This window comes from Pteropus medius, unplaced genomic scaffold (assembly GCF_902729225.1).
Source record: "Pteropus medius unplaced genomic scaffold, Ma_sr-lr_union100, whole genome shotgun sequence".
NCBI classification, from domain to species: Eukaryota; Metazoa; Chordata; class Mammalia; order Chiroptera; family Pteropodidae; genus Pteropus; species Pteropus medius.
Genome location: NW_024340849.1, coordinates 10,070,085 through 10,194,226, shown reverse-complemented (window position 1 = coordinate 10,194,226; position 124,142 = coordinate 10,070,085). Strand labels below are relative to the sequence as shown.

General features: G+C 43.1%; 1 protein-coding gene across 10 annotated transcripts; it reads right to left on the bottom strand.

Moving 5' to 3' along the window:
• Positions 1–10,192: 10,192 nt before the first annotated feature.
• On the bottom strand, positions 10,193–80,483 carry RNF152 (ring finger protein 152). Of its 10 annotated transcripts, none has more exons than XM_039840271.1 (4): positions 80,286–80,483; positions 79,037–79,160; positions 53,661–53,857; positions 10,193–18,281 (listed from the first exon to the last, which is right to left on the bottom strand). In XM_039840271.1, the coding sequence occupies exon 4, from the start codon at positions 18,151–18,153 to the stop codon at positions 17,542–17,544; it is 612 nt and encodes a 203-aa protein (XP_039696205.1). In that variant the 5' UTR covers positions 18,154–18,281; positions 53,661–53,857; positions 79,037–79,160; positions 80,286–80,483; the 3' UTR covers positions 10,193–17,541. The 10 variants fall into 10 exon arrangements, 5 of the variants coding, with proteins under 5 accessions (XP_039696205.1, XP_039696189.1, XP_039696197.1 ...); XR_005648073.1 differs by lacking the exons at positions 10,193–18,281; positions 53,661–53,857 and adding exons at positions 76,203–77,496; positions 78,174–78,535; XR_005648076.1 differs by lacking the exons at positions 10,193–18,281; positions 53,661–53,857 and adding exons at positions 76,203–77,496; positions 78,505–78,535.
• Positions 80,484–124,142: the final 43,659 nt, after the last annotated feature.

The following is a 124,142-nucleotide window of genomic DNA, read 5'->3' as shown; positions in this document are numbered from 1 at the left end:
CAACAGTGGTGTAGACACAGTAAGTGCACGAGGAAAGCTGCCGAGGGTGGGGGTCGGGAGACCAGGGAAGGTGCTGTCGAGGAGTTGAGATAAAGGAGAGGTGAGACTTACGTCCGAGATGGGAACACGCACGGCCGTGAGGGCCATGCAGAGAACGCGAGTGAGCGAGGCTTGCACGGGACGGAAATTCACGTGCATGTGCCCAGCGTAATGGGCAGCCACCTCCCATCTGCGACACAGGAGCGGGGGACCTGTGTTACTGGACTTCCTAATTTTCAAGAAAAGTTACAACTCCAGATATCCGTAAGAAAGAGCTGGATGTTCTAATATGGTCGAGTAAGATAAACAGTGTTTCAGGTCGAATAAATCCATTTCTGGCTGAATTGGACTGACACTTGGCAGCTTGGGGAAAGTTCTTTTTTTGCCTCGCACGAGAGCTTTTGCATTTCTAAGGACTCTAGTTTCACTATACGCAGAATATATTTACCCTGGCTACGTGGATACTAGATACAGTGCATTTACTTTGCATAAGTCCTTCATTCGGAAGAGGAAATTTAAGATATCCCTCCTCCTGCACATAATTTTGCTCCATCAGCGGTAATTGTCCTGAGCTGCTGCCATGCTGGCGAGAGCTGCGGAAGAGGGGTTGGCTGTGATCAATTAAACTCTGTTTGCTGAGAGCAAATGGCAGAGCCCTCAATCACACTTCACGCCTCTTCGGCAGCCTCAGGAGGAAGCTGTTGTCTGGATTATAAAACTGCTATAGCATTGCTCCCCATTTACTTTTGAGTGGTAAAAAATACATAAATATTTACCATTTTAACCACTGTACGGCACTAAGTACGTTCACAGTGTCGTGCGACCGTCACCACTCTCCATTTCCAAACCTTTTTCATCATCCCAAACAGAAACCAGGTACCATTACACGATAACTCCCATTCCTCCCTCTCCCTCGTCCCTGGCAATCTCTAGTCTACCTCCTGTCTCTATGAATTTGCCTGTTCTAGTTACCACGTACAATTGGCATCATCCAATATTTGGCTTTTTGTGTCTGGCCTAGGTCACTAATCATTGCTTTCAAGATCCATCTATGTTATAGAGAATACATATTTTTAAGCTTTTTGAAACATTTTCACGAGCTTTGTTATCTCACTTCGTCCCCAGAGTAACTATGTGAGGTAGTAAGTTCTATCATCCCCATTTTACAGATGACGAAACTGAGGTTCAGAGAGGTGAACTCACTTCCCCAAGGTTACACAGATAACAAGCTGCAAAGCGTCTTGAGTTGGACCCAGCTCTTCTTATTCTGGTCCAGGTGTACCCTCCACCCCTATCTCATGACATCATAGCTCAAAGCAATTTCCATATTTAGGCACCCCCCAGAACATGAAATCTGCTTAGCAACAGTCTATGAGTCATGAAAACTTTCAAAGAAAGCCACAACGTTTACCAGAGTGTAGAATTCTCAGAGACATGGATCTAGACACGAATGGCCCAGGAAATGGGAAGGAATGCAGGGCTCTTTCCGGTTTGTTTTCTAGATAAGCAGTGAATCCACTTATCCATCCATCCACGCACATAGCTCCGGCAGAGTTAATAACGAGGACTTATGGGGTGCCTGGCGGAGTAGCTTCGCCTCCTTCCTGCTGCCAGGGTGAAATCTGTAAAACCTCTTTGTTAGGTGGAAAGGCGAATCGGCATGAGGATCTGTGTAGATTACTGAGGGAAATAACCAAAAGGCATTTGGTGACCCATTTAGGCTTAATTGCTTTTAGGTTCCTCTGCCATCTGTGGGAGCCCGAAGGTGAGCTTTGTTCTGCTCATTCATACACACTGATGTTGTCTGCTGTCTCCATTCGCCTGTGTCCCAAACACAAGGCCCTTCAAAAACGCAAAGTCACATCTTCTACCTCTTGCTCAGTTGTCATTTATTGGTGGCTCCCAGACCTACAAAACTTTCCATACTCCCTTCAGAGTTAAATCTGGCCGATGCGGCCGCTGTATCTATGTGACTGGGTGTGCGTTTTATTGCTGTGCAAGGGGCTAGTCCTGCTGTGATAATAGTGTCCACTTAGAGGGCACTGTGGGCTGAGAGCCCCACTCAAAGCCACCTTGTTTTGATGCTGCTTTTCTAAAATCAGCCGTTTATCCCATCGAACTTTGTGAAAATGACAAATGGCCTCCTGGTGCCACCCCCACCATTACCTGGTGTGGGGACAGACTTAAAGAAGGTTATGTTGGCAATCTGGTTCCTAAACCCCCATGGGAGAGGCTGCCAAAACCTCGAGCTTAGACCCAAGTGAGAGAGTCAACTGAATCAGCAGGAAAAGACTGGCCGGACGAAAAGTAGAGTAGAACTGGAAAGCAACTCAGAAATCACCAAGAGTGATTTTCAAGTTTATTTCTTCCAGTAGAATTCCTTTCACTAGACAAAATACATGCTGACCAGTTGACTTGGCCATTCTTCACCTAGCTCCTAGGGGCTCCCAGGAGACAGTCTTTGAAAATCTCTCCTGCAGGTCAACTTCTCATTTTTTTCCAATAAGAAAATAGAGGTCTAGGAAAAGCTATCTGTTTGGGAAAATTAAGTTATACACTTACCTCAAAAAAAGAAAAGAAAAAAGCGAAAGAAAAGAAAAGAAAAAAAAAAACATGGAGGTCTGGAGAAGCAAAGTGACCTACTCAAAGGCCGACAGCAAATAACAGGGACAGTGTGGTGTCCTAACAGGTCTCCTCAGCTGAGGTGAGTCATAAAAGGGGGACCAAGGATGGCATTCTGATTCCTCTCTGTTCATCGCAATGTTAGTGCTTTTCTCAGGAGTAGGAGGGGACCTTCGGAAGATCGTCAGTTTTGGTACCTCTCAGGTTTGTTCCTTCCTGACCTTCTGTTAGTGGGGATTAGTACCTTTTATTTCTTTTCTTTTCTCCTTGAATACAGGTCAAAACTACTAGGGACTTTTCAAAGATGCACAGAATCATCTGCCCCAGAGGCTTCTCCTTTGTGAATCATAAAATAAATAGACCTCCAGAGAACAGGGCCCCGCCTTTGCCAGAGCCCACCTCTCACCTCTGGGTGGCCCCCTGCCTTGCATGGGGCTCCTCTCTGCTCTGCCCTGGCCCTTCTTGTGTATGTCAAATAAAAAGGCAAGCGGTATGAATCTAAAATGTCAGGATTCAAGAAAACTGTAATACCAACCTGCTTAACCAAGCATTTCTGGAAGGGAAGAGCCCCTTTGATGAATGTTTTTAGACTGTTTGCTCACTGTCCATCTATCATAGGCCCTTGTTTGCCAGTCCCTAGCAGATCATTTATATGTGCCCAGAATCCCAGGGTAATGGGCATGCTCTAAAAATAAATGGAACAAACAAATTAGTGCTTGAGCTTCTCAAATAAATCCAGTTGAATTAGATACCTAAAGTCAGTCAGTCTTGAAGAGCAGTGGAGACTGTAATGAAATCAGAAACTGGCTTTTTTTTTTTTTTCACAAAAAGTGAAAAGAGGGAAGAAGCCTCATTTAAAACGCATGAAAAAAATTCAAGAAATAAAGGGAGTCATATTTGCAGTCATTGTTATTTTTGAGATATTGTCTCCCAACTGCCTCTTTCGACAGCTTCAATTCACCTTATATTTCTAGAACCCTCCATTGACTTTAAATTCAGGTCATTTCAAAAGTGGAATCAGTGACAGTTTCTTGACAATTAATGTATATGGCCAAAGAGAAGGTAAGGTTGTTTCACCTCAAACAATTATCTTTCAAAAAGGAGGAAGTAGCCCAAATTTTCACATCCTTGTTATCTTTCCTCATATGAGATTCTTATACTTGGTTCTACTTGGGTTAGACACATGAGCTAGAAACACACACACACACACACACACACACACACGTATACACTTAGGCATCCTTGGTTGAGACCCCACAATGTACTGGGCACTGTTCTAAGTCCTTTATTTGCATTAACAGCTTTAATCCTCACAACCACCCTACAGATCATGCACTATTATTATCATCCCATTGTAAATCAGGAAACTGCTAATTTCAGATTCTTATAGAGGTCACCTTAGAAAAGTGGTTTTTTAAGAGGCAAAGAGCACAGTCGCCTAAGATTTAAAATGTATTATGCATTTAAGGTAAATTGCATTTAAAGCAGACATTGGACATCTACCCCTAAAAAAGTTTATATTTCAAGTTAGCCTAAATCACATTTTCCTTTTTCAGATCTTTTAACTGGGAAGATGAACTATGACCTTGTAATGTGGATGATTTTCTTCCTGGGCAAATGCAGTATTTACTGAGCACCTACTATGTGTGGAAGATTGCTTTGGAAGCTGTTCGGGAAACTGATGACGTGTACCTGGATCTTCGCCTTCAATCCAGTCACGGTCAAGAATAGCACTCACAGTCACACACACGCATATGTTTACTCATGCACACACTCACACTTATTCTCCCTTCCTCCGCTCAGAGCTGAGACTGGGGTGAGGTGAGTGGGGCCTCCCAGATGCCTCATTTGCCTCGCCCTCCTCCAGGCCCCATCCTCTCCCTCCTAAACACACACTATATGCCACAATTAAATATAACAAAATATTCAAATGAAGGGACTGTGGGGAATGCACGACATCCATAGGTGGTCAAAGGGAGAGGCCGATGTAGACCTGACATCAGTGAATTCTGATTAACAAGCAAAGTTGCCAAGCCAGTGAGCCTTGAGCATGAACATTTTGAGGAAGAGGAAATGACTTTATCTCAGGAAGACAGATGAACAGGAACAGCTCATTAAAATGGGTTTGATGGGCAGGAAGGAGAAAGCAAACTTCCCCACAGCAATAGCAAAAATCTAAGGGCAGAAAGTGATGAGATGTGCACAGAAGAGAACCCCAACCACCCAGGTTTTCCAAAACTGTCAGTACCTCCGAAGCCTGATGCTACTGAGTTAACCCTGAAGATAAGATGACTCACACACTCATTCATTCAGCAAATCTTGGCGGAGTGTCAATCACGCCACTGGATGCTAGGGGATGCAGTGGTGAGCACAAAGCATAGATAGGTCTCGGTCTCAAAGGGACAGGTCCCAGGCAGGATCAACAGGGTCTCCTCTGTCAGTGGTCCCTAGTTCAACTCTCTTGTAGGAAATGTTTCTCCATTTAACCCCACATTCACTAATTGTTTCTCTTCAAAATTTACATATTCAGCCTATCTATTTTTTTAAAAGCAAAACCCCTTTTGCCAGAATATATAAACCGAAACCATTCTGATATTAATACGGTCTGTATAAAAATAAAAACCACACCAAATATCTTTCTCGAGAAAGATGAGGAGAGCGGGGCTGAAAGTTCAGGAGGTGCAAACATTTTCCTTTGGAATGAATGAATGTTGCCCATTTGATGGTTTGAGGATGGGGCAGATTAGCATGGGATAAAAGTGGGACCATTTCTTGGTTGCCCAATATAAAGCTAGAAAGGAGATGTGATTCATCTTAAGTAGGAAGGCCAGGGGACTAGGTTACTTAACTGTGCAGTGGGGACCATGTGATAGAAATTTATGAACGCTCGAAGAGTCTTTATATTGCCTATATATTGAGTATATTTGAAAGTAAATATTACAACTATTGATTTTGTTCCACGAAATTTATATTTCTATTAAAGCGATGTTCTATAAAATGGAAAAATAATTTATTTTTAATTCATGTGTTTTGCATATGTTCGTAAATTCCTTTGCCTAGTCCACTAGCAGTGGTTTTCAAAGTACTGCCCAGAGGGCCAACTGGTCTTCCTACTGGATTGCCCCTACCAGTCCCAAAACTTTTTCTTTAATGCCTGAATGAGATTAACCCATTAGTAGCTACCTACATATGTTTTTTTTTGCTAAATTTGGTGTTTTTAGTACACCTGAAACTTACTGGATTTCATTGACAAATGTCACCATAATAAAAATAAAAATAAAAATAAATAATAAATTTGGTATTTTTAAACTAAAATTAATGCTTTTTAGAGTTTAGAGAGTTTAGGCATGGCTCCAATTCAGTATTTTACTAATTCAGTATTTTACTAACATTGTAAGACTTCTACTGCACATGTGCAAATATGCAAATAGTTGAACGTCTACAAGTTGGGGGAAGGATACAGATTCACCCTCAGTACTGCCTTGAATGATCATGTTTTTTAACTGCACTCTTCTTGCTTCTTAATAGCAAATTATTGTTAGCTTTGTTGATCATCATCAATTTAGTTTGTTGTGGGTTGTTTTTAACCCATTAGTATGTACTAATGAATATTTATGAATTTTTAGGCTATAATTTTCCCAAACTACTCTGGTATGTATGCACTGTGCCCAAGTATGAATCATCTACACCCTTATTACTAAAGCAGATGTTACATATATCCCACCATAATTTCCTAATGTGAGAATATTTCCCTAGTAATGTGTGCAGTACATGGAATTTAGCACGAAAATCACTTAAATCTACTACCAAGGTAAATCTAACACAAATATTGTTACATTTGCATAACATTTTAAAATAAAAAAGCAAACATATGAGCTAATGATTTAATCTAATTACATAAATAATAAGCACTTTATGAATTTGTTTTTTGCTAAATTTTATCTGGGGTAAATTAAAATTGTGAATTATTACTCAAGATCAATATTCCCTAAACTGTGTTCTATCAAATGTTAATACATGTTCTGCACATAATGAATTCTTTGCTCAGATAAGTTGAGAGAGAGAAAGTGATATGTAATATGTTCCCCTTTTAGAGATTTTCAAGGCTCTTTAGCATACTGTGGTAGTTACTTTTATGTGTCAGCTGGGATAGGTCACAATACCCAGATATTTGGTCAAACACTAGTCTGGATGTTGCTATGAAAGTATTAAATAGATGAGATTAATATTCAAATTGGTAGACTCTGAGTAAACTAGTTTGTTCTCCATAAGGTGGGTGGGCCCATTCAATCAGTCGAAGATCTTAAGAGAAGACTGAGCTCCCCCGAGGAGGAGGAGTTCTGCCAGCAGACCACCTGTAGACTTGACTGCGACAGCAGCTCTTCTTAGTGTCTGCAGCCTGCTGCCCTACTCGGAAGATTTTGAACTTGCCAGCCTCTACAATTATGTGAGCCAATTTCTGAAAATCAATCTCTCTGTAGATGATGACAGACAGATGATAGATAGGTACATGATAGATAGATAGATAGATAGGTAGATAGATAGATAGATAGATAGATAGATAGATAGATAGATAGATGATAATAGACAGATGATAGATGATAGATAATAAAGAGATAATAGATGATAGATAGATGATACATATATACATACTTAGACGGATATAGATATGTATATATACCATATATGATATATGTATAGATGATAGAAATGTATAGATATATGTATGTGTATACATACAATCTAGGTACTTAGACCTTATGTATACATTGATCTTATATACATATATGTACATACGTGGGGGAAAGCATAGACACACACACACATCCTATTGGTTCTATTTCTCTAGAGAACTCACACATGTTAAAGCTCTGAAAAGTTCTACGATTTAGAACACTACCTGTTTAACCAAGTATTTTTCCAGTTTAACCACAATACATTTTTTTTTCATATAACCCCTGCTAATATCTCAAAATATAGCTCAGGAAATGCTTTTCTCAAGACTTTACCTTTAGAGGCTGATCTGTAGCCTATGTCTGCAATACCAGCCTCTAGGTCCATTTGATTCAGAAACCAAGAGCACAATAAGTATCGGGACAAAGGACTCCATATGTCCTTTCCTCTGCACATGACGCAGGCAAAGGAAAATAACCACGCGTTATGCAAGCACAATGAGCTGAAACGTCCATTGTGGAGCTGGTCTCACACATAGTGATGTCTGATGAAAATATGTTCCGGCAGAATAGACCCCACACTGTGCCTTTGTGAAATGCTCCTTTGTGGATATTCTTGGGGACCGAACATTTATACTGAAATACCATCCATTGCAGTGTAACACGACACAAGTCAATGCACAAATGGCAGGGAGCCTAACAAGAAAAGCCGACTCTGTTTCCTAAAAGGCCTCGTGCCTCCTTTGTCTATTACTGTTCCTTCTTGAATGTGTTTATACAAATGGTCCTCACTGGCCCCAATTTATCCTTCAGATCTTACCCTAGAAGTTGCTTTCTCCAGAAAGCCTTTTCTGACTTCCTCCCAACCCTGAACCCACTAGGTCAGCTGGCCCTCTTCTCTTAAATGCGTTTAAACAGCATGTACCTCTCTCTTCATTGGACATAAACATGGTTTATTTATTAATGCCTGTCTCCCCCACAAGACTGTGAGGCCCCTGAGAACAGGGGACATTTCTATCTTATTTTTCTCAGCATCCCAAATGCTTGGCATCTGTGGGACCTGAGTGAAGGAGTGAGTGAAGGGGAACTCCTTCTAATTGTCCTCATGTTTCTATGTGAATAAATGATCCTTTCTTTGTTGCAAGATCCCAGTACTTTTCCCTACTCTGATCTCTCGCTAAATATCTTCACTCTTTCAACCTTAAAACATATCTGTACCAAGAGTCCATGACATGTTCATCTGTATACATACACACACACATATATTCACCCAGTCTTGCAAATAATAGACAGTCATTTATCAAGCCCAATAGTGTGGAGATAGGGAAGGCAAGGAGCAGTAAGTATGTGGAATGAGAGAGACTGATTCCAGTTACAACTGCATCATTTTTGGGGTCAAGTAAAATGGTGCAAAAGTTTTCAAACCTATAAAAAGAAAGGCAGAGGCTCAGTCTAATTCTAGGACCAGTTCCTTTCCCCCCAGCCCTAGTGCTATTTCGTGTACACCAAATATGGGTTAATCTTCCATGAACTGTCACTGGAAACAAAGGCATTAAGACGAATAATGCATTGGCAGATAGGCTTCATTTCGGGAAATTTGGCTGAGTGTTTGGAGGGGATTGTGTAAGGAATGAAGGTGAAGGTGACACGCAGTCAACACCAGGCCTGGCTCCGTCTACTTCTGGCACACGCTTCACAACTACCCTCTGGACTTTCAGCTACTCACACTCAGTTCTCTTTAGAGGGGCCAGAATGGCAAAGATCTTAGAGCTGACATGGGCTCACTCTCTCCTTCAGGCCCCATCCCCAGAGGCAGAAAACCTGTGCCATCTAAATGGAGTGTTATCTGAAGAAGTTGCCAAAGTAGGTTACTCCAGACAAGACACACATGGAGGGATCTCCCATGATCCCCTCTCCTTCACCCTGGCCCCCACTAAGTCTATACAGAAGTCCCCTCCAACCCAGTCCTGGCATAGAAGAGCTAAGACCTGGAGAATCAAAGGCATCTCTATCTGGTAGAAAAACTCAAGCATAAACAAACAGCTCTCTAATGATAAGAGAATCCCCGCAATCATCTCCCCACCCCCAAACCTCCACCACCCTACTTGAAACCAGGGAAATTCACACAGGAATTTCTAAACTATGCTAAATAAGTTTTCATTTTCAAAAATCTGGACTCCTTATTATGAAGCTTGCTTTTTGGTACAAGAAATGGGTATTGAATATCGTAAGCTCTCACTTCTGAAACCATGGGATTTTTTAATTTCCCAGAGAGAGCCAGAGCGTGCTTATACTGGCATCCATGCACATTAGGTGATTAACCTCTTAATTAGGATCAGGCCACCTGCTAAACTGAATTGAAATTCCTTGACGTGATCCATAGTTATTGAAAGACAGGATTTTTTTTTTTTTTTATCAAAAAAGGCGCTCCAAAAAGGCCCTCTGTCCCATTGATGAAAACATATACCGAAGGATACCTTTCCATACTCAGAGCCAAGGCAGGTCACACCGCCTCTCAAGAAACGTAAATGTTCTCCTACACTCAGTATGAGATGGTCCACCTGGGGTCTGCCATACATGGTGTCATTTCTAAACAATGGCGGATAAAGGTAGGGCCACCAGAAGCTACAAAAACCCAAGTTGCAAAAACGTGCTTGGGCTTACTCATTACAAATGAGTTTTTCATCTTCTCAGAGGAGCCACTTGAAGGTCACCTCCACTTAAAATCCTTGGCTCAGGAGCTCCTTATTGCTTTATTGCCCTAGTCTATTAAAATTCTAAAGTAGCTGGTGATGAAAATCCCAGGCAATTTTTTTATCTCCTTGGTGTGAGGGGAAAAGGAAACCAACACATGAGTCTATTTGAAATAGTTTTATGAATTTTAATCATAGCAAATGTGTTTTAACAGTAGTCATAAAATCAACATTACCACATATACAAAGGACAAGACATCAGTTTGGCATACAAAAATACCATGTATTAAAATTGGGTTCATTGGAAAAACTCAGGACCTGCTATGACACCATCTACAACAGAGAGAGCAAGCAAGAATGCTTTTAAGACATTCAGATTTATAAACAGCAGCTTGATATCCCCCTTATGAAGTTAATATTTGGCAACATTTGGACAACATTTTCTACATAGCCCAGCAGCTCACTTATCTGTAGGCCGATTTGGCCTTTTAAAAGAAAAGCTCCTAAAATAAATAATCCACATAATTATAAATGAAACATGTCAAGGACTTGAGTTAACAGCCTCTGAGCAGCATTAATCTAGCCATTTGACTGGAGTATTAGTTATCAAAAGGGCCAGGGAACCCACCAATGGAGCCATAAGAATGGCAGGAACCCTGTGTAGCAGCTGCATGGCTTATGTTGGGAGTTTGTAACCACCCCAAGCTGAAACCAGCATCCCCACCTGCAACTGTCAAGTGAGGCAAACAGGAACAAGTGGTGGGAGAAAAAAATGTAATAAATGACAACAACCAAGATAGAAACCAAAATATTCTTGAACAAGTCTCTCCAATAGTATGAACCTGACTGAAGTCGAGATACATCCACAGCACAGGCATGCATCCACGGTTCAGAGGGCATCGTTACTTTGTAATGACTCAGCAACCAACTCTAGGGCAGGCTCTGAAATTGCCTAGTGTGCTGACAACCCAGAGCAGCCTCATGGGACCACCTCATCTGCTGAGCACATTCCCTATATGTCAACTTAAATATCTTGAATTAAACTTGGTAGGCCACACTGGAATGACAAATTGTGCTTTGGTCAAGTTATTCCCAGTTGCCCTCTGTTTCTTCCTTCATTTGGTTTCTGCCATGACCGACCTCCAGCTTCTATATAACTGGTTTTGGAGCTATAGTCCCATTCCGGATTCCTTTCCCTTTTATGCAAGCGTTTTCTCACTCACCGGGAGGACCCGCCCACCTGTTGCTACAGACCAACACAGGATCCACTTAATAACTGGGTTCTCCCTCGGCCAGGAAAACTGGAGCAGGGATTTTCCGAAGCACAATATAAGATACCAGCTACTCCACCCTCCCACTATTCGAATACAGATGACATAGATGTCAACTAGTTCGCCGTTAAGGGTCATTTCCTCATCTATTTCTTTCCTCTGACAGCTCAAGCTCCTTCACCACCATCATATCCAACCTTCTACTTCTAGATTCTCAAAAAGCAAATGGCAAATTAAAAACTGAGCTTACCTTTGGAAAACTCTTGTTAAACTAGCCCAATAACTCACAACCCAGGGAGGCCACAGAAGACCTTCACATGGGCTACTAGCCCTATGCCCTGCAGTGATGAATTCAGAGCAGTGTTCTAGGAACAGCTAGAAGAGAACATTCCCAGAAAAACAGACTTCAAGAGACTCCCCGTTCAGTACAATGCCACAAATAAGACTGATTGTCCCTAAAAAGATAATAATATGAACAGTATCAAAAACTTTAGACTAGAATAATAAAGTCTAGCTTAACGAGATGAGTGTTTTCAAGCACCACGACATCATAAGTGAGATATACACAGTGGGAGACCCCAGGCAGTGAATCCTGAAAAAAATAATAATTATTATTATTATTGGCCTGACTGGGCAGGGAAACTTGTGCAGAAAAATCAGAGCCATATAGTAAGAGTTCAGGAATAACAGTGTGATGACTTAAGCAGAGCCAAATAATAGCTATTTCGAAGACAGAAAGTAAATGTCCCACACCTGCTTACGTCCTTCAATCATCAATGGCTTTCCAATAAAATGGATATAGAACCCACCTTTTCGTGTGTTTGAAAAGTCTCAAAAGTTTAGTTACACAGAAATTCCCAAAGGTGGTTGACTTGACATAATGTATGTAGCCTACAGAATTTAAGATATTAACATCTAAATTCAACATTATATAACCCGCGTATTGGAAAACATGTCTAACAAGATTTTTACTTGATTTTTAACTCCTATTACTGCTAAACTGTGTACATATGTATATGTATAGACATAGATATATATCTACATATAGTGAATTGTGTCAGAAAAATCAATGGCTTGAATTTTCATTTATTTTTAAGAAGTGTTTCATGTTTAACAAAATTCATCACCAACTAATCATCATCACCTTTGAAAAAGAGACTACTGTTTTGAAAACGGTTACTGGATTATGATGACTATCTCATTTTACTTTAGAGTTTGTTTTGGTAAAGATTATTCTGTGAGTGATAGTTTACCGAGAATGATGGAAATGGTAAGGAACAGCTTCGTTCTTCTAGGTCAAGGATGACAAATAAACTGACTAATGACATGTCTTGTGGAAAATAAAATGCTGACTAGTTAGCAGCATCATTTTGCTCAGAGAAGATAGAAATTCAAACCTTTTTGTATATCACTCCTCTCATACCAATACCTTTTGGACTTCTAACTACCTCTTAAGTCTAAAGAAAAACTACCATTTCAGCAAAAAAAAAAAAAGATTTTTAATAATTTTTAAAGACAAGCTAAAAAGAATAGCCAATGGCCATCCATGAGCTCTAAGGGGAAAAAAAAATCAACTCTATTCTGCTAAATTGAAGCAAATGCATTTGGCATATGTTATATTTAGTAACAATGAAAAGCGGACTAACCAACCATACATACAGTGTGGGTTTTCAAATAAAGCCATGGGAACTATTTAAATGAATATCTAGACTGGAATAAATACTATATTATCAGGAAGAGTCTGAACTTTCTATGAATATATCAAAACTGAATTTTCTGCTTCCCTTTACTCACTTAAAAAGCAATTTTAGTAACTTTAATAACCCTCAAGTCTTTAAGTTCCACGAGCAATGTTTTTTAATTTTGGGAAAAAAAAAAAAGGTGCCTTTGTGCCAGGCTGTAAATCTTCAATTCTTTCTGTGATAATGAAAATGAAAAAAAAACAAAAAAACAAACAAGACTAAAACTATGTCAAATCTCACTCTAAAAATAGTACCTATGTTTTAGTCCAGCAAATGAAAAATGATACCCATATGCACATACCAAATACAATGACAAGCTGGCAGACTTCAAGGGCAAACAAAAACTCTCTATGAACAGTGCAAAACAAGCTTGCTCTTATACTTCACACCTTACTAATGCAGCAATGAAGTCTGGGTGAGATGTTGGATGTGAAGAGGGATTTCATTAGGCTTTTTTTTTTTTTTTCTGTAACATTTACTTTTTGGCCACAAGACCCTAAACACATTTTCACAGTACAAGTCATGCATAGCTTGCAAGTCAAACGTTTTACAGCTACTGTCTAACTACTATTTTTGGATAACAGATTCACATGCAGCTAATGATCCCAGAAAAGGGGCTTCACAAAGCACTCTTTAAGCTTTGCTGATCATCCCTTGATCCAAAGCATCTAAGTAATAACTCCAAAGGGCAATCAATGACTTTTTGCTGTCATACTTGAGATCATATACTTTTTAAGCCCAGAAATTTTTTTTTTTTAGCCAACTGCATGTTACTAAGCCACAAACTGTCTTCTTAGCCTTACTGTTACTCCAAACACTTAGAAGCTATCTCCCATTGCACAACCATCCACAACTGTGCTAATTTTAAATAACTTAAAACTAAATAATAAAATACAAAATCCAGTTCCCCAGTCGAACTAACCCAGCACTTCAGTTGCCCCACAGCCAGTGTGGCTAGTGGCTACTGTATTGGACCACACAGGTTATAGAACATTCCCATCATCACAGAAAGTTCTACAAGATCCCAAGGGCAGCACCAGGACATGGTGTACCCTTCAAGGGACCCGCTCTTCAGTCATGCACAAGATTAACCTTAAATTATATTCTTATAAGAAAATACCTTATAGCTTTCTGATCATAAAATATGACTAGAACTGAGAACAGATATGCCTTTTCATCACAACTTATGCCCCGAGTCATTATACAAAAATTTTCCAAAAACAATGCTTTTTGACAGCATACTTGGCTCTATTTAACATATTAAGCATTCTCTTGCTTAGGTCAAGATCATTAATAAAGATGAAAATTCATGCTTCTTATAGTTTACTATTTACACAACACTCATTGTCCTTTACATACGGGGAGGAGCAGGGAAACCAATGGTTTGCAATTTTAAAAAAATCAAATCACATGGTTTTCTTTAAAAGTCTGTACTCATCCTTAAATCAACCCTCCTTTCATTTCCCAGAGAGGTAGATGCTAACTAAAGTGAATATGTAAATCTACTAAACTAAAAAACAACAACTTGAAAGCAAGAGTTGAGTTAGTAAAGGACATTCATCCACCCTGAAAAAGGTCATCCACAGCCCGACAAAGATGTCAACAGGCCTAGGAAAGGGCGAGAAGAAACTGCAGTGCAAAATTCTTGTCTCCCTTTTGCTGCAGAATCACAAGCTGCCCTGCACCTCTGTGGGCCTCAGCAGACTCACCTACAACGGAAGCCATCAGAAGTTGCTTTCAGTGGTAACTTTCTGTGCTTTCGGTTATGGAGGTTTTTTTTTTCCTTTTTCATTGATGTGCAACTGTGAATTCTGGCCGATTGTGTCACTGGACTTTTGTCACATGGGGTAGATGAGTTATTAGTGTCATTGGCTAATGCCAGAAGAGGCCAGAGCAATGGGATACCAAATATTATCATATCATTAAGTCTATAAAAAGTCTATCAGGCAGGCTGGAGACACACATCACACACACACACACACACACACACACACACACACACACACGAATGCATACCTTAACAGGTGCATAAGGAACTGCAGGCAGAATTCATTTAAACAGTGTTTCTCATGTCAGTAAAACTCACACACAATTCTGATTTTGGTTGTTATTGTTACCTTACATCGTAAAGTCAAGACTATCACAGAGCTGATTAATTCTGCACTGCTTAATTGCAGCTCTAGCATGGGATTATGTTAAGTAAAAGTTACATAGACATTTTAACTCAATGGTTTTGCACAAAAAAAACCGAGCGCTGTGTTGTCACACACATTAGTGTCTGTATATAACCTACTTAACACACAGAATCCTATCAGATACTATACTACACAGCCAGTCATTTCATACTGTACATAAACATATGTAGATATCATTTACAAAATTAATTTAAACATGGCCTGGCTTAAAATTGCAAGGGCAAAGTCCATTTGAAATGTTGTCTTCTTAATGCAACATTTCTGTGGGTTGTTTTTTTGTTTTTTTGTTTTTTCCCCAAGAGAAATAGAAATTAGGTCAAACATGCATTACAGGGGCCTGGTTGAGTTTGAGAAATCGACACTAAACCAACAGTATATTACGTTACGTAATAGAGGATAGCATTCAACTAATATGATACCTAAATTATTAATACCAAATAAATCCTAGATTTGTTGTATAATGCCCAATAGCTTACACAATAAAATGGCATTTTAACCTAATTTCTAGTCTGAGCTTTCAAATACATTTCCTAAAGGTCTTACGAAAAATTTGAAAGATTTGAAAAACCCGAGTTTGTATTTTTACACTGAATCCTCACAGCAATGAACAGTGTTAACTTTGGATTCTAGTTATTATACTGTCATTTTATCTCACATGATTTCCATCACTTTAATGTGCATATTTTTACTGCTTGAAGGTAATAGTTAGTGTATAAGCAAATTAAATTGTCTTCATCTTACACGTTGATTTCTAGCCTTGCTTTTCGGAACCAGTCACTGCTTGTCTTTCTCTCCTCTACTTTCATAGATTGAATGGAACACAAATAGACATATTTATGAGTGAAGTCCTTGTCACATACCACTTGCTTCATGAATTCCCTAAGAGAAGCTGGAAAGAACTATAAAGCTCGCAGCTTCTTCTGAATGCACACACATCCAGGCATAGGAATTTACCATTTAATACTAGTAGATCTTTCTTCATGAGCATCTAGAGATAATTACACATTTAAGAACATTTGAGAATTTAGGATCAACTGGTCCACTTCAATCAGGAATGTGAGTCATTGGTTTACCTTGCCACTTTTCTCAATAAAAACATATTTCAAAATACAAGAGATATTCTCACTTATACAACAAGAAGAAACTAGATTTCTGAATGGTTTAACTCTCATGGAACAATATCTTTCAAAAAAATAATCATGGACTAATTATTAAAATGCCAGTCCGGGTTTGTCATCAGTTACCAACACTCATGGCTATTACAATACCCCAAACTAGGAGAAAAGACAGAATCTGTTATGCTCCATTTGTGCCTCACAGAACACAGGACTTGAATACACAGAAGAGGAGCAGGTGTTGGAAGTGATGAGTACGTGACATCTCACTCAGTGGGTCCTGGTGCTCAGGGATGGCCACCGTTTCAGACCCCGGACTCATCCATGTCCACAAAGTCCTACCATCAAGAGTCTTCTGAAAAGATTCAAAACCTGAGGTAAATCAAATCACACACACACGCACACACACACGAATACATAATATTTACATTTAAAATTCTTATTTTGTGAGATGGCTTGAGAAAAATTGGCATATAGTTTTCCTGTGGGATTAGGCATTTCTCATTATTACTCAGTTTATTGCTCCCCCGTTGGGCTTTCAATTTCATAAACACGTATAGAGCTCTAATCACAAAGGAAGAAAAATGAAGGTACATGACAAAACACAACACATTGGAAACGTTCGAATATTTTCTTTAAAACGACTGTCCACTTGACTTATTTTAATTTGGGTGCCATTCAAAAAGTATAAAAAGCCTTAGCAACTAAACGAAGACTGGGTTTCATTTTTAAAAGGGAAAGAAACCAGCACTGCACGTTGTCGCTGAATTTTTACGTGGATTCTCAGGTTTAATTCTACTTGTATACACAGCATCTTTGTTTTAATCTACCACATTTAGAGAAGATCATATTGTATGCACTGGCACAGTTTAACGTCTAAGTAGAATGTGTCTATCTTGTAACATGATTTTGAGAAATCATAAATTACAGTCCATTTAGCAAATGACTATGAGGATGCATGCAATCGTCTTCGAAGCTGCCGCCGTCAATACTCAGAGCAAGCTGCCTGGTATCTTGTTGAGACCTCGCATTCTGCCCTTCATGTTTGTCTTGGGTTAATTAAGGGGCAGCCCAGAGGCCAGCGCTCGGCACCAAATGATCAGCGTGGCCCCCATCTCCTCACCTCGATCCCATCACCAGCACCTGCTCAACCCCTGGTTGGCACCCACAAGAGACTCCCCGCCGCCGACTTCAGCCACAGGATATCACAGTGAAGCGCTTAGAAATGCAAGACATGTTGTGGAGCACGATGCCGAGAAGGAAGACCAGGACGCAGGCCACCAAGATCACAGTGCACACCCCGGACCAGGTGGAGCTTTTCACCACGCCCCGCCTGTCTTGCTCCTCCTCCACCGCCTCCTGGGGAGCCCCGCCTTGCAGAGGCTGCTGCTCAGCAGGGATGGTCACCACGGTGACAGACTTCTGCTGGCTCCCGGGCAGAAAGCGGCAGCCCATGTCTCCTGGCAGCAGTGCTCGCTCCTTGGAGATGGGCAGCGGCAGCATGTAGCACCCATTGCTGGGAAGTTTGATGAAGACCGGGGTGTGCTCGGAGGCGTGCGGGATGGCAATGACGGCAAGGACCTCAGGGTCGTCAGGGAGCTGTGACACGGAGAAGCCGGGGGGCAGCTTGGTGATGCCCCGGCACCAAGGGCACCTCACGTCCTTCTGGCTTGTCCTCATCTGCTGAAGGCACACTGAGCAGCAGGTGTGTTTGCAGTCTAGCAACTTGGGCCTTCGCCGGGGGCTGTAATAATTGAAGCAGATCTGACATTCCATCAAAGAATCTTGGGAAAGCGTCTCCATCCTGGACTGGGAGCAGGAAAGTCAAGGCCAAAGGGAAGAAGCTTGTTCTCAGAGTCCACCACTCCAGCACCTTCGTTGAGTCGTGCGGGGTGCTCACAAGCATCTAGCGTATTCAGGTGTGTTCATTTCTGAAGGAGATACAAAATGCACACAAAGTTAATTGTTTCAAACAAGCTGAGATGTCAGCATATCTGATGGATTTATGCCACTATTCAAAAGTATTGACACTGGGTCAAACGCATAAAAATTCCCCACTTGTGAGACTGTAGGATTCCTGTAATGTCCAATGGCAGGTGAATGACTTGTCTCAGACAGCCTGTCACAGCAAACAATTTGCTCATTTTTAAAGAAATGAACACCTCTGTTGGGGTACACAAGGCCCCCATATTTCATAACGGGGAAGTCTGTTGTTTCTGTTTCATGCATTTCAGTGGACCTGGCTTATTCTTCTAAATATACCGGAGAGATTCTCTTGCTTCCAATAAGTTTGTAGCATTTTCTAAAAGTAAATTTCTTTCCTTTGATCTTCTGACCTTCTTTTCCTGACTCTACTTATCCTCCTGTAAGTACTCATGGCCAGGTATAGGTAACTTTATGATCTAGGTACTTCAGGTAACTAGTTGACTCATTTTACGCGGGTTAGGGCTGTTCCTCCCTCAGAGGTCATTAGAATGATGCCGCCAAAGATGCACATGCAGCCATCTGTTATCTTTCCCACCAAATCATTTGACCCAAGGGCATCCTTGCAATTGAAATTTAAAAGAGACAGAAACAAAAACAAAACAACAACAACAATAGCAAAACCACCAGCAGCAATGCACCTTCAGGCAGTCGGGTCACAAGGGCATACAGGAAAATAAATATTTTTCAGGCGGTTCTTTCAATTTCATTACTATTTAGGCTTGCACCAAGTAACACGGCAAGCAAAGACTATCAATTAACTGACCTTAATCAAGTAGTATACAGTGAAAGGTGGTCGGAGAATACTGGCAGGCAGCCCTCACCATAAAGAAAAACAAAGGAATAGTGTCAGCCTCCTCGGATCGACAGGAGGCGGAGTAACTTAGTTCAACTTAACTGGGGTTTCAGGAACCCCCTAGTGCTCCAGGGGTGTTTCAATAAAGGCTGCCCAACTGTGTTTCCTATTGAAAGCATCCACATTATGTGTTTCTGGATGGAGCCCTGATGATTCTGCAGAGAACTATCCAACCTCTACTGTAGAAATAATTGCCAGTCCTAGAAGCCCACCTATACCCAGAGGCAGGAGATAATAGCGTAGAAAACCTCCTCCACATTTTTCTTAAAAAGTAAACCTTCTTTTTCTAACTTCCTTTGTAAAATCAAGAATGCACCCCCTCCCCAATGATACACGATTTGTTAAAGTTAAAACTAAGAAGGTAGAAAAAATTTAAAGTAAAAAAAAAAATCATTGATAAAAATTAACCGTGACAATCAAAAGAGCAACATATTTTTAAAATATTTTAGCCATACTTAAGAGCCCCTAAACAAACTGAAAGTAAAATATAGTATTATATCATTCAGAAAGCGTGTATCATAGCCAACTATTTGTCTATTAATTCAAGAACTGTCTATTGAATAACCATTTGCTAAGAGTAGATCTTAAATGTTCTCACACATACACACACACACACACAAGATAAATATGAGGTGACAGATGTGTTAATTAGCAAGATGGGGAGTATCATCTCGCAAGGTATATATATTTATCAAACCACCACAGTGTACACTTCCAATATCTCACAGTTTTATTTGTCAATTATACCTTAATAAAGCTGAAAAAATGAAAATAAAAAATATCTATCGAGTATCTATCATGCACAAAGCTAGCTCCTATAGGACAGAAATATGAATCAGACCCAAATTCTACTCAAGCAATTTAAAGTTAGGTGAGAATGAATAAATATATTGTCTCTTCCGTTCATTTATTCATTCAGATTCTCATTGAATATCTACCATGTGTCATGGTATTTCTTTTTGTCTCTTGTAAACTAAGAACTTGTCACCACCCATGAGAAACTCTCAGGCTGGAAGGACTTAGTTATAATAAAAATACAAAGTGATACCCTGCCCTACAGGAGGAATGTGTGGAGGAATCAGAGACGGCTCAGTGACAAATCAGGATTATGGGGAGGATTCAGACATGTGAAATCAGAGGACAGGTTATTTTCAGGTCAGAAATCAGCATGAGCAATTACAGAATTATTTCTCTATTCCAGCTGTGACACTGCTGAGAGGATTTTTTTGTAATGTGAGAGGAACCTAGAGATGTCATCTCTAAGAGTTTTATAGTTTTAGCTCTTACATGTAGGTTTTTGATACAGATGCTTTCTAAAGAAACAAAGTTCTCACAGGACCTGCAAGCACCCTCCCACAGGCCCAGCCAAGGGAAAGCAGGTCCTACAGCGAGGGGGAGGAATGAGCCTAGCCAGACACGGGCCCTGGGCCGGAGACCACAGACCGTGGACAGCCTCGCGTGCCAGGCCAGGGATGTGGGACGTTCTACCGGGCCATGGGAAAACACCAGAAAGGTTAAGAGCATGAGAGTGATTCACCAGAAAGCTTAAGAGGAATGTGAGAGCGATTCATCAGGCAGTAATATTCAGGATAGATTCAAAAGGTCCCCTGGGACGCTATTATAATATTAGACAAGAGTGATGAGTAGCTGAACTAAATAGTAGCAATCAGCACGAAGGGACGCAGACTGCGGAGAAGTCTTACGCAAGTCGAGGGCTCTGGCCGTGCGCCACGTGACGCTGGGAGCGGGAAGAAGTCTTGGGAGGGCGGTGCTATCCTTAAGACAGACAGGGATCGCCAAGAGAAAGGCAACGAGTTCTATTCTGGCCATGTTCCATTTGAGGTGCTCGAAGGTATAAGAAATCTGTTATTCAGGAAGATGTCAAAGAGCCAAAAAGAAGCTGAAGACGTGGGGTTGTTATCGCAGGGAAAAGTCTGCACGAGGCGGCACCCACAGAGAAGGGACGTCAGCCCGAGGCAGGCAGAGCGGAGCAGAGGGACCTTAGGGGGCGTTTACGTTCCGGCCCAGGCGAAAGGAGGCGCGGGCAGCTTAGAAATGGGAACGTGTATGGGAAATGGTGAATGTGGAAGGGAAGAGAAATCTCAGGGTGTTAGCGACGAGGGTTCAATTCTTCCAATTTTATACCCAAGGTACTGAATTTATTTTTTCTTAAGAAAGAAAGAAAACACGGGGTTTGCTGGTGAATACTGGCAAATTCTCTCATCGATCCCTACTTTTTAAGCCCATTGACAGAGGTCAGGCCATGATAGCACAGACCACAGGGAGATGGGTGTGTTTCTAGGCAGGAAGGATTGATCACTTGGAGCTATGGTGGCAGAAATGACAAGGCTGGGGAGATGTGCCCACGATAAGCAGAGGTTCCTGCAGTTTTATGAATTTAGAGAGAGCGTTCCTTACGAATGCCACCCACAGGACAAACACCTCCAACACAAATGGAGCTGGGAACAAAAAATATTTCATTACGCCAATGTATCTCTTAACTTTCCTTCTTTCCATACTATTTACCTTCCTGCCTTAGGAAAAAAAATGTGGAAAGGAGCTTCACAGAATAGGAAGAATAGAGGTTTTGGCCCCAAAGAATCTTAAAGTGAATCGTTGCTCTGGCGCTGACTGCCAGCTGGGGCACTGGAGCAAGTCGGTCGGCTGCCTGGAGGCCGCATCCTCGCTTGGCCAAAGCTGCTCTCCTTTTCAATTTAATGATGCAGTCGTGTCTGAAGGTCAAGTGAGTTCAAGTTCACATACTGCCTGGTAGTGAAGGACGCGGTGCCAGTTCTCTCCCTCCTAACTCTCCCTACAATGCCATGTGTGATCTGCCCCCGGATCAGGCACTTCCCAGCTCTCAAAGAACTGCCATTTCGAACAGCTTGAAAAGAATGCAAGTGTTCTCCTTGGCCCTCCCCCAAGACCTGCCACACTGTCATTTTTCAACAAAACCAACATGCAATTTTATTCATGAGTTTATGTTCCAAGGAATACTCAGTTAATTGCTGTCGAGCTTCCTTAAAATTAGACTACTCAATTTCCAACTCCATCCAAGTAGGCTCTAGCCTTACGACGCAGGCTGAACACAAAAAGCAGAATGATGCAACAGTTCCTATTTTCCGTGCTCAGACACTCAGGCCCCTTTGACAGAAGCTTCTCTGATTTATACACCGATTTGCTCTTCATTAAGCCAGCCTGGATTGCATTTCAGTTTACTTTCTGGAGCATAACTAGTAATGATGATGATTAGTTAGGTAAAGAGGAGAAAATTTATGAGGCTATGGACCAAAGCTAATGAGGGATCATTCTTTCTCCCTTTCATCATACACTCAAGATGTGAGTCAGCTACAGAAGCGGATGGAAACACGGCTGACATTTGCTAGAAAAGAAAGTCACCGTTCCTGGTCGGAGGCGCAAGCACACACACTGGTGATGGCTTCAGAAAACATGGCAAGATGCGATGTTCAAATAAAATGCTCATTAAATTTCAAAGGAAAGAGTGCCTTGCTGGAATGCATAAGAACGAGCATACACTAAAATACACTGGAACAATTTTTAAATGTCACTACGATTTTGAAAGAATCTAAAGTAAAAATCAAAGAGAAAGACAGACCACAAAAAGGAATAGTGGTGGCTAAGGGAGGGCATTCCTATAAGTATGGCTTATAGGATAGAATTTATATGCTCAAACACTCCTTCATAAAGTGGTACTTATTTTCACATATAGTATCAATTGTATGATATGCGCAGATAAAAGGCCTTGAATAATCACTGATCCTGGTACTAATGCATGACTTGGTTTTAAAATACTCTAAAAAATAGATTGAGATTTATGTATATGGAAGAGATAGGATTTGGGGAAAAATCTGTGAAAAGCCAAAGGAGTATGTGTCTTGCTGCTGCTGTTTGGGGGGCAGTAGATATCTGGTACTTTATAACACTGATATATTTTCATAAAATTTCTTCTTTTTAAAAGTATATAATTTTCAGCATCTTTATAAAAGATGTGAGTGTGATAAAGTACTCTCATGACTTCAGTGGGTGGTAAAAATTGCACAGGTCTCCAACACTGAATTTTTATAATCCCAGTTGCTTTTAGAAAAACAACAACAACAACAATGAAATAAATAATCCAAAGAGTTTTATTTTTAAACTCTTTCACTCCTATACTCTTAAGACCCTTCATACATCCTGATTTAGATTTGTGACAGTAGCATTAACTATGGAGTCTGTTGCAAGAACTGATATTGATTACATCTGGCTGACCCCGAATTATTCCATTTGATGGTCTACATGAGGACCTTAAATTCAATGGCCGTGCTGAGAAAAATCTCAAAGTCAGAGGTTAAATTAGCCACTGTCCTGATTTTCTTATTGTGTTGAAATAGCCGGTCTTTCTGAAACAAGACACTTAATTCTTTGAGAAGATGTAAATATTTGAAATGGGATTAAACAAAATAATTACAATTCCATTTAATTTGGTATTTCTACTGGCAACACCACTTCTATTGGATCTTAGCAAACACTTCAATTAGTGGCAAGAATAGGAATGGTCTGGTGGTGACAGATGTCACCAACTTTTGGTCCTCTGGTATAGCAGAAAGCAAGTCTTTCAGGACACAATTGCCTAATACATGTAGAGTCCAATTGGTGTAACCACTGTCTTTGTTTTAATGGAGAAGGCAGTGGATTCCAGGACACTGATAATCTCATAAGAGAATTCCATTGGCCCAACCTCTAATATTTGCACTGTTTCTTCCTATAAGCATCTTGATTTGCTGCATTTAGCGATGCAAAGAATCTGGAAAGTGAAAACTGTCCCTTGAAAGTCTTAGATGACCAAAGGGGTGGGCAGGGGATGGTGACAGTGCTGGAGGCAGACTGGCCCTGGTAACTAAGGCAAGCAGGGCGGGACAGAGAGATCAATGGTTAAATGGGCAGAGGGCAGCACATCGGCCAGAATGCCAAAGTCAGTCCCTGCCAGCACTGCCCACTGGGACAACCACGGGCCCGATGGACCTGAGCACAGCGTAGGTGCCGTCCCTGTCTGCACACGCCAATGCTCTTGCTGCAAAAAGCACAACGAAGCAGCTGAACCTGAACCATGGTCTCCAGAGCACCTCATTTACACAAGAACATTTCACTTGAGTTGAGTTAGGGAAAAAGATAAATGAATTTGACCCACTCCCCAGTATAGTGATGCATATTTAAAATCACAGTATATTGGAATCAGGACACTTTAAAGAATTAAAGCCGAATTTCAGTATTGCCATGAGTGATGATAACGACTGGTTTTTGTTGGTTTGTTTGCTTTAATATCTATCAGCTGCTATTAGGGGTCAGGAGGCAAGGTTTTTAGCTCTAATTCTACCCTTAAGCAAACGGGTTAAGGGTTACTTTAAGCAAATCACCTCTCCATGAACCGCAGTGTCCTCACCTGCAAGGACACTGGACTAAATGATCGCCCAGTGATACCTTCTGGTAAAAATAATTCTGTGACCTAAGTAATTGCTAAACACACTCCTGGGTTTCTGACAGCAAGACAGAGCTGTCAGGCTCTTTGTTCTATGCTTGTTATACCTGACATTTTAAAAATATTATCTATTAATGATCTCATAAGAATGCACATTTACATGAGATAGTGGGGATCTAAATAAATGGGAGGCAATTTACACTAGAAGCTTCTTCCTTATGCCTTTGGTTTGGTTTAATGAGTCTAACTAGAGCTAACAACATACCAGAAACTGCCACCACTTTGTAGTAACAATCAAAAGAATAACTATTTTACGTCCAGTCAATAACCCTCTCAGATCAAGTAAGCTATCCCTGTTACCTGGACTTGCTACAGGGTGACGGTGGTCCCAACTTGTCTTTGAAAAGAAGCCTGCGTGGCTGTCCGGCTCGTATGGAGGCCAAGGTTAATGCTGGCCGTAATCAGACACACTGCTTCACCCTCCTTTGCTCTGATCACCCTTGACGGTGAAGAAAACTTGTGGACAGTCACAAAAGAGAAGAGATAATACAAAAGACCATCAGGAAATCCCCAGGCTCCCTGGAGAGAAAGATATCATGAGACAGACAGGAAGAGCAAAGGGAAAATGATCAATGACCCCAACACCCAGAATTCTGAGTAGAGACGAAGGACCTGACACGCCACGTAAGTAAAGCCAAAGAAATGGGAAACAAACATAAATCCTAAGTCTTCCCAATGGTTGGACATCTATGAAGGAAAACTATGTAGTGGGAGGAAAACATGGACTGGGACTCCACCGTGTGCTGAGCATTGGGCAAGGCACTGGGGACACCAAGGCAAACAAGTCTCCGACCTCGAGGAGCCTGGGTGTGCAACTCGAAGGAAGACCCGTGTACAGAGAACCACTGGAAAAGGAGGAAGGCGGGGCCGAGCACCGAGAGTAGACTCTTCCAGTGATGATGTATCTTCAATTGACTATGCACAGGACTGAGAACCACTGAGCAAAGAACTATCATTGCTTGTTAGCGCTGGAAAGGGCACTGGAGCCCGAAGAGCCCACAGGCTGGTCCGCTGTTCTTCCCACTCCAGAGACACTGGAGAGCAACAAAAGTCAGAGGAAAAGACACCAAAATTTATTTTATTTTTTTTGATTAAGCATCACATCTGACCCAAGTGGACACCATCCCAGGCAGCAAGGTGGGCTCTAAACCTCAAGAGACACAGAAGGTTAGAGTGGTATCTCAAGGTGGCCTAAAGATGACAGAGATGCATATAAGTCACTGTTGTGGGAAGGGTCTGGGGGCCCGCAGTTGTGCATTAAGGCCTGAGACTGTGACCCTCCCGGTGGGCAAGTTCCCTGGGCAGCAGTGGCCTCTCTCTGCTGTGGCCCGCATTGCCCCGTCCTTCACGTGCAGGGCACACGGGTCTCTGAAGGCCCCAAACAAACCTCGGATGTGAACATGTGCATTTTCGTAACGTGGACCACGCATGTGCAGTCCCCACTCCTATTTTTTTCCCCAATCTCGAATTCCAGCACAAACAGAAACATTAAGGCGATTCGTTTCTAAATGTTTTCCCGTTATATTTAGTCGACACCAGGGACCCACAGCCTCTTCTGTAAAGAGGCAGGTAATAAGTATTTTAGGCTTTTAGGCTTTGCGGGTCACACAGGCTCTTTCACGAATACTCAATTCTGCCGTCAAAATGTGAAAACAGTCATAGACAATAGACACTATTTTCAGGATCGCCTAGGCGAGGGTATGTTCCAATAAACTGCATTTACAAAAACAGGCCGCAGCCAGATTTGGCCAATAGGCCATCATTTGCTGACCTAAGATCTATATCATTTCTCATCAGCCCTGCTCTTAATCCCCTAAATTCAAATATTACTCTGGAGACACCTATCCTCAAATTAGCATACTACTCTAACATTCGTTATCTCCCCTGAGTTTCCTGTCAGGCGACAGAATACAAACTATTTTCATGGTTGTTTGGGGGAGAGAATGAGGGAACACCAGCTTCACAGACGCGACGTCTTTGCAAATGACTGTAGTCAGACAACTAGAGGAAAGACAGTTGAGCAAAGAACGCCAACAATGACAACCATGTGCCTGTCCCACCAACGACAAGTATTAAGACCATTAGTGAGAACATACAGATAGAGGTCCGAACTTTCTTCAGACTTAGAAATATGGATCCATTACTTCAAATGACTCCAGAATTCACTGTGACAGCTCCAGATTAAAGGCAACCCTTCATTCGATGAAACCGCACAGACATGGTGATCACGCATGCAGTTCCTGTGTCCATTTGTGTAGTTACAGCAAGCCACAAAGCAGCTGAAGAAATTCACATCTGGCCAGATCTCAGCTCTACACAGCAGCACCTTCCAGTGGCTCACTTTTACCCAGAAGGAACATTGGGTAAATTCCCCTTACAGATGGGGCATTCCTTCAGAGTGTTTCAGAATATGTACTTTTTTTTCCTTAAGATTTCTTAAAATTACCTGGAGAACATTCTATATTAAACACTTGCGAAGGATGGTACGTCAAAAACCTGGTGGGTTATACAGATATTTCTTTAAATACATTCATTCAAAAGCCATTCATAAGATCATTCTCTTTGAGTGGAGTGCTCCCCGCACCTCCCCTCAATACCCATGATTCCCTGCAGTTTAGCCTCAGACTGAAGTCGAAAAGATGTCCTAAAGGCATCAGTACTAAAATTAAGCGCCACTGGGAGTCAGCTGTCAGTCTGCTCATTACTTCCGCTTTCTCTTCCTTCCAGCTGCAGTAACTCAATGAGGGTTGATTTTCCATTTAGGCAAGGTAAGTAGAAAGAACAAAAGCACGAACCTCCCAACTCGATGTTGAACAGCGGTGCAACCAAATGCCACCTGTCATCAATCCGTCTTTCCTAGTCAAATAGTAATTTCCAAAGACTTCTCTTCTTGCTTTCTTCTATTTAAGTCAACTTTGAGATAAAATTTATCAACAACAAAAAGCACATTTTAAATGTGCAGTTCAACAAGTTTTGACAAAGGTATACAGCTGTGTAACCACCACACCAATCGAGCTATTCTCATCACCCAAAACGTCCCTTTGTGCCTTGTCCATCTATCCTTCCCACCCCCACCCCTGTCCCCTCTGGCAGCCACTATTCTGCTTTCCATCTTTGAATTTGTTTGTGTAAAGCCCTATCTATGGGTTTGGGTTTAGGGGAACATGGCAATATTCTGAGTGTACTGTCAGATGACCTAGGACCGTGTTTTTTTAAAAAAGATATTCATTCAATTTCACCTTCACAGTTCCCAGAGAAAATGCTAGGGTAACAAATACTACCACGAACGCATTGATTCAAATACACACTGAGTATGAGGCACTATTCTAGGTTTGGGGGAATCTAAACAGAAAAGATGGGGCCCTCCCCTCCAAAGACAGCCATGTTAACAACCAAAGCACAGTATGTAATCTGGACTTAAGGTGGGGCTCAGGTAAGAAATAGAAGTAAGAGCACCTGTGTCTGTCTGGAGACACCAGGAAAGACTTTTCAGGAAAAGGCAGCATTTTAATTTCAAGGATGAGGATGCAGAATATGCAAAGGCACAGAGGCCTGGAGGAGGCGAAACAAGTGTAGTTAGGAGCAGGGACCAGAGCTGTGGCCTCCAGCAAGTGACTCAAATAGCTCTGTGACAGGGGACGGTAACAGCACCTCCCTCACAGGTTACTCAGAGTCAAATGCGTTAATACCTCTAAAGCACTTGGAACACTACCTGGCACCCAGTTGTCTCTTCTTGGCACAATCTGCCGTGACAGAGAGGAGAAGGCCAGTCTGCCACGCCGGGCGGTGGAGTTGGAGCAGGACTAACTAATGGAGCCGTGAAGCACAGCCCTCCCTCCACGCGCCCAACCCAGTGGGGGAACAGGTGGAGAAGCATGTGGAGGTTACAACATAGCCGGGCTACACTGTTCTGAAGCGAGACAGGAGGAAACAGCGGGGCCCACTTCCTCCTCCTCCACATTCTGGTCCTGATGAAGAAAGCAGGTGTTCCTCAGGCTGGGAAAGGCCACGTCACTAGGAGGCAGCAGGGGCGGAGAGCAAAATCTGGCTCCCAAGGAGGGTGAATAGGCCTGGGAGTGAGGAGCAGGGTGATGGGGAGGAGGGGAGATGGGGCGAGAACACAAGCCAAAGCAGGGCCCTTCCCCCTCCTTCCAATTCTCAGCCAGGGGTACTGAGCAAGGCCGAGAGAGTCCCCCAGGAGAGTGGGAGCAGCCATTCTTACCTCGTGGGAAGAGGTGGGAAACCAGGGGCTGGAAGAGCAGCCCCTGCCTCTTCCTATTAAGCACAGTTTAGACTTTATCCTGTAAGCAGTAGGGGCCTGTCAATCATAACTACATTATCATTATTTTTTGCCATTTTAACCTTCTGAAAGGGTACAATTCAGTGGCATTAAGTGCATTTATAATGTAACTGTTGCCACTATTTCCAGAACTTTTGCATCATCCCAAACAGAAACCCTATACCGGTTAAACAGTAACGCCCAGCTTTCCTCCTCCCCCAGCCCCGGGTAACCTCCCTTCTGCTTTTCCGTCGCTCTGAATTTGCCTATTCTAAGTACCTCATGTAAGTGGAATCATATAATACTTGTCCTTTTGTGTCTGGCCCATTTCACTAAGCATGTTTTCAAAGTTCATCCATATTGAACCATGTAACACAATTTCACCCCCTTTTTATACCTAAGTAATATTCCATCGTGCATATTTTTTTTTTTTAAGTTCAGGCAGCAGAGCGAAGAATCAATTGGCAGAGTTTCCGCTGAAAGGGAGAGACGGGCAAGGCTGGAATGGAGGCGGTGGGGAGAGCAATGGAGGACTGAGGGGAAGGTCCCAGGTTCCCGGTTCAGGAAACTGGATGAAGGCAGCATTTTTAAGACGTGCTGCTCTGAGGAAATGTAGCAAGGGGTCTGAAGGTTATGGAGATGAAACACTCTGAATCTTGAAATTTTCTATCTACTGAAGTCTTGATTTCTATGTCACATGTAGATAAATATTGGGAAACTAGCTTTACCACATACTTTTTATTAATAGGAAGTTACATTTCATCAATCAATTATGGGACAATAAAAAAACAGGTATTTTCATTCATAAGCCTTCTAGTAAACAATGGGAGGGGAAGAGACTGAAACACAAATGTTTAACTTTATAGAGATTAAACCTTAAGTGTTCAAATTCTTCTCATCTCTCAAAAGCTACTGTACAATACTTGTAAGAGATTCTGTAGTACCATGCTAGAGCTGTTTATGAGGTCATCACACAGTCAAATAATGACTGTCAAGGCCCACAGCCATTTCTTGCCTTGTAAATTTCTTTCTCTCTCAATACTGGGCTGTGATTATAGAATCAATGTAGAGAAATGCTGGATTCGCCATCTCCCCCTTTGTCACTTATTCAGTTTGAGCTCCCTCATCTTTAAACGGACGCATCTTTACAGAGCAATTAAGTTCGCTGACCATGGTAGGTGGTTCATAATGGGCACTCATTTACTCAATAACACCCAGATAAAAGTGTGTGCCTGCCACTCACGCTCTTATTATCATGATAATAAGAATATTCAGCTTTCTAAGGAGCCCAAAACTGAAAGGTGAGGTTATGGATTATCCAAATTTTTATATCCAAGACTATGCACAATAATTAAGCTTCAAGAGGAAAAAATTAAGCAATTTAGGACACAATGCTCGCCCCCTACTCCAGGAGATTTCCCTTGAAGCAAGAACACTGTAAAACCACAATTTTTATGCCAGGTAGAAAGCAATGATTCATTTTATTAAAGAACTTTACACGTAAATGACTTCTATAAAATAAATTTTCTTGTTAAATGTTAAAACTTAAAGGTCTCATCATCAAATAAAAAGCAATTTATTTCCAAAACACTTTATTAAATTATATAACCTTTTTAGAATATAAATACATATTCTAAATATAGTAGTGTGGGGGATATATGTGTCATAATCTGTAAGTATATTTTTATATATCAGCAACATAAAATCCAATTCTTTTTTTTTTTATAGAAACTGCAAGACAGACAATTCCTAATTCTTAAACTGGTTTTGTTACAAAGTTATTTCAATTATTCTTCATAACATCAACTATATTCAATTTTAGGGGAAGTAAAATACTTAAGTCATATTTTTAAACAATTTAGAGTCACCTAAATATCAGAATTAATCAGTAATGGTCAACGCTTAATAGTAATTTCTACCAATGTAAAAGGTTGTTGTTGTTATCATTATTATTATTATTATGATTGGTTGGGGTAAAGTCATTCTAAAGCATTTTGGATTTGAACAAGAAGAAAAGTCTGTATTGTTATTTATAATATATGGATATTTAGTTTTTGTGTTAAGTACACATGTATATACATACTACTTAACTAAAATAAAACTACTTAAAACATTAAAATATCTATCTTTATAGTATCGAATGTTTATTTCTCCTAAACTAGTAGTTTTACTTAAAGAAAGTAATTGATATTTTATTTGGTAAAAACTGGTATCCTAATTCAGTAAGGCAAAAGTATCCCCAAATAGCCATATACCTATTACCCCCTATTAAAGTAAGCCTGTTTAACCTGCCGATAACTTGAGCTTCAGCTTTCATTTCACTTGCTAAAAAATCCTCAATAACTTACCTTTCTTTGAATAGTCACAAAATGTGTCTAAAAACACGAATATTTTCTAAATTACCCAAATTCTACCTTTCAATGAAAAACAGTCTGATTTAACAAGCATGCATTTTGTTAAGTAGAAAATAAATTAAAACAGAGCCTTTCAAGCCAGCTGATAAAACTAATAGGATTTTAGAAACCACCCCAACATTAAGCCCACCTGTACAAGGTCCTGCCCGATATGAAGAATGTGTTTTCAACCACCAAATAGAAATTTACAAGCTGCCACTGCTGAGCTTTTGTCAGTGTATTTTCATTTTGTGAGTCTCAAAAATAACACAGTAAATCCATGCAAATCTGCTTAATTCAAATTTTTATCAAAGCAGAAGAAATGGTGAAGTATATCCCAAGTCACTATGTCGATGAAGCGACAGCAGTGAGCTTCTAGCCATTCCTGACTCTGTTTCTACTAAAATCCACAGACATTTACTGCCAGAGAAAATAGCTGTCTCCTTGCCTTATGCGTATTCTAGCACTTTTCATAGAGACATAGCAATAATAGGAGTAGAACAACAAATACAGATTTAAATAGAAATAGATTTCTCACAAAGCATTAACTGATGTAGGTCACAGGAATCAGATGTAATTGGTTTATTGAGACAGCAGTCTATTTCAGAAAATAATTCTCTAATGCTCTCGGTTATTGAGTAACTTAAAACAAGGTCAAATTTAACCTACTTTTGAGAGAAGAGGTCGCAAAGCCTCAAAGAAATTCAAATCGAAGGTGATTCCCAGTGCCCCTCTGCTACAGCTGCAGACTCAGTTCCAGTTTCCATCAGGAACCCCCGTCCTTCAAAGGATCGCTTAATCGCTGCAACTCCTAATGGAACGTCAGTGAGACCACAGAACCACAGACTCTCGCACAAACACGATTTCCTGAGGAAGTGATTCTAGCGCTAACATCACTGAACAAAGGGCTGTCTGTTATCTGGTCTGTTTGTTTTTCCTTTAGCTAAAGGGAAACACTCCTAACAGGGCTTTAAGGGCCAAAGGGACTGTGCATTTTTAAAATGCCATCTATCCCTGAAACTGGATTATAATAAGCAGATAAAGAGAAAGAAACAGTGTGACAACAATTTGAAGGGATTTTTATTTCTGTCCACCAATCTAGAATGAGGCAATACATCACCCAGATGACCCTTCTCAGTTATGGCCCCTTTCATAATCAGATTGCCATTTGCATTAAAAAAAAATTCAGTTCCATCTATAAGATAAAAGATGAAATACACTGAGAACACCAACTCCTTCTATTTTGAGTGTGGCTAGCAAAACGCCACTGCAAAACCACTCTATTCTACAAATCAGCAAGTCATCATTCATGCAATCACCCATCCAGTGATTTACTGAGCACCTACTGTGCAGGCACTGGAACAAATAACGTGGCCTTTGGTTACTTGTCCAATCTTTTTTGTCATGCCCTGGCTTGAGTCTCACGCCCAGCCACGCTGAGCCATTTCAACGTCTCTAAAAGCAACACAACGTGCCTCTCTTGCTTCAAAGTCTTTGCACACAAATCTTTCTCTTACCTTGGAAAGCTATCGTTCCCTTTTTGGGCCTGGAAAAATTCAGCCCAAATGTCCATCACCAATTCCAAGAAGTCTTCCCTTAGGGCCCTAGCTGGGTGAGACCACACTACCACACTCTCCGAGGACCCCTTCCTGTAACAATCACATTCTGCTCACCTGTGACTCCCTCATTGGAAAGTGAGTTCTTAAGGGCAGGAGCCTACACACTCACCCTGTGTTTGGCCAACTGAGGGGTTCAGTGGACTCCTGTTGACCCGCAACTCCCCAACTAGAACGAAGACCCTCAGGACAGCAGCTGATCGGCTTGCATTCTTTTCTCAATACCTAGGCAATGACTGGCATTCAGTAAGTGCTCAATATATGCTCACGAAATGATTGCAAATGAGTTGCTATCAGGCCATTTTTGAAAAATTAAGGGCATATGGTCACCAGTATTTGTAGACAATGCAGAAATCAGGAGTGTAGGGTTCATGCATTAACAGCATGCTTTTATTTACCTCCTCCTGGAAGCTGGTTAAGTTTGTTAAAGGACAGAGTTACCGTGTAGCTGACTAAACATAGGTGTCTTCTACTAGTATTACTATGTCTAAAAAACAATTTGAATCCATGCCTTATAATGTCCTCTGAAGACTAAACAGATCAGTGTCTAGGGGTGAAGACCCAATGTCCATATCTGCAAAAAGCTGCCTGGCCAGTTGTGATGTCAATTGAGGGCTGAGAGCCACTGATAATCCCTTACTCTAACTAAAAGGATTCTAACAATCTACTCCCAAACAGGCACTCTCAAATATTGCTCTTGTGGGAACAAAATGGTAAGAGGGAAAGGTGCCATTATCTAACAAAGCTATAGATGACTTTGCCCGTTGACCCAGCAATTCTACTTCTAAGTATTCATACTGGAAATATACCTCCACACATACAAAATAACATATTCACGAGATAATTCATTTACCCGTTATTTGCAATAACGATTAGGCTGGAGGTGGGGGAAAAAATCCCATTCACAGAAACTAATCGATGTCTATCCACATGGAGCAGTTAGACTGTGGTGGCACAGACGAATGAGGATGTCCATGAACTGCTTGGGAATGACGGCCAAGTTATATTGTCAAGTGGGGAGGGGGAGCAAGGTGAAAGAAAGAAGGGGAGTAAGAGAACATATTTAATTATTTTCACAACAATAAATAGAGGACAAACCAACTGATGTAAATGGTCACCGATAAGGGAGTGGTTGGGGACAGTGACGAAGGGCCTCTCTCGGGACACCTTTCATACATCTGTGGCTTTTGAGTCATGAGAACAATTTATGTATTCAAAAATAAAAAAAGTAACTAAACCAAAAAGGATGAGCAAAATCAAACCCTCAAATCAAATATAAACAGAAACAAATGAACTGAACTCAAGTTGACTACATAACGACATTCACTTAACTTTTGAATATAAGCACTCTGCCTACCCTTAACGGGATGCATTCTTCAACAGTGATAATAACAAAAACTTCTAAGCAATCTGGAACTTAATTGGTTTGTGGCTGGTATGAATGCTAGTGTAGTAGTAATTCTGAAACTATTTTGTATATACGATATGCTAAAACAAACAATTCCATTGAGAAAACAAGATTTGCTTGTCGTGGAGAAGAAAAATAAAAATACCGGAATGAGGGAAAGTGAGGGGGAACTCAGTGTGCTGAATTTAAGGTGGAACCATGACAATGCGATCATGATTTACAGACAGATGATTCTAAGCTTTGCCCACTGAAAAAGCCTCGAGACAGTGACATTCCAGCAACGAGTATATTTAGTTCCCAGCTCTTGGTTTCTAAGACCATTTCTCAGAAAAGAACCTGAAATCCTTCAGAAATGGCTGATTCCAGGTCCAGGGCAGGGAAAACACAAAGTGGGTCTGAATCATTCGATAACGCCGTCAAGTAGGAAAGATGGGGACACGTAAGATGGCCTTAGGCATCAGCTCGAAGGTACTTGAACTGCGCTGATCAAATGTGGCAACATTCGAACGTACAAAAAAACGATGGTGCTGTGTGGACTGAATGTGGTGTCCTCCCCCCAATTCATATGTTGAGCCCTAACACCCAATATGACGGTACTTGCAGGTGGGGCCTTTGGGAGGTGCTTAGGTTTAGATGAGCTCATGATCATGGAACCCTCACAATGGGATCAGTCCCTTAAAATAAAAGAAAGAGACCAAAGCCCCCTCTCTCTCTGTGCCATGGTAAGACACAGCAAGAAGGCAACCACCTACGAGCCAGGAAACGGATATTCACCAAGAATCTGCCCACATCTTGACCTTGGACTTCCCCGCCTCCAGAACCTTGAGAAATAAATGTCTGGTGTTTAAGCCACCTAGTCTGTGATATTTTGTTATAGCATCCTGAACTAAGACAGAAGTAATGTCTTATAAGATATTTAATTAAAAAAAAAAAATTCTGTGACTCCATAGTGATAATGAAAGGGAGGGGAAAAAAAAAACACAGAAAAAGTAGGGGAAAGAAAGAAATGAGGGGAGGATTTTTCTTTTATAATTGACAAATGTTAGCTTATTATGAAAAACAACTGATTAAATTTTCAAAACCACCGTTTTTCCATCACCAATGTAGTGACTATAACTTGGGCAAAGATCATCAAGAGATGCTTATAGCATTGGGTAAAAGGCTGTTAAAAGACAGTTTATTTACCTTGAAGCATCGACTCACAGATTGCTTATCAAATGGTAAAGGGAAAAGACATCTTTACAGTGGGGAGATCCGGCAGATAGCACCTTAACCAAAAAGCAAATTTAGCGCCACCCAACAAATGGAACAGACTGACGTCATGAGGGGATGCGCACGCCAACACCTAGGCGGTACCATGCCAAAATGTTCACCTTGAATCCAGTTATGAAGGAATGAGACATGCAGGGGTGGAATGGGCCAAGGTCAGAGAAAGGAACACGAAAAGCAAGGAGACTGTTCTAGATTATAAAAACTGAGGAGACGCTTATAACCATGACGGGATCCAGAATGGGGGGTGGGGTGGGGAAGCTCTACCGTGATAAGAGATTTTAGAATATGGACCGTATATTAGATGATACTGAATTAATGGTGAATTTCTTGAGTGTCATAATGATGTTGTGGCTTTGAAGGAGAATGTCCTTGTTCTCAGGAGACTCATGCTGGAAATATTCTGGGATGAAGTGTCATGATGCCTGCAAATGGGGCGAAATGTTAAAATTCATCTCCGTTCCACCTGTTAACTTATTCCTTCTATTTCTAAGATCGTAGGCGAGAGAAAGTCTCAACACAACTAAAGCAAGCCTCTCACACTTACAGAGAAGCTGCGAATCGCCTTGTCAAAACTTCTGTGGGGCTCTACAAAAACAGAGCTTTCTGACTGTTATGGGCTGAATTGCGTCTCCCCAAAATTCATATGTTGAAGTCCTACCCCCTAGCACCTTAAAATGTGACTGTATTTGGAGATAGGGCCCTTAACAAAGTGATGAAGCAAAAATGAGGTCATTTTAGCTTGTGGAGTGGGGCAAGTCCAACATGACTGCGTCCTTCTAAGGGGAAATTTGGACACAGACACGTACAGCAGGAAGATCATGTGACGAGAGAGAAAAGACAGCTCTCTGTAAGCCAAGGAGGGAGGTGTCAGAAGAAACCAACCCTGCTGACACCCTGATCTCAAACTTCCAGCCTCCAGAACTGTGAGAGAATACATTTCTGCTGTTTATGTCACCCAGTCTGCGCCAATTTGTCATGGAAGCCTGAGCAACCTAATAACTGACTTTGCGCTTTTCTTGATTAATTTTCTATTTTGCCAGGGAAAATGTCGAGCACAGTTCCTGGCTCATGGAGCCCAAATACAGTCATTCTTCCAGACTTCATGGGGTGGCACACCAGGCCCTTCAATCGGGCCCCCCTTAATTACATGGGCCCCACGGCCCACCCCCACGCCTCCTCTCGGCCCCAGGACACCCTCCAACTCCAGCTCCTTGCGGCTGCGCCTTTCTTTGAAGAAACTCACCCACCATCCATCCACCCTGACTTGAAGGCTTCCCTCCCCAACCTTACAAAGCTGGAGCCTCCCCTCCCTGCAATTCCTCAGCCCTTATGAAACCACTCCCCGTGCTGTGTTATTACTACTTGTGCACTCACGGTTCTCTCCCCAGACTTCGGTCTTTCTAGAACGGGAAATAGATGTTCTTTATCTTTGAAAAGCACAGCATTTAAACACATGCTAGGCATTTGTCTCTTCAGTGAATTCGATGAATATGAAACAATCCTCTATACTCGATTTCAGACTCTTCTTCTGGTTTTTCCCTACTTTGGCACGACCAAGGGACCAGAACGGGAATTGCAAAACAGACTCTAAAGATCAGCCCTGTAACCGAAGGCAGAGGAGCAGCATCTCATCCTTGTAGATCAGCTTGTTCTTTGAGCCAGCAAGACTTTCTAATGAATCTCAGTGAACCAAGATTAAATGAAATGGACCTCAGTGTGAGCTTGAACCAGACTCTCTTTCTAGACTAAACTGTTGTAATCCTTCTGAAGCTCCTGGCAAACTCCCCGCAATACCAACTTGGACCCAAAGCATCTATAGCCACCGAGCATCCCTAGACAGCACTGCCATTCACAGCTAGGAAGAGATGGAGGCGGCGCCATGGACCAGCAAAGCACTGGGGGGCCCAGCTAAGGACGGCACACAGATTGATGCGTGTACGTCTGCTGTTCAAACCCCACTCGAGGCCCCTGCTCTCACCTCCACATCCAGATGTACTGAAGTCATAACCCAGCCTTTCTCACGACTCGACTCCTTGCCTCCCATTCACCTCCTCCTGGACAACCTTCGTCTTTTTGTAGGTTGCTGCTCCTTTATCCTAAAGTGATACTTTTTATCTGTTCCTTGGTCCTTCCTGTCCCTGCTGGAATCTGCTTCTCTGCTAAAGACAACATAGGCTGCCAATTCGCTCTTAACCTGCCTCACCCACCTGCAATCCAAGCTGAACTTGGCCATTATCGACCGCAACCTCAGTAAACAAAAGAATTACCACAGGACCCCATCTTGTTGCAAAAAACTAATTCCTTCTCCCCTCCTGCAAATACTTGAGGTCCTGTTACTCCCGTATGCCGTTAAGTATCTCCTACAAGGTAAGTACAGGACCGCTCAAATCAGGAAATTAACACTGAGACCCCTACAGTTCAGATTTCACCAAATGTCCTGATTACTCAAAGGGATAGAATCCATGGTCACATGTCGCATTTACTCGTCATATTTCTCTATCCTTCTTCAGCCTGAAACAGTGCTTGACTGTTATAATGTTGACAGTTTTGAAGCTTACTGGAAGTTGTTCTGTAGAATGTCCCTCATTTGGGTTTGTCTGATGTTTTCTCATGAATAGATTCAGGTTATACATCATCATCATTATTATTATTATTATTATTATTATTATTATTATTATTATTATTTTATTTGGTGGGAAGAGGGTAGACATTGCAGAAGTGATGCTGTAATTTTCTCATTCCATCCTAGCAGGTGGTTGTGTTATATTAACTTGCTCACTTTGTCCCTGAGTTTCTCCAATATAAAGATACTCTTTAATTCCACCCTCGTCTTTTATAGTTAACAAGGATTTTGTGGAGAGATACTCGAAGGCTATGTAAACATCTGATTTATTATCACACTATCTGGCCCACTAATTTTCGCACGCTTTAAAATTTCTTGCCTGAATTAATTATAACATGCTGTTTGCCAAATGATGATTTTTAATTCTACCCTTTCTTCTACATTTATTAGTTGACATTCTATAGAAGGTGGACTACCCTCTTTTCTTTATTTATTTTATTCATATTAGTACGGATTCACTGATTTTATATTATTCAATGAGTTATATTATCCATGACTACTATATTTACTTGATGCTGAAAATGCCCCACCTTTGGCTGTTGGGAGCTCCTTCAAGCTGGCCCGTGTCCTTTTGACACGTGCCCATCATTCTTTCAGCACTTCCTCTGCGGCAAAAACAAACAAACAAAAAAACAAACAAAACACGCAACGTTTTAGGCTCATGTTATATTTACCATGCCCCAGGCCTGGAATTGGTTATTTCTCCACGGAGTTCATTCCTTTTAGTGCAGAATGGCATTCAGAAGCAGAGATCTGGGTAATAGGTGTGCTCGTGACCATCGGGTATCACTGCTCTCTGGCCCTGTCCGAGGACACGGCTAGGAAATATACGTAACCCCCGAGCTCCACCGGAAATATGCGAAGTCTTGCTCCCCTGAAGCAGAGAAGCCTCAACAGCAGTAAAGTCTCCTCGGATCCTGCAACCTGGACTGGTATGTCTTTTCTTCATAATCCACAACCTCAAGGAGCCGTGCCCTCCAAGCGGAGGTCCTGTCCAGCCCCTCCCAGCTCCTCCCCATCTTCCAAAGCCCCACGCTCTGACGCGGGGGCTCCTAGTTCCATCCGATGTGTCATTCTCGGTCACGTCTCTTGCCATACTGTTCTGTGTGTTTGCTTCTAAACTTCTTGGCTTCATAAGTGGACTTTCAAAGCCCCTGGGTCCTCGGCAGCCCGAGAGCCAGTCCTGCCCTGCATATAACTCCCTACTCACAGCCCCACCACGAGCTCCCAGAATCCAGGGCTGACCCCTCCCCGCTTCTTGAAAAACAGCACCAAAACACATTCACATTCTTAATAGTGCAGTCCACCTTACTCTGCATTAATTTCTAAGGGGTCAGAAAGTTTAAGGTGGTGCAGCAAAGTGATATGTACCTTTTTAGGTTGGTGTGGGTGATTTCTGGTCCCCAGGTCAGTGCTTCTCAGCAAGTTCTGCTTTTTCTGAGCTTCTTTTCCTCCTCTACCTCTGACACCACAGTGTTCTAAAGGCACCATTGAATTCTTCCCTTGACTGATCTGCTCAGGGTCCAACCCCAGAGGCAGGTGTGCATCTAGGTAACCTAGAGGTAACATATAAATCTTCTAGTTCCTACTACCTACCGTAGGAGCCTGCTATGGGGTGAGGAAGTCCCACAGTGTACATGAAACAGCCTTTCGTGGGAAAGGTGATCGGAAGTTAGCCTCAGACCATTTTAGATTCCGTCTTATGCTTTTTAGAAATTCCTGCAGGGTTCCATACATGATGGATGTTTAATAACGCTGTCAGGCTAATGAGCAGTGATTTCTAGTGGGTACCCATAAAAAGTCATTACAAAGTCCTATAATTCTGGACCTCAGAGCTTTCATTTTTCCAAGGTGGGAGAGGCACATAACAAACATCTTCAGAACCACAATGTGATATGACACTAGCTATTATGGCTCAAGAAACCAATATCCATGTAATGGTCCCTTGTACATTAATAATAGTTACAAAATGGCATATCCCATAGTTGTGCTGTGCTACAAATCTTATATCCTTTATTTAAGAATAAATAAATAAACGAGTTCAAGCTGGATCTGACATATTTTGGTGTAGCGAGATATTTGTAACCATCCCTTTTCCAGTCTAATGATTCGAAACTTTTGGTAGTTCCAAACCATTCTGAGAAGTAATAGGGTACACACCCCTCTATCTCTGAAAGGGTGGACATACAGAAAAATACACATTTGCACACAAACAGAATTGTGCCTATAACTACCCTAGGCTGCTGCTTCTCAAACTTTAATGTGCCAATGCGTCACCAATGCTGCTCTGAGTGGCAAAGTTCTAGGACAGAGGTCAGCACACTTTTTCTCTACAGGGACAGATGGTAAATATTTTAGGCTTTGTGAGCCATACAGTATCTGTTACAATTACTCAACTCTGCCATTGTATCAGAAAGCACCCATGTACAATATACAAATGAATGGAGCATGCCCATGTTCCAATAAAACTTTATTTACAAAAACAAAAGGCAGGCTGGATTGGGCCCGAGGACTGTACTAGCCAGCATTACTTTGAAGCCTGCACAAGGAATCTAACAGCAAATCACAAAACTAAACTCAGTTCTGAACTTTTTTTTTTAAGGGTTCACATTTATTTTTACCACAAGTTTCTCATATTCACTTTGTTATGTACTTAACCAGAAATTCCCATTACTACATTTTTTCCTACTGAACAATTTGTTATGAACAAGCCATTGTTCCATTTTCCAGCCGACACAATGAGGGTCAGAATAATTCCACATTTCCTGAAAGATCTTTTGTGGCTGAGTTTTCTAGCCCACAGCACGGCGCTATTAATTGACAGCTGACCAGATGCCAGCCATAAAAGCGGAACAACATTCTCTGGTGTTCCAAGCAGCCCATTTCTCTCCTGGAGGCCGCCGTCATTCCTTTAACAAGCCTGGCAGCTGTCAGACTCAGGCCAACAGTCACAAGGCCTATGTTTCCCTGGAGACTTGTTTTCTCAAAACTGAAGACCTGCACCAGGCTCTTCTCTGGCCTGTCCCCTTCCTTTGTGGCAAGAGGTCACGCGCCTGACTAAGGAGCACCTTCTCGGGTGAGCCTTGTGGAGTCGCTCGCCTGACTGGCTCCCTTCTACCGCAATCATCTGACTGCACGGAACAGAAGTGGTTTACATGGGTTTCCTCCCAAGGGTCTTGCATTTTAAAGTCAGATCTGGCCAGGTGCCCGCTGACCTGCGCTATGGGAAGGAGTTTAGAACAGCCCATGAGGTCCCAGGGGCACCTCGACGACTGTTTCAAGTGATTGAGGAAACTATTTTCTTTTCAACTCATGCACATCCTAACCAAAAAGCCAGCTCCAGCTAGAAACGACCTAGGTCGATGGTGTGTTTCTAGCCACTTTCAATGGTTTCTCAAGTCAAGCCTCATCAGATTAGATAGATATTAACTTTCTGTAGGATTGTCAGCTATTGTTTGAAACTCTAGAGTAAGTATCCAGGCGCCTAGCAAGCACAAGCATAAAACGTTACAAAGCACAAATGATGCTTATCATTTTGTATGAAAGCCAAAGTCAAATTCATGAGCAAAGTCCTTTTATAAAATCTTATACAACTAATCTGAAAAGACTTGTGGGTAATAGGACATAGGAAATCATAAAAACAATAAATACCTGACTGCTGTCCTTCATCATGGCAAAGAAGATTTGTCACTCAATTTGGTTGTGGTTGTTTATGTGGGAGAAACATATTTGTCACTCAATTTGTTGTGGTTGTTTATGTGGGAGAAACATATTCGGAACTGTAGGATATTCACAGCAGCATTTTTTTTTTTATCTAGAAGATAAGCTTCTAAATCACCAGTACACATAGTCCAACAAATTATTCATTCATGTCATCTACGTAATAACTTTGGAGGCGAGAATAAAAGTATAACGTGGGTCTGTGGGTCGCATGTGCTTGAAACCTGTATCTCCAATGAGGGCAATAAGATGCAATGAAACTTGATTTCTCAAGGAGCTGTGCAAATGGCATCTTCCCTGAGTTTATAAAGACTTGATGACCTTTAGATACTCACAATGGCCTTGCCAAAAGGCATTTATTCACCTGCTCACCCTACTGATGAACAATGCATGTAAGGCAAGTAACAAAGAACCTGTTTCATTTATTTTATTCCCTCTGTTCCTCCCAGGGGCCATACGTGGATACGAAGGCAGAACAATGTTGGTGACACTGTAGGGTTTTTATACTCGTAGGGAGGCTGAGTGAAGATCACTTTCTTATTCACTTGTAGAGGTGACAGTTAGGGCTGTGCCGTGTAAGCAGGGAAATGTTAGGGACCTCAGATAAAACCTGGTCACACAATGAAGTCGCTCTGGGTGCCAGACGTCTGGCCAGGCCCACACGCCAGCTCACGCCAGCTGGGCACTCACTGCATGCCATTCAGACTGCCACTCAAGCCAAGTGGGCCGCCTGGGAACTTCTGTGCTAGAAAGCATCAATGTTCCATCAATTTAGGTGCTGAAGTCTGAAGTTTATAGTCAAAAAGGTTTCTTCTCTTATGAAAGGTTTTGAGAAGTTTGAAGGTTTCTATCGTCCCATCTTAAGTGGGTAGATCCATTCATTCTTTAAGACATGGCCCAGTTTATGCAACTACCCTTGAATGCACTCACACTTCCCACTCTTCGAGAAGCTGGCTTCCCGTAGTGCAGGCCGCCCAGCTGACAGTCCTCTCAGTTAAAAACATCCTCCCAGGAATCACTTGCATTTGGTGAACCTGACCGAAAACTGTCTCAAAAATTTAGCCAATGCACAGCACACCTTATAATTCTCAGTCCAACTATGTTCGCTCTTGTTCTTGGCTTTTTCCTAACCTTAAAAAGAAAAATCCCCAAAAATAATCCCCGAGAGTGGCCCTGGTATCATGAAATGAAAAGTCAAAGGTACGTCAGTCACTCAGCACCAAAGAGTGGACCACTTCTATCGGCCTCGGCCCACCTCTCTTCACCTCCATCCACTGCACCTGTGCAATCTCAGCTACTCCAAGTTCAGGCCGAGCTCAGACCCTCATGCTGTTCCTGCTGCCAAGAGCCTTCTGCCCTACCTCCTAAGCTGACAATTCTTTGGCTTGGAGGTTGAGGTGAGGTTCATGTGGTCCCAGACAGACCGACACACGCTCACGGAGCACCTGCTCCTCCCTTATTCTCACGCTCTTTTCCCATGTGATTCCTTATTTAATGTTGGCTAGAATGGAAGCCCCCAGAGGACTCGCTGCCACCTACCAACACGGCACACAGCAGGTGTGCCCCAGACCTTCCAGTACATTCGCAGAAACATTTATGAAAGAAGCTTCAAGCAGAGAAAAATATCGGCATGGCTGCCCTCTCCTCCAACAGTAAGAAAGCCAGACAAAGCAATGCACCGACACCTAGAAGCATTAAACTGCCTGAAAAAGAGAACTTTGCTTGAGCACAGGTGAGGCCCTGGACCTTGGAGATTCACTAATCCGTACTGGAATCTCAACGCACGTTACTAATTAGCTATGTGGCCTCTTGCAAGTCAATTTAGCCTCACCGAGATTCAGTATCCTCATCTGCTAAGCAAGAACAGTCACACCTATTTCAAAATAGTCTTAAGGATAAAATGGGTAACTAGGAAGGCATCTAGCCCAGCAGCCAGCAAATAGCTGCTCAATAAACACCAATGTTTTTTCTCCCCATATTTATAATCTAACTTCACTTTGGGAGCAACTGTGGCATTACCAACAAGAAAACAGAACGTTCAGAAAAAAAAAAAGTGGAGAGAAAAGCACAAAAAAGAGGTACCAGAATAACATTTAAAATCAAAAATCTATCTAAAAGGGCAGCAAAGCTTTAACACACAAGCAAATCAGGGCTTTGTTAATGTGCTATTTCCATTCGCACAAGGTCTGCTTTTGTGGCTGACTTGAAACCCTCATTGCATAATGACATAACATGAAGCTCTGCTCTAAAAAAGGTTTGGTGTAGTTCTCGTTAGAGCTGGTAAAACAGTGCCAAAAGTCTCTTGGCTCAGAATAAATTCCCACAAGTGTCCTTGAATCTGTTAACTATATGAAGATGGTTTTGCATCAATGGAAAATACAGGCATTGCATATTCTGCCTTGAGAATTACTCTCAAAATCACTACAGCCATGGTGTAAACATTTCTTTTTCTTAAAACACATCTCGGAGAAAGCGAGCCACCAAGAATGATAACACGTGAAACTTAAAACTATCATTCAAACACTGACAAAAGTCACACATTTGACATCACCACTGGGGTTTCTCATCAAAGTTAATATGTCCAGAATGAAATTCTTAGTCTTCCTCCAACCCACCCCAAAGCCTGCTCTTCCCACAATCCTCCCTTCTCAGTTGCCAGCAACTTCCAACAGCTCAGGCAAAACCCTCAGCATCATCCATGCTTCCTCTCTCCAATACACCTCATCGTCCACCTTTCCCATCAGCTTCACCTTTTAAAAAAATATCTGGAATCCGACCACTTTTCTGAGCTCCACGGCCCCCATCCTGGTCCAGTATTAGCAAAATCTTACTCCGGCTCCAAGTCCCCCCACCCTCGGTCGCCCTACAGTCCGCTCTCAGTACTGCATCCAGAGCGATGGTGTGACAACAAAAGTCAGAGCTAGCTATCACTTCCTCAAAACCACAGTAACGACTCATTTCTCAAGAAGTAAAACAAAAGTTCTCACAATGGCCCATGTGGCTCTGCACCCACCGGCGCCACTGCACCCCGGGGTCCCCTCTCCTAGCTCCCTCCGCTCCAGGCCCACCCTTCCGTCTCTGCTTCCAATCTCCTCTCTCAGATATGAAAGTGTCTTTCCTCGTCACCTCTTACAAGTCTATGCTCAAACACCGGCTCTAAAGAGCTCGCCCCTGACTGCCTTTCTACGAACCCAACACCCGCCCGCAATCCCGCTCCTGTTTCTTTGGTTATTTTTCTCCAGACAGTCGTATTCAAACACCTTAGGTAAGTTATCTATTTTATTTTGCTTGACGTCACCGCCTAAGTTTCCAGAACACCAGCTCCATGTGTCCTATTTGGTGCTGCATCCCCAGCATCTAGAACCACGTCTGGTATGTAGTAGACACTCGACTGAAACACCACCTCTGGGCTTCTGTCCCATCAGCCCACTGACGTCCTACGCGGTGGCAGGAAGAACAGGCTCTTACCGACATATGCCCCCACCCCAGCCCACCACACTGGGTCACGTTTTCTAGGTTTCCCAATGTTTTTGCAACAGATAGTGCTTTTCTCTGACCATTAATAATTACAGCATGTGTGAACAATTCCACATCCTAAAAGAGAAGTTTATACGTCAGATAGAGTCAAGAAAAAAATAATACCACTTCTCTACCATCACCTTCCCCCAAATAAAACTAGAAGTCAATGACAGAATTGCAACAATACCCATAAGCTTAGCATTTTGATACACCGGGACTCAGGCTGTGCATGGCTTAAACTGGACACGTCTACATTTTCCTAAGGAGAATTTGAAGAGAGGCTAAGGGAGGGGCTGGATGCACACCTGTGCAGGGTTGAGGGTCTTGTCAAGGCCCCCAGGGATTAGCGGCAGTAGAAGACCCCTACCAACTCCAGGGCTGAAGGGCCGGAGTAAGGACCTGTCACCAGAATCGGGAAAAGCTCATAGCCATGGGATGCAGAAGGGGGCCTGCCCAGCAGGAGCTGACAGAGAGGAAGAGAAATGGGGCTCAGGCAAAGAGGGAGCGGGGAGGGGAGGAGGGCTCTGACCTGTCCTCTCTTGTCCTTCCACCTCCTGCCAGTGGCCAAACCAAGCCTGAGGTCAGAGGGCAAGGGAGCCAGGGTGATGCAGCCCAAAAATATCTGGGAATACAGAATGATCTGGAGGGCTGAGTGGAGAACGCCCAGCACACCTGTTAGCCGGTGGGGATCCCGGGTTCTTGATCAGTGCAGGAAAGAGCTTAGATAGAGGCCATGAACTTTTTTAACTTCCTTTCTTAACAGTGCTATCTGTTGACCCGCTAGGATTTAGAAACCAAGTCTTTGTCAAGAAGTCCTTGAAGGGGAGAGGGGATGGTTAACAGCTCAGAACCTAAGTACTAGCTCCTTGTCCAAAGTGAATGGCCTCCCAACACACAAAAACTAAGACACAATTGCTGTGCGGTATGGCCAAAGAGTTTCCTTTTTAGAAAATCTGTTTCTGCTAACCTGAAGTTGACTCTGAGTAACTTCCCTAAACCCATGATGACAGTTTTGAGAACACTGCTCTCTTAAATTATTAAAAACGCATAGCAAGTGACCAACCACTGTGCAATTTATAGCAAATATCTACAAAGCCTTAGGTACCATTAGCATCCACCCCACCACCAGCCACATGTAGGAAGTATTCATTGCCGAGGTGGGGTAACCTGCCCAGAGTGACCAGTGCCCTCATGCCAAAGCCTGTGAAGTTTTCTAAAATATGAAAAAAGAAGTTGTAGAATTTAATCCAAATTCTAGTTCCAGATTACCCAAAACGAAATGGATCTCTCCCTCATCAATGCATTTAAATTGAAGTAGATTGTGCAGTTGTGTATAGACTGAGTCTCTGTTGAGTGAGTTTAAGGAGCCGCTAGCTTCTGGATTAAGTTCCACTGATGATTTACTTTGTGACGTGAGGCAGTTCCCAATTTCTCAGCAGCTCAGTGTCCCTCTCTCTAAGATAAATACTCAACCAAACCCGGCAGGGACTTACTGGGGCAAATTAGCTAATAGGCTTTTCCTGCCTTGTTTAGGGGCTCCTCTCTACTGACCTAAGTGTGGATTTCGACCAAGGCGGTGATACAGCAGTGTGGAAAGCACACCTGAGTCTGCCCCACATGTGATCAAGTGGTAGACCTTTCCCTGATGAGCCTTTTGAACGTGGACGATTTATCCAACCTCGTTGTGCCTCAATGCCCTTCATCTGGAAAACACAAAAACTAAGAAAGCATGGCCTCATACGGTTGCTGGGTGATGCACGAGAATATGTGTGCAAGGCCCTCAGGACACTGTCTGGTTCAGAATAACCACTGGAAGGCAGAATGCAATCATCGTCATCATTATAATCTTCGTTATCATTTTTCAAATGTGGATCGAAATGGAATTGGTAAAAGCGTAAAAGTTCTTCGAGCATTCTCTAGAATTATTCCGTGTCCTTAAAATAATTCTCTTTTTTAGTCTTGAAAAGTAGAGTTGAAAATAACACAAATGGCTATTATGGTCGCCACTGAACTTGATTAATAGCTGTAATCACCAGAAAAACCCAAGTTACTGAAAAGCAGGGCCGAACTACATAGACTTGATTAGAACACAAGAAATTCACACCAAGGGAAATCTTGGGAAAAGAGCATTTCATTTTAGACCATTTTCTAGGAAAAAAATATAAGTTCACGAACGCAAAGAAAAACCTGTCTATGAATGGTACCCAAAAAGTAGGTTAAAAAATAAACAATTTCATGAACCATCAAATACCCAAAGTACCTCTTTGAGCTCAGGGATCTAGTAAAAAAGCTTCCTGAAGCTGCTACCCCACACTCACAGCATCGAGGAAACGGCCACACCCTTCCATGTGAGGTCTCCAGATTCTCTGACACCTCCGTGTGGGACATGCATTCCCCACCCCCTACACAGCTGGCACAGCGCCAGGCCTGTGGAACTCCGCTGTCATCCTGTTCACTTTGATAGACGATTGATTGTCTGGCCAATCAGATCGGAGAACCAGGTCCACTCTCCAGGAGACTGTCTGAGGCACCAGCAACGTGCCAACAACATTCCTCTGCCTGGTCCCTACGACCGTCTACTGATATCCACAATTATAGAAACATCTCCTCATCTTACTCTCGTTGGTGCAAATAAACCGTTTAAGGTGTTACATTTCTGATCTATCAGAAACAAGATAGGCTTTTCTCCACCCAATCCCTCCCCATCACTACTCTGTATCCATATTTTAAATCAAGCTTTTACACCATTAAAGTTCTTGACAAGAGTGTCTACTTTGCATAAAAATTATATCCATAATGTAGTTCCTATGAGTAGTAGGTATCCAGTAAATATTTATTAAAGGGGGAGAAGGAGAAAAGGAAGAGAAGAGGATAAAACACTTATCCAGGCTCCTGCACTGCCCAGGGTCAAGGGTTAGGAGGCAGGAGAGCAGAGCTATGGTGACGCACCCCGGGCTGGTGCCTTAGCTCACCCTTACAACAGCCCTATGAGAAGGTATCTTATTCACCCATTTTACAGATGCGAAACCCGAGGTACAGGCAGGTGAAACAGCTTCCTGAGTGTCCCCCAGACAGTGAGTTTCAGAACCAAGATATAAACTAAGACAGTATAACCCAGAGCTACACTCAAACACTGCCCTGCTGTCTGGACAGCCAAATTCGTCCAGGGCCCTCTTAAGAAAGCCAAGCATTAATGTTTCCATTAATAGATGAGAAAATTAAACCCAGCTGGTTACATGACCCGTAAGAAATCACACGCCATCTACAGCCAGTGTCTCTACTTGGTCACTAAGGACCCACCTGTTCTTATACATAATTACAATAAGCTAATGCTACAGGCTTTCTCTCATCTTTCTAACTTCAACCCAGAATTCCCAACGAAAACACAATAGCCACATCTGCATAGCCCTTTGTGATTTATAGACACAATTCTATCTATCATACCCTCCCTGTGACACGTATAAGGCAGATAACGTCACCTGCCATCAAAGGCCGGGGCGCTCCTAGTGACAGGCGGCCCGGAGAGGCCCTCCGCGGCACATCGCAGCTCAGAGCACCCGGGAACACAAGGAGTCGGCACTGGCGCTTTTCAAAGACCACAGCTCCTTCCGGCGACAGTGGTTCCAAAGAAAGAAATCTCAAAATGATTATTTTCTCCTCCAGACTGGAGACATAAGGACCTACGACATATGTAAAAACAATATTTATTAATTCCGCAGGGGCACAACCATTTGAAGAGAAAGGCTCCGTGTTTCCCATTTCTCCCTGTCACGAGTACTTTTAAAAACCTTTGGGCAATACGAGGAGAAAAGTGTTTGCTTACTGAAATTGTGTTTGCCACCAGGGCACGCCAATCTGTTTGCTGAACACGTCAGGGATGTTGGCTAATACTTTTGTATTTCTTGCCAGAAACACACCATAGCTCACAAACTGATATGGTAATCCCGTTGAAAGATACGACACAGAGTCCTTAGCAGAGCCATTTCCCTTTAAAATTCCGAAGAACACCTCGATCAGCAGACTTCATAGAGAATGGACCTAAAAATCTTACTCATCAGACACAAGACACTGCAATCACCTGGAGAGCTTTTAAAAATACCAATGTTCAGGTTCCACCTGCAGAGATTCCGATATAATGGTCCTGGGGTGTGGCCTGAACATTGGATGTTTAAAAGCTCTCCTGGTGACTCTGGTGAGCATCCAAGGTTGAGACCACAGGTACAGAAGTAAGGTACACACCTGCCTGCTTGCCTAAAAAGTTACTCACAGACACCAATGATGATGAGCAATTTCCCAATTAAAGATCATTTGATGACATGGGTTTAAATTTTCAGACAGACTGTTCGCTGCATAATTGAAAAGTCCTGATTATCATTCCCCTGGTCTTAGCATATCTTGACCACCTTAACCTGGAAATGCAGATAAATACACGAGTTCATTTTAAAAGTACTAACATCTATGCAGTACTTTGAGATTTAGAAATATATAAATACGAAGTCACATTTAACCATTACAAGAACTATGAGATAAGTAAGGGTATTCATTTGTTATCGTTGCTGTAACAAATTATTATAAGTTCAGTGGCTTAAAACAACATGAATTTATTCTTATTGTTCTAGAGGCTAGATGTTCGAATTAGTCCACTTGGGCTAAAGTCAAGGCATGGGCACAGCTGGTTCCTTCGGAAGGCTGAGGGGAGAATCCGTTTCCTTGCCTTTTTCAGCTTCTAGAAGCCGCCTTCATCCCTTGACTCACGGCCCCTTCCTCATACTCCTCTGCTGCCTCTCCCTTATAGGGAAGGACCCTTGTGATTACATCGGACCCATCCAGATACTCCAGGATCATCTTTCCATTTCCAGATCCTTAATCACCTCTGCAAAGTTCCTTCTGCCATGTCAGGTAACATCGTCAGGTTCCAAGGCCTGGGACAAGGACATCTTTGGGGCCATTATTCAGCCTACCACGGAGTAAGCAAACATCCCCACCAACCATTATACCCACTGCCCTGCACACCATCCTCATTATTCAATGGAAACTGAGGCTCAGGGCTGCACGACCTGACCAGGTCCCACGTCTCCAGCAGGGCTGAATCTAAACCTAATCCTATAACTCCCAGCCCCACTTTCTTTCTGGCACTCCTGTCGCCTCCCCGCGATGAGGTGATGTTTGCAATATTCTTTTCTTTTCCAAGCTTTCGCCATACTCAACGAGAAATGTTTTCACTTTGCCCACACATTACCTCTGTTCGTCAACCAACACACGCCAAGTGGCAACCTCCAGTGCCACGTACCGCCACTGGTTAACCTGTCTCAAACCAGACCCCCTCCCCACGGTCCAGAAGAACCGGCAAGCCCCCTGAGGCGGTAATTCATCAGACAGACTTCGATGCCACAGCTATCGGAGAGACGACTCACGCAAGAAAGTACGTGGGGGTGGGAAAAAGCAAGCCCTCAGTTATGACAGCAAAGCCATCTGAACTTGCTAAGGCACACATATGCACCGTAACCGTCTCCAGGAAAACCTGTAATAGGTGGTGTCCACATCCTCCATGTTCGAAACAACCTACTCAGGAGTACATGGGAAATTGTCCTCTCGGTCATTTTCCATAGTTCTTTTCTCTCTTCCTCTCAATGGACGGAAGTCAAGAGGGCTGAGGGCTGGTAATCAGAGTCTCGGTGATCTTCTGGAATGTGGCATATCCTGGCTGGGGTAATCGGGAAGCAGGGGGTGAAGGCCTTCTACATGAAGGGTATTCTAATCTGACGGTCACACTGTCACTGCTGCCTTGGAGTTTCAAACTCCTCTGCTCTCACTAGCATAGCTCGTCAGGGAGAGAAGAGCCTGGCGAATCGCTGAATCACAGCCACTTTAACAGCAAGAGAAAATAAACAAGCCCGGCGACTCTCGCCGCCAAGCTTAGACCTTGCCTGAGTCTGTGTTCAGTCTGCCGTGAAAAGGAAGAGAAAATCAATGGCTCATCAGAATGCAACTGGTGTGATCCCAGCAACTCATCGCTCCGTCCACAAGACAATAAAATCACCGCAAACTGGGCTCTTAAAGGTCATGCGGAAGAATTCGGACAACCAGAATACACTATACTGTAAATAAGCTAATGTGGCGGGGAGGAGCGACCATACTGGAACAGACTGTGGGGCCTGTGCCCATGCCAAATCCATGCTCTGAAGCTATAATCTTATGAAATGATAACCAATATTTGGAATGATTCTAAGGGGCGGCGAGATTCTGTGACATCGAAAAGTCAGTTTTGGTCACTAATTCCGAAAAGCAAACCAATGCATTCGGTAACGCTTTTCAACAAGGGTAACAACATAAGGAAATTCTGGTTTACCAGGAGTCAACCATAAACATGTAATAAAAACAGGATGTTCTAGTCTGTGTGATTCATTATTTTGGTAATACCACAACCTCAAAAATAGCCTGGCTAAACTAAACACCTGCGAAGTACTCCTTACTCCATATTTAAATATGGACAGTTGATATTTCCCTGCATCCAGGTCGTAGAAGAGCCCCAAGTTCCCGTCCCGGCTCTGCCTTAACTCACGGCAAAACCTGGACCAGTCTCTCAACTCCTTTGGATCTCAGCTCTCATGAATAAAGTGGGAGGGCTGGACAAGATGATCTCCAAGACCTCCTCCCCTTCTGACTCTAGAAGCTTCCAGAAGGTCCATTAACAAAATTTATTGGCTGACTTCAACCTGAAAATAGATTCGAACTGAGTTGGTGAGTCAAGTGAAGACAATGCAGCTGACGTTCGAGATTCTCCAACAACTAAAAGCTGGAGAACACACATAAGGTGGAGAATGGTGCGGTGATATATACAACGGGTATATCTCCTGGGAAAGCCACAGAGCTTGGGGTTCCCAAGAGTTTGTTTCGCAGACCCCCGAGGACACTTATAGTTATCTGAAGGAGGGTCTTGCACCTTCATGTTGCCTTCAGCACTCAGAGCTCCCCAGGTACAGGCACAGAAGGGATGGGAGGGATGGGGGTCATCCTTGGGGTGCGGATTCCCTATGAAGCATCATCGCTGGGGCCCTCTGGCCACCGAGGGTTCATCACAGCATTCAAGGTCACTGTGATCCAGGGACAGCTGTTCGCTGGAGCTGGAAACTGACTATCTGAAGGGGTGTGCTACTAGGGGTGGAGGAGTAGGTTGATATTGCCGCCTTTGTCCTCCTGGGGGGTCCGCAGAATTAGCCACAGAAGAAGAAAAGTAGGTTCACAGAGCTGTTGAACTCACTCCCTCGGGATTCAGATCCCCAAACGGCTAGTTCTGTGAAACAAATGTGCTGGCTTAAGTGGGACCCCAGAAAAAAAGTGACAGGAAAATTGAGGACTCGCTATAAAACTCATCTCCAAAAAGCCATAATTATCACAATAGTGTCACCTAAGCATTATTTACAAACATCCTTCTGCATAATTCCTCTTCAAATGGCCCTCATCTAGACTATAGTGCTATTACTCAGGATAACTTTTTAAAACGAGTAATAAAACAAGGAAAAACCAGCATTTTCCAATCAAAACTCTGAGGCGAATATAAATAGATGCAGGGGAACAGGGATAAAAGAGAATCTGACTTTTTACCTTTGTGCCGATAATTCCTATGTATCAGTCGTATAATATATCAGTTTTCAAACACTATTTTGTATATTATTCACTGCATAACTCCCAACACTAAAAGAGGAAGAAAGTGTAGAAATTTTTCTATTTCGCAGACGAGAAACTTGAAACTTTCAAGAAAACTTGAGACTTTAAGGAAATTAAATAAGTCATCCAACGTCCAGTCACAACGACAACAAAAAAAACACAGATCACCCAATTCCTATTGCAATGCCTGAAACACCGTGTCCACGTAGTTTTATTTTCATGGTGAAGTTCAAAGAATTTGCATGTCAAAAGCTGTGATATATTTTGGCTGGGCCTTGCTTCTGAATGCATAGGGCCTCAGAAGACTCTGGTTGGAATCCTGGCAAAATTAAGCAAATTTTTAACAGCCACATAAACGGAGTTTTCTCTACGAGCAGAGACAGGCAAGACAACACTCCCCCTCAGTCGGTTATCGGGACTGCAGTTCCTCTCCTCACGGTTCCTGTGTTCCCATGAGCACGGCTCATGGTTCACGGCCATGTTCTCATCATACGGGGGCACGAAAGGAGCCGAGAATCCCACACTCCACTTCCACGTCTTCCAGGCCCTGGCCAGCGATCAAAACTATGCCTGCGCCTTTGCTCATTCCGTTTTTGGGCGGTACCATATCACCAAACATGGGTCAGCCTCAGCCCTGTGAATCGATAGTCATTTAAAGTAAATTTATTGTGGACGTGTATCAACTTCTACGTTCGATAGTATTTTCCGAAATAAAGCATTTGCCCTGTGATTATAAATAATCAGATAAGTAAAACAGCAGCAGCAGCAGCAAAAATAACTCCAGTCTGTGCCGAGGTGGTGGATATGAGCTCAGCTTTATTTTGGGATCTTCTCTGTCACGAAATCTATTGAAATTAATAAAGCAGGGCTAAGACCCTATAACAAGGCTGGGCAGGACGACTGCCCTGTCTCAGGCATTGGGTGTCCCACCTGGAGATCTACCCCAGCCCTGACTTCTCCCAACTGCAATCCCTTTCCCCACCCCCAGGTTCTGGGACCAGCCCGAATCTTAATGGGGACATCCAGGTAGCTTTGGAGCAACTCTCTGGGACCCCCGCCCAAGTCCCCTTGACTGCCAGCGCTGCTGTGACTTCCTGCCCAGGGCTCCTCTACCTTCATGTGAGTCCTTTCTGGGTTTCTTAGCCCTCCAGGTCTGAAGCTCACTGGACTCCTGGCTGCCCCTCCCACCTCCAAGCCACCTGGACCTGCCAACCCTACAACCCGGCACCCTGAACCAGGAGCCTGCCCCTGCAATATTGCCGCCTCTGGAAAAAGTCACCAGCTCTATCTCCTTCAACATCCTATTGCAATTCGTCACTCCGAGGGGACACGGGAGGTCCCCAGCCCTCCTGCATTTCCTCCACTTAATCTGAAGGTGGACCACGGCACGCCTTCCGGGCCCAGCCAGGCCCTGAGAACAAGACTGGCACCCCTCAACCGGCCCTCTGCATTTCAGATCTAGTTCTTCCTGAAATACTTCGGTCCAAGCCACTGTCAGCTTTTACTATTTATTCGTGAAGAGAGCCAGTGAGGGGCTCTCCTCATCCTCACCCCCGTTTACTTGAGATCCACCAGCAGCTCGCATACAGCAACCTATTAATTGCCTTGCAGACATCATGATACATCACGTTTCACTTTTTTCACACAGAGATGAGAAACTTGGGATCCTTTTTAATAAGAAGTGTGCTTAAGTTTAGTGGGCAAGACAAGGGCAAAACCAAGGCGAAGCTCAAGGTCTCCTGGCTTCCTTCTTACTACATGGACGCTGTTTGGGGAAAGTCCGTGTTTCTTACGGACGGGGTGATGTCAAGTACTGAGTGCAGGAGGGCAAAGGAGGAGCTTCTAACCCACGCGGGCGGATCGGATGCCCCGTGGCCATGACCCCGTATTACGGACCATTGGAGCCGAGTGCTGGGCCCCGCAGTCACCGTCACCTGCAGGCACCACTCAGGAGCCGGCGCGTACTCACGCCACCTCGCAGGGTGGGACATATGTGTTTGCTCAAATTCCCACCTCAGTACTTCTGATAAAACCTATTGTTTCCAATATAACTGGAAGGACTTTTGTTCCTCCCGGTGGTCCCATCGAAGCTTCTCGGTGCCAGGCTCAGCTGACTTCAGCGAAAGTGGCGGCAGACCATCAGAGAGCTGTTCTGGGGCTGATTCAAACTCTGAGTTGCTTCCTAAGGGTACACGATACTCTCACAGACCATGTTCCCAGGGGCTCACGACACAGCCATCAGAGGCATAAGGTCACAGCGACCAGCTCTGGGAGGAGCCAGGATGGCATATGCTGCCCTCCGAAAATGCGCTTGAAGCTGCAATAGGACTGAATATCAAACCCCCTATGTGTGTGGGGGGCCGGGGGAGTGAGGGTGATAGGTTGAATGGTGTCACCCAAAAAGGTATGTGTTGAGGTATGTTCTGAGGTGTATCCCCAGTATCTCAGAATACTGCCTCGTGGGAAGCAGAGTTGTCGCATGTTTAGTGAAGATGAGGTCATACTGGATTAATCCGACACGACTTGTGTCCTTAGGAAGAAGAGAAGTGACAAGTGAGGAGAGAAGGCCATGTGATGACAGGCAGAGATCAGAGCGATGCATCTACAAGCCTCTGGAACTGTGAGAGGGTACATTTCCGTTGCCATAAGCCACCCAGTTTGTGGTACTTTGTCAGAGCAGCCCTAGGAAATTAACACAAGGGAAAAACGAACAGCTGAGGAATCATAAAAAACCTCTCGATTTAGAAGCAGCACTGAACAGGAGAGAGAAAATGCCTGTCTATGCCAAGGGGCCCGTTTCATAGCCTGGCCGCCTGCCTGGCTGGCCCGGAGGCAGAAAGACCAGCCCTGAGTCCCTCAGAGGGAGCGTCCTTCCACTAAGAAGCCAGACTACCTAAGTCAGGGCCTACGCTGGAGAAGAAATGGGGATGGGTAGGAACTAAAGGTGCTTTTTCTCCCTGTTCACACACAGTCCTTCACCCCACCCCCACCCCCCCGACCCTCACAGTTCTCTGCCTCACACGCCAGAAAGCGATTAGGGGTTTTCATACCTATGACCACCCTTCATCTTCGTTACCATGTACAGAGCAGGGAAGGAGGGCGGGCGCCGTCATTCCCACTCTACACGTGAGGAAACTGAGGCACAGACCAGATCAGGGGCTGCCCACAGATGAGATGACCATCCTGAAAAGAACTTCTGTTGACAAAGTAAAAGGCTTTCAAAAAAACGTGCAGGTGGGGGGGGAAGGGGGTAGGCGTAAAAAACAGCCCTAAATCTTGTTTTGTTTTGTTTTTTAAAAGATGAATTAAACGAAAGTTCCAAAGGAAATCAAATTTGTTGGCCTTGAAAAGTAGCCCCTTTCCCTTTTCCAGCCGTTGGGATGACACTGCTATAGACACAAACTGCCAATTCTCTGACCGGCTTTCCACATTGAAGGGTCTTCAAGGAAAAGAATTGAACACGTTTTCCAGGCTTGACAGGTAAGATCTCTGGCCTTGGCATTCTATCACGCTCAGTGCTTCTGAATCGTCGCATACTCCTGTGTAACCACCAGGCCCTTCCACACTCTCGTCACCCCCCAAAAGGCACACCTTCCTGAAGCTGGAATTCAGAGCGTTTGTTTGAGAGGCTGGAGCACCCAGACTTATGTCCGACAACCTCTGATGGCTGAAGGAGCCCTTTCCACAGCAACATCCAGTAAGGGGAACGAAGACAGGGCCAGAGTGGGTGGCAGGTGCCCCAGGAAAGGATAAGCTTGAAAGGCTTAAACTGAAAAGCACTGACGATAAGATACGTGGGTGGAGCGCTCTCTCTAATCAGCTGCCTTTTCCGTATATTTTAATCTTTCTTCTCTGGGAAACGCCCCATCACTGGTCACCAAGAAAACTCGACTTCATTTTTCACACTCCCAAACTTGCAGCCAAGATGTTGGCACATACACCCCCCGCCCCAATACCCACCACTAGCGACTCTGGGAAATGACATCCAGGAATGGCATTTCACATTTTGCCAGCTTGAAAATATTAAACACCACTGAAAAAATTTAAGGTTTCTTTTTCAGATTTAAATGTCTACTTACTTCAAAATGAATTAATAGTTCTCTGGGTTTCATAATGTTTAATTCATTAATGATAACTGCAGCTCAAAAATTTGAAAGGAAATTGCTTCCAGGATAAAATTAAATGTGAAACTCTAAGTAGTGATTCATGGCTGTTCCTATCTAAATTACTAATCCATGTGACAAACCTGGTTGGCCGCACAAAAAAGCAATACTATCTCCTCCCATTGCCTTTTTAAACGTTGCTGAATTGTTTTGCAAACTGACTAAACCCAAGTCCTAGATAATCCCCTGCTAGCAGCCTCCATTCCGTGGTGGAATTTAGTACTTAGAATCTTTCTCACCTCAAAAAGGTTCATAATGAACTAATACTTTTGTGCCTCAGAAAAGAGTTTTCTCAACATTAGAGTTTAGACATATAGTCGAATCGATTTCCCAGGAAACTCATTTTAAATTGAACGCAAATGTCCCTGCAGTATCTGTCCCCACGTCCCCAAAGAAACCGCATAAAATTCTATATATATGGCCATTTTCTTTTAGTTTACAAGGAAGACTAGCCGGCTGAGGTTCAATGTCGTATCTCCCTTTTAGAACAAGTGGGCCCTAGAGTGACCACATTGTCCAAAAGACAAGATAATATAATGCTTCTGAAGCTTCACCATGCTCTGGTGATTCTGCCTCATAAAATTTCTCTTAGGTCTATTGCTACAAGCACCATAGGCTAATGAAGAAGCCGGCAGGGACAGTCCTGACCACGTACCCCCTACCTCCAAAGCTCAGAGGACCACGTCCCACAGGGCACACCTCACTGGCAACTGCAACTTTGCAAACCAGGTCCCTTGTCTCCAGCCTCTCCCTCACTCCCACCATCCTGTGAACTGCCCCTAAATGGCAAGTCAGATCCCAGCCAGCCCTCAGGGGTGCTGCGCTATGCCGGGGCTTTCCACGTGGTGACTCCTTTATCCTTGGGACCACTTAGGGAAAGCATCCCTATTGCCCTCATATTGCAGATCAAGCGATGGCAGCAAAGACGTTTAAAACACAGTTACGGAGTAACTGGCAGAGCCAGGATTCTTACCCACCCTTTCTGCCCGGTTTCCCACGCCTCAACCATCTGATGATGCCACACTACAGCTTCAGACATCCTACTCGCTCCTCATCACCAACAGAGTAGGGTCCACAGGCCCACCAGGGTCTACTGGTCCTTGCCCATGACCTGCCCGTGCTCCCACAGCTTAGCAGGGCCGTGGTGAGATAGTCTATATAACCTTTGGAACTAATGACTGCTCTGGCAAATCAGCGGGAACACTTCAAAAAGCAAGAAAGAAAATAAATAACAGACTGAGGGGCTTGTCCCAAAGTTGGGTCCTTTAGGAGTGAGAGATGAGGAGATGGAAAGAATTTATGGGCACTTTTTAAAAGCTCTGCCTGTTGGAGAATTTTTCTCCCACCAAGCATTCAAATGTCACAAACCACAGGAGCGGGAGAGCACCTAGATATCTTCTCATTAGCTAATGGGTTTATGAAGCGAGGCTGCTAGGATTTAAAACTGGCGAGAGATAACTCTCAGAGTAGGAACTTTAGAGTGACCCGTGCATTATAAAAAATGACGATCTGAATGCACAAGTCAGACTGGTTTTCACCGGTGTTTCCTGGCCGCAGGATGGGGAGCAAAGAGATATTTGAGAGAAGTTTTTCTTTTTTTTTAATTTTAAGGAAAGCTGTACTCACTCCCTGTAGCTTTTCTGTCGACCCTCCCACAGGTGACCGATGCAAAACAGGCCGGACTCCCCACGGCCCGCGCCTCACCGTCCAGGCATCCACTCCTGACCGTGAACTCAGCATCAAATAAATCCTGAAACCAACGGCAATGCGGCACGGAAAGCAGAGATAACAACTCTAACTCATGGTGATCATCTAAAATGTAGAATAATGTTCCTAAATCCCGTAAATAAAACGGTTACAAATGTCCAGGGCACGCACATTATGAGGAAACTTGCAGTACTGTAAAATTACACAAAATGCACCAGAAAATACAACTCCACTGTTATGTAAATTTAACCTTAAACGAATAGGCTATAGCTAAATCAAACACTCTATTAAATCACTTTTGCTCACCTTCTTAGCACTTAATAAGTGTGGTTGGATGCCCAAGAGCCTTTTTCACAAAACCTCCCGAGGAGAGTCTCTAAGGAGAGGGGCTGGCTCTCCTAACTCTCCCCGATCCCTTTCCTTGTAGCCAGGCTCAGAATGAGCTGCTGACTACAGAGGCTGGCCTGCAAGTGTCGAACGTAGCTGTGTTACGTTCAAGGTGTTTCTCCCAGAGAAAAACGTTTAAAAAATATTTTCCAACATTTCTTTTTCCCTCCCAGTTTATTCAATGGCTCAAGAGCAGCCACACCTGCTTAGTGTCAGCTCAGAGACCCTAGGACAGAGGGAATCCAGCCAGCAACCCTTAGCTGACCCTGCAGGGGACTCGCTGCACTGGGCATCCAGAAAGGCCACTTCAGGTCACAAGGAGCGGGACAGGCTTTAGAAGCAACTTCGAAGTTGTTCACTAAATGAAGGAGAAGCATAGATCGGTATGTTGCCTTATAGTTATGTGAGGGGAAAACGCAGAGCAGAAAAGTGTGTAGAAGAGTCAGGGGCAGGCATTACCAAGGCGCCTTTGTGAAAAGGTCAACGACACAGGATTCTTCACATGTCCCTTAAAATCGGATCGATAAACAATCGCCTCTACTGGAGACTCTAAGGCTCCCCACTCTGATGATTAAATAGAAGAACTAAAAAGTATTCATCATTTGTAAGAGCACAGGTCTTTCATAAGCATTTGAGGTTCTTCGAAAAGATTTTTAGAACATTCTAACGTCTTACAGGTAATCCTGTTTGTTTTATGAATATCCTGAGTTCTCCATTTCTTCGTAAGGAGGACTAGGTAAAGTAATCAATCCCTCGTTTCAGTTACCACAGAATTCTAATCAGTGAAATCCATAGAAATGGGAAATCTCTATCCTCAAATTTCAACTGACTATATAAGCAACAGTGATAGAAAGACAAAAAATGAGAAAGTTTATATAAGTTGATACACATTGGTCAGGAAACTAGGACAGCAGTAGCAGTGTAATTAGGATTCACTATAAGCATCTGTATTTTCTGACGTAGACTTAAATGTTGAGCTTGCTCACTCTGAATTCGATCCAGGACGGAAAAGCCACGCACGTCTACTGACTCAGGTTAAGCATCACCATGTTACCTTGTCAAATCGTATCCTTCCATTTCTCCCAAACCTCACCCTCTCTTGAAAAAGAATTTGAAAATATGGAAATATTATTTTGCCAGACCCACATTTAACATTAATACCCTGTTGTCAAGATTACAAAGGGCCTGGAGTGAGTGGGGGTGTGGAAAGCACACAGGAAGCCTTTGCTGGTCAAATTTCATTTCAGGCACGACGTGGCCTGTGCACTCCAAACAGGCTCTACTGAACAGCGTGTCTGAGGATGGAATTTGTTCTTGCAAATACACACGAGCATGGGATTTAAAAAAACCGTCATGTCGTACTTTTCATCTCCTTGTCTCCCAAACAGTTTTTTGGTGCTCAGTGCTCTGGTCTGCTCTGGTTTCCTTCTACCCAAGGAAGAAAGGGTGGAGGCCACGCCTCCCTTTCCGGTTCCCATCAGCCGTCCCTCGCCCCTTGGTCCGTCCACAGCTGGCTTGCTCCCCTTGAAAAAAGACTTCAAAATCCCTGGCAACTCCACTGCTCCAAGGTCCAGTGCGGTGTTTGCGTCTTGACTCTGAACCCTGCTCCCTTTAGGTTTTGCTTCAGGACATCGCTGTTCTCTCTCTCCCGTTTTTAAAGGATGCAGAAAGAAGAATTCTTTTAAGATTAACCAAGAAAGAAAAAGGATCAAAGTCCTATTTTCCTACCAGGGTGTTTGTAGACCTCACTTCTTTGGATCTAAGGAAAAGAAAAGTGAAGCCAAGGTAAAAGCCGCTTCGTCCCAGGTAAATGGTCCAGTTTACACCAAGCGCCCACCGCCTTCCTGCGTCCGTGCCTCCTGCCCGTTTTTGAGACCCATCCCAGGGTCTCAGCAGAGCGCAGAGAATGTTACAACCTGTGCTCTCTGTTTTCACACTCCCTCCATTAGATCCTCACCCTAACACGCACCTGCTCCCCAGAGGGGATGGTCGATGCGGGAATCAAATGATTAGCCCTACGGATGTGCATGTGCTGCCCTTCACAAGGGCACTCACATTGCCGCAGAGAACCGATGGACATAACACCCGGCAGGAAAAGAGAAAGGAAGTAATTCATGCGGCACTGTCTATACCAGCTTCAGACCTCAGACACGTCATCTAATTTCTCTGGGCCGGCCTCCGGTTCCCACCTCAGATTATTGTTCTGAGAATTAAGGGAGCTAACAAATACATAGTGCTGAAAACAGCACCTGGCACCTTGCAAGGGCTCCACGCACCACGGTTATCATTATTGTCCTTCGCCGTGACCTCCTGAGATAGGTACGGCCAGTTTCATCTTAAATGAGGCCGTTTCGCTCAGGAGTGATTTGCTCAGGATCCCAATGCTGAGAAATAAGTAGCAGAGTAGGGACACAGCGCTCGGTCTACCAAGTGACCACAATTCTGCTGTTTTCACCACACCACAAGGAATGAATCTCTAATGGCAAAACGATGGACACCGCAGGCCCGCGGGGTGAGATCACATCGCAGGGGTGGCGTAGCATGCTGGTGGCATACCGCCAGAAGGAAGGGCTGGGGTGGGCACACAGCGAATCCTGGAGCATGAGCAGGTTCCAAAGAATGCGTGTTCTATCCACCTCTGACTGCAGAGATCTTGGAATATTAATTCACCTCACTTAGTCTCAGTTTTCCTAACTGTAAAATGGACCCGTTTACTCAGGACATGGTAAGCCCCTAACACCTAGAATACTCATGGCAAAGCTAAAACCTCTTCCGAGGGAGACTCCAGAAAGGTGGCAGACCTGACGACGTCACGTTACTTCCAACATTAAACATGGAGACTTTGGAAAGCATGCTAGAGATTAGCGAATGTTTATTTTTTTAAATTTATTACCAGAGCCAAAAATATTGCTAATGATCTTGTCTGGTTAAAAAACTCTGAATTCACTCTGGGCAGTGTAATTTTTAATCTCCAAAATATTCCTGAAAACTCACCCGTTTCTATTATGTATTACAACTCCATAATTGAACCTCTTTCCTTTTTGGCTTGTCCTACATTTGAAAAGCATTCGCTATTCTACCAAAGCTGACTTCCCTCAAAATAACCTCATTAGTCTATACTCGCACAATTATGGCATGGATATAATCACTACCATCAAGATTTCAGCAGCTATTTGTTGCACTATAATTTCCAGAAGAATTTCTGGTGTGGAAACAACATAGCCACAATAAAATAATTAATTACAACTCTGTTATGACTAGAGCACAGTGACTAAAATTAAAACTAACATTTTTAGTATTTCATTTTTAATATCATGTTCATCTCTGTAGCCAGAAATTAATTACTACAAAGACATTTATTGTTAGTATATTTTGTTTCTGAAAAGAGCTTCTTTTTTTTTTTTTTTTTTTTTGGTACTTTCAATAACTACTTCCAAAAAGTTTGAAAGCCCACCGCACTGTAATGGACTGACATACCAACACTACTATCCATCAGATTAGGGGTACCCATCCTGGTTTTGCCATTTGGCAGCATAACCCTGAGCGAGCTCTTAAACTTCTCTGTGCCTCAGTTTGGTCATCCAACAAATTGGGGATAAAAACAGAATTTAGTCCTAAATTATTCTGAGAATTAAATTGGGTAACTTATGTAGAGCTTCGCAAAATGCTTTGGATTTAGTTATTGCCAAGTACGCAATGGCAATTATCTCTTTATCTTATAAACTCAATTTGAAGATATTCAATATTTAAAATTGTACAATCTCATATTTAAAAACGGGTCGGTCTTATATCTTAGAGTAGCTCCCATCACCATTTGCTTCTTTTCCTGCCACCGTACTAAAGTGTGATTATTCAAAAGCCAGTTATGAACATCCATCTACCTAACACATCCTCTGAAAGAATAAGAGTTCTTTCGCCATTACCCAAAGAAAGTGGACTTGTTCTCTGAGAAAACGGAACAGGCCAAGGCGTAGGACAGCGGACGCTAACTAATCGGTACCAATTACTAGAGGTTTTTTGAGCCTGACGAAACTGAGATTGTATTAGTAAACAAATCTCGTGAAAGGAAAATGAAAGCCACTGTACTCCCAAAGTAGTCTCCTGATCTATCTCAATAAGCCTAGTTTCATCCTGTTTATTCACAACCGTTCCCCACACCAAGTGAATTTCGTCTGATTAATTTCAGAAATATAAAACCCAGTTTTAGGCTTCTACCACTGTTTTACCCATTTGACCTCTGCACGTAATTTGGTTCCTGAAAACCCACCCCCAACATCTTACATGAAACCAAAGGCAAAACCCAATTTGCTCCAAGACGATCTCGTCACTGCCAGTCTCACTGAGCATTAACTGCCCGAAGAAAAATAATTGAGACAGTCAATATGTCTTCTAAATAGAAGACAAATATAAACTAAGCCAATGGGGATAACTGACATATTATACTTCTGATTGCAAGTACAAGGCTCCACTACCAAGATGCTGTGCCCCCAAAGAGAGGAGAAAACTCCCGGATGGTAGTCCTTAACTGCTGAGCAGCACGAAGATACCATAACTGGACTTGCATGGGGGCTATAAAAAAAAAAGCATAAGATCACTGCCATCTTTAAGGAGATTAAAAACTAGTTAGTCAGCAGATAACAGTTCATGACAACGTTTACCGTAAAAAAAAAATAAATAAATAAATGAATAGGATGATTCAGTAAATGTAAATAGATAAATAAATAAGCGGGACAAACAAACAAAATAAATAAATAAATAAGTGGGGGACCTGGGATTCAAAAGACACATCAGGCGGGCATAGGCCTCAGAACCCACATCTATCGCGGGTCAACAGCTGGCCGTCCCGGGATGCGAGATCTGCGAGATGCAGGATGCAGCAAAGGTCACCTTCAGCTGCATCATCCAGGATTCAGAGATGGGATTTAAGTAGAGGATTAAAGGAAGAGTTAGGGTTTGACTAGAAGGACGGAGGAAGAACGCGAACGCAGGCATCCCAGAGGCGGTGGCAGGGGCGGGCAGGCCGGTCCCCAGCATGGCTAGGGGCCGATGAGTTAGCGGCCAGCTCAGGTGAGCAGAGGGCCTTCCGACCGGACTCCCGGAATTCCAGGCAGGGTCCCATACTGAACATTCCTCATGCGTGGTCTGCAAAACATTGTAAATATTTTAAATCTAGGAGAAATCATAACCAGTTTGGGGATAATAAATGTAATTAAGCTACGCCATAACATGAAGTCACATATCACTGTTAGTTCTCCATACATGCAGGTGTCCTCTGCTCCAGAAAACAGACTTTTTTTCTCTGTTGCTCCCACCCTTTCGGCCCATGTCCTTTCACGGCCCGCTGTCTAGCGGCACTCAATCCCACGTGGCGACATGGGTCCACCTCGGACTCACAATGACTAATCTGGATGTCGATTACTCTCGAAGGCACAACTCCGACTTCTCTACTAAATGTCATCTCCAAAGCGAACTCTTGATTTCTCCCAAATCCGGTCTTCCTATGCAATTTTATACTTGTCACACCATTATTAACCCAGTACCTCAGACTTGAAAATCCACTTAACTCACCTCTCATGCAATCAGTCTCCAAAATGCTACTAATTTTGTCTCTGAAATGTTTCGCACACGCATGCCTCCCTTCCATTCCTGTTGCCCTGCCCTGGGGCTCAGGTCTTCGCTCTGTCTTCTCTGGACCTCAACTGATCTCCCCACCTTTGTCTTTTCCTGCTCCAATCCGCATCAAGGGCTGTCGGATTAAGCTTCTGAAAGCACAGCTTCATACCCATATCCTTCCCGACCCCCAAACCATCAACGGCTTCCTGCCAAAAAAATCCCAATGTCTCCATTCCCGACAACCTTTCTAATCTTTTCCCTACTAGTCTGGCTCACAGCTCCATGCCCCAGTCAGAGAGCATTATTGGCTGTCGTGAAGACAGCTGCTGCAGCGGGAATGCCACTCTACCTGCTCACCTGTCCAGGTTACTGCCTACCCTTCAAGGGCACCGTCAAACCCTCTTCTTCTGTGAAGCCATCCCCAAACCTCTCGCAAGAAGTAATCTTTCCCTCTCTGCACTCATCCAATACCACCTGGCACTCGGGTTCCTTGTGTACGTGTGTCCCGATTCCTACAGACGTAGCCTCCTAAAGGATTGTCTCTGTATGAAAATAATCAAACCAGCATTCTAAGTTAGTACTTTCTCACTAAGAAGGACTATGCCAGGAGTTATGAAAGGTACAAGAGCTAAATTGGGAAATTATGTTCAACCCACATAAAAAAAAAAAAAAGCAAAAATCTCAGCTCTTTTCAATCATTACATACAGGTGTTAGCTGAAGTCATGAAAATACAGGACATCTCAGAGAAACCGAGTCTCCGTAACAGAATGAAAAATCTGAGGTAGCACACCACAGCGGTGTATAGCATAAACTATGGAGCTAATCAGAGCTGGGTTCTAATCCCAGCTCTGACATATACTCACTCTGTGACATTGGTCAAGTCAGTTAGCCTCTCTGTGCTTAAATTTACTGTAAATAAATTTAAATAGAGATATTAATAATATCTTCCCCATAAGACTATGAGAATTATGTTTATGCTGGTTGCAAAACTCTTAGAGCCTAGAACGTAATTAGTGCCCACGTGCAAGTCTCATCATCATTGTGGAAATATCTTATATGAGGAAAGAAAACACAAGGATCAGAGATTTGGTCACTAAGATACCAAGCAGGATTTTTACTAGAAAGAGAGCCTTTCCCACTTTAAAAGCGTCAAGCTGGATTTGCTCTATTTCTGACAGGGATCCTTTGACTGACTGACAGGTGGGGTCAAGTTCACCAGGGCTAGATCTGTGTACAATGGGTCGAGCGCCATGCAAATGGAGCAGGCTCCAAGACCACCTAATCAAACACAACGCTTTCAGCCCTTGAAGGGCTCGCTCACAAATAGCCATTGTTTCCCACAAACAACCCCGCTGCTGGCATCCAGACGGGAGCCAAATGAAGCCGATCGACGTTACACGTTTTTGTCAGTGGCTCTGCATAGATGCACCACAAATACAATTAATTGCTGCAAAAGAATTCTTGAACTATGTACTGAATTTAGTTTGATGAGCAAGGTTTTGAGTTCAGCTTTTTAAAGGACACTAATCCACAGCACTTGGCTGCACTAAGCATATATGAGTCCATTTCAAAGCCCATCACATCAGACAGTGATTTACTTATTAACGGTGTGGGGAACAGCTGTGCCTGTAGGGTATCAACATCTGTCATTTTCCCTTAAAACTGTTAGATCGCATTAAACAGAAATTGCCACAAATATCTCAACTTGAACTTGTATTGCAGACATATTCATACACAGTATGATTATGTCCAAGGTTAGAATCTGTTTTCACTCACTACTTGGAATACTAACATGGCTGCTCCAGTAATGTCTCTTCATTCCAAGTGTGAGTGAAGGTTAGGCAAGGTAGCCAAAACAAACACCCCAAAATCTCATTGGCCTAACAAAATAATGGCTTAATCTCTTCTTCACACTGCATTCTGGTACAGCGTGGTAAGGGAGGCTCTGTTCCACAGAGTCATTCAGGACCCAGGCTCCTTCCATCTTGTTGCTCCCTCTTACCCTAGGCCTTCAGTTTTCCACTGCTCCCCTGCAGCTGGCCAACAGATCAGAAAGAGAAAGAATGTGGAAATGGCACCCCACTCTTAACTGCCTCTCATATCCACACACACCCCATGGGTGCAAACCAGTCCCATGGTCCCGCCTCAACGCAGAAAGCAATCTAGTACAACTGGGGGTGATTCCTGAGTCCTAGGGCAATGTCTGAAAACATTTCAATTGTCACAACTGGGCTGCTGGCATCTGGTAGGTAGAGGTCAGGGATGCTACTAAACATTCCACCATGCACAGGACAGTCTCCCACAACAAAAAAATTATCCGGCCCCAAATGTCAGTGATGCTGAGATTTAGGTAAGCACCTAGCCCAACATGTCAACGCTCAGGTCTACAACCATTATCCACTAACATACACTCTAATTAATCCCAAAAGCCACAATAACGATGGTTGTTTCATTCATTTGCTTCGTTCCTTCATTCATTCATCTAAACTCCTAAATAAGACAAGGTCCCAACAGTCAAAGAATTCACATTGGGGCAGGGGAGCAACCATAAATAGAATGAGCATACATAGGGGTAAGTGGGAATAAAAAGAACAAATGGAAGAAAAATTAGTTCTGCCTGATAGATTTGATGCAGGATCCATAAGGCAGGAGGAATGCGAAGGAAGTCTTGAAGGAAGCATTTAGTACTTACAGTTTGCGATCTAGATGCTATGGAGGGTGTTTATTTGGGGGAGGAGCAGGGATGGAGAAAAGGTGTTGCAGGAAAAGGGAACTTTATGAACAAAGGAAAGGAAATATGAACGGATATAATTTATTCTACTTTCTAGTATGGAGAAAAACTAGGGGAGGAGGGTTGTAAAAATGCATTTTTATTCAAACATATTTTTAGTGGTGTATTCATGAAAGTCTTAAGCTCCCAGCATCTGACTGAATCCCTCACACAGAGACATACACTGGCTTTCCGTCAAGAGGCTCTTCAAGAAATATTTCACACCCCAGACTTCACAGAAACGTGGTAGCATAGGACGAAGCCCAAGGAATAGCAGGAAATCTAATTGCAAAACTCAGTCACTAACTCTTTCAAATAACGCTGCCTCAAAGTCAACATCAAATCGATTCAGGCAGGTGATTGACCAAAATCATTTATCTTTGTTCCCAAAATCAGGACTGTGTAGAAGTCTGATCTCTTCTTAAATTATGTTACACTGAATCTGTTTTGTTTTGCTTTAAAGAGTTTTCACCTCTTCTGATTCTTAATTCCAATTGTGAATGTGGCTCGCAGGCTGTGGTTAAGAGTCCAGACAGCCAGGGTCTGACATATCCCAGCTCTGGCATAAACTCACCACGTGACCTTGGACAGGTCACCTAACTCTCCAGGCTCAATTGCCTCCCAGATAACAGGCTTAAAGTGCCAGTGCTTTAACTGCCTCTGAAGTATATGATAGACACTGCTATCTTGAGCTGGAGTTAGCTCCCACACACCTCAAAACTGTCATGAATTGTGGACTCTAACACAGTTTGGGAAAGAAAATATCTGATAAACTTCCATGTCATCTTGTAGGACATTATTAAGTACAATTTCAATTAGCTTTGGGCAAAATATTTTTAATGACGGAGCCAACATCACCATGTAAAACAGTGGTTGTTCTTCATTTTGAAGCTAAAATTGAACTTTAAAAACACCAAATTCCTACCCAATAATTTACCCCCATTATTCTCTTTCCTCGCTCTTCCTCCTTCAAACTGTTGCTCTCTATTACTTTTCTTATTTTAACTGTGATCAGCTTTGGGAAAACAAAATGTATTTAGCTGTTAAGTATTATAGATTATATCGAACACCACCAGTCACCTAGCACTAAACAGCCTCATAAAAGGAAGAAATTTGTTTCTTTACAAGTCAGAATCTCGAAGGAGAAGTTAAGATGAGGGAAGCAGACTCCAGAAGCCAGGGGAGAGTCAGTGAGTTCAGAAGCACTTCCTCCGACGGCGGGCAAGAATTCCAGAGCACAGGCAATCCAGTCATCTATTTCTAGGGCTTTTGTCTGAGTGAAACCTCATTCCCCTTTACTAAAAAGTGGCAAAGGGTGCTGCCCTTTGCGATGAGTCAAAGGTAAGGAATAAAATGAAGCTGAGCCAACTAGAGGAACTAGGCCAAATCGTGTTTAAACTTCGAAAGTGATTATCACTTCAAAAGTGATTATGACGGCCCTAATTGACAAGGAATTCTAAATTGTCAGGACAGTAACCTCTCTCTCAACTTGCATTGCAGACCGGTCTTGACCCCAGGAGAAAGTTATTCTAAGGAGCACGTTAAAGAGAGGGTTTGCATCTCTGTGGACGGGTTCCCCAAATAAGGTGACATAAGTCTGGGGTAAAATCTGACATGTTCTTTTTAACTTCTTAGTGAAGATTATTTTTGTAGTAAATCAACAAATTTCTTGTGGGGAAGTATGCCTGTCAAGGAAATGCAATTCTGAAATACTTTATTTATTATTTTGTCATAAACCCAAGGTATGTGAACGATTAATTTTCGATAGACCTGACTCCAGTGTTGGGAAAAAATAAGTAAACTACTGAGTCTGCAAAGAACTAGCAACCCTTTGAACTAATATTTAGCGTTTTGTGTACAGAAATAAAGGTAATTTACTAAATGAATTTTGTTTGTTTAGAGTCTCCTTCCATAAACAAGCTATTTACCTTTTTCTTAGATGAAGTAATAGACCGTGAAGAAATTTGGCTTATCAAGAACATACACGAATCTATCTCAGCATCCATACCGATTACAGAGAACTCTGAAAGGGTGACGTAGATGTCTCGCAATTACCTTCGGGCACCCTCTGCGTGGGATCTACAGAACCGGCCACCAGCAAAGCTAATTACCGTTTCTGGCAAGGTCTCGCCTGCACCAGCCTAACCTTCCAGGATAAACAGTCACGCCTCCACAGACACAAAACACAAAGACTAGAAAAATTGGCGGCTGAGGGCCTTATCAGTTTCCACTGTGGGGAGGAGCAAACTTTCCTCTCCCCTCCAGGTCAAACAATCAAATGGACATGAGGCAGATTAGCAAGAGAAGATAACCAAGTGTAATGAATACATATGTATGGGAACCACCCCCACACCTGAGAGTCAGAGACCCCCATATGCACGAGAGGTTCGGAGACAGGAAGGGGGACCTGGTCAATGAGATGTCCTGAGCTGGGTCTGAGGTCAAGGGCCTTGGGGGCTTCAAAGGGTCACTGCAGGATGATGAGAAGAGCAGCTTACAGATAGGTCAAAAGAAGTCACCTCTGATAATCTCCTATGGGTAAGGCCCCTAATTTAAATTCTTCTAGGTAGTTAAAGGGAGGGGCAGAAATTTCTCGAGCCTGAAACTAAAATTGCCCTTAGCTCAAAACCATCTGCATACCACAGAGGCACATCTTTAGGGTGACTGGCCCTGAACCCCCATACCATCATCAATCCCATGAGTTAGAGATTCAGAGAGAACGGATACCAGCAAATTGGAGCCAGGGCTTCAGATGTCTCCACTCAGTAGTACACAACCGGGCCTGGTTCCCTTCCCGACCCCAGTGAGCCAGTGAGGCACTAACAGACTCATTAGGAACCCCTCCCTATCTCTGGGAGGAAAGCACTGGGCACTGCATGCATGAGCACCCCCATCGCAGTCTGGGCTATGTTCTTGTTTACAACATGGGCACCGCCCAGGAGCACCCCTGCTGCAGAAAGATAAGGCAACTCCTCTGCTGGCATTGTGTGGTTCCACCAGGAAGGAGAAACAGTCAAAAAGAGCATACTCATACCTAAGTACCCTCCAGACACCACTGCAACAAGGAAGCCAGAGCAGGTCGAGGTTCATGCATTTGCAAATAAGCTATCCAAGGGCCCAGACTGAAATCCTCCGACGGTCAGCAACCCAGCCTGAACTGGAAGCCAGCTCTCCAAGTTACTTCTGAAGAATAAATTGGGTCCGCCATTCCTGCAACGAGTATTTATTGAGTCCCTGCTCAGTACCAAGCCCTGTGTGACAATCCAACCAGGCACAGCAAATACCACTGTTTACATGGAATTTTTTTAAGTTCTCATTCACTTTACACTTTAAGTGTATAGTCTCGTTTTCTTGCCTTTATGAAAGAGCTCTCTTCTTTAAAATAACAATAATAATCCCATTCCAAAAAGCAGATTCATAAATAGAGGGGCTGACACAGCCACACTGCCGCCTCCTGTCTTATCGTGCCCCATTCTCTCCTGCCTCTTCTCTTAGGGGGGCTGTATGTCTAACCATGTAAAATGTCCACGAAGCCTGTCTCAGGACTCTAAACAATCACAGAACAAGGACAGAACTCCTGTTGGGTGGCGACCACTTGTTCTGGTTCCCCTGGGATTGTTTTGGTTCAAAACAGAAAAGTCCCTCGACCCAGGTATCCTCTTAGTCCTGGACAAACTGAGTCAGTGGGTCACCCTACCCCCAAGAAACCAGACCCTAGGAAGGTGAGGTCCATTACAGGAGGTCCTTAGCTTGCCAGGGAGAAGTGACACCACAGGAGAAAAAGGCTGATGTCTTTTAAGACAGACCCAGATGGGCTGGGGCTGTTTCAGAATCCCCCAGCTTTCTCAGATTCCCCCAGAGAGGGCCCAGCATCTTAAACTCTGGGTCATTTAAGCGAAGCTTTACAAAGACTCTCCAATGGCAAGATTCTAATGACAATGACACACAAAAGAAATCCTCTCACATAAATGCCAAAGGCTGTAGCTATTTGGAAGTGGTTCTCTCCATGTCTAGTCGAAGAGCTTCAGTTTAGACCATGATTATTCATCCTGAGATTTCAAGAATCCAACACAATGACTGGTGGGTGACAGACGCTGAATAAAATGGAAGTTAATCATAGCTGCCATTTATATAGCGCTTATAATGTATAAGGCAACACTTTACATAAACGATCTCACTTATTCTCATAATAATTCAATAAGGTCCCCCATTGTCCAGATGAAGAAACCAAGGCTCAGTCAGACCTTATTTCCTCAAGGTCATTAATGACGGAGCTCACGTTTGAACCCAAACCTATGCAGTTTCAAAATCTTTTTAACCACTCAACTGAATTAAGATCAAGCAAGATGGGCATATATGGTAAGGGATCAAAAATTGAGAGAAAAAAGAATCAGATACATATCTTTTTATTTTCTTCCCTTTTAGCTTTGCCATTGCCTAAAAAGAAAATTATAAGTTCAGGCATGGATTTTAGTTAGAATTGTGCAGAATAATGCCTGGCAAACAGTAGGCACTTAACATTTGAATAAATTTAATAAACGCAATTGTATACCTAATACAGGGCTAAGTCATCATTGTTCAGTGTTCCAAGTGCTATTTTACCCATCGCCACAGGTGAATAGATGGATTCCTACCTTAGATTTCTGAAGTGTTAGTGTGAAGGAACAGAAATGGACAGGTACTTACCCCAGTTACAATGGCTCTCTACCTGCACGGTTGAATAAGCTGTGACTCAAAATGATAGTAATACTACGTTTCAGGCAACAAAGGGGCACATTCTCTAAACAAAGTACAGAGATCAGTCCATGTGCTCTCCAATCACTTTTAATTTCATATTAACCTGCAAGGAAGCAATTTGCAAACCTACCCCAGAGCAATAGAACTGCAGAAGAATATCACACTAAATACTTTATTTTAGAGACATTTATCTCAGCTCCATTCACTATTCGTCAAGCTGAGCCCATCATTTCAGTGCTAATGTATTCCTGGCCATTTTCTCCAAGCAGCTGAACACATTTCCTCTTTCATAATAACACTATCCATAATGATCGAGCATTCCGAGTGTCGAAGAAGAGTTTCTGTCATGTGGATGAGTATTCCGAAAATCAAAAGAGGCGAGGTAAACCAGATGTCTCTCACAAAGGCGCTTTATGAACACAAGTTGACTTAGAAAGGAAATGTGGTAGCCAGTTGTGGGCAATTGTCACCTTGTCCCCCACTTGTGTCAAACCCAAACAGCACAATCTGCTCCTTGAGGTTGTGGGGTGGCCTGGTGGGGTGTAAAGTTCTAATGCTGCTTGCTGTATATCACCAAAAAGAGGGGTTTTGTTTTGTTTTGTTGTTGTTGTTTTGGAAGAAGCACGCAAATTGAAGTTGAAAAACAGACCATCAACAACAAATCATTTTGTTAGAATGATGAACCAGCCTCCCAAAAGCTGGTTCGCAGGCGGCAGACTAGCAACCTTAATTTGATTCAATTCTTAATCATTATTAATGCAAGTAGGCGAGGCTCTTAACTTCCTTTAAATCTACAAACCAAAAGCATCTATAATTCCTTTATCACAGTCAGTCAAAATCATTTCGGTGTTGTCAATGATTTTCTACCGAGCCCTGACTTTGTACAAATGTGGAGGGAGCACAACATTGGGTTAAACCTCATCCAGTCTTTATCTTTAAAGAACTTACAAGGGACCTGCCATCCCGCTTATCCCCTTGGAGGGGACTGCACCTCTCATTGGGATTCTTGTGATATGTGGCTCGATGACAAAAGATGTCCCGTTTAGCTCGAGCGGGTTTCTGTTCTTTGCAATTAAACAGAAAGAAAAAAGACATGTCGATCTTAAGTGATCATACAAGACAATCCATGATAAGTGCCCTTTGTCGTGTGCATGAAATGAAAGATGGAGGCAATACCGCCGAAGAACTCTTGGAGGAGTGACGGACTGCAGAGGACTGAAGCGATGGAGTTAAATGTTTTAGAAGAGTTAAGAGCTGAGTCCATCTTTAAAGATGGGCTTTAGGGAGAGGCCATGGACTATTCCGAAATTAAGAAAAAGGCTATGCAAAGCATTTTTGAGGAACAGTGGACGTTTTAAAGTCAGGCAGAGCAAAAGTCAAGGTTGGAAAGGAAGTCTAGGGTCAAGCTGAGGAAAATTTTAAAGACTAAACAATATGAACTTCATCCCCTACCCAATATCCCTCCCCCAAAAAACAGGAGCTACTGAAGGTTATTAAGCAAGGGAACAAACAATTAGAACAGCCTACTGTCTTAAAGGTAAGAGTATTTTGTAATATGGATTGGGGGTGGGAAAGCCAAGTGAAGGTAACCACCCTAACAGCCTAAAGGAAAATAAGGCTCTGGGCTAGGATGTGGCAGTGGGGACAGAAATTAAGAGAAATATGGGAACTAAGGAGGGCCAGTTAATCTGTTAATAAACAGAATACCGATATTGATAATAATGCTCCTTATTTCCACAGTACCTGTTAAAGCTTCTACCAAAACCTCATCAATTCTTATAGCACTGCAGTGAGGAGTGCATCAGGTGTGATTATCTGGATTTATAAATGGGAACTAAGCCAGAAAAATTGCATTCCCTTGGTACAATAAAAGAGAAGAATCTAGGGAAAACAGAAGCACAGAATACAGCATCTGCAGATTCCACTTCCTGGGGACTTGGCCTCAACCAGTGGCACATCTGCATTTCATCCCTATATGCATGAAGGTCTGATACCCCAGGAAGCCCACGTGATGTTAGAATAAGTATTATCATGCAGGATGTTTGCATTGAGTTTAATCTCTGCAGGGATTAACAGATCAAGTAACAAATAAGGCGTCTTTTCCTACTCAACCTCTCCACTCCCAGCAGAGCACAAGCAGCCTCCACTAAGGGACAAAGAATGTACTCTGGCTTCGGCAGCTAGACCAGGAAATCACCCAGCCTCAAGAACCACTCAAAGGAAATGCAAGTCACATATACACAATTTGAGACATTCCTCTTTAAATCTTACGACAGTAAGTCAACTAGAAGTAGAAAATCCTTCAACATAAAAATGAGTACTTATTTTATCCAAGTGGTGATTTCCATCATTGAGGCAGACTCCCGGAACGCCCGGTGCAGCTCATGCAAAGCCGCGAAGGAGCAGGAAAAGCGACGCCGCCCCCTCCTTCCGGCTTCCACGTCGCTGCCACGCTGGTGCCGGGGACCACATTCCCCGCACAAGGGTTGCCCGCCTAGCCGGACGGCTTCATTATGAAATCAAAGTGGTGGGGAATCAGAGGCCAAACGGGATCTAGAAATGTATTTTGGAGCTTCCCAAATGTGTTTCAAAACTAGTCCCCGAGGACTTCATTCCCCCTCTCGGTCTGCGCCCTGCTCCCGGCCCAGCCCGGGCACCCTGGCCTGGTTCTTGGAGGTCAGCGACGGGTTCTCTCTGATTCTCGTTGCCGGTATCTTGGCTGCTCATCTCTCACTTTAGAAGCTTTTTGAGTGTGATATTTTGTCCCTCGATGGAAGCTGGACCAGAGGGAGGCCTCTGCATTCTTGGGTCAACACCCATGTCCTCTAGCCACTGTGACTCAGGGGCTAACCGTCAGTTGACCATGTCACCTGTCTATGGAAAGCTGTCTTTATAAAGATGATTTTAACAAAGTGATGACTGAGCCAGAGCAATACTACTTTGTTAAATTCCATGCTTTTGCGAAAAGTACTCATCAAATCCTAAAAATTCTGACCTATGCATGCATCTATCACAACATGAGCAAAGATGTGAGTGACCAGCACTTCCCATAGCAAAATCTCTGCATGAGCCACCAACTGCTTAATCCACAGCCCTTTGCAATGCCTAGTTCACAGCACCCAGCTATTTTTAGGGAGAGTGTGGCAAGGAAGGCTTGAAATCGTACCCTCATGGTTACCATGGTTGCTAATGTGAGTACGCATGCCCCAGAACTCTCCGGGTAGTCTATTAGTCCTGTGACCAGAAAAGGCTTCTCATCCAAATTGCTCTTTCTAAAAACGTCAAAGAAAGAAGAAGGTAACGCGAAGCTACCCTACACGTACTCCCTGCCTTTGCGAGATCCTATCTGTTGCCTCGCAGTCTTTGCTGGGCAGAGGCCACCCCCTGGGTGAGGCTGGGCCCCCCTGCCACTCTTTTTCTACCCTGGGCTGTTCCAAACAAACTCAGGAAGTCTTAAACAAGAGGCAAATGGTGAGAAAGAGAAAGTCTGTAAGTAACACCTCTCTATTACATAATACTAAGCATGAACCTCCTAAAACCAGCCTTGGGAATATCTCCTGGCCTAGCACTTCAGAATAAACGACTACTCGAGACAGGCAAAAAGAGAGAAAATTATCATTCTTTTTTATTTGATGACTAGTATACAATCATATTAGTAAATATAATACCAACATATGAGTAAGGAACAGGTTGGGGTGGGGCCAGATTCTGTAAGATAGTTACCATTCATTCAGTCAGTCAATACTGCTATAATACCCCATTATCCTATGAAGCACTGAGCTAGGCCGGAAGAGGAACACACCTTATAACCTCGTCTAAGCCACATCACTTGTGGAAGTCATCGGTGCTGCTTACCTGTACCCAGTTCCCCCTTTTCAGTATAAGAAATGTTGACTTGTAGCTAAATGGGGTCACAGGACTAGTTCTGGCCAAAGCCATGTCAGTCACTTCTGGGTTAGATCACGTCATTACTAGAGCAAGGCCCTCTAGTTTCCCTTCCAGTGCTTCACTGATGTTGCAAGCACACTGAAGATCACAGCTCCATCAATTAGGGTCCTTGAGGGACTACGAAGAGCAGTGGCTGAATACAGTTTCTTTCTTTCCCGTGCTGTGCCTGACACACAGCACGGGAAAGAAAGAAACTGTATTCAGCCACTGAGATTCAGAGGCTGTTACTGCAGAATAACCTAACCTATCTTGCTGATACATCACTGTTTAAAAAAAAAGAACGCACAGAGTCCTCCCACCCCACATCTGTTTTCTAAATCAGGCCATAGAGAAAAGCAGAATTTGTTTCAAAATTCAAGTGTGACAGGGACTAAACAGTACTTTGAAAGGTCGAGGGTGCCAACATGATAGACAGGTTCAAACAACTCTGAGGGAGTAAGGGATGAAAACAGAATGACCTTTCGATAATGGTGAAATCTAACCATTTATGTGGAATTCAGCTGAAGAATTTAAAGACTATGAAGAAAAGGTCACCTTCTAACAACAGGTCCAGTCATTTACAAAGTAGTGAGCTCCCCAGTGAACGAGGCATTCAAGGAAAGGCTGAATGATCACATGCTTCCTCCTCAGCAGTCCAATATCATACTCTTTGTTACTCTCTCCCTCCCTAGCTTCCACTGAGCTTAATTAGAATCAGGCCATCATTTCTCCATCACCCTGTAAGCTCCCTGAAGGTGGTTCATTTTTGTGTCTCCACACCCCTCACTCCTTGGCCCTGATAACAAAGCCCAGTATGTGTCAGGTGCACGATAAACATCTGCTGAATGAATTAAATGAATGTTGTAAAAGGAGCACCAGAGGCAAAGGTTGTTCTAATAACCTCTAGGGCTCCCCCAACCTAAAGCGAAATGCACTACTGCAGACATCTGGGGGTGGGGAACTTCCACCTAAAAAAAAAAAAAAAAAAAATTGAACATCAATACGACATTTGATTATGATGTATTGTTGTACACAGTTTAAAGCCACAGTGAAACCTAACACTGCACCATGGCCATCTCTGTTCCTGGACGTGCATTTACATGTGCAGGCAGCTGTTTTCTTTCCCATGTGGAATTCTGTGTGTGAGGTATTTATTTTTTCTATTAAAAAAAAAAATACACCACACCCTTTGTTTCTCTTGCATTATTATACTCCTTATTAGTCCATCACGTGGTTTTTCTTCTCATAGGAACACAGCACACACCCTGCATTATTGCTGACAGAAAAATTACTTGTCAAAATACCTCGATCCTAACACCATTACAAATCTGATCTTTCCAAAGCCTTGGCCTTTGTTTCAGCCCCGACTAGATAATTCACCTACTTCTAGTGATTTCCACATGCTTTGAGCAGAAGGATAAATGCCGGTGTCACGTATGTTTTTTAAAGTCACCTTTCAACACAAAACTACCTTAGAGGTGAATGACAAATCTTTCAAGTTTTCTAATTTTATTTTTTAAGGAATTGAAGGGGGAAAATGAAGAGAGAATCTGCCACAGATACCGAGCTGCTGCCGCCAGTGCTGCAGTGTAAGAGAGAGCATAGCCTTTGGTCCTCAGCAGTCCCTCCTTCCTACAAGACAAACCTTGAGTCCATTTCCAGAACCATTCTTATCCTCTGCTACTTGTGTAGGACGCCAGGACTCTGCCCTCTAGGAGACAACGCCAATGCCAAGGTGTCCTAACACGTCTGAAGGTTACGTTTTCATTGAGCTCTATCAAGATAACCCCAGATCTGGTTAGGCTGACATCAAAACAGAACTATCCTTGGAAAGGAAAGAACAAGCCAGAGTTTTTGGAAACGAACCAACAACCTAAAGATAAAATGCAGACTGAGAGCCTAATGGGTCACAGCTATATAAATGGAAACTTAACTAAAGCTGTCTTCTATGTTCCTTCCACCTCCCAGTAACTTACAGCCGGCTTGTTCTTCTTGATATTGCAAATGCTGTTACAAAGAAGGGATGGGGGAGAGACATTATTTCATAAGAAAGTCGCCACATTTGACCGGTGCCCTAATTGAGCACCGGTCAAATTTATAAACAGCCTTACAATGATACCTTTTCAAAAAAAAAAAAACCGCTATCCCACTTACAGACTTAAGCCAAAATAAATTACTACAGATAAGCAAACAGGCATATATCCAAACCCCACAATTCAGATTCAACTGCCTATGTGTTGATTACATCAAAATTCTCATTGAAGAAAAACCAGGTGGGATTTATACAACCCCAAATGCAACCTGCCCTCAGTGACTTCTTCCAAAGGAAGGTTTAATTTAAAGTCATTGGCACTTTCTTTCCCAGAACCAGGAGTTTGGGCAGCCCCCACTCCACACAGGCAGGAATGCAATGGTGTTGCAGAAACCACCCCAACCGCCCCGTGCAGGCACTGCTGGCCCAAAGGACCCAGAGACACCCAGGTGGCTACCCAGATTATTAGGGGTTACCTGAATCTGTCACCGAGTCCCTTTCGCCCCCTTCTGCGCGATGACATCAAGTGGAAATGGTACGCGTTTGAGAGGCAAGAGGCTGACAAGCAGGAAGCACAATTGAGCCTGAGCTTTGTTCAGCCTGCAGTGAAATACATGCAGTGAGGGTTAGACCCGCGCGGCGGAGAAAGAAATCCAAGCATCCTCCCGGCCAGCGGCGGTGGAGTGGGGGCACTGGGGAGGTGGGGACAGGCGGCGGAGGTGTGGAGGGCTGCGGAGGGCGACGCCCTAATTTCTCTACAGGATAAATAACCACCTCCCCCACTCCTCTGCAGGATCCCCCGCCCCCAAGTTCTCCTCTGGTGGTAGCGCTTCTACTAGCAACTGGAATCCCTCAGAAAGAAATACGAGAAGGCGGAGGATAACGTCTTGGGGCAAATACACACTCGCAATATTTACTAGGTACCCAGGCTCCATGGCAATGCGGGGCGCGTAGACACCCGCTCAGACAGACACACCAGCGCTGCACTCGCGAGCATCCTTCTTTCTTTCAGTCGGCCCGCCACCTCGTCAAGTCACTGGCACTGTTTTGCCGATTTCTCTACTCTTTCCAAAACCGTGCCCGCTCCCGCCACCCACCCCCACCCTGGGCGGATCAGGGGACGCGGCTTCGTCCCACGAGTGCAGCCTGCTTTGTCCTGCCACTGCCCTTCCAGGAGCAAGCGCCCCAGGCGCGTGGGTCTGCACAAAAGACCCCCGACATCCAGCCGGCCACTGCGCCCTCTCCTCGCGGGAGGAGCCCCTGGGCCGCAGAGGGGCGCGCGAGGGCAACTTCTGCGGCTGGGGAGGGCGCTCGCCCAGGGGCTCGCAGGAGGACCTACTCGGGTGCGTGCGGGGTGGGGGCGCAGTTGGGGCGCGCGCCGCGCGGGCACAAGACGAGCAGCTCCTTAGGACCAGAGCTCCAGGGGGCATCCGAGGACTCAGCGGAGCCGCCGACAGCGCCATCCCCCGCCGCCCGTACCCCAGCCGCCAGCCCCACTCCACCAGCGCTCCGGAGAAACGCGGCCATAAGGACCACCACCCGCGCCCCCTCCCCGAGCCCTGCGGCCCCTGCCCCCCAAAACACCGCCGAAAGGCACCCCTTATACAACAGGCGGCTCCCCGTTCCCGCCTCTCGGCTCTGGGTGGGGCCGCACACCTCCCTTTGCGCCCCTCTCGCCGCCCCCGACCCATAAGGAACAAAGCAGAGAAACAAACCGAAACTCACCGACCTCTCCCGGCAGTGGACTCGGGGCTCCCTACAGAGGCGGCAGCATCGCCGGGTGGTCCCGCCGCGCCCGCCACCCTCTGAGCCAGACACGCGGCGCGGATGCGGAGCGGGCGCGGGGAGCGCGAGTCGGCGCCTGCAGCCCCAGCGCCCCGCTCTGCCCTTCGGGAGGCGCCCCACCTGCCCCGCCGGCCGCCGCGCTCCCGGCCGGACCCGCCGCCCGGCGCTCCACTGCGAGCGGGCGCTTTTTGTGTCCCCGCCCAGACCGAGGCACCGACGGGGGTGGGGCCGGGGGCCGGGCTCGGCTCCCCGCGGCACCGCCCCTCCCCGGCGGCTCCACCCCCCGCAGCCCCACCCCCGCCCCCACCCGTCCGGGACGTCAGTCTGTCCGTCCGGAATCGCAAACCACCCCCGGGGTGAGGGGCTGCCCGCCCGCCCTCGCGCGCTCCCTCGGCCTTGCCCCTCTGTGCCCGACCTCGGCGGGGACCCCGACGTTGTCTTTTCCCCGTGCGCAAGTGGGTCCCGAGCTGGAATCAGGTGTGAAAGCTCAGCCGGCGGGAGGGCGGGGCGGGGGCGGGGGCCAGTCTGCGGCTCCCGACCTGGGACCCAGCAAGGGAGGAGTTGAGATCGTCTCGTTTCCAGAAACTGCCCTGGATCAGCGTCACCGCAGATCCTTGTTGGCTGACCCTTAAAGTTCACGTAGTCCAGCCAGGGCGGGTCCTGCTTTCGTGGACTGGAGGCCCGAAAGGATCCCCCACTACTCGCTCCCTCCGGTGGGGTGCAGGGAGTAGGGGAGCAGAGAGGTGCAAGTCCGGTGGGTTCTACGGGTTTCCAGGCAGCACGCGATCCGCCGGACCTTGGGCCCTCTCTATTCTCCACGGTAAAACGTGACTCCCACCGCAGGGACGTGCTTAGAATGTCTAGTTCCCCTAAGAAAATCAAAAGACATGGTTTCTTGCTGCCGGTGTCAACTGCAAAATAGAAGAGAGGAGGGATGTCAGGGGTAGAGGATGGTTTTTCCATGCTCTCTGGAGCCTTTTCAAAGGATATCTATGCAGAATGAAGATCCAAAACTCTATTCTGCGACTCTGGTTAAGTTAAGCCTGCCAACGTTCCTGGAGCTCCAGCACCAGGTTCAACGGAGTGGGCCCTTGGTCATCCAAGGAAGACGCTTCAGCCTTTCCCAGCTGCCGGAAGGGAAGTTGTTTTTCTGTCCTCCAGTCCTGTCCAAAAGGAACTGCCATTCTAACCTCTCCCAATAGCTCCTTGAAGTGCTTCTTCCAAGATGATGAAAAAGAAACCTTATGAACCAAAGGGTGCTCGTGTGACCTACTGAAATTCACAATGTACCTAACTGCCCATCCTCGTCTTGTCCCACAAATAAACCCTGTTAGTAATGTTTCCGAATGTGGTGTCACCGAGCACATACAGAAAGTAGTCACCAAGAGACAAAGTTTAATGAGGGTCAGTCCCCTCCAGGATCCCAATTACAGCGTTCACCTGGCTAATCCCTGTGCTTTGTTCCCTGAAGTTATCTGTTCTACACTTGGCGGGAGTGAAAGCTGTATGTTTTAAAAGCCTAAGGCATTCTCGGAGGAGGAGACTTCAAGAGTATTTTCTGCCTCAATTTTAGGGCAGGAAAAAAACATTGTTTCTTTTGTTTGTTTGTTTTTGTTTTTCAATGAGAAGCTAATGAGAGTATTGAAAACTCCGATGTTGGCTGGGAGCTTGGAATAGGACAGCGAGTTATAACAACCCAAGATTTTACTAGGCAAATTTAGCCCAGAAATATTATGGTTATACAAGAATGGCTTTAAAGACTACTTTTAAGAAGCTAATTTCAGGGATCAGTAATTATTTCAAAATGTTTAAACTTTTTTCAGCTGCTTTCAAAGCAATTCCTGGGGAGGATTCAAGCATTTGGCATGGTGTGGGCTAAACCCTTCCATCTTTAGTCATTCATTCCACTGGCTGGTATTTTAATTCACATAGCATCATGGGTGTTCTGCCTTCTGTCCAGTCTTATAAAGCCATCACAGAAGGTTAATTAACTGGAGCAGACTGGGATAAGCCTGTTCTTAAGACTAGTTCGGGGCCAGCGCCCAAGCAGGCAGCGAGAGTTGTAGGCAGGGGAGGAACAGGCAACAACGTGTAGAAACAGATTCTCCAGTGAGGCAATTCCAGGAACAAGGGCACTAGAACCAGGTGGTGTTGAGAGTTGCAAGCTGGGCAGCGTGGTCCACGCTTCCAGAATCACACTCCAGACTGAGGCACTGCCTGTGACTGGGGATGAGAGATCAAGGCAGCATCCCAGGTCTTGAAAAGGTAGATTGTCAGGATGGGGCCCCCCAGCACTGGGGAACAAGATAAGAATCAGACATTCATAAATTCCTTGAGTGTGAAGCATGCACCAGGAACCAGGCCCTAGGACTGAGACCGAGAAGAAAACAGACCCAAATTCCTGCCCTCAGAGAACTTACATTCTACTGGAGGATGCGGAGAATGCATGACATAATAAGTAAAATAAATTGCGTTGGGGAGTAGAAAAGGGAAGGAGAGAAAAATCAAGCAGGGGAAGGGAGTCACGAAGTCTCTGGGTTGGAAGAGGGCTGAAATTTTAGCTCAGTGGACAAAGAGACGCCTTTTAAACAAAGAGCTGAAGAAAGTAAGGGAGCAAGGCATGCTAGTCTATAGGGAAAAACTACCCATTATTAGCACAAAACAAGAGTCTATACAGGCAGACCTCAGAGATATTTGAGGTCCGCTTCCAGACCACCATATCAAAGCAAATATTGCAATAAAGGGAGTCATAATCTTTTTCCGGTGGAGAGGCTTGCCTTCAGTTTGTAAAAAATGTAACATCTGTGAAGCACAATAAAACGAAGTACAGTAAAGTGGGGTACGCCTGTATCTCCCCAAGGGCAAAAGTGAGATACTGGAACTGGGTCACAAGATCAGTAAGACCAATAACATTGACTCATGTTTCGTCATCTGAAGTTGAATTAAAGCTGCTTAATTCGGGGCAGAGATGAGTTCTTATCTTTGCACCCACATCATGGAGCACAGATACCCAATAAATGTTTATTGAGCTGAGCCTTTAAATCTCCCCAGACCTGGGTGGGGCTGAGATAAAGATGACCCTATAATATCCTTCTATCAGGGATGACATGTCTGCGAAAGAATGTCTTGACCTCTTTCATCCCTTTTTGTGACTATCTTCCTGATCAGGGCAGGAATTATCTTTCCACTCGTACCTAACACACTCAGTGAGAGGGAGAGAAGGAGGGAGAAAGAGGCAAGGAGAATCGAGACAGGGAAACAAACCAACCCTGCTCAGTGTTTAAGACCCTGAAGATCTTAATCCAGCCCAATAAAGAGAGGGAATTTTCTGTTTAACGTGTTTGACGTTTATGTGTTAAAATTGCCTCTTGAAACCGAATTATGGTGATAGTTGCACACTTAAAACAAGTAGATTTTACAGTACATTAATTACACCTGATAAAGTTGTTTAAAAACATCGAAGCAGGTGCCCATGTTTAGCCTGCTTTCACGTGCCGTCAATGATAAGCCGAAGAGGCCTACTGAACCAAACACATTCTCATCCTTCCTATTAGATGTTTAACCAGATTGATTTGTGTGAAATGACAGAAAAATATCTAGTGGTCTCTGCCCCTGGTTCCTGACGTTGCGTTCCTAAATCCCTTGGAATTTCCTGGGTGGTCGGAGTGTCTTTTGGTTGTTCTAATGAGGTGACTCTTGGCAGGCTCCTGGACGGTGGATGGGGCCATGATTAGCAGCTTGGGATTTCCCAGAGAAGGGAGAGGAGCTGGAAATGGAGTTAATGATCGATCATGCCTACGCGATAAAGCCTCCATAAAAATCCCCAAAATACGGGGTTCTGAGGGCTTCCAGGCTGGCCACCCTGGAGGCGCGGGAGGAGAGCTGCACGCTGGGAGAGCGTGGAAGCTCCGCACCCCCATCCCTCGCCCTGCACGGCTCCTCTATCTGGATGTTCATCTGTATCTTTTGTCATATCTTTTTATAATAAACTGTTAATGAGTCAATGGTGTTCCTGAGTTCTGTGAGCCGCTCTAGCAAATGAATCGAACCGGAGGAGGGTCTCAAGGGAACTTCGATTTATAGCTGATCAGTTAGAAACACAGGTGACAACCTGGACTTGCAACTGGCGTCTGGGGGTGGGGAGCAGTCTTATGAGCCTGAACCCTTCATCTGTGAGATCTGGTAAATGAGTTTCATTATAGGACACTCAGCTGGTGTCTTGTAGGGGAACAAAACCACACATTTGGTGACCAGAAGTGTCAGAAGTAAAGTGTTCTGTGTGACAGTAAAGGAGAAATCTGCAAGAGGAAGACAAGTTTTTCTTACACATTTTTTGAAAAATTTATTTTTCCCCTAAGTGATATGTGCCACCTTAAAGTATATATAGTCTTTTTAAAAGTCTAAAAGTAAGGCTTCAAGTACATATAGGCTAAGGTAGTTACTAACAATGATTGCTAAAGATAGTACACATTTCAAACCCGGTTTTTATTTTGGGGCCCTACTTAAACCAATCCCAACAGACTAATTGTCCTGATAAGGTGTTCTAAGTGAGGGAGGTACTATACATTACACAATGTCTAATATATTAGCTAACCAGGTACTACCTAAGGGCAATAAAGCCTCATCTAGAACAAAATTCTGAAGTATTCTAGAAACCCCAAAGGATTTTCACAGGAGCCATATATTCTGACAGCTTTTCTAAAAGTGGTGATGGGCCGAACAAAGCCATCTCCCTTTTTCTTTAACCTCATCTTTGATATGCAAAACCCACATTCCGATTAGAATTATGTGACCCTAGTCAGGAGTGACAGTCAACATGGTTAAAGGGCTGTGGGCACAGGCATCCACCAATTAGTTTGGATGATGACCATGAACAATATGGCCATCTTGGTGTGTCCTGGCTGAATGTCAGCTTAGACTGTGATGACACAGGCTTCTGGACACCCTCCTCAACAGCAGGTAACTGTTTCCTCATCATATTTGTACAGTTTGGGGCTAAGAGCCTCACCCCCACCGGTAAGTTGCTAGTTCTCTGCTGTAAGTATGTCTAATATATTAGCTAACCAGGTACTACCTAAGGGCAATAAAGAAGAAAGTCGTTATGAACTCCATTCCTGTTCTCACTGCCTAATGGGTTGGAATGACCCCATGTGATCAGCCAGGGAAAGGCTGGAAGGTATAGCTCCTCCCTTACTGCTCTGTCCCTCACCTCCATCATCTGGCCTATACGCCTTCCCTCCGGGTACACCCCACCTTCTACTCATCCACACCATCCTACTGTCCTCCCTGATTTTCCTTTCCATCAGCTGTTGGTTCCTGCCATCCACTTAGCTTCTCCCCTTATTTCGCCACTAAACCTGCTGCTCCAGCTACCAGACAGTGAAATGGTGCAGCTTTGAAACAGGAGAAATGGATCAAAGAAAGAAAGGAAGAAAGAAAGAGAGAGAGAGAGAGAGAGAGAGAGAGAGAGAGAGAGAGAGAGAGAGAAGAAAGAGAAAAGAAAAAAAGAAGAAAGAAAGAAAGAAAGAAAAGAAAGAAAGAAAGAAAGAAAGAAAGAAAGAAAGAAAGAAAGAAAGAAAGAAAAGAAAGAAAGAAAGAGGTTCCACCACCATTTCTCAAGACCCAAGTCTGAATGCAATGTCTTGCCCCACTGCTGGCTCCAGTTCCAGGATCCAATCTGTTCTCTGTCCCTGGGCTGTATCTTACTCGAGTTGACCTGGCACCCACTTGACCTGCTCCAGGTACAGACCTGGCTTCACTCAGCCTCTTCTCCCCACTGTCTCTGCTCTCAGCCAGGAGCAGCCACAAGCATTTCAACAAAAGGGAGCTAACATCTGTTTCTGTCCCTTCTGGATCCAGAGGCTCAAATTAGGGTACCCTCTAGTGGTCAGGCGGAGAAATGGCACCCTCCGGCATCACCCAGAGGTCAGACCCTTGTAGAGGTAGGCTCAGGGCAAAGCCGAATGGGCCATTCTCCACATACTTTCTGCCTCTTGCTTTAACTTCTTTCCTCTGCTATTACTGCCCACTCTTCCAGTGGGTGGAGCATGCTGGAAGTGGGGATGGAGCAAAGCACCCCCACTTGATTCTCACCTTTTTTCCTTCATATCTCTCCCTTCACAGTGTCCACAGCAGTTTGGCATGTTCACACAACACACTGTTTAAAGGACACAGATTATTCTGCTACAGGGCAAGGGGAATTCAGAATGCCGATCAAGTCCAAAATCAGTAAATAACGATCATTTCGTTTCTGTTAGTGAATGGTTATTGAGCCTGTGTATCAGACAGAGTTGCTGACCATTACCTGTAATATTTCCATTCATCCTCGCAAGAACCTCAGGGGTGGTAGATCATCCCCACTTTATAGATGAGGAAACCGATGGCTAGAGAATTTAAGCACTTTGCCCAAAGTGACATGACCAGTAAAAGGAGAACAAGAACCTGAGCCAGGTCTGCTGAGACCAAGGCCCTTCCTCTGAATGGCTGCATCGAGATGCCTCCCACGGATCACAGCTATCAAGGCGATTCTGCTTGATTTGGCTTAAAATCGTCTCAGTCTCTTTCAAGTCTGCTCTTGCAGCTCAGAGTCAGCAGTGGCCTCTAAGTCTGACCCTGTGGATCATGGTACTCACCTGTCCCAAAGCTATTAAGAATTTTAAGATCGTGACAACAGAGCATTAAAGCAAGTTGGACTTTTCAGAGTGTGGGGCCCTGCACAGGTCACATATCCATGAAGTCAGCCCTGCCGACCCTTGTAATCCTCAAAAACATGGGAAATAGACACCAGTAATTCTACCATTTAGTCATGACATTACATTCACTCATCTCTTAAAGTTCGTTCAAGAACCACTTAAGGCCCAATGTGCATTGTGTGCATCTTTGCATTAGAGAATACAGAGGCAGAGAGGTGGAAAAATTAAAGGCATCTTTGAAGATTGTATTTAACTAAAAGTCATTTCTATGAGAGTTTAGACCGTCAGCTTCTTGGTTCATGGGCCTCTGGTTCATCTTTGTCTTTCCCCACAGAACCAGGACGATGCTGTCATCTGCTAGGAACTCAAACGTTCGCTGGCTGGCTGGCTATACTTACAAAGTAGAAAATAAGTTAGAAAAGTAGTTTGGGTTTCAATTTGAAGATGTGTAGAGTGGTGGACTTCATTCGGAAATGAAAACAAGAGTGATTTAGAAAAGCTGGTCTGGCCTGGAAGATAAATGAAGAGCAGAGATCTTGGAAGGAAGGAACTCAGCTGAAAAGCCATCACCCTAGCACCCATGAAGGTGACTCAGACCAGAACAGACTGGTGGCAGTTAGAGTATGATCATCAGAACAACAGCACCTAGTTCTTTACAGTTAGTTATCTTGCCTTTTCAAACCACTGTTCCATTTGCTCCTTCAATAATCCTTAGGAAGGTTTTATCACATTCTATAGAATTGCAAATTGATTTTCACAAAATGTGAATGATTTCCCCAGGTCAGCGTAATTCAAGACCAGGTCAGCAGCAGATGCCAAGGAAATGCTTTTTCTTACCCACCGGTGTACATCACTGACTATACATTAGAATGGCAGGATGAACTTTTTAACAATAGGATGTCTAGGCTCCACTCCAGAGATTCTGATTGAATTGGTCTTGAGGGAGGCCCAGGCAAGGGTGTTTCTAAAAGCTCCCCAGGGATTCCAGTTTGCAGCCAGGGTGAGAACCCTTGGGCATCAGTATCAGCGAACTGCTTGGGGGTTGGGCGGGGGTGGAGGTGGGATTTGGCTGATAACAGGAGACAATGGGAAGCAGAACTGATGAGACTTGAGAACTAACTGCAGAGATATCAATGTTATGACTGCGTTTTTGGCCAGAGGGGCTAACCTTCCTAACCACTTCATCTCATCAGTCTCCAGGGGATGCTTTACACCTGGAACAGCTGCATTCTGGGTTAAAATAAAAAAAAAAAAAAATTGCTTCTTGTGATCTAAAACAGTCATCACAGATGGTAACAAGGAAGTATGCGACAGATGCGTGCAGGGGGGACGGGGCGGTGGCTATAAAGGTAGAGACGTGGCCAACGCTTCCTCTGGATTGTCCCCAGACTTCCATTTAATGCCTCTAAATTTTTCCTTGGAAGCATCCCAGGAGAGTTTCTCTTTGGACTCCCATAACTACCCCCAGGTAAGTGGCCCATGGGAAAACAACCTGGATGGTGAGGATTTTAATATCACTTTACGATCGCTATCTAGACCCTTCTGAAGTCTGGTCTCTGACCCTGCTCGTGACTAGGCCATTGTGCAGTCTAAATCCTGACTGTGTCTCCCCGAGGAACTGCATTCTCTGCATTGTCTGGTTCACCACAAAACTGGTTTGACCAGTTTATTTTGCAGACTCCAAGGGAAACTGAGGCATTGACCCCTGCCCGTGACCACCCTGCTCCCCTGCTAGCCATGTTTTATGACTCCAACTGTTGGCCAGATCCCTGCTGACCATGAGTCAACTGAAACTACCCACTGTTCTGTTTTTTTTTTTTTTTTTTTACTACCCATTGTTCTTATTTCATAACTCTACTTGCTGACCACTGAGTCAGCGGACCCTTGGAAGTCCAGCTGTCCCCACCAATCAGAAAATGAATGACATAAGTTTATGGTCTTGTTTCCCTAATAACCCCTCCTTTTGACTCTCATTTTTAAAACCCTTGCCTTATTCCTCCCACCTTCGAGAGAGTCTTCAGTTCATGCTGAAGGCCACATTCTCTGATTTGAAAATCATATCAGAGAATGTCTTTAATTATTTCGGAGAGTCCTGAGAACTTTTGTTTACAATGGTGACATAGAAGCAGTGCCATCCTTGAGATTGGAGGCAGCCAGTTAAGGAGGATGGCTGGAGGGGAAGATGAATTTAGGAGCCAGAAGTATTTAAGATGCTGGTAGTATTTCTGGGAGGAGATCAGCCAGCAATTGGAGATGTGAGACTAAATCATGGAAGTCAGAGTTTAAAGCGGTCCAGGTAGAAAATGGTTAAAAGCCCAGATGTGAACGAGATCACCAAGGAACTCCACAAGAAAGAGCAGAGGTCCAAGAACCAAACGGTGGTCAACAAATTTGAGGGAAAATAAGCAAAATATGTCGTCTGAGAAATTAAATGAAGTAAAAAATAGAAATAACATAAATTTAGAAATGGTAAAGTATGCAACAAATAATATGGGGGAGAATTTAGCATAGGCTTGGATATGCAATTTTCATACCATGTTCAGGCTTATGCTAATAAATTTCAATATCTGGCAATTTTCTGAAATATATGATTTTCTAAAATTGAAATCAGAAATATAAAATGCACTATAGCAAAAACAATAAAATAAACTGAAAAAAACTATCAAAGAACTACTTCCCCTATCCCCCACAAAAGGCTCCAAAACCAGATCATTCTGGTTCTTTCAAATTCCCAAGGAATAAAAATTCACATCCTCCATAATTTATTCTAGAACATGTAAAAAATGAAAATGACTCCATTAATTTCATATTCCATCCATCCCTTCCATGTTCTTTTGCCCCTATCACTCACCACTATTTATTTTATTGGTCTTTTAAATTCAGTTAACCTCATATTCTATCAAACTTGCTGCCTCACAAAAAATGGCTTCAAAAGTATTTTTGTTCCTGAGAAGTTTGAATAGGCTGAGAAACATGTTTATAGATAAGAAGTAAACAAGAAGATGTTTTTCTCATCCTTTTCAAAATCCAAAATTTCAATAATAAACATCTATAATATGGGTGACCCCTATCCTGTTTATTTAACAAAGGCAAATGGTGTGTGATTATTATCCTTTCTTTTTGTAGTTTAATTTTAATAATTGGGGGAGGGGCTTAGTTTAATTTATTTAATGTTCTTTCCCTTTAAAATCTCTGCTTTTACTCAAAGGTCGAGGCCAAAATCTTGACTTTCCAATTCTTCCATTTACAATGATTTTGTAATCATGACTGCTGTTCCTTACCCATTTTTTTTTTTTTTTTCCTGAATACCAACTGTTTAATTCAGGATCGAGTCCTCAGTAAACAAGTCAGAGATGTGAGCAAGTGAAGGAAACTGCTCGATTTCAGGAAGGAGGTTTGGGCGGGGGGCAGTCAGCAGTGAGTGTCCCGGGAAGGTATCACCATCACATGCAGGTTACTTCAAACTGCAATCAATGAAAGCCCAACAAATTCAGAAAGAATTCCCCTTGTTTTCTTAAAGAGATTCAGATAGAAAAAAACCTGCTTCAGGAAGGGAACCTCAGCTTACTCGAATTAAGCACTATCACCCTAGCTAGCATGAGTCAGGGGGACTTCAGGCATGTTTACAAGACTACCCTCTGCGTCCCACTGTTTCTGAGTTGCTCAGCAAGAATTTGCCTGTCATGTGTGTTCTGCTCTTCCTCAATTACCTATAAATCATCCATTCTCACTTCTGAAATCTGATACCCCATATATATACTCCATGTTGCCTCACCATTTTTGAAATTTTCACGCTTCTGTGAATTCCCCATGTGCACATATTAAACATTTGATTTCCTCCTGTTAATCTGCTGTAGGTTGTTTGAATTACTTGACCAGTCAGAAGGACAAAGCGGGTGAGAAGAAACATTCCCCCAGCCCCAGCAGTTGCCACCATGCTTGGCACACTTGTGGGCAACTTGAACAACCTGGAAATCTAAGAAATAGTTCCAATTGGCAGGACCGCATTCACCAAGGTCAAGGGCAAAACCAGTGCAAGAAAAATTTGACTCAAGTTCTCCGTTATGCCTCTTCCATGGGGGCAGTGGGAGAAGTACATTCTCCGCAAAGATCTGAATCCTCCCAAAAGGGAAGGGGCACAATATTACTGAAAGCTTTTATAGTTAATTCAACACAACCAAAATCACTCATCTTTGAACTCTTTAGCACCTGGAACATGAAAAGGTGTTCCCTTACCTCTGCCTACTTTGAATTTTGTTCTTATCTCAGAACTAATGGCATTGGTAGATGAGAAAAGGGGCCACGTACTAAATCCTCCAAGCTCAGGGGAGAACTGTATGACAGGCCTTACAAACCCAGAGACCAAAGTAAACACCTGGGGTGATCTGAACGCAAATATTGCTAACTAACAGCAGGTCATGATGGGTAGTCACATCTGAAGCCTGTAACTTCCTTGACAAAGGTCAACCTTTACTTTTGAAATTGTCTGTTGCCCTTGGGCCTCTTGTTGCCCAGATCTGTATGTGCCGTGAAGGTTAGCTCTCCCACACCCACGATGTAAAAGAAGAGAGTCTCTCTCCGATTTGTTGTTTATGCAATCTCAGAGACTCCCCCGCTTCACTTTCTCCCCCGACTCCAATCCGCCACCAATGATTTCATGTAAGTCTCCCTACGTCTCCTCCTTTGATTCTAATGTCTGAAATACGCTGAAAAACTGCCCATTTCCTGAGCATTTTCTCGGTCCATTGAGATTTGACGTCCTGGCAATTGTAGTCAATTTGGCTCAAATAAACTCTTGTAAGACTTTTCCTTAGGCTGGACGTTCTTTTGTAAAGACATCAAAGTTCACACACACACGCGCACTTGTACACACGCACTTGCACACACACACGCTTGCACACACTGTAGACGTTTGAAGGAAGGTACGACTCAACTTTTGCTCCTTGGAGCCTACCACAGTAATGAGTACATGGTTTACACTTAATAAATGTTATCTGAAACTAAATAAAATCAAATTGAATTGAATCTAGCTAAAATAGAGGTATAAAGAAAAAGCTATAGCGATAACAGAGGAAAGCAGTTTCTAATTCTGCCTGAGGGAATTAGGAAAAGTCGAAACAAAAATAACACAAAATGTGTTTTGAGGAGTTATACAAACCATTTTGACGATGCAATTTAATTGCATGGAGCAAACATTTATTTAATTTTAATAATAAATGCTTACACATTTTTACTTAGCATTTTAATCTTTGAAACCCTTCCAGGCACTAAATAATTGAATTTTCTAGATTATATTCTTCAAAACTCATCCACATTGATTTAATGTTCCCAAGAGGGTAGTTAAATGAAAATATAAACAAATTAGAGACAGCACAAAACTCAGAAACACCTCTCTATATTCAGACCACCCACTACCCAAAAGGTAGTACCAAGAAGAGGCCGATGGCCCTGAATCTGTCTCTGACAAATGGAACCACTCATGTCAGTGTGGATACCAGCTTCACCTTATCATGCACACAGGGAGATACTAAGAAGGCATGCAGGTCCTCTAGACCCTAAAGTGTAAAATAACAGCATCTCAGTACTGGCTATTCTTCAATACTCTCTCTAGTCACTTGTAGTAAATGAAAGACTTTCTAGGAATTTTTTTGATCTCTGATCATGTGAGTGAACCTCCTACACGGGGATCTACCTGTGCTATAGTATATGTATCTATAACAAGATGTTCCGTAGGACTTTTCTTGTTCCCATACATTGTGAGGACAGCTCCAGTGCTGAGAGCAATAGGAGAAAAATCCCTATGGTCAACTGCCAACTCATTTAAGAAAGATGAGAAATAGAAAAGAGTAACTGAAGAAAGTCATCAAGTGGCACTCCAGGCCAGAAGTGGGAAGCCATCAAGACCGACTCACAGCTGGGGGAGGGGAGGTCTTCAAGAAGTGATGGGAGGGCAAGGAGAGTAGGGAGAAGAGTGTAGGGACTGGCCCCTTCCCTGTGTCTCCTGCTGGGGAAGGCCCAGGTGGAGAAGAAAGAAGCTCTGGATTGAATAGGACAATCGACTTGATTTAGACTAGAGGAGTCTAAATCTAAATCTAAAGTGAGTCACAGCCACCTAAGTGAGATTGTTCTTATAACTGAAAGCCGCCAAAAGCAATGAGACCTGCCCATGGTGCTGGCACAGGTTAGGGAACAGAGATCTGACAAAGCTGCAAAAGGGAAAATAAATAATTCCATGTCCTGTGTGTATCCATTGAATAATCTGGTTACAGAGCCTTAAAACATGACCTCGTTTGTCCTGACATGGCCAAAATAAATATGCTATTACACAGTTGATTCTGCTAGCTGTTGTAATGACCCAGTTGGCTTAACTACATGATATTCCAAATAATTGTGCAAAAATCAAACAAAATAAACAGCCACACAGAAGGTTAGTTGAATGGCCATACATAGCTACAGCTTTAGACTTGTCTTCCTTCTTTCTCATAATATAACCCCCAATAAAACTGAATAATGAAATTTAGATCAAGCTGTCATTAACATGACATTATGACTTGCATGGATAATCAAAACCTGGCAGACATTCAGCATAATTGTTATTTTAAATAAACACTCTTGTTTTCCACTCGGAAATAGGCCAAGGGACTAACCTCAATGATTAATAAGGACAAAGGTTAGCTGGAGAAAGGAATTTCAGCCAAGCCTTCAATGTCCCAAGCTTAAACTACTTTATGCAAGGACAAGATGCTTCAGTGGACATAATCTGAGCCCCGCCGGGTTATTGTGGGAATGGCCTCTTGATTTTGAATCACTGAGATGCTCAGGTCTCATTCATCACCTGGAGGAACCTGAAAGCGACTTCTTTCACTATAAACAGCTTTCATTTTCACCTGTTGGAAGGGTCAGTCATCCTGACCAAATAAAATGAAATACACTGATCAGAGTGGCGAAACAGATTAACTAATAAAATTTGGGATGCTTTGTAATTTTATGATAATGACAGAATCTACGATAACAAAATGGCCCACAATTTAAATTTACAATTCCTACTTACTCCGTAAAGCTCTAGCATTTTAGAGGTGAAGTTATCTATTCACAAGGCTTCTGCCTAACTCATGTAAGAAGATTCTATTGTGGGTAAACTGGAGATACAATGAGAGCTTTAATATCATTACAGGTCAGTGGTTTTGAATTGGTAATGTACGAAAGACCTCGAAGGCATATGTTGAATATATAGTCAGTGAAAGACAAAATTAAATAAACGAAAAGCAATTTACAACCTGGAAAACATTTTTTTAGTTCTCATGGAGCGTTATAACATGTGTCCTCTAGCAGCCAACTTAAAAGGGCCGAGCTGACACCACAGAAAAGGGGCAAGTAAATTACTTCTGCTTCACAGGCCCAGAGCTAGAAGAAAATGGTTTGTGGGAAAGCTTTTCAATATTGAAAATACGAACCACAGGAGTAGACACATGATTTCTGAGGCCATAGATGCCTCGTAGAATGAGACTCATCCTAGTGACGTTACAAGATGATGAAGATAAGACATATTTATTTATATTTGCTGTACCCTACCCACTTCCAGAAAGGATTTGCAGTGGATAGAAAATTCTGGGGAACAAGAGGATGTTTTCAGTCTGGATTGGGCAGTGTTTTGAATACATCTGCAAGGCCGTCCATACTAAGTATGGTACCGTGAGAGGTCTTACACACAGCTTCCCCTGCCGTAGTTCACGGACGTCCTCAGCCATGACAATTAACTTCCCCATTTTCTTGACTATTAGCCTTACAGTTGCTCATTTGAGCCATCAATTTCTCACTCTAAGCTGCCCATCTATTAACAGCAGTCAAGAGGAGAGAGGTGACCCTCCCTTATCAATGTCACCGCACACACACTGTGGGATCGATGGGAAGAATCATGCACACCTCTGAGAAACTCGTTTCAGCTACTGTTCTAGTTAATGGTTTACAAAACAGATGGGTTGGGTTACAAAACTTATCAGGAGTGGTCATTAGAGGCTCTCAGATTCTCTGATTCACTGGCACCAACTGGTGTCCAACAATTCAGTTCTATTCTGACACTGACTACCTGGAGTTAGCATCAGACCCCACGAGTATAAGGTTCAGTTCCACAAGACTGTTTTCACTTCAAACGCATCTCCAGTGGGATATCCAGGCTGCTCACACGTCTCTCCAACTTGGCTACAAATTCCAAGGTTCTCACACCCCATTTTCAGGTTCAATAATTTGCTAGAACAACTCACAGAACTAAGGAAAATGTTTACTTACTATTAGAGTATATTATAAAGGATACATGTGAACAGCCAGATGAAGAGGCGAGTCTGGGAAGGTCCCAAGAGGCTCTGTCCATGAGCAATTGGGGTGCACCACCCTCCTGGCACATGGAGCTGTTCACTGACTTGGAATATCCCTGACCTCCCTCATTTGGGGGTTTTTATGAAGGTTTCATTATCTAGGCACAATTGATTAAATCATCGGCCATTGGTGAATGAATTCAAACTCCTTGGAGGTCAGGGAGTGAGACTGAGAGCTCTAATCTCTGACCATGGCTTCTTGGTCTTTCTGGCTATAGCTCCCATCTTGATTTAGGGGTCCCGCCAACAGTCACTTCATTAGTAAAAACTCAGGTATAGTTGAAAAGAGCTCATTATAAATAACAAAAGATGGTTCCATCCCTCCATAACTCAGGAAATTCCAAACGGTTTTAGGAAATCTGTACCAGGACTGGGACAAAGACCAAATATATATTTCTTGTTATATCACATAGGCTCATTAAGCATTAAATCGAAAAGGAGTCTGTGAGACCCTCTAATCCATCTCCGGGGACGGGAGAGGGAGACCTGGAAGGGTTTGTGCCCCTGGCTGACATTCATACAGTGCATTGAAGGGCACTGTCCCTGCTTTATCCCATTAATCCTATTAACTGCCTTGGAAGTAGGACCTATTTTATAGATGTGGGACCTGAGGTTTAGGGACGTTAAGGTCACTTGCGAGTGAGCCGTGGAAATGTCATTTGAATTCAGGTCCGTCTGACTCCAGAGTCCTTTCCTCTGCACCATGCCACCTCCCAGCCATCATGAGAGAACAGCCCGCTATGGAACCAACCACTGGCTCAAGGTTAAAATAACCTGCAATAATCACCAATAATACGAATCAGGTATGCCTTCAAAAATGATGCCCCTGGCAGTCCAGCCCTCAGGGTGATAGATCAGCTCCCATGAGTGGGTGCTTTCAGTTATCAGAGACATCATGGATGCAAGCACACAAAAAAGTGTTATGCAATTGAAACAAAATTTTTTTAAGTTTCATTAAAAATAAAACCTCATTAATTCAGATGCCACTAATTCATAACCAACGTTACAGTCAAAGGAACCAGGCTGAATTTTACCTTTGCCAACCCTTTTCTAATAAATCAGGAAATTAATTGTGTGGCTGTGTGAGATTTATATTCATTATCAGGTTCCACGGCACTTAATTATTCTCAATTAAAATTCTGCATTGCTATTTTGACTATTATCATCATTATTATTCTGAAGCCATACTTGCAAAACCTAATAGAAAGGCAAAATATAGTTCCTAGTATATGTAATATAGGTATTAGAAATATTTATACAGCAAATATTTGCTTCTCTCCCCAAATTTACATAATCGATTTAGCAAGTTTATGTTATTTAAGGCATGTGTACAGAAAAATCTATACTCTGTGGTGTATTCAACATAATCTTGACAAAGAGTGTAGTTTGAGTGGTTATTTCCTAAGCAATGACATCATTCATAATAAAAACCACAACTTCTAAGACTTCGGTAGCATTGGGATTTAAAAGTTATTTAACAATAAAGCTCTAGGGATGCCCTAAGGATTCTTCTAGGCTATAAATACATTCAATTGCTTCATAAGTATGAAACAAATAGTCTTCTTTACAGAGTATTTGCTAGATTAAAGGATGTTTTTCCTTATTTTAGGTTCACATGAGATGTGAGTTTCTAGGTCCATTTTTCAGCCCATGAACCACAATGGACATCAGTGTCCCCCAGAAGAGATGGGCCTCTAAAGGCCCGAGATGAATACAAACATATTTCAAGTCCCCGGTGTAAGTTTTCCTACTCAAATAATAATCTATATGTTTTATTTTGGCTCTTAATATTAAATCAAAAATTGCCAGCAGTAGTGATTTTAAATAAAGCTGGACCCTATAATAAGCTACTAAAATGGATGAAGGTTTTGTAAAAGTAGAAATAAATTTCAATATCAGTGTTTTAGAAATGAAAAATGGCACTAGAGAAGAAATTTTGGTGGGAAAAGGGCCCTTGGGGTTTGAAGGCTGCTCTCTGGAACCCTCTCTCTCCTCCCACCCTCTCGATTTCATGGGAACCCTCTGGGAGGGCCGATGCTGCCCCTCCTTTAGGTCTCTTAAGCCCTCCCTACAGAAAACCTCATGAGTTCAGGTTCAGCGAATTTGGAATTGGAGAGACTTCAAGAATCCATAAAAGGTTAAAGCTGAGGGATCTAGGCGAGGACCTTATCCAAGCTTATTTCACAGATGACTTGTCCAAGGTCTTACAGCAGGTTCTTGGAGACGACCTTCTCCCTCTCAGACCACGTTCATGGTCACTGCTGTGCGTTAAATTGTGTCTCCGAAAGAATATGTTCAAGTCCCAAGACCCAGTACCTACAAACGTGAGCTTATTTGGGGGAAAAAAGGTCTTTGCAGATGAAATCAAGTAAAAATGAAGTCATCCTGGATTAGAGTGGGACTTAATCTAATACCGGTGTCAACCTGTAAGAGGAGGAAACAGAGACACAGCTGGAAGAAGACCCCGGAACAATGAAAGCAGAGACTGGAGCCATGCGGCTGGCTGCAAGGCCAGGATGGCAGGCAACCACCAGACACTGCAAGGGGCCAGGAAGGATCTTCCACTAAAGCCTTCGGAGGGAACGCGGCTCTGCCAGGACCTGGATTTGGGATTTCTAGCCTCCAGAACTGTTTGGGCCCTGCAGTTTGTGTAATTTGGTATGGCGCCCTAGGAAACGAACGCAATCCCATTCTTGATAATGGCATCGAAACCCATTCTTGTGCTAAGATAGTATGCAGCGACATAACCCCCCAGTGAAGATCTGCAGCTAACTGCAGGCACGCCCCACAACAAGCATGTTCATTAAGCATTTGCCATTTTCATCAGTGTCACACCTTGCTTACCTCATTTAATCCCTGTAACAACACATTGATGCATAATTGTCCCCACTTGACAGATGAGGAAATAGAAGAAGTTCGGAGAACTTGAAAGAACCTGTGCTGAGTCACTAAGCCAGTAAATGCCGAAGTTGGGAACCAAGCCTGGGGACATGCACCTAGACACCCACGCCCTTGGCGGCCCCGCACCCCCACCCCCGCACTGGCTCCTGCGCATGCGACCACCGCAAACGAGCTAAGAAATTGTCAGACACGCCACAGTCGTTTAATATGCCACTTCAATGTCAGACAGCGATCCGACATTGCTTATCAGGAAATCGTGGATGAAGTTAAAAAGACTTTCGTTCTTGCCTGAAGAAGAGTCAGAAAACTTCCCTGTGGTTTGCAGACTCCGGCCCTTCAGTTAATTTCGGGTTTTCCTCTAGGTATTAAAAATGCAGCTCAGAAGAGGCAGGGCAGCAGACCACTAATTGGACCCTTTCCATTTCTTGTCGGTCGCCCGAAGGCATGGGAATGAAAGCGCACACACAGAGGAGCAAAGGAGTTTGGTTTCCTGTTCTTCACAGCTAGATTTTGGGAGCCAGCGAGTAGATTTACACAGGCCCAAGAGGCGCGGAGACAGCGAAAGCAAAGACAGGAGGGATCAAAGTTCACAGAGTATGTAGACAGCTGTGAGGTTACTTACTGCAGTCAAAGCACAGTGCATACGTGCGTGCGTGCGTGCGTGTGTGTGTGTATTTATGTACGTGCGCGCATGCGCGCGAGCTCGCCGGCACCCAGGTACCTGTGCAGAGACGCGCGCACACCCGCTGTCCTAGGAGCAGCACTGGCTATTGATGCTGGATGGGGAGATGGGAACAGCTGAGCTCAGGTGTTTACCAAAGGCCCACAGAACTGGGCGTTTGGGAAAGAGCGGCTCAGCGGGGTGGCCTGGGAGGAAGCCCTCATCTACAAACTGGTCCTGCATTTGAAACAGACTCAGCGCTGGGGGATAAGGATACGCTTTTTCTATCTTCGCTGCAGTTTAAATAAAGAGGCTAGAGGTTTTCCCACTTACACTAATACCTGATGCCAATTACCATTAAAGCCTTAATTTTAAACCTGATCACTTCCTTCTTCTGCAGGCATCACGAATAGCCTGACCTGAATATAGAGAAACTTCACAAGTTTCAGTGTTCCCCTGTGCAATATTTTTTAAAAAAAATTTCTACTGCGAAATTAAGATCCCTTTCACTGTGAAAATTTTTTTTATAGAAAAAGGATTTGCCCCCTATATATATTCATGTTACGTACTTCCCCAGAGACTGATTTTGTCCAGCTTGAAGACGACCTCTAGACTAGAGGGTGGCAGACATTTCCTATAAAGAACCAGATACTAAAAGTTCTAAGCTTTGCCGGCCACATGGTCTCTAGCATACCAACTCTGCAGGTGTCACGTGAAAGCAGCCCTAGTCCATAAGTAAATGATAACATACTTATAGTCCCTTTAGTTTATGAGATTCTTTATAGAAAGTGTGGATAGGCAACTAAAATGATGGTTCCCTAAGGGGACAAGTTCATAGAGAGAGAGAGAGATAGCAGAAGGTCTCGTCAGCCTTGGCTTTGTATTTTAAGATTTTATGAAAAGCGTGACTGGAAATTTTCCCTGCACTTTTGAGCAAGAAGGCCATGCATCTCATTATATGCCTAATCAGATAAGAATATGGTTACCACTCAGCTTGTAGAAGCAGAATTCATGACTCAGAATCTCAGAATCAAAAAGTACCTCAGACGGCGGGAGGTCCCAATTATATGTGAGCCTCTTTATGTAAAAGAAACTGAGAAGGGCACATTAAAAATACAAAATTAGGTGCAAAAGTGAATTTTATTTCAAATGAGAAACTTTATAAGCTGAGAAATACTATTACCAGATTATTTCAGGTTACCTTTTGGGTTTCCACTCAGACACTTTCTTCCCGTCATATTTAAAATTTTGGCTGGTTAATAATTGTGAAGAAGTATTAAAAATTAAAAGTAAAGAATGCACAAAAGCAATTTCATGCTTTTATAATTGGAAGAGTGACATATTTTGTTATCAAATTACTCTTAGCGTAGGAGTTGTCACTAAAACATTTATTTTTTTTGCCATTGTCACTTGTTTTTGCAAGCGATTCTGCTGTGTTGGTGGCACTTTTGCACGCTATTTCATCACCATACTTTGTCAGGACAAGATGTGTCAGATATTTCAAACTTCAATCCGATATGCTGAGATGCAAAAAACATGTAACTTCACACAGAATCGTACTCATTTACGGCACTGATAAACTCTGGAATTCTGATAAATTCTGTTTCAAGAAAGTCCCACGGGAAAAAAATAATAAATTGCAGTGGGAACAGTCAACAGTCTTAATTGTCATACAAAGGTCTGCACGTCCACGGACGTGTACGGCCACGCAAGCGCAGCACTAGGCCTTGAAAGGGGCCTGTGCGGAGGACGCCCCGAAGGTTTCAGCTTCATTAGCTTGATTCAGTAAACCCACCCCTGACTTTCAAAGTCACTTAGGTTGGGCCTCGTATCAATTACACATCCCTGGTGGTTAGTTAACCAGCCTCTGCATAAACACTGAGTTTATTACCTCCCAAGGCAATCGCTTCATTTTTAGGCACTGTTTTAGTCAGGGTTTTCCAGAGAAACAGAACTAACAGGATATGTATGTGAATTGGCTCACACAATTATAGAGTCCAAGATGTCCCACAGTCTGCCGATCTGCTGTCTGCAAGCTGAGAACCAGGAGCACCTATGTCCGAGGGCAGGAGAATTTGTATGTCTCAGCTTAAGCAGAGAGTGAATTGGCCCTTCCTCTGCCTTTTTGTTCTAGTCCGGCCCTCAGCGGATTGACTGATGGCTGCCCACATCCCTGAGGCTGGTCTTTTTTTCTCAGTCTATGATTCAAATGCTAATCTCTTCTGGAGACACCCTCACAGCCACACCCAGAAACAAATTTTTAGCAGCACTCTGGGCATCCCTTAGTCCCATCAAGTTGACATAAAAATAACTGTCATCGGCATCTCGAGTTATGACAGAACCCTTCCTTATGCTAAACTAAAATCCACGATCTAATAACCATCATCCAGTGGTTGGTCCCAAGTCCTCTCTGAATAATAAACCTGATCATCCTTCCACATGACGGTCATCCAGACATTTGAAGACAATGGTCATGTCATTCAAACCTGGGTTGCCTAAGAATCAGATCATCACGAGGATTTGTTCAAGGGCAAGTGCTAGTTTATTTGGGATGTCGTTCTAGGAAGCACCAGTGTAGGAGTCAGAAATTAAGGGGAAGAGAAGGCACCCACTGATTGTGTGTGATCACTCCTCGGGCAACTCCGGAAGCCAGTGTAGGACACGGGCCTCAGAGGTGCCCCACATAAGTGTGAGGGAGCTGGGGATTGATTCACTAAACCCCATCAGTTATTAGCTGACGGCTGCTCGTGACAGGGATCAGGTCCAGCTTTCCAAGAAAGCCCTCGAACAGAGATACACAGGCTGGCCACTGACACTCAGGCAGCCTGCACTACCACGATAAGACCTATGGGGGTAAGCCAGCAAACAGCCCAGGATCGTCACACAGCAGAGCGAGGGGTCTCCTCCGTGCTGTTCTGTCAGGTGGGCTTGCCTTAGCTGGACGTGACACTCCATGTGTGGTCCTGCCTTCCCGTTCCCTCAATTTCCAGTCCCAGACAGAACGTGCATAATGCAGAACAGGCACCATCATTAATCAAGGGTACAAGAAAACAATCAGGTACCGCCACGAAAGCAGCTACGAGTATTTAAGCAAATTTGATGACACTGGAGTAGGCTTGGTGCAGTTCTGATGCAGCATGTCTGCTGAGGTCCTGAATGGCTTCTGCTAGAACCATCTCCAGGTGAGTCAACTGGGAAACTTTTTTCTTTAAAAATTCCAGACAGATTCATTATTTCCCAGTCACCTATTACCTAAAAAGGATGTTCTTCTTTAGTGCTCTCTTATGTAAGCAAGATCAGCCTAAGGTTAAATTATGGAGAATGCATGAAAAATTGTTGATATTCAGATAATCAGAAAGAGTAAGCTGTGTGCCACGAAGTGACAGAATTCATTCCTGTGATTCATTACTGTGGCAGTTTTAAAATACATGCACAATTTTTGCAACTATCTTCGGAAGGTGGATACTAATTTCCTTCCCATTGAGTGTGAGTTGTACTCTGGTTCTGACAAAGAGAATGTGACAGAAGCAACCATGTGCGAATTCTGAGAATGGGTCATTAAAGGCATTGTGGCCTCCTCCTCACCCTCTCAGGTCACTGTCTTTCAGGAAACTAGCTGCCATGCTGTGAAGACACTCGAGCGGCCTTATTGAGAAGACGGTATGGCAAGAAACAAGCCTCCAGCCAAGAAGGGCAACAGGAATAAGTCATCTTGAAAGCACGCCACCCAGACCCCAGCCCAAGGGGGTGACCAGATGACTGCAGCTCTGGTCACTTCATGAGTGACCCTGAGCCAGAACCACCAGCAAGGCCACTCCTGGATTTCTGACCCTCAGAAACAGTGTGAGATAAAACGTATTTGTGTTTGCCATGTTTTGGAGTAATTTATCTCACGGTAATAGGGAATATACGGAGGATGCATGCATGGCCAACTGGCCTCGTCAGATAATCAAAAACTGTCGGCTTTTTACCTGAAAGTGGCAGAATTCTTTCTTGTGATTCATTGTCATGAAATCTCCATTTTCCTCTAGTTCTTGATTAAATTCTAAATCATTCATTGGTAATTTTCCATTACCATTTCCTGAATTGCACATGTTTTTACCTATCTCACCCCGCACCCCAAACCTCAGCAATGTACATGCTATATAAGACTGCCCATAGCTGTCCTATGAGGACTTAGACCACGTCAATGGATGGCCCTGCCACCTCGCCCTAGGAGCTACGGAATATATTTCTTAATTAGGATGGGGCAGAGGCAGGGGGGGTCTCAGAGTGAGGCTTTATTTTGACATGTTTCATTACTGATCTTTTTTTAATCTTTCTTTTCCTAGCTCCTTTCCCAAATGATCTTATAATAGCAATATGTGAAACCCACCTGATTTGGCTCTGACCCATAAAAAAAGCCTTCCTGTCTTTGGTACCCGTGAGCAAAACAGTAAGAAGCAGCCCAGCCAACCCCACTGACTCTGGTTAATCAGTGCTTCAGCTTAGAAGTATTTCTGCATAAGGCAAGGGTCCCTGTGCCTTCCACGCTGCCACGGAGAGCAAACAAAACCTTGAATTAGGGCGGGGGGAGAGCTGGCCTTTGGTCCTTTATACCACAGCCAATAGGCTTCTCCTTGAAGTGGATTGAACTTACCTCGTTTGCTTTTTCTCCCCAAGCAGCTGCAGTTGCAAGTTATTACTTGCCAGAACTTATTTTTCTCATACCTGTTCTAACATCTATGAGTGAGGAAAAGCCCCTGGAAGAGAAAGGATACTTTGCTCTCGTCAAATTGCAAGTGACTAAAGAACTGAATTCATACTGACACCGAGATAGAATCAAGGATATTTTTTCCTACAGTTAGGTCAGAACTAGAGAGTGAAATAGAATGCTGGTTGTGGGTGTAAATATAGATGCTCAGTGTTCTTAAAAAATACTGGTTGCATGGTTTGGACCTTCCAACTCAATTAGAGTGTGGCTCATCACAGTTATTGTATTGCAATCGTCCTTCAAAAGAAACACATGTTTTACCTGGTAATAAAGATTCTCAGGTTGCATCAGTGAGTTCACTGAGCCTCTGATGAATTTGCTCCTCTGATCCTGGACACTCAGTCGCCCGAAAGTCTAGATGCTACTGGACCAGCATCCGGTTGGAGCCTCTTTCTCTTGGAGGCTCATCTGTGGGTCTTCCTTGCTCACCCAATTTACACTTGAAATGGAGAGTCTATAAGCCATGCCAAATTGGTACATTTCAAGGGTTTATTCCAATCTCTTCCACTGTTCTATAATTATGAGCTGGGTCCAAGATGATTCAGAATCTTGTGCCAATCCCCAAATTATTCCAAACTGCTTTTGGGGGAGATGAGTTTTAGAAAGTCTGGCACACAGTAGACACTCAATATTTATGAGGTATATATAGATAGATAGATGGTATTTAGAGATGGCATCTTTTTCTTTTTTTTACTGAGATAATTTCTATTTTCAATAGACAGTAGAAGCAAGATGTTTCCGGCATGTGACATGCTGCCTCAAAGTCTCTTTGATAACAGGGAGTACTAAACAGAATTTCTGGATGGGGTGAGTTCTCCTAGGTTCTTTATTATATTATCACCCGTTCTTAATTGATTTCCTCAAAGATCCACGGATAATAGAATAAATGCTCTGGAGACTTACAGGCTATAAAATTTAATAATCTATCCAAGTCCGTCACTACCTGAGCTGGAGGGGCCTTTGGAATATAACTCCTTGTATGGATTCAGATACGAGCATGATAGCTTGGCCCTAGGGGTTTTCTTTTAATAAAATGAAGAAAAAAGAGGGAGAGGGAGAGAAAAGAGAGAGAGAGAGAGACAGGGACCTTTAATTCCAAATTCAGCATATTCATATAAGCATGTAAAAATAAAAAGATGCAATACCAAAACTACGATTTCAAAATTCCATCCCTGATTTGATCTCTTTGTGTGTGTGTGTGTGTGTGTGTGTGTGTGTGTGTGTGAAGTGAAACTTTCTCATTTCTTTATTTTGGTGAAAGAAATGAGAATAATTGATGAAAGCACCTTTCTTTCAAAAGCCCTGTCAGTTCAGAGCAAGTAAATTTAAAATATCAAACAAATTCATTCATCACAATATACCTCTTGTCTCCTTTCCATCTTTCTTCTACTTCCTAGTTACTCATCTGTCCGTCTCCTTGTTTTCACTCCTGTCTGATGGTGAGCATATCTACAATAGTTAATACTCTATCTAAACATACCGGTGCTTTCGTACTTAATATGTGCCATAAACACAGGATTTCAAAGAATTTCGTGAGTCTTAATAGGTGTTTCAAGCTATTTCAGAAATTAGAACAGGTAAGGAAAGCAAGCTTTAGAAAATCAAAACGACAGCTGTTGTCTTTAGTACATAAACTTGAAGATTTCACTTCGATGCTGGGGCTCCATGTCACGTTTAACCATCGGCTGCAGGACCGTAGGCAAGGGTTTCAGTCAGTAAAAGGTAGGTTATATGTTATATGCTGTGGTAACAAACAACCCTCAAACTGCAGTGGTTCCTGACAGCTAAGGTTTATTTCCCACTCACACCATGTGCCGCTCACTGGGTGGTCATGGCTTTGTGCCATCTCAGCCTCACGCTCAGGTCCGGGCCGATGGAGCTGTTTCTGACAGAGGGAAAGAGCACATAGGAAATAACACGCTGGCCCTTAACGCTTCTTCCCAGAAGGGGCCCACGCCATTTCCACTCACACTCTGTTGAACAGTGCAAGTCCACTGGATGCATAATCCTCTCGCAAGGATGGAAAGGCAGTGTCGTGAATGTTATACAGCCACCACAGTGACGGGTCTCCGTTTTCCCACTTGTGAAAAACTTGGGCCTAAGTTATTTCCCAAAATGTAACAATTTTGAAAACCACTTGGCTGTAAGCACCATAAATGCAGTGGTTCCTCATAAAAGCACAGGCAACGTCAGGAAAGGCGTTTTGTTCCAGTCATGGATGGCCAGGTGTTTTGGAAGATGCTGACCAGCAATGACCAATATTGTTTCTACCTCAAAATTCTATGGTCCTCCAACACAGAAGGGGCCAACACGGTCTGGGAATTCTGTGAAAACACTCTAGCCAGGGTTTTCTTTAAAAATGCATCTGCTTCATAATTACTCTTAAAATTTCAAAATACTCGTCTTAAGTCTTCTAAGTCTCTCACCAGAAATCTTTGCCCTTGAGGTCACTTTACCTAGGAAGAAGTCTTTGAACCCCACCCAGTCTTGGCTTATACAAGAAAAACCCATGAGTTTCTGGTTCCCATTCATTTAACACTGAAAGAATCACATTATTTACCTGGTCATACTAAAACGAAAGGCTGAGCCTTAGAGTCAGAATCCTTTTTTAAAAAAAAACTAAAACAGGTGTTGGGAGGAGGAAAGGGACTAAACGTTATTAACAAGTCATTTATATATTACAGGTTCAAAATTCCTTGTCTAAAATCCTTAGAGGCAAATATGTTTCAGAATTCATAATTTTCAGGTTTCAGAAAAGGAATACGGTGTGTATAGTAATATAGCGTGTATACTATATATCATTTAATACTTCCATCAAGCTATGAGACTAGACCCATAATCAAATATATTAAATATTCTATCATCAAAAATGTATCAAGTATAAATGCACATAAGTATAAAAAATAAAGACAATAAATATCTTTATGTGTGTTCAGATTTGATTTTTTACCAAATGAGTTTCTGCAAGCTTATAATACAATTTTGGGTTTTCAGAACTCTTAGAATTTGGGAATTGTAAATAAGACTGTGGACGGGAAAAAAAGGCCACGTACTATCTTGACAAGCTCAGGGCAGGCCAGCATCGGGGCCCTACAAACTCAGAGACAGAAAGTAACTACGTAAGATGGTCTGAACATAAAGATTTCTAACCGAAAACAGATCATGGCAGATAGTCACATCCTGGGCCTGTAGTTTTCTTGACCAAGGAAAGTCTTTACCTTAAGTGAGCTTGCTTATTGTCTTGTTGTATCTGAGGGAACATACCCTAGGAATATGTCAGAGTAATTCCTTTTTTCCCACACCTGTCATGGCACAGCCCGCCACACCAGAGCAGGAGACCACAGAACCCCTCATGGTCACCTTGTCCCCACAGACCATCTCTATGTGCTGTAAATGCTAATTATTAACTTTCCTATATCCACCCATGTAAAAGAAGTATGTGTCCCTCCATTTTACTTTTTATCCGATCCCAGAGATTTCCTGCTTTGCTTTCTCCTCCCCCCTTAATCTACTACCAATGAACCTCCTTATGTCTCCTCCTTTGATTCTAAGGTATAAAGTAAGCTGCAAAACTGCCATTTTTCTGGAGCGTTTTCTCAAACCGTTGAGATTTTACTTCCCAGCTTGTCGTCAGTTTGGCTCAAAAAAAATCATTAAAATTCTCCACAAGTTTGGATGTTTCTTATGTCGACAAGAGTCTGTGGGCTTGTATTTTATTTAGTATTTAAAATATTCCTATTTAGTGAGCCGCAGCATATGTAGTAAGTGAATAAAGCAAGGTAGAGAAAAGCATGTCTGATATACTACTTTTATCTGAGGTAAAGGGATGAATATTTGCTTATATATTTTTAAATTTGCTTATACTTTTAAAAAAAAGGAAGAAAAAGAAAAGATAAATCAAAAATTAAAATGATGAGAGCAAGGAAAACAGGATGGAGAAGACTAGGATAAAAGCCCTCTTTGAATATCCATTGACTGACTACACAGGAAATTCAAATGTTAAAAGTCCTTAAGAATCTAAACCAAAATGAAGGAAATGAACTGGCACCATAACCACACCGAGAGGGATTAGTTCAATGACACCAAAACACAGAATTTAAATGAACATCTCTTAATGAAATATAACCTAAGGACAAAAAGAACTATTGAGAACTTAAACTGTTTTAAGTTATCACATTGTTGGTGGTAGTGTCGCAATTGTTATTCTGAGACTGCTGTCTGTGTATTTTGAGGTAAAGCAAATGAGTAACAATGCTGGTTTGAGTTGGGCACGAGGATTTTCAGTCTTAAAAAAGATGATGCAGACATATTATTGAAAAAGGGAAAAAAATCTAGGTACCTGAATTTGAGTTGGAAGTATCAGTATGAATCCAACAACCAAATTAAAAGGAGAGGTTACCTAAACAAAAATGAGAAGGGAAATCAATATTTAAAAGAGATTTAATAAACATGTCAACCGATGACTTATACATGTAGTTCCTTGCTCTATTCATTGATAAGACCTAGAAACAATGACCAACTCAGAAAAATGAGCACTGACAAGTGATGAGATTATGGGTCCTAAATGGAAGTAGGCTTCTTGGAGATATAGCTGATTCCAGGTCTGAGGCAGAAAATGTATAATATAGACCTGGAACCCTTCTCATCCCCAGACTGGTAGACCACTTGTATTCTGTCAAAAGAAGTCAGGGGCCAACCTGAATAAGCTCCCAGTGGCCAAAAATGGGACAACTTCAGTATCAATAAAAAATAACTACAATGGATTGAAACTGATCAAATATGTTTAAATCTGTGAAACAGACTCACTGGTCTCTTTCACAGGATGCTAACACCAACACATTATTTTTGAAAACAGGTAAATGAAAGGAAAGAATCAAGCATTTACGTTTCCTGAACAATCTATCTCTGGATTACCAAATAGTTGATGAGGAGATATTTCTCTTTATAGAAAAAGTATCAAGCTAATAAATAAAGAAGGAATATAGAATTAGAATATCTCTCCTTTGCAATCCCTAATTAAATAATGAGTCTAGCCAGGGCTCTCATCAAAGGCTGCTAGCATAACAAAAGGAGAGATAATTGGGTATTATATTCTTTATGATGGAAGTCACAAAAAATAGAACTTGAATCCAATCAAGCCTCCAAATTTCATTACCAATTTATAGCAAATATAGGGGACAAAGAAAGATATAAAATGACATCATGGGGATGTAATAGGCAAAGTCTCGTGTTAATACAAAGTCTTGTGTTAATCCTGATGTTTTTGACATCTGAAGCCTTACAGACCAAGAGAGTCTGCCCCTCCCAGTGCTAACCAATTGCTAGACATAGTAAAGGCCTCGCCTTTGAGCATGCCTTCCAGATGCAAGGAACCCACCAATTCAGAAACAACACCTCCAGGTCCTCCGTCTGCTCTTATAATCCAAGCCAATATCCCCCTGCCTTAATCACCCCAGGGCCAAGTACTTGATAAATCGAGACAGTCCCTATGCCCCAGGGCCCGCTGAAATTATTCAAACTAGCCAAATCTAAATTGCTTACTCTGCCTTGTCTTGACTTTCCCACAGAAACCAAAATCAAGGTTCTCCTCCATGTTTTCTTCCCACTCCAGCCTCCTGACTTACCCTGGTGCTTCCCCATGTACCATCCCACCCCCAACCACGTGGCCCGCCCCCTGCGGCCCGCCCCGCCCTGTCCTCCTGGGAACTGAGAGTTACTATCTTCTCAATGGCGATTGTCTCTAACGATAATAATATCTGCATTTTAAAACACCTTGAGTGCTCAGCTAAAAAAAAAAAAAAAAAAAATCTTAGCATTTGTAACAACATGGTGGACCTAGAGGGTATTGTGCTAAGTGAAATAAGTCAGCAGAGAGACAAATACCGATGATTTCATTTATGTGGAATCCAGGGAACAAACAAAACAGAAAACAGACTCGTGGATACAGAGAACCAACTGATGGTTGCCAGATGGGAGGGGGGTTGGGAGGCTGGGTGAAAAGGATGAAGGGATTAAGTACAAATTGATAGTTACAAAACAGTCACAGGGATGTGAAGTACAGTACAGGGAAGACAGTCAATAATATTGTAATAACTATGTATAGCGCCAGGTGGGTACTAAATTGGGGAGATCACTTTGTAAATTATATAAATGTCTAACCACTACGCTGTACGCCTGAAACTAATATAAAATATTAAATGTCAACTCTGAAAAAAATTTTTTTAAACAAATACAAGAAAAACAAATAAAACTCCTTGACTGTGGGAAACCTCTAAAAGATAAATGACAAACTGCAAAAGAATTTATCTCAATACAAAAAAAAAAAAAAAAAGAAAAAAAAGCAAGTGGATAAAATGAGGAAGGAGAACCTTTGGTTAAAAGAGCTGTAAGAAACACATCCATTTCAATGTATGGACTACATTTTACTCTGAATTTGAACCAATTCTTTAAAATATTATAAGACTAATGAAGTTTGGATCCTAGGTAGTTGATACTTGATGTTACAAAATTACTGATCATGTTTTTAGGTGTGATTATGGTCCTGCGGTTATTGTTTTAAAAAGAGACTATCCTTTAGACTGAAATATTTATGGCTTAAATGACAGGATGTCTTCGATTTACTTTATAATACTCTAGAGTGGGGGATGATGTGTAAAAATGGAAAAACAAGATGGGCTTAAAGTAATAGGTGTAATAGGTGTCGAAGCAGGGTTATGAACACATGGGACTTTATTATACATACTATTCTGTTTAATTGTGAATTCTTTGAAAATTTTAATAAAAAATAAAAATCAGAAACTCCTTTGAAGAATGTGTCAAATGCTCCATTTTTAAAGAAAAGTAAGTGAATTCAGAATGACTAAATATCCTGCCCAATTGCTAATACGTGGTAGGGCCAGAATCCACACCCAGGTATGGCCAACACCCACATTCCTTGCCCTCCAAAGACAAAAGAGATGCTGCCTCTGGAGGCTGTTCCCCCGGGTTCATCCACAGAGGACAGGAGCGGTTCTTAGCCTCCAGGGCAGCAGCCAGCAGCAAGAGGGACCCCTGTGCTTCTGGCAACAGCAGGCTCAGTACCATAGCCTCCTGCTGGGATCCTGTTACTTGGTCTCTCTGGGTTATACCCCACCCCTCGCCTCCACTCTCCCCAGCAACAGAGCCCTCCCTGACTCTTCTTTGGATTCTCCTTTAAACACCCCATTGTGCCTGGCAGAAAGTTCACGGAACATACACGCACAAGCGAAGCCGGCCACCTTGAGCATGCGGGGACTTACTCTTGAGATATTTTGAAGCTTTCTCTTTTCCAGTAGCTTTTAGTAACATATAACCTTTTGCTCTCAGTTTGTGAACCACGTGAAACAATCTCACATTTTCGCTCGTGCTTTGGGCTCCAAATGCCAGGTCTTAGCTTAACCACCTTCCTTATACTTCACACCTCCCTTTAAATTATTTTTGACTGCTTGCAAAAATCAAACTTAATAATTGTCAAAACAAAAAGCCACGATGTCTCCCATTTATTCATGGCTCAGAATTGCACTGAGTGCTTTGGAATATTATCCCTGTTAATCCTTAGAATAGTCCTGCAAAGGATGAAGATTTGCCAGCACAGATGATGATCAAAGAGATAGCCCAGGGAAGGGCTTACGGTGGCTGCAAGGTCTGAATGAACCTCAGCCTTGACTAAGGATTTAGTAGTCTTGACGCAAAGGTCTCTAAAAGTCACTCTGTCCTTTCATCTGTGACTTTTGAGATCATCCTCAAAGAAAGAAAATACTATGAATATCAGTAATCTGTCCTTTCTAATTTCTCAACAACTACCATTGAACGGCACCAATAATTCTTTCTTTTTTCTGAGTTGGACATTCTTTGCTGAGGATTGCAGAGAATTCGTTTAAGCCATCGCACAATATATAAAATGACTTGGAAAAGCCAATATATTTAGAGCTCACAAACCCTTCCTGAATTTTCCCAATGGTTTCCTGCATGGAACAGAATTGGGAGGACATAAAAATGCAACTAGGAACACTTTTTCCCCTTCCCTCCTAACCCTTCTTGCCCCTCCCCACACCAGGTCCACCTTCTGGTGTTTGCCACTCTTCTTTTTTAAACACCAACTTTCCACCTGAATACATTGACCATAAATGTCTCAAACCTCCTTGCGGCAGAGGGAATGCAGCTTTCTCCTGCAAGAATATCACTGTATACAGACCAAATTTAGAAAGTTGTCAAGGGCTTGAAAAGGTTAGGGAGTTCTCAGATTCAATTTCCTTGTTACAGGCCTTAAACAGTTTCCTAGTTCTGGTGCATTAAATCCTGGGCCTGGAGAAAAATATTTGCCGTCAATGTGAGTTTCAGAAAGAAATGCAGGCTTGGGCTGCGAATCCTTGTTTAAAAACCGGGGCTTATCCTCCCCTTAGCCAATTGTCCAGAAACCATGATCTTAAATGAGTTTAATCCCTCGAGCTTAAACTCATTTCACGTCCATTCCTCATTGGACATCAAATACGATAGCACCAGGTGTCACATTCCTATGACCCCCCATTGCCTCTCATTCCCATGTCGAAATTAGAGGCATGAGCAAATTTTAGGAAATCTTTGAAAAGTAACATTTTTATTTGAGGTACAAGTGTTATTCTAAATAATTCACTTAAAAAAACTATTCACTGCATGAGTTCAGTCCCTATTTTCTTAGAGGTTGATGTTTCTCACCTGTCAATGTTCCTGCATTTAGCCTTTAAAACTCACCTGCTCCATCTCTCCTCATTAAACCTCCACTCCTAACGCATTCTTTGGCCCTCAGGCCTTAAGCATTAATATATCATCAAGCCTCGATCACGTAGAAGCAAGTTGGTTTTGCATATGTTTATTGCTTCTGTTTACATTTAGTCTTGCTAACTAGACTGGAAACTCTCCAAGGGCAGGAATTATTTTATATATTATTTTATCCTCTAGCGCACGGCTTAGCTCTCAAAAAATGCATAGCAACTAGTTAACTCAGAGCAACTGATTATTTGGGCAAATGTATCAAGATGATGGTTTGATAGTAGTCACCTGCAGTAATGACAACACTCATCATCGCATGTAAGTCCTTGGCTAACTTCTTCTAGACCATACTTATGAATTTTGCATAAGATTGCTGTCCTCTTGACATTACTGTTTCATGAGATCTATAATCTTGCAAACCATTTGTTAAACAATGTAGAAGATAAAAGTAATTTTAGTAGAACATTTAGAAAATGTTCTGCTGTTGATATGTTAGTATGAACATCCTGTAAAATGAGGAGAGACATGTTTGAGAAATATTTTAAGCTGGCAACAAGATTGGATGTAGAAAGAAGTGCCATCGGGCCCTGTGTAGGGATGTAACTAACATTCCATGAGCCAGTTTTCTTAGGATCTAACTGAAGATTAACTGGGGCCCAAGCAAAACAAAGGCCTGCCTACCTCTCCCTCTTAGATTTTCTGGGGGGACTGGGCTTTTGGCTAATCATCTGCCGGGAAAAACTCTTCCTCAGCTGGACCTAACGCTATGTAAATAATCTGTTAGAACAAGTGAAGTATGTTAATTCTCAGGACAAATGCCAACAACCAGGATGGTGCAGGGGGTGTGGCACTGCTTCAAAATCCCCACCACGGCAGAAACATGACTCATTTATTCATTCATTTGACAAACACTCATTACCTACCATATGCCAGGCACACGTCACGCCCTTCCATATCTCACGGTCTAGGGGCAGAGATGGGCCTAAACACATCATGGGGCCACTGAACATGCACCAAGATGCAAGCATCGGACAAAGTGCCAGGGGCGGCGTCTCCTGCCTCAGCTCAGGCCGTACCCCCCAAATCATGCCTGGAAGCTTCTAAAATGGTTTAGTAGGAAGGATTTATTTCCCAAATAAATCAGACTTATCTCTACTCCACTCCACCACCATCCCTCACCAAAAAAATAGTATAGATAAAATCCTATAATGCAGCATTGCCCAAGTGTACACCATGGGCCACTGGTTCTGCAGGATGACGATGGCTGTTATCTGAGGGAAAAGAAAAGGTTGAAAGAGAGGAATTCCTGCTCACTGAAGTCTGGAAACTGCCGACTTAATTCATGTAGGATTTCTTGGATCCCTTAAAATGTTATCGTGCGTTATGAATCACTAGGAGAGGTTCCAGCGTGCAGTATTTCCCAGAGTTAGCAAAATGCAGTTTTCAAAGAACATTTTTTTCTCAATGGATAGTCTCAGAAATACCGCTGCCAAGCTTTCCCAGGCCCATTCCTCTTCTAGAAGAAAGACGTCAGGCTTCATAGAAGCACAGAATAGAGCAGAATCGCCATGCTAAGGCGGGGCGCTTTGGAAAAGACAATAATGCTGGGAAAATAGAAGGCAGCAGGGAAGGGGAAGACCAAACACGAGATGGACTGACTCCTGAAAAGAGGCCATAGGCGTGAGTCTACAGGAGCTGATCAGGGCAGCCGAGGACAGGACACGGTGGACATCAGTCATTCATAAGGTCGCCAGGCGTCAGAGCCAACTCCACGGTACGTCACACACACAGAGTAGATAATCAAATATGTTTGTTGATCTCAATGACCAAATATTAAGGTCCTACAGAAGAACCTTTTTCAAAAGATAAGAAACGACGGGTGACAGTTTTAAATGCTTGATTCCTAGTTCAAATACTTGTAACCAAACTATCTTTCCCATCCTCCTAGGATGAGACCGGCTACTGCTCTTAGGGCACCACCCTACTTTACGTTTGCAAATTGGAGCACAAGCTTGGTTTCCTATTTCTCTAGCAGGATTTGGAAGTATGTTGATGCAGTTTAAAAGGCAAACGCCATAACTCAGAAGCTGAAGTGGACTGCATTGAGGTAGATTAAAGCAGCCCCTGCAAAACCTGGGGCTATGGATGGGGGTCCTCAGCCCTGGCTGCGTGTCAGAATCACCTGCGGAGCTTAAATAGCCACACGCCAACATCCAGGCCCTCCCCAGTTGAATTAAATCAGATTTTCTGGAGGTGAGGTCTGAGAATTGTTTTTTTAAAAACTTCCTGGGCATCTCTAATGTACGGCCAGGATTGAGAAGCACTGCCCCCAAATGTCCAGCTGCAAGTCACGACAGCCAGCTGCCACCCTGCCTCATTTCGGACTTGCAAGGCGTTGCATTCGTCAACTCGGGCTGTCAGAACAAAGTACTGCGGGTTAGGGGGCTTGAACAGCAGAGAGGTGTTCTCTCACAGTTGTGGAGGCTGGAAGCCCACGGTCAAGGTGCAGGCAGGGGTGGCTTCTGCTGAGAACACTCCTCGGTGCAGACGGCTGCCCTCCCTCAGTGTCCTGACTGTGTTCCTTCCTTCACGTGAGCAGCTCTGGCGTCTCCGTGCCCCCAAGTTCCCACCAATCATATTTAATAGCCTCATTTTTAAGTGAATCACCTTTGTAAAGGCCCTGTCTCCGAATGCAGTCACAGCCCGAGGTGCCGGGGGTTAGAGTGGCAACATGTGGATTTTAGGGGAGACACGACTCAGCCAATAACAGATGTGATAGGAGACCCCAAAGTCTCCAGGAAACGTTGCATATTGTCAAATCCACAAAAATGACACTTTTTCCACTTTCCCTTGTAGTTGCATGATATACATAACATATAGAAACAATAGTAAAAGAAAATTTTTGCCCCTTGAGATAAAACATAAATAACAAAGACACCCTGCCTAGTTATGGCCCACAAGATAATAAAAACTCGAAAAGGTCCTATAAACTTTAATTCACTTTAAAAAAAGGGGGGGAGGGAGCTTTATCTTTGATTTTTATAATAGTAATATCTATAGGTATAATGTAAACTTCGAGAATATGATGATCATGTGAAATATCATTTTTCCTCTCATGACTAGACTAACAAAAACTAATATAAATAAAAGTAATAAATATAATATGAACATAAGCTAGTATTCTAAATTTAATAATCTTGTGAAATATTTTTTCCACTAAATACCTGTTGCGTGTTTATTTGGCGCATCAATCCTTTTGAAGTCTGACACCCTTGCACTTTGAAAGTGAAGAAAAAAACTATTTTTTCCTTTTCCCAGCGTTTTGCCTCCGCATCAATGTTTGTAGTCCGAGAGGTTCCAGTGAGCCTCACCTGATTTGACATAGCAAGGAGAACCTTCAGGCCCTGTGCAAGGAGTCAATTTTCTTGGGCCCCAAGTGAAATTAACTGGGGCCCAAAGAGCCTCTCGGGGCTTGCGGCTGGTCACCAGCCAAGAATACCTCCCTTTCTATGAGATCATCTGACTCTAGAAAATTTGCTGTGCTGATCGGAAAGACAAGCGACCTTTTGAGATTTACAGTGGCTAGGCCTGTGAGCTTCTGTGTTCTGTTTACTTTTTTATCTGTAGCTGAGGTTAGAAAACTTAAGCTGCTAGTTCTTTCTGTATGTGAGAAAACCATTTTTTTCTTTTTTCTTAAAAAATGAAGGTAATTAAATATTTTATCGATCACATTCTGTATTTGTGGCTACCCCTTCTCTCTCCTCTCCCACCTTTAATCTCAGAAGAGTTGAAAAAACTCTTCAAAAAAAACTTTCAGAGATTAATTGGTTATAAAGATCTTTTATTTTGTGTGCTCTGTGGATAATCAGTTTAGTGAGATCGAAGAGGGGAAAAATGAACAAATTACATTATAAATTTACTTATATTTATCAGAGCACTTGTCTTGATTGGCAGATAGAAACACTTATACAAATTTAAAATAATTTTAAAGTTTAACATAAATTTAAAAGTAATACCAGAAAGGAAGAAAGTCAAATTTTCATGTTTTCAATGTGATGGTTCTTTAAAAAAAAAACTTCAAAAGCTTGCAGAATCTATACCACAGAAGAAGAAAAAAGTTAAGCTCTCGGATAAATTAATAGCCTTGAGTGTGAGTTACAAGATAAAAAACAGAAGAATGCTCAAGAATTTCAAACACAATTTAAAGAATTTTTAATATTTGGTTTATAAAGTATAAATCTTTTTAAAAGTTTAATAAATAGTCTTATTCAAGGTAAAAATTTTAATTCAAAGCAATTATATTTCTTCTTGATTTTATAATAACACAGAAAATAATATTCTAGTTTAAATAATATTCTAGTTCAAAGGAAAATTTTTTTTTATAATGGAAAGCCTAAATAATCTGAATGCTTTAAAGCTTTATGAGTCAAGAAAGTTTTTATTATAAATATGTAAAACTATTCAACTAAATAAAAATATAACTAATGTTTTTTAAAAGGTTTAATCTTATTAAATGTTTACAATCTATATATCATCCATATGTATGAAATCCTATATCTATAGGAAGTCCCTATTTTTTAAATGGAAGTGAAATTCGTGTAACATGAAATTAATCATTTTGCTGTGTATAAGTCAATGACATTTAATATGCTCACAATGTTGCACAACCATCAGCTTTACCCAGTTCCAAAACCAGATGGGGTTTTCATGACCCAAAAGAAGACCTCACACCCATTAAGCAGTCACTCTCTCTTCCTCCCTCTCCCCAGCCCGAGGCAACCACTGGTCTGCTTTCTGCCTCGATGGGTTTACCTGTTCCGGATATGTCATATACATGGAATCCCACAATACATAACTTCTGTGTCTGGCTTCTTTACCTTAGCGTACTGTTTTTGAGTTTCATCCGCATGTTTCAGTACTTCACTCACTTCTGCAGCTGAATACCATTCCGTTGTATTTATAGACCACTTTTCATTTTTGCATTCATCTGGACGTTCGGGCATTTCCACTTCTTGGCTATTGTGAATGGTGCTGTTATAAACATTCGTGTACAAGTATTTGTCTGAGTCCCTGTTTTCATCTCTTCTGAGCATAGACCCAGGAATGAAATTGTTGGGTCAAACGGTAATTCTGTATTTAACTTTCTCAGAAAAAATCTAATTGTTTTTCATGGTGGCTGCACCATTTTATATTCCCACCAATTAACTTTAAGACTTTGAACAAATAGTAAATCAAGCTATGAGTACACATTCTGGACACTTGAAACCCCTAGTTTTACTATACTCTTGCCATCATTTAGTAGGTTAAAATGGATGTACAAACTTACTACTTTAAGAATTTTTTTAAAGATATATCTGATTAGAGAGAGATGTATGTAAGATTATAGATGTATTTTGTTTTTTTCTAAATAAAATTGTCTGGTTGTGCCAAAAAATGCAAGAATGTAATAGAAGACAATTTGAAGATATACCACAAATACAGAAAGAAATAAAAAATAAACTTAAGAGCTTAGATTTATAAAATGCCTGCATATAGTGAACTTGAACAAAAAAAAATGTTAAAAACTTCTGCAAGTTTGGCTCAGTGATAGTTGATTTTTAAATAATTCATAGGGTGAAAGAAGCTTTACATCCTTTACTACAAATTGCTACATGGAAGGTAATCAAAAAGAGTACAATAAGAAATTGGGTCTCTTTTTGTTAAAGTGATAAACTGATCCTTGAATACATAGGATGTTCCTAACAAAAAAAAAAAAAAGGAAGAGTTAAAAGGTATTTTTTGCCCAGATATCAGTGGTTCTCTTTCCTACTAAAATGCTCTGTAACCTGTTGTTTTTGCCACATTTTTGAAGCAATTTTAATGTCTTTAGTTTTGAAATAGAACTCCAAATAATCATTTTTGATGTATTGCTGGGTTTCTTTGAAATATCATCTGAAACCATTCCTTATCTGCAGGTATCTATGGCTAATGCTCACATCATGTCTCTCTGATAACTCTTTTTAACATTACCTGTCCCAAAATGAGAACCTAAAATAGAACTCCAAAGCTGTAGAGATATCTATTATACCACCATTATTTTTGGAGTTTTCCAGATGTCCACTGGGTATCACAAAGATTTGATCTCCTACCTTTTAAAATAAGAAACACTAGATATAATCTTGCATACTGAACACTATTATGAAATATGAAAAACCAGCAAGTCAAAAAGCTAAAGTTCTCTGTATTCATTATATATAAATAAAATGTTAGGAATATAAATATCTTGGAAACTATGACATTTTCTTTCAGACACACACTTATGTTCATGTGCAAAGATGGGCAGAATAACTGTCAATAAATAGATTAACTTTAAAATGAGACATTTTCATTTTCTATATAAATACTCTTGTCAACCAACGACAGTCAGAAAACACTTTCTAGGATAAATTAAAAACTCTGGAGATTTGACGGCGCCCTCGCTGTTTATAACGTGTTCTTACTCTCGGGATAAGCATTAACTAAATCCTTATAAATGGATTGTAGAGGGCTCTACTTCTCTGCACTCTGACTTTGTTGGTTATTATAATAAACAAGCCAGAGCCTCGAGTCTTGTTATCCGCAGGCGTTTTCTGCTTTTCCTAACAGTCCTTGCTGCAAGAACAGATGAGAAATTCCGTTTTCCGAGAGTAACACGGGAAGAGCTTCTGTAAAGGGCTGAAGCAGAGAGCAGTTGAAATCCCAAGGACTAGACTCACAGCCATGACACCTTCTCCACGCTCCGTGAGACTACCAAGTGACCAAACCAGGGTTCCCAGAACTTCACCCTCCAGAAGCAAAGGACTTCATGGAAATAAACGGTTTTGTCTGAGATCAGCACAACACAAATTAATTCCCTAGAGCCAGCATTCTATTTTAAATGCGCATGAGGAAAACTTTCTTCCTTCATCCAGCACTGATATTAACAGGTTACGCTTGCTCGAAGTGTAAAGAGGGTATGAAACTCTCATCAAATGGCATCTTGTTCTGGCTGCACCCTCAGGATTTGAGGTCGGGGGAAATTCTATGGAAGATCTGGATTTAGATTATGAATTAATAAATCGTGAGGAAAAACAAGAATAATGATTCTATTTAAAAAAATAGTAAGATAAAACAATGGCAACAATGGTTAAGTATTATTCGAGGCGCCTTTACAGATTGCCGTCACTCCGTCACCTGGGTGTTATCTGCACAGGTCCAAAAAGAATGTGTTCTTTTTCCAACCAGGGTACAGCTGGATAAATCAAATCAAATCAAATCTATACCACGATCATGCCAGAAATCTCACCTAATTGAGAAAGACAAGGCCAAGAACTACGCCTTTCTGTAGGGAACAAGGCCTCAGGGTCCTCCCACAAACTGACCTGCCACCTGCTCTGGCTTGTGGAACCCCTGCCTCTGAAGTAGGCCTGGGACACTGACAAACAGGGGCATGCTGGGGAGAGACGGGACTCTGGTACGTTGTGAAGGTTAATCTTATGTGCCAACTTGTCTGGGTCACAAGGCAGCCAGGTTTTTGGTAACATTTCTGGGCGTGTCTATGAGGATGTCTCCTGATGAGATTGGGCTGAGTAAAGCGGGTCACTCTCCCCCAGTGGGGGGGGGGCCTCACCGGCCCCCGAGCACCTGCGTTTCCCCTCTCTCTGCCTGTCCGGGAGCTGGGAGTGCGTCTTCTCCTGTCCTGCTACTAGGACTCACCCGCCAGTGCTTCTGGGTCTCAGAACTTTGGACTCAGAAACCATTAGCTTTCTCCCAGATCCAGCTTGCAGACAGCAGATCGTGGGGCTTCCCATCCTCCATAATCATGTGAGCTGATGCCTTGTAATAAATCTATCATCTATCTGTCTGTCTATCTATCATCTATTACATATATATGTTATCTATCTACCTATCATCTATTATCTATATCTTTATATCTATCATCCATCCATCTATCATCCATCTATCTATCTATCTATCTATCTATCTATCTATCTATCTATCCTATGTATATATTATCTTCTATCATCTATTTATCTATCATCTATCTATTATCTATATATTTATATCAATTATCTATCTATCTATCTATCATCTATCTTGTTTTCTATCAATTTCCAATTGGTTCTGTTTCTCTAGAATAATACATACATCCAAAAATTAAAGTCACTGCAGGCAGAGCCTGGTAGAAGTGAATTTGATCATTCTTGGTTCGTAATCTCAGTGGACAAACTGACAAGGAAAATAAAATACTTCTAAGATATAAAATGTATACCTCTAGGGGCTTTATGAAGCTTCCAGATAGAAGTAACTCTTAAGCCTTGGTATCATGTTGCTCTAGTTTTTTGAATGTACAAGGGGGTCTTCGTGTATTAAACATTCATAACTCCAATGAAAATAAAACATCATATTAATAAAACATCAAGTCAGGAAGTCACTAAGCACCTAGTGTGGTTGACTCTGTACCTGAGGGGCAGGAAATGGACCGAAGGACGGACACCGGAAGCGAAACTGATATTTTGCTCCGCTTCCATTATGATTAAGGATGTGACATACCACAGTTAGGAAACGACAACAACAAAAAGAATTTGCACCCTGAGATAAACCAAAAATAATAGGGTCACTCTGTCTGTGTCTGGTCTACAAGATAATAAAAGCCTGAGCAATTCCTACAGTAATGAACTCCCTAAGCAAAATATAGCTCTGTGCCTGACTTCCACAATGCCGACGTATGTGGATGTGATGACAGTGTAAAAAAGCTACTGTTTTCCATCCTGAGCAAAAGAACATAAATGTAACTAAATGGCAATCCCGTGGTCTTCTTCCTTTATTTGGATTTTCGCTTGCAGGGCCGGTCCTTTTAAGGTCCGATTCTCTTCGCCTCTTTGCAAGTTAACTTGTTCTTGTTTCTCTTTTCTAAATGCTTTTGCGTGTTGGTTTATTGAAAACCTGAAGAAAATGGCCACGTTTTAAGAACCAGGCGCTCCCATGGAGGAGGGCTCCTCTCCCATTCAGGGCATCTTTTCACGAGGCCGTGTGGCCGAGCGCGTTGGCCCTGCCTGCTGTCTCTGCCTCCCCGCCCAGAGGCACCAGACCACGGGCTGAGTGGTCACTGTGCAGTGGAGCGCACAGGTCACTCAGCTGAGGGCCAACTAGCTATCCGGTGGCCTGCAGGGGCCACTATGCAAAAGGAAATCTTTATTTTGCTGTGATGAAATGTCAAAAGACCCTTTGCGCAATTTGCTGGAGTCGTAGCATGTCTTCTTGTGCAGCATCTGTGAACTTCGCTCTGTGCAGCCTTCATCTCATTACATTTCCATAAGCTCCTGTCCCAGTTATGGTCAGGAAGCACAGCCCCTGGTCCCCAGGACTGTGCTAAAACAGCAGAAGAAAGAAACCGCACTGCTATTCTTGGGCAGCTTAAAGGCGAGAAGCCTCAGACTCTCTGTAAAAGAAGAGATTCAATGGTGTGAGGTCACCAGGTCACAATCTTCCCGAGAACACTGCTCTGTGGAGCCACACGTCCTTCTCAAAGTTAATAACATTGGTCCACTGCAGCGAGACCCTATGAGCACACAATCCAAAAATGAGCCTCTGCGTGCTGTCTGTGATGGAGGAGCTCCCGGCTACCTGTGTGCAATTTTAGATCATCAAAGGTGACATTGAACACTGTCTCCTAAATTTCAATCACAGCCTTAACCACCCTGTAATTTAGCCAATAGCAGTTCTGCGGCTCTTTGGGAACAAAAGGCCCCCTTCGCGAGGCTGGAGGAAACGCTTACACCGCAGCAGGAGGCAGAGAGGCACACACGGTAAAGAACCGCAACCAGGAGCGTGTTCGCCTCGCCGCGGCCGCACGGCCGCAGTGCTGTGTCCCTCGGACCACCCCTCGGACCGCCCCGTCAGACGATTTCACACAGAACTCCGTCTCTAGTTTAAGGAATTTACACAGTGTGATGTCCTTCCCTTGACACTTATCGGCAACCTCGGTAAACGTGAAATAAATTCCAAAGGCCGGGAAAGGCACGTCCTTCAAACGCCACCGACCAATAAGGATGCATCTCAAATACGTGATGTTGAGCGGGAAAGGCAGACGCAGGGAGTATAGGTCGTTAAGATTCCATTTATGGGAAGCTCGAGAACAGGCAAAATTCATCTCTGATGATAGAAATCAGAAAGAGGTCGCCTCTGAGTGGCATCGTTGACCAGGGTTCGTGGGGTGAAAGCAACAGTGATTGTTTACGCGAGTATGTGAATATGCGAAAATGCATCAAGTTTCACTGTGTGTAACTTTGCTGTATGCTATAGTCTGAATGTCTGCCCCCCACCCCCAAATCCATATATTGTAATCCTAACCTCCAAGGAGGATGGTTACACCAGGAGTGGGGTGTTTGGGAAGTGATTAGGTCCTGAGGCTGGAGCCCTCATGAACGGATTAGTGCTCCTGTGAGAGAGACCCCCACAGAGATGTGTAGCCCTCCCACGCATGAGAACACGGGGGACAAGGCACCAGCTCCGACCCCAGAAGAGGCTCTCACCAGAATGCAGCCATACTGGTGCCTTGATTTTGGAACTGTCAGCCAGAACTTTCCCTTGTTTATAAGCCTCCTAGTCTATAGTATTTTGCTATAGCAGCCTGAATGGACTAAAACACTGTATGTAAATTTACACTTCAATTTTTAAAAGTTTTTAAAAACCCACACATGAGCTATAAAGTTGGGGCTAAAAAGCCCGCTCTCTACGGCTAAGGGCAAGTGTGGGACCTTATTTCCTGCCCCTGAATAGGCTCAGTATGGCCCAATGTCGCTTGCAGCCCCTCACAGTAGGGTGGCTGTCCCACCATTTGGCCATATTTGCTGTGTACTGTACAGAAAGGCTGGGAGATGGCCGAGGTGCACACTTCTCTGTTCACTCACCCAGCTGGACAGTATTTGTTTCTCCTTGTGACGAAAACATTGCAGGATGGTTGCCATCACGATGACGAGCGTGGTTTGGCATCTCCCTGCAACCCTGTCCCTCTCGCCGTTCCCATTTAGAAATAAATGACCCGGCCTGGTACAGTCTGACCCGCAGGCCACTCACTGCTTCTGACTCTGCAGCTCCCCTGGCGCACGCCACACCCACCCTACTGTCTGTTTCACGCAACATGTTTTCCTTCGTTAATCTGAATACCCGTGTGCTAATCGGTGGCCTGGTCGTGAGTCACTGAGCATGATGAGACCTGAAGCGGGAGGGCGATGCCAACTCCTGGAGCTGAGGTCTGACTCTCACTAGGAGCCGCGCAGCTCTTACTCCTGGCGAGCTGAAGGACTGCTGTCCCCCACCCGCCCCTCGGCGAGGGCAGTGACTCATGCGCTCACATTGGATTTGCATTCCCAGTGATTGCGTTTCCGGCTATGTAAATGTCACAGTACAGAGATGCTATCAGCCCATTAGGCATTGGGATTGGGGTGCTTTAGCAGAGAAGAGGTACATTTGAAGATGTCCTTTGTCGAGCCCAGAAGCAAAGCGATATTGAAAGATAAGCATGATTACAGACGTTCGCTTTGGTGGGGTGACATTTTTAAATCAGAGCAGAGGCATTTTTTCCTTTGGTTTCTTCCTTCTGTTGGAAGGAAGCCTTGCAACAGCTCTGAGGGAAATATCACCCATGTTTTA

Excerpts from the sequence above, each read along its gene's own strand:
- RNF152 (XM_039840271.1), bottom strand. The coding sequence starts at position 18,153 with ATGGAGACGCTTTCCCAAGATTCTTTGATGGAATGTCAGATCTGCTTC.